Below are 118,203 nucleotides of genomic sequence, written 5' to 3'. Positions count from 1 at the left end.
GTGGGTGCAGGGAGTGAAGTGAGCAATTCGGGGTGTCACAAGCACTCGGGCTGGGGGATGACACTATTGTTGCTAGAATGTTTGCGCTTTTTAATACAGCTTGCGTTCCTTGATATTAATCCTTTGCTATTCTTCAGGATAAAACTCACCAAGAGCAGCCTCCTCTAAGTAATCTTTTAACTGGTTTCTTTTCTCTTCTAATGATTGATCAACAATTAACAATTCAGTTATGATATTGCGCTCAAAACCCTTAGCAAAACAACAACAACCCAGGTTCTCCCCACACACACACACTCACACACACTTTGTCATCAAAGTGATATAATTGTCTAAACAATTGAAAAGTTTTTTTTTTCTTTTTTACCAGCCATGTTATTTTGATCTGTATATCCACTCTACGGCCTTCGCTGGACCTAAGGTTTATCCTGGGATTGTCCCGGGGTCATCCTTGCCTGCTCCTGGGATCCCCTGTGTGTCATTTACATGAACAGGGATGATCCCAATATAAACTTTAGGTCAAGCTAAGGCCTATGTTGTTCTGTCGTTAAGCATCCACTCCCGACCCAGTGCTCCTGTTTCTTTTAAAATGGTCTCTGGCTGGTCTATGCACTGAGTAAGAATGCTAGCCTGAAAATCATAAGTTAAATCTTGCTTTAATCAGCATTTTACTATAATTTTTGCCTCCTGAAACCCTCCCCCATAGCTCCTTTCATTATCTCTTCCGCTGTTAGAACTCATACAGGTGAGGACCCCTGAAAGTTTTGTTTCAGTTCATTAATCACTCAAACATTCCATGTTGCCATTCCCAACTGTAAATTTGAATAGGAGGATACTTTCTCCAAAAAGTTATGTAAATTCCAAACTTGTATTTGCTTTAACAAAATGAGTACTTGAACATGTGGAGATGATGATTTTTGAAAAGTGCACAGCTTTTTTCAAAATGTACATCCCCCCACCCCAAATGCACAACTTTCACAAAATGTGCAATTTTTAAATCACCCACGCTTTCATCGGGGGGGGGGGATTATCAAATATTTGTGGATTCTTTGGTTCAGTTTTCACAATCTATAGCTGTTCATTTGCCACAATGTCCCCAAACAAACAGTGATCACAAATGCGAGAGGAAATTGAGGTGAGACAATCAGTGAGTTAAAGTTTGAACAGTCTTATCATTTCTGAGTATCACTCATTCAACAACCCTAAACAAAAGTTCAGCCATGTACCCCCAGACCCATTTTCCTTGCACTCTGGCCGGCTAGTTTCATCAGGAAAAATACAGCTACAACTTCAGTGGATATCTTTGAAGTCTCTGGGAGTGCATTTATACACTATGGGCCTTGCTAGACTATGCCTGATAAGCCGGCAGGGAGGCGGGGCGACAGCGTAATAACTTTAGCGCACGCCGCCCTGCCTCCTAGACGCACAATGCACAGGGACTCTGGAAGCCCTGCAGCATCGGCCATTTTTTTTTTTTTTAGTGTTAAAGGGGCCACATGTGCCCCAAAGACTCCGGACAAGATAAGTGGGTTTTCTTTTCAAATTAAGCCCCCCACCCAGTCCTGATCCCTCCCCATGGCCCCCTGCCTGCTCGCTCGTCCTCCCCCCATCCGCCATCCCCGATCCCATCCCTGATCTCCCCCCCTGCCAGGCCGATCCCCGGCTTTCCCACCCCCCTTGCCAGGCCGATCCCCGGCTTTCCCACCCCCCTTGCCAGGCCGATCCTCGGCTTTCCCCCTGCCCCTCTCCCTCCCTGGGATCCCCCCCGGGCTGATGGCTTTTCCCAGCTACTCGTGAGTAAGCGAGTAGCCGCAAAAAGCCATGGACCCTGCTAGATGTTCCGCAGCCCCGGCCTCGGGCCGGGGCTGCGGAAAAGCCACGCCATAGGCGACTTCGCTTATGGCGGTTCAAATGAGGTCTCAGCACGGCCTGACCCCGGATTCCTCTGTGCGTCATCTGGATGCACAGCAGGGAAACCGGGCCTCACAGCGCGCTAAGACCTAGTCTAGCAAGGCCCTATGTCCTCTTCATTCCTAGGAGTATTTTTCTTCCATTTCAGGGGAAATTATTGCACTGACACATCACCTGAGTATTTTTCTTATTTTTCAGGTAAATGTTCAGATGTGCAGTGTTGGAAGGAAAAGCCCAATATCATCTAAAGCGCAACTTGGTTGGGCTGGGCTTTTTAGGGGCACTATTCCTAAATCTCTCCCTAATGAATAATTCTTCCAATTATTCTGATCATGGGTACATAGCATTGTTTGTAGCAACACAGCATTTATTCTGGCAAGAAATATAATCAAGTTTACCAAATCCAACAATAACATATACCATTACCATTTCCTTGTTCTTAATTTTGGTCACATGACCACAGACAAAGCATTCATTTTGACAGCTGGTGACAACATTTTGGATCACATGGTCATTGTTTGAGTTACCTGGGGTCATATCATCACCATTTTGGCAGCAGCTTGCTAGCAGTAGCAGTACAGAACCTTAAATAAAAAAGCAAGGTGCACTGAATATTCCAGATATCAGTTGTATTATTTAATCAGGTTTGTACACAGGAGAGAATTATCAGTCTCATTGCCAAAAACGTTCAGGAAGCACAGTGATTATTTTTTGCATTTGTTTGTAGCCAGAGCATCATAGGCTTCCGTGCAAAGGTTCTGAAGGAATCCTCTGAGTTTCTTACACAGCCTTAGCTGCTACAAATGTATTATAAAGTTTTCAAACAAGAAAAGACCTTACGAGCTTGTTGAAGAGCTACTGAATGTGAATTTAAAGGGATGATATTAAGAAGGGTATTTTTTTTCTATTTATATGATGGTTTTACCTTAACTAAATCTTGATCCAGTTCTCTAAAGTAGGGGAGATTTGCAGAAAGAATCAATATGTGGCAGCTAGTGAGAGGGAAACTCTGAGTTATATTTCGATGCACACACAAAAAATTCTAAAATACAAATTATAGCAAAAGGCAGATAGACATTCTTCAATATTTTCTCATTAGCTGTTCCCTGTTGTTCAGCTCAGGCCTCAACACAATAATGTAACATTTGGGGAAAAAGATGCAAACCAGCAATCCAGCACTGGAGGCTAAGATGGAGAAGATCTCCACAGCCACCATGTATTTTCCTTTGGTGCTTAAGTAGGATGGAACAAAAGACAACCAAACACTGCAAAAGACCAACATGCTGAAAGTGATGAACTTGGCCTCATTGAAACTGCCAGGTAACTTCCTGGAGAGGAACGCCACAGTGAAACTGATAATTGCCAAGAAGCCCATGTAGCCCAAGGCACAGTAAAACATTGTCACAGAACCCTCATTACATTGCAGTAGAATTTTTTCAGCCACTGAGTGCATGTCGACATCTGGGAATGGAGGAGACATTCCCAGCCATACAATACAGATCCCTGATTGGATAAGGGAACAGGAAAGAACAATGGAGCTGGCTTGCTCCTTGCCCAACCACTTCCTCATTCTGGATCCTGGTTTGGTGGCCATGAAAGCCAAAACTACCATGATGGTTTTAGCTAGTACAGAAGAGACAGCCACGGAGAAGATGAAGGCAAAAGCTGTTTGACGGAGGGGACAAGTTATCTTCTGAGGTTGGCCAATGAATAGCAATGTGCAAAGGAAGCAGAGCAGAAGGGACATGAGAAGAGTGTAGGTAAGGTTCTGGTTGTTTGCTTTGACTATAGGAGTGTTGTGGTGTTTCATAAATGTCCTCAGCACCAGAACTGTGCTCAAAGAAAAGGAAAGAGCAAAGAAAGCTAAACTGACCCCCAGAGGTTCTTCATAAGACAAGAAGGTTATCATTTTGGGAATACAGTAATCCTGATTCTGGCTTGGATAGTCTCTTTCTGAGCATGTGTTGCACTCACCCATATCTATGGAAGAAAAGTTGCATTTCAGTTCAATAACAAAAAATTTGGAAATCCCACCAATCATGTTTGTTCTTCTAAATCATTCCCCACTTATATCAGAGAACTCAGGTCTTTGCTAGACCTACCGCCTAATCCATGCAGGAGGAGTGGCAATCCCATGCTACAAGTAGCATGGGCTGTCATGACTTGCTAGACATGGACGCACGGGGGAAAGCAAAGCCGTCATGTCCGCCATGTTGTTGTTGTTGTTGTTGTTGTTGTTGTTATTTATATAGCACCATCAGTGTACATGGTGCTGTACAGAGTAAAACAATAAAATAGCAAAACCCTGCCTCATAGGCTTACATTATTTTTTAAAGGGTCCTGACGCAGGAACACTCCTGCATAGGTAAGGCCCTTTTTATAAAAAAAAAAAAGACCCTTTACCCCCTCTGCCCATGAGTCCCCCTTCTCCAGCCAGCTTTGTTTTCTCCCTCCTCTGATCTTCCCCCCCTCTCCCACCGGCTTTATTTCCCCCATCCCCGCCAGCTCCATCGCCCGCCTGCCATCCCCACCAGCAATGTTTCTCGCCCGCCAGCCCCGTAGCCCGCCCACCAGCCCTCTTCCTCCTGCCTTTGAGCTCTCCCCCTCTCCTGCCAGCTTTGTTTCCCCTCCCACCTCCCCTGGGCTCCGATCTTGCCCCCCTCTCCTGCCAGCTTTGTTTCCCCCACACACCTTCCCCGGGCTCAGCCGCTTGTCCCAGCTACTTGCAAGTAAGTGTGGTAGCCGGGAAAAGCAGCAGAACCAGCTAGATGCCCACAGTCTCGAGCTCAGCCTGGGACTGTGGGTAATACCAGGCCAAAAGAGGTTCCAGTTAGCCCGGGCCAAAGGAGGTTTCAGCCTTGGCTGACCCCGGGATCCCGTGCGTCATCTGGATGCACAGAGGTGAACCCGGGGTCAGCCCAGGCTGAAACCTCTGTCTAGCAAAGCCCTCAGTCAATGTTGACACTAAATGTGTTGGAGACATAAAGCAGAATCTTATGTTTTAAAAACAAGGATCTGGTAGATAAATATGTGGCAGCCTTGCAAAAGTGTCAAATGCAGTTGTCAGCAAAAAGAGGGAGAGACTAGCTCTGGTGCTGGTTAAAGGATTCTTTATTTTTCTTGTTTTAAAAAAAAACTTTTCTGCTTTAAAAGATTTTTTTTTGTAAAAAAGCCCAACGTTTCAGATGTAGGGAATCCTTCTTCAGGGGCTGTTTTGAGGTATTAGCTGGTAAACAACCACGGTAAACTGTTTTATCAAGCAACTGTACTGCTGGTTTCTCTCAAGTTTTCTCTCGTCAGTGCAAGGGAGTCGCCCCTTCAAGTTGCAGTTGTCATGCAAAGGAATAATTGAATCTGCAACCACTCATTTCCAGTGTGCTCATTGGTTTTGTTCCCCCTCTCAGAAATTTTGCTGTGGCTGCCAGAAGATTTTTATTGCCTGTGGAACTGCTGTGTTTGAGAATCCCAGTGAGCAGGAGCTGCTAGGCCCCAATTTTAAGAGATGTCTTCTCTCTTCAATGTATTTATTACATTGACATGCCAACTATTACCCCCTTACATGGAAACCAAAACAGTTTACATGGGCTTCTTCTTCTCTATTATCACAACAACCCTGTGAGCACGGTTAGGCTGAAAGTTAGTGATAATTCCGAAGTAACCCAGTGAGCTTCATGGCTGAATGAGGTCTAGAACTCAGATCTCCCAATTCCCAATCTGATATCCTCACTGATACATGTCCCTGGGTCATCAGAAACACCTATAATCTACTCATAATTGTTTGCAAATTGTTGTTGTCTTAGTTTGTTTTGTGTTTATTTGTGTTCATCAGATTAGTGTTTTTCCCCCTTTCTTTTAGATGATTACATAGCAAATAGTCACACACAGAAAGAAACATGCACAGATATATCAGATACATGCTATTCTGTAATTTCTTCCCACATCCCTCTCACAAAACCTTTTTTTTTATTTCCCCCTTTTTATTGTGAATATTTACAAAACAGAACAGAAAATAAATCATAAACAGAAAAGCAATGAGTCGTTACATGTATAGGAATATCATCATTTTTTCTATCAAGTGTACTGTACATTTTATTTTTTAAAAAAGGAGTGAATTATGCATAGGTTTCAAGAAAAGCAGATTTAGGCCTTTGCTAGACCAGGCTATATCCCTGGGTGATACCCGGGATCGTCCCTGTGTGTACAGATGATGCACAGGGGATCCCGGGCTCAGGCAGGGATCAATCCTCCCTGGCCCTGGGATATAGCCTACTCCTTCAAGCCTGGTTTTTCCCGCTGCCTTGGGCTGAGCCCGAGACCGTGAGCATGTGGCCCATTTTTGTGGCTTCTCACAGCTCCGCATGATTACTCACTTGGAGCTGGGAGCCACACTGCCCCCATCGGGGCTAGGATGGGGGGAGTGGGGAAACCCATTTTTTTAAAAAAAACACACCTTACCTTGGCGCACAAGCATTTGTGCACTTCGTTCCTTTAAAAAAATAAAAAATGGCGGGCACGAAGGCTCTCCTCCAGAGGTCGCCACGCCTGACATGTAAACGAGGGCAGGATCTCGTGTTATTCACAAGATCCATCCTGGAATATGTGGTATGTCTAACAAAGCCCCAAATATCCATGTATTTATCCACTTGTAAATTGTGCCTATAAGTTCAAGTGTTGATACTGTTATTAAGTCCACAATCCATTACATTATGGGAGGTGAACATTTGTCCTTCCAACATGATAATATACTTCTTTTAGCTATCATCAGGGCTCTGAAATCCATTTGTGATGACCAAGTGTTCATGACCGAAAAGATGAATAATATTAATAATAATAATAATAATAATAATAATAATAATAATAATAATAATAGTCTTACCAGCCTCTCCCTTTGGATCAAAGTGGGGATCAACATTAACACGAAAATATAATATAAATCAAATACATAAAATTAATTAAAAGAGCATATAAAACCAATACAATATTAAAATAACAATCAGGACATCTAAACATTCTTAGGCTTAGAATTCATCTGGGAAAGCCTTTCAGAAGAGCCTAGTCTTTATAGCTGTCTAATACTCAGAGAGAATGTTAATTGACCAATGTCCTGTGGAAGGCCATTCCACAGTCTGGGGGCAACAGAAGAAAAGGTCCTCTGGGTAACAGATATCACTTTGAAAGCGGTATGTGGTATGTCTAAATGGCCCCTAACAGTTGTCAGTGCATTTCAATACTGCTATAAAGCAGTAGTGTGGCTCCTGCCTTTTATATACCACTTTCATAGTGGAATATCCTGCTTGTTTTAGATGAGCCCATACAGTGCATTGCAGTGGTCTAATTGGGAAGTTACCAGTGTGTGTATTGCTGTGGCTAGGTTATCCCTGTCCAGGAAAGGCCATAGCTGGCAGATCAGCTGAAGCTGACCCCAAGTATTCCTGGGCCACAGAGTCCACCTGGGTGTCCAGTGACAAGGATGGATCTAGGAATACTCCCAAGCTACACACCTGCTCCTTCAGAGGGAGTGCAACCCCATCCAGAACAAGTCACTTACCCAATTCGCTGACTCCAGAACCACCAACCAACAGAGCTTCCATCTTATCAGGATTCCAATCCTGTATTAAACTGTGGGTATCACAAATCATTGCAGCTAATCTCTTGTATTACACCCGTATATGTAATGTATATTTCCTACCTTCCTGGTTTGAAACCTTCCCTTCTGGACATGGGAAGCAATCATAGCAGCAGTGTGGCTCCCCCTCCTTCACTCGCTTGCTAGAACCAGGATGGCAGCTCTCAGTACATATAGAAAGTGGTCGTGTCTAAACCATAGATTACAGAGCAGAAAAAATGTAACAGGTCATGATAATATATATCCATTCACTTATTTTCTCTTATTTGTGGCACAACCCTATACTCAAGATACACCAGGTGATGGGCTGTAGGAGATGACGAAAAACCTTCCTCTGAAACAGCTGGTACAACATCTTTGTCACAGGGTAAGCACTCACCCCTAAGGCTTTTGTTCTTGAATAACAGCTATTTTATGCCTTTTTATTATAGCAGAACTTTGTTGCAAATCCAGGGATGTGTGTTTGTAGAAGAAAAGCGGAGTTCCAGTTAACATAATGTTTTCATAGTGCAAAATGATCTAGGTTCATATTAAAATGTGAACTACATAATGAATCCCCCATCCCAACTTTTACATACTAGTTGTGTATTCATGAATGCCATTTTCCAGACTATTTTGTGACACTTTTTTGAATTATTCAGATGGTGGGAATAACCACTTTATTGACTTGAGAGGTGATACTTTAGCACCTGCTGGAAGACCAAAGACCAATTTCAAAACTGAATGTAGAACTTTAGATTTTAAACAGGCTAAATATATAAATATTATATCTGGTTGCGTTATATGGGACCAGTTTCAGTTGATGCTGCTGAGAAGCAGATTATGCACTTAGAGAGGGTTGGATTCAGGTCCTATTGGAATTTTTTTGTATTTGGGGCATAAAAAAAGTTTTTTTAAAAAATCGGTATGTATATGTGTGTGTGTGTGTGTGTGTCCCACTGATGAAGACCTTGTGGGTCAAAATGCATTTGTGATTATTGTTTGTTGTATATTTGTGGATGATTCTGTTCAAATTTTAAGTGTACATATCTGTTTTATGATTAAATATATTTTCTATGGACACATTATTTCATTTCAACAGTCATAGATAGCTCCACTTGAATTTGGCACAACATTTCTAATCAGTCTCCTTAAACCTATTTTGTTCTTTGGTTTGTTTTTGGTTTAAGATAACACTCTTTTATCAGATTGTCTTATTTATTTATTACGTTTATATACCACCTCATAGCCAAAGCTCTCTGGGCTTAGATAGGGTGACCGTATGAAAAGGAGGACAGGGCTCCTGTATTTTTAACAGTTGCATAGAAAAGGGAATTTCAGCAGGTGTCATTTGTAAATATGCAGAACCTGATGAAATTCCATCTTCATCACAACAGTTAAAGGTGCAGGAGCTACAGTTTACTAGAGTGACCAGATTTAAAAGAGGGCAGGGCACCTTCAGCTTTAACTGTTGTGATGAAGAGGAAATTTCATCAGGTTCTCCATATATACAAATGACACCTGCTGAAATTTCCTTTTCAATACAACTGATAAAGATACAGGAGCCCTGTCCTCCTTTTCATATTGTCAGCCTAGCTTAGAGAGGGTTCGACCACTATCTGCATTCTTAAGTCTAGCTCATAATGGCTTATTGCAGCAACTTGGACAGGGTTCACTTGGTGGTTTCAGATGAAGGAATGCTCTGTGTCAACTTGCATGAAGGGATGGTCCCCACCACCAGTTACAAAAAAGGGCAAGATATTTGAAAGGGTGACAATAGTGCAACTCTAGGAGTTTTGATGAAATGGATAATCTATAGCTGTTCCAATTGAGGTGATGTCCTGGTTTTAACACTGAAACAGTGTCAGTTGCCCTGATAGATGATCTCTATCTAGCTTTCTATCTATCTATTGCTCGATAGATAGATAGATCTTAAGCTCCCTCCTTTACTTGCTACTGTCTGCTCTCAATTATTCTTTCTAGTCTCTCTTTGTCTCCTGTCATTTCTCTATTCATTTCTGTTCATTCAGTCTTTTCCTCTCTAGTCTGCAGTCTGCCACTCCCTGTCTCTGTTTCTCTCTTTGATACATCTCCCTCTCCATCCCTGGTCTGCAAGCAGTAGGCCCCACTTGCTCACCAGAACTCAAAGGGTGCACCATGCTTGCAGGAAGAGCATTGGATTCTTCCTGAATTATATTTATATTTCCTCCAGCAATTTTTCAATTAATAAAGTCAATTAAAGAGCAACCATGACAGAAACTTGTGAAGCCTCTTTCATTTGTTTTATCATTACAAAATGTGTTGTCATTCTGTAATGAATTTAAATTTGGGCAACAAGACAGATAATAATTCAAACTGGATATATTTGCAGAGAGCTGACAGTTGGTTCATACCTTGTTAAACCAGTTGTGCCATGTTATGGCATCCTCATCAATGGTGAATGCATGGTCTGGAGAAGCCTGAGGAACCATGCTCCCAACTTTCACACGGAGAAAGGAATCATTGGAGAAAAATTTCAAATTGATAATATCCAGTGCAGCTACTATCTCCCCATTCTCATTGAAGAAAACCTCATTCTGAACATTGTTGTTAAATGAGACTCCTGTAAGAAATTGATGGAGCTAGATTGAAAATGGAAACATAGGAGTTTAGAATTGATTACTCTTTGTTATATAAGACTAAAGCCCAACAGCAGGAGAGAATGATGTCATGGATGATGTTCAGGTATGCAAAGATTGATGGAGGAATTGCTTCCCATTTATTTATTTTAGGGTGACCATATGAAAAGGAGGACAGGGCTCCTGTATCTTTAACAGTTGCATAGAAAATGGAATTTCAGCAGGTGTCATTTGTATATATGGAGAACCTGGTGAAATTCCCTCTTCATCACCACAGTTAAAGGTGCAGGAGCTATAGTAGAGTGACCAGATTTAAAAGAGGGCAGGGCACCTGCAGCTTTAACTGTGGTGATGAAGAGGAAATTTCACCAGGTTCTCCATATATACAAATGACACCTGCTGAAATTTCCTTTTCAATACAACTGTTAAAGATATAGGGGCCCTGTCCTCATTTTCATATGGTCACCCTAATTTATTTATTTATTTATTTATTTATTACATTTATCTCCCTCCATTTTTCCTCTTGCAAGGAATCCAAGACAGCTGAAATGGTCTCCCCTCCTGTCCATAATATGGAATTATGGCAAATAGCTATGGCAAAAAAAAAAAAAATGAAACTTGCTAAAGACAACATCAAAACATCAGACTTTTATAAAACATGGCAGGATTTTAGTTTATATATGGATCACAAACAGCAGTATTTGACAAAGCCTTTCCTTTGATTACAGAAGACAAATAAAGAAAACTTCTTACATGCCCCTGGATTCCATGTATGTAATCGGTTGTAAAGCAATGCAGAAAAACTATGAATAGAGTTTAAGAATACTACCCTTTCTAAATAATTGGATTTGAGATTCAATGTATTTCTTTTTATTATTTCCTTTATTTTTATTCTTTATTTTTTCTATTTCATTCCTCTATTGCTTTTGTTGAAGAAGAAGAAGAAGAAGAAGAAGAAGAAGAAGAAGAAGAAGAGGAGGAGGAGGAGGAGGAGGAGGAGGAGGAGAAATGTGGACAGTCATATAAGACAATACAGCCTTTTGTGGACCCAGAGGGAAGCTCAGAAATAATGACACAGACACCCCTCCCTGGATCTGCGTGTGAGAGTGTGGGAATCTAATTAATCCTTTCTCCAGGCAACTAGCCTGTGTTATGGGTAAGCCACTCGGCCAAGTTAGGAGTCGGATAAAACCTGGCTCCTTTCTTGAGCTACACTTGTGTGCTTGGGGGAACCACCCCATGTCACCTCAACTCAGAGCTGCACAACTCTGAGTAGGTGAGACAGAGAGATCCCCAAAGGCAAGACATATATCCTTAGTTGTGAGCCACACAGCCCATAGAAAATCAGGCCTCAGAACTTGCCAATCACCATAAGATGCCAACGAGTGGACACCAAACCTCTTCTGATCTCCTATGATTCCCGCACACCCCACCATTGGAGGTTGCCAAGCCTCACATTCAGATCCTGCAGGAAAATAGTAGTAGTAGTAGTAGTAGTAGTAATAATAATAATAATAATAATAATAATAATAATAATAATAATAATAAATTTTATTTATTTCTTACCTACCTCTCCCTTTTGATCGGGGTGGGGAATAACATTAATACAAAAATACAATATAAATCAAATACATAAAATTAATTAAAAGAGCATATAAAACCACTACAAAATAACAGGGAGCCCAGGGAGCTTTGGCTGTTGGGTGGTATAAAAATGCAATAAATAAAATAAATAAAATAAATAAATAAATAAATAAAACAATCAACACATCTTAAAAATTCTTGCTTTAAAATTCATCTGGGTAGGCCTGCCAGAAAAGGCTAGTCTTTAAAGTGGTCTTACATTCAGAGAGAGAGGGTCCTCATCTACACCAAGCATGATATTTCACTATGAAATCAGTATGAAAGTGGTATATAAAAGGCAGGAGCCACAGCAAGCAGGATATAGTGGTATGAAAGTGGTATATGATATGTGTCAGTGGGCCCCAACAGTTGTCAGTGCACTTCTATACCACTATAAAACAGTAGTGTGGCTCCTGCCTTTTATATACCGCTTCCATAGTGGAATATCCTGCTTGGTGTAGATGAGGCGAAGGTTAAGTTGATGAATCTCCTCCTGCAGGTCATTCCACAGTCTGGGGGCAACAGAAGAAAAGGTCCTTTGGGTAACAGTTGTCAGCCTAGTTTTAGCTGACTGAAGTAAGTTCTCCTCAGAGGACCTGAGTGTGTGGGGCAGATTGCATAGGAGAAGGCGATCCCACAGGTAACCTGGACCCAAACCATGTAGGGCTTTAAAGGTAATGACCAACACTTTGTACTTCTCCCCAAAACTAATTGGCTGCCAGTGGAGTGATTTTAATGTTGAGGTAATATACTTGTCCCTAGGTGTACCAGTGACTAACCTGGCTACCATATTTTGAACAAATTGAATTTCTGAACTAGGTACAAAGATAGCCCTATGTACAGCACATTGCAGAAGTTGAGCCTCAAGGTTACTAGCGTATGCACTACTATCTTTAGGTCTTCCAGCTCTAGGAAAGGGCACAGCTGACGTAACAGCCATAGCTGATAGTAGGCATTTCTGGCTGTTGAATCGATCTGGGCTGTCATTTGGAGCACTATCATTACCTGCATTGAACAGGTAAAACCATCTGCCCTTTAAGGTTCCCCTGTAGATAGCATTTTTTTTTGGATGGCAGATCATACATCCCTGCCCATCCTTGGAGAGAGATGAATTTACCTGAGGGGGCAAGTTTGATCACAAAGTACAATTATGAGGCCATCCAGGCATCCTCCAGGTCTGCCCTAGCCTGTGAAGTTGTGGACTTCCATTCCAAAAACCTTATAATATCACCCCCCAGTTGAGCACCACACCTGCGGTGGGGTAAAACCAACTAGACTGAACTGTTTATGGAGGAGTTGCCACCGTAGCATGCCTCGCCTGCCACCTCACTGGATGGAGGCCAACTGACTGAACCCAACTGCGTGCCAACAGTTACCCGCCTCACTCTATGGCTGGCCCGGATGCCAAGCCATGCCATGCCTGTAGATTAGGACCCCCATGGGCTGTGGTCTCCTCCACCAGTCTGTGAAAGGAGCACAATTATTAACATTGAATTGGCAGTAACTGCACCCATCTTGCTTTCAGAATATACACTTATGCATACCCAAGACCGCCATCTCTCTATGGCCCAGACCTTGGCATCTCCTGGCCCCCCTGCAGTGCCGACAGACCAATTTTGAATGGGTGTCCAACTTGTATAATCACATAAGCCCAATATCTAAAGGGGCTTTTTGGCAACCATCAAAATGGTACTGGATAAGGAGCAGCCCCTTCCTTGATAAAATAGTAAGCATGCTCTTTCCCCAGTAGGGTAAATTAGAGTCAAAACTGCAACTGGGCATATATACCCTCTTTCAAGAGCACATGGTACTAGCCATGTTCTGAAGTGGCTTCTTGGCTAAATGGTACTGGTTAAGAAGCCACCCCTTCCTATGGTAAAAAGTGAGTCAAGTTCTTTACACTGGAGGGTGAAGAAGGTCAGACTTCATTGCCAGGCACCTTGGTCTCACTGGCCAGGTTTAGGACTGCTCTGTGATTAACTTAGCATAGAGAAAATTGAAAGAGCCTACCTGATCCCTCAGACAATCCTGCTCTTCCAGCATCCATCAAACATAGAAATTTGCCGTGCTACCTGCAAACCTCTTTCCCATGGCAGCAAGGGGTGGGCCTGCCAGCTTACCTCCTAAGGTTCATGTAGATACCTCCCATGGCATAGTATCACCCAGAATTCCAGCAGTTAGTCAACTAAGGTGGGCCATAATGCCTAAAACTCTTCTCTCAGCTCTGAAAAAAGTTAAATTCCCCACCTGCTCACTGGTAGAATGCCTGTGTGCCAGGGACCAAGGGCTTCTGGCACTCACCTCTCCTGGATCCCAAGCATACTGGGCATAGGATCTTGGTACTTCAGAAACCTGGACATCCAGCTGCGTGATAAGGTGTCACCGATATCCTTATCTCTCCCAGAAGTATGGAGGGCAAAATTAAGGTTAATTAAGGACAACCAAGACTCATGGCCCTAATCAGCCCCATTCCCTAGGTTTCTTAGATTACAAAGAGGTAACTACATGAAGAGTGCCAGCTGTCAGGCCAAGATGAAGAGGCTAATAGAATGTAAGCCTATGCGGCAGGGTTTTGCTATTTTATTGTTTTACTCTGTACAGCACCATGTACACTGATGGCGCTATATAAATAAAAGAAGAAGAAGAAGAATTTGGCCCAAAGCCTGATCCTACTACAAAGGAAAGAACTCCAGGTATGACAAATCTTGATATCCCTGCTTCTATCACAGGCCAAGGCCTAAATGTCTATGCAATGATGAGGAAGACCGGCCCCATCCTGGAATCATATAAATGTCCAATAAAGGAGCCAGTGTGGTGTAGTGGCTAGAGTGTCGGACTGGGAGTCGAGAGATCCAGGTTCTAGTCCCCTCTCGGCCATGGAAACTCACTGGGTGACTTTGGGCCAGTCACAGACTCTCAGCCCAACCCACCTCACAGGGTGGTTGTTGTGAGGATGAAGTGGAGAGGAGGAGGATTATGTACACCGCCTTGGGTTCCTTGCCAGAAAAAAAGGTGGGATATAAATGCAATAATAAAAATAAATAAATAATAACCAACAAGGATTAAGCATGCCCAACCTATTGGAACACTTTAAGACGTGCAAGGGGGGGATAAGGGATGTACCTAAACATGGCTGGCCTTTACATCCTTAGCTTCATTCTGGTCCAGGTGCTCCATGCAGGCCTTGTGTTCTAGGACAAACAAGTGGCACTAGATCCATTGAGAAGGGATCTAAACTATGAAGAGCCATAACAAAAAAAATGTGTCCTCCCTATATGAGTAAGGGCCAAGTACCATCTTAATTGGGCTGGAGCCCTTCGGCCCAGAGGGGACTTATGTTCTGAATGAGGCTCCCTGGGTCCCCTAACCCCATTAATCTGGGGAGCATCCTTAGAATGGATGGGGATGTAGGAAATGGAACATACAAGTCAGAGATTGCACAGTTTCCTGGTGTAAGCACTCAAGAGCAAAACTCCCAGTAAGTCAGGCAGAAGAAACCACTACCCTGATGAGAGCCCACACAGTCCAAGGACCAGCTAGGTGGATCAGAATGAGTGCTGTCAGCACACTCTCCCAGTACTGACCAGGTGGGCATCATGAATTAAATCCAGACTCCAGTCCCAACCCGCTCGCTCCACTGCTGTCTCCCATCCAGCTGGAAAGCAAAAGCGGCTGGGGTGTGTGGGTAGCTTGCCTTTATAGGCTTGCCCCCACCTATGCTAGATGTTGTCAATGTGCCCAAGGCATGTTGTGCATCCTTTTTTCCTCCTCTCAGCCTACAAAAGCCTCCGCCCATACAGTTGTGCAGAGGACATGCAGAGATTGAGGGTTTTGGTAATACCAGACATGATGGTCTCCCACACAAGAAAGTTGAGAACATTACCTTCCACAACTGCACATTCTGAAGATTATTTCCTTGAGTATCCATCCTTGTCCTATGTCTGACTTTAGTTGAGGACATGGCATGTAAAGCATGGGCCACAGCATAGACAGCATTGTAGATGCTGTAACTTTGGCCAGTCATGCTCATTTCAAAAAAAGATCCAGGAAGGCTCCCCAGTGTTTCTCTCCCAGTGCAAAACTGAACTTCCATATCATCCCCTATTGTATCTGGGAATATACAGTCAAATGATTGTTGCCAAAAGTCCCTGATAAAACCATCTCCTTTTGTGCTGAAAGGATTTTTGCTCTCCACAAATGACGTGAATCCTGGTAGGTCATTGTAGTGAATCCTGAAGGAGAGAGTTCCATGGAATAGTTCTGTATCCCAATTCCTTTGGTAGGTAAATGCATTGATCTCCATCTGGGCTGTCATAATCCATACTTTGCCATTAATTTTGCCTGCCTTGTGGTCTAGTTCTCCTAAATATGGCAACCATCTAAAAACAGCAAAGGAATATGATTCTGCATGAACCACCACTATGTTGACTTTCCTGTCCTGCAGTTTAACATATATTTTTCCTCCGTATTTAAACATGCCATTCAATTCTGTGACATAAGTGAATTTGGGGATTCTTTCTATGAAGCCAAAACAGATACCTTTCTTTAAAAACATTGGAGACACAGTTTGCAGAAATCTTTCTCCATTGTCTTGATCTACATAAACAAGTCCAATCCACGTCCACCTGAAATGTAGGAGCAAGGAGAGAATCCCCTCATTCTGAAGAGCTTCCTGAGGAACTATCTGATAGAAGGGAAGTCCTGGGGTCTTATCATTCATGACCGGAGCAGTGCCATATATGAACTAAGGAGAGATTGGACAAGTGGGTCTAAGTTGATATTATTTCTTTATTTATTTACAATATTTATATGCCTCTCCCAAATTAAAATTTTGGAGCGGTGGACAAATAGAATAAAAATAAAAACAGTATAAAACACATTTAAAGTACATTTTTAAAAGAAATGGTAATTTATGTCATACTTTCTAAGTTTCAAATAAGCTTTTTAAACATTCACAGTAGTGTGTGTTTAATTAAGGTCAAACAGTAAAAAAAAAAAAACCCATTCTACTATGAAGGACAGGGATGCAAACCTCTGAGTTGTTGCTATGTGATTTCAATGTCTGCCTTTATTTATTTATTTATTTATTTATTTATTACACTTATATACCGCTCCCATAGCCAGGGCTCTCTGGGCCGTTTACATGTATGCTCTATTGTGTTTCAAATCTGCTGTGCCAGGCTCAGGTAGGAGGAAGAGAGCTGCTGGCCAAGGTAATTTCTGCCTAGAGCCTGTGTAACTCCCACCACAGCACCTGGAAGTTATCAGGGTGCTTGAGAAGCTAACTTGCTTCAGCTGTGGGAAAAGAAGGTGGGTCTCGTCCCTGCGTGGAGGGGTCATCAGAAGCCCGAGAAGGGCACTGGTTGGTTAACAAGGGTCATGGGGCTTGGGGGCCAAAGAAGAGATAAAAAGCCCCATGAAGAAGACGTGCAAGGGGGGATAAGGGATGTACCTAAACATGGCTGGCCTTTACATCCTCAGCTTCATTCTGGTCTAGGTGTGGTGGTGTGTGCATATGTCAAGGGGGAAGACCAGGTCCGAGGCAACCAGGAGGGGGTTGCTGTGAGTTAGAAAGGTTTTTTTATGTTTTGAAGTGTGTGGGTATCTTATAGAGGGCCTGTCACGGTTGCGGCTGGGTGTGGGGACGTTTGACTATATTGGGGTAATGGCTAAGTGCTAGAACTTTTCCTCACCTTTCTACCTCACCTTTCTACCTCACTCCCTTTTCCCTATTTCCCTTCCCTCTTCCCTTTTTAAGAGGCTTTTTACCGACCAAGGCCTTATGTGTTAGTTTTAGTGATAGCAATAAATTTGCTTTGGTCCCTAAATGTGTGTCTATGTTTTATTCCCTGAATATCTGGCTCGTCGCGGTTGTGGAAAAGGCTAGGGAGGTGTGTTGCCTGGGAGTTCAGGATATTTAGCCCAGGAGCCTACCTTGTAGGGCTTTCAGGTAGACCCTGACAACCTCTACATCTACCATGATAAAGGGTTAATGGGGTGGGTGGAGGGGTCATTCTAACATTAATAAAATTGAAAATGTTTCACCAATCTTCCTGAAAGAAATGCTGGTTTTACCTAACCTGAAAAGTTCAAGATTTGTGAAAGATTGTGGGAAGGAGGGCAGTTTAAAGTAGATTTAAAATAATAATAAAAAAATCTTTCTCACTATGATTGCTGGATTTGAATTGGTGAGTTTTTCCCCCCTGGTCTCCCCAGAAAATGAAACATTATGACACCTGTGTTTTTTTAAAAAACAGAAAGCTTCATTGATTTCAATGGATCTCCAATCCCTTGCTGCCTGGTAAGCTCCACTGTATTCAATGACGCTTACTCCTTTGTAAGTCTGCTTCAAATCACAGCCTTAATTTGACTTTTTGCCTCCTCAGTGTTTGGGACCACATACTTACTAGGCTATAATTTCTAGGGCAATTCAGTGGGATTTACTTGAGAGTATATACATGCAGAGGATTGTGCTATAAATAAATATGATGTACAACCTCTGGTTATCCCAACTCAAGTAGGTTTCATTAGTAATTTTTGGTTGCTAAAGTTACCCTGCAATCACATGTATGTTAACTTGAAAGTAGCTCCCATTGTATTCAATATGATTTATTCCTTGATAAGTGTCATAAAGCTTTGTTGTCCCTTCCCCAACACACACATCCCTCTTGATCTATTTTGCTTTGTAGGGTGACCATCCCACCTGGAAAACTCAGAGACCTCCAGGGAAATAAGGCTGACCGGAGCAATCGGAGCTGGGGGCCAACTTACTGGGAAAACCTTGGCCCAGCCGTTGAGATAGGCCTTGTTTCCCCAGTGGCCTGGTCTTCTTTCCCAGGAAGTAGGAAGCATCGCAAGACTTCCAGTGAGACTTCCCAGGCCAGGGACCAGCTGAGATCTTGTGTGATTCAAGAGTGCACCAAAAAGCCCCCGGCTGGCTGATCTGTGCAGAAGCAGCAGCCAGCATTGCAGCAAGGTGGATCTGAGGCAGCTTGGCAGCAATCACTCACCCAGTGCAGTGGGAGAATGACCAGTGGATGGACAACAGCAATGACCAGATCAGCGGAAGGAACGGTGGCAGTAGACTGGGGGCCGATGACAAGCAGCAGCAGCAGACCAGGCAGACAAGCCAGGAGAAAGAAGACAACGGTGATGATGAGTGGTGCAGGAGAAGTGGTGGCAGACTAGGCAGCAGGAAAACTGGTGAAGTGGGGGCGCCGGAGGTGGGAGGATGAAACGAGGAGCAACGGGCAGCAGCATTACCAAGGTGGACAGACTAGTGGCGGCGGCAGTGGGACCAGGCCAGCAGCACCACTGGGAAGGTACGTGGCCAGCAGTGCAGCCATCCTCCGCCTCCCCATCCTCAGCCATGTGGCACATGTGGTTTGGTTTTCACTGCCTGGGCACCTGGGCCAGCACCTTAGGGTTCCAGCCAGCCCATCCCTTACCTCAGCGGTGCATGCGACTTGATTTTGAGGCCTACCTGGGCTTGCAGTGTAGCCCTTTGTTGATGTTCAGTGACTGTGTAAGCTGGCTGCTTGGGTGATAATGATGGTGATAATGATAATGGATGATGATGGTAATATAATGATGATGATGATGATGATGATAATGGATCATGGTGATGATTGTGATTGTGATAATGATAATAGATGATGATGGTGATATACTGTTGGTTTTTATATTTTTGATGATATAATGGATGATGGTGATGGTGATGATGGCGATGATGATGATGATAATAATACAGTGAGGGTGAGAGGAGCAGTCTATTGTTATTTGGTTTTTCTTTCCTCTCTCTTTCTTCCCCTGCAACTTAAAGAAAACTGTGCATGGAATTTAATTAGACTTTATATCATTTCTAACTTACCCCTTAAGTTGATGGTCATTAGGGTGGAAGCCTCACATTCCACATTTGAAACTTTCATTGAAAAGAAGTGAAGTTTATGCTTAAGTTAAATCTCTTGGCTTCAGATGTTGGAATAAACAACAGCCATTTGTTGAAACTATTGTATGGAGGGAGAAATAACTGGTTGAAAAGTCACTAAATGATTAATAGATATTTTGGTTTCAGTTTTGCCTATTTTACTTTGCCTGCTTTAATTATAAGAAGAAAAGATGCCTGTTCATATTAAGCAAAAGACCTGTTTAAAGCTTGCAGATGTCTTCTGTCTCATGTGTGGTCAGACAAAACTTACTCTGCAATGAAACAAAGGGCACTGATGAGCTGCAAAATCTTGCTGCTGGCTTTTTATCCAGCATTATAAGACTGGTATAAAATAGGTGGCAAACAGTATAACAGCATGTAATCCTCTCACCAAGGAAAAAGTTGGCTTTTTTATGTGCCATTTGTCTGTCTTTAAATAAATTGAGAGTGCACCTGGGAAATGTAATAATGTGCTCTATATTAAATATATATCGTAAATAATGTCAAGTAGCAGAACTATGTCAGTCCCAAAGCTGATTAATTCACTATGACTTCTCTTCAGGCAGTACCTTTAAATTTTAAAGATGCTCCATTTAAGCTTGTGTATGTGCATTTAAGCCTTGTTTTATAGATTTGATAGGGTCCAAAACATCTGGAGAGCACATGGTTGGGTACAGCTGTTGTTGATAGGATGAGCATATGAAAAGGAGGACAGGGCTCCTGTATCATTAACAGTAGTATTGAAAAGGGATTTCAGCAGTTAAAGCTGCAGGAGTCCTGCCCTCTTTTGTATCTGGTTAAGAGGGCAGGGCTCCTGCAGCTTTAACTGTTTTGAAGAAGAGGGAATTTCACCAGGTGCTGCATGCATATAGATGACACCTGCTGAAGTCCTCTTTTCTATACAACTGCTAAAGATGCAGGAACCCTGTCCTCCTTTCCATATAGTCTGCCTACGCACATACAGAAACTAAAAGTAAATGTTAATTTCTGATACATTGAATGTCTCACATGTTCTTTATTTCAGTGATTTTAATATTAACATATTACGTAGAAAAGTTTTGTCTTAATTGTAGAATTAGACCATGTGACCAAGGTCATGACCCTTTGGGGGCCAGACATGTCTAGTTGGCCCCACCTTGGGGGTGGGCATGTTGAGGTGGGCACACCTCCAGTCATCCATTACAAAAAGACATGAAATTCATTAAACAAAAAAACCTTACAGTTTGGAAAACAACATTAAGGCTGTACAGTTTCCAACCAAGCACCAAAAAGGAGGGAAATTGGGAGTTAAGGCTCACAAGCCTTTAATGCCACATCCTCCCTAAGGAGGCAGGAAGTTCAAGTGAAATTCTCATTCTACTGAAGCAGATAAACCATAAGGACAGGATGGAAAATAGGATATGCAGAGGTGACTGTGGGGTTGTGGAAAACTGATGACGGACAACTGAGGGCCACCTACTTCTCTTTATTTGTTTAGAGCAGCCCTTCCCCAACCTGATGCTCTCCAAAGGTGTTGGACTACAACTCCCATCATTGCAAGTCAGTACGCCCCATGGTCAGGAATGCTGAAACTCTGAAAACTGCAGAGCCTTAACATTGTTTTCTAAACTGTAGTTTTTTTCTTTAATGGATATATAGTGTCAGGAATTCTTAGAAGAACTCTGCAAGGCGTGTAAATTCCATTGTTGCCATACTTTATCCTGGCTTTTCATAACCTGGTTTGTCAAGGTGTGTTAAACTGCAAATCCCATCACCCCCATTCTAGAGGTGGTTATGGGGATTGTAGTCTAACACACCTTCAGAATACCATGTTGGGGACAGTTGTCATTGTCAGTGCACTATCCTGAATATGCAGTTTTGTTTGTGGAATTTGGATCCTGTCTTTCCTTTAAATAGTACTCAAGAGAATTAACAGAACATATAACTCTATTAAATACCAAGAAATATTATTACTTTGAATATAAACTGATCACCTTGTGGGACATATAGCGATATAAATGAAAATGTCTTTTAATGCTGGAAGAAGGTAACTAGCAGAATATTCCCATGTTCCACATACATGCAAGGAAACATACCCCACCTGTGGAATCTTATAGATATCCAGGATATTTGCTATGTGAAGAGAGATTTCAGAGTCCAGTCCTCCAATAACTGCAATTAGATTATTGTGTGTGTCACATACGTAGTTGGGGACCAATCTCTCCAGTGGTGAGAAAAGTAACATGGTTGCATGATAGGTTCTCCTTGCATTGTCATAGCTGTCATAGATACGGAAGCCCAAAGTGAGATTAGGTAATATTTGAGGGTTTTCATTGATCTCTTTTACTGCAAATGCAAAAGCCAGGAGGTGCTGGTAATTCTTAGGCACTATGCTGGAATGAGAGTCACAAAAGGTTGGTTAATACATGAAACACACAAACACATGCCATTCATCTGAAATAAATTGCTTTCTCCATGGTAAGTGGTTTAGTAAGGCTTCATACAACAATGTGTACATTGGAGGAAATTGGATAGAAACATGTACATGAGGGAAAGATACAAATGAAAATAAGTACAACTCATCATGCTTTCGAGGGCATCATTGGATGAGTGTTTTATTGCACGCTCACTGCAGGCCACTTATGGATGTTCACACTTCCTTTACATCTGCCTCCCACGAACCCTTTTATTCCAATGTTTTTATGTAAACTGGATTCTATGTAAATCCAGTTGCAGACTAAGGCCACAGCTAGACCTAAGGTTTATCCCTGGATTGTCCAGGGGTCAAACCTGTTCATCTAGGTGACACACAGGGGATCCAGTGCTCAGGCAGGGGCGAACCCTGGATGATCCCAGGATAAACCTTAGGTCTAGCTGTGGCCTCAGCGACAGGACTCAGGTGGAATCTCTAGGACTGATCATTCCAGTGAAATAATAAATGGAAATGAAAACAAGGAATAATGTAATCCTTACAAAAGATCTTCAGGCAAATCTGGTAGGGATCCTTCAGTAAAGGATGTTGGATTGGAGAGGAAACCGCCATGACTAGCAATGCCACCAATAATGAAGTCTCCTGTCTGAGGATACCTGTGAAGTGGAGAGTGAGGATCACGGATGCTACTTTTAACCATTTGAGCCTGACAAATCATCTGATAGATCAGTGCCAGCAGCATCTTCAATACAATGGCAAATCTTCTCTGTACACCTAGATTTCCCGATACTCTTCTACAACGCAACCATCATTTAAACCTTATGTACTTAGAATTGACTTCTTAAAAGATAGTTTAGTCAGGGGATAGGAATAGAGACTTAAAATGCCCAACATCACAGTACTTGTCCTTGCCTGTTCCTAGTCCCTCCCCTATCTCTCCTGCTAATCAGTATATAACATCTGCCACAGTTTTATTGTTAGTGTCAATTCGAACTCCAGAGGACTTTCTTGATGCAGCAGAAGGAATTGCTATCCTTTTGTTAATTAAAGTGGGAGATAATTATAGGTTCAAAGAGGCATATTCCCTGTTGAACTGCTAGGGGAATAACATGTTTGCCACATCTGCACATGGGACACCTTAGGGTACATCTACACCATGCAGGATATTGCACGAAGAAAGTGGTATATAAAAGGCAGGAGCCACACCAAGCAGGGTATAGTTGTATGAAAACAGTATATGGCATGTGTCAATGGGCCCCAAGAGTTGTCAGTGCACTTCAATACTGCTATAAAGCAGTAGTGTGGCTCCTGCCTTTTACATACCACTTTCATACCACTTTCATAGTGGAATATCCTGCTTGGTGTAGATGAGGCCTTAGCATTCATCTATGAAAGAACAGAACTCTACTCTGTTTTTTAGGTAATGGTTTGATAGCAGAACATTATGGAGATAAATCCAAAAGATTTATCCAAATTATACAACTAGTTTAGAAGTTGTATAAGAATATAATAGTAAGTTTCATTCGAGAAGAATGAGTTTATACAGTTTAGTAGAATTTCAGAGGAAGAAAGAAAAGTATATTTTAACTCATGAAATGTAAGGCTTTTCTGGATAGCCATGTATGGTGTGTTCATCATTCCCTTTAGATAATATCTTGACCATAAAGAGCACTCTGGTAGGGTGTGTGTTTTTTCTTTGAAGATCAGGGAAACTGCTGCATTTTATTGTAAAATGGAAAATCAAAAATCATGATTATCACAAGTGTATTAGTGGTATTCCACTATATAACAGTGCCTAAGTGCTCTCTTTATGAGTGATTTCCTGTGGTCTGGGTGTGTTGTGAAGTCATTTGTAGCTTGGGGTGGGCGATGTTTTCTACACTTGCCCACCCCTGTACATTGGGCTGCTTGAGCCTTTTCTGAGGCTCAGTTTGACTGAATGGTTTTTGGCAGCTGCCTGCCCTTGCATTGAGATTGTACACTCCACTTGTGCCTTTACCCTTGCGTCAAAGAGGCCTTAAAGGCCACCATGGGTGCAGAGAGTGAAGTATGCAATTTTGGGGTGTCAGAAGCACTTGGGCAGGTGTCCACTGTTCTGTCTGCAGTGCCTGACTCACTGCACAACCCACTGCCCTCCATCTTTCTGATTCTGTCAACACAAATATCAAAAGCAAAAACCAATGGTTGAAATTGCTAAGGCGATGCAGCCGTTTTGCAAGGGGCCACTTTATCTTGTATTTGCTTTCACAAAATGTGTACTTCAACATGTGGAGATGATGATTTTTGAAAAGTGCACATTCCCCCCCCCCCCAAAAAACGTACAACTTTTTCAAAATGCACAACTGTCGCAAAATGTGCAATTTTTAAATCACCCACGCTTTCATCTGTGTGTGTGTGTGGGGGGGATTATCAAATATTTGCAGATTGCTTGGTTCCAATTTCACTATCTATAGCTGTTCACTTGGCACAATGTTCAAAAACAAACAGTGATCACAAATGTGAGAGGAAGTAGAGGTGAGACAATCAGTGAGTTAAAGTTTGAACAATCTTGTCACTCCTGAGCATCACTCATTCACCCGTCCATAAACAAAGGCTCAGACATTTACCCCAACCCAATTTTCTCTGCACTCCAGCTGTCTAGTTTTATCAGGGTAAATACATCTACATCTTCAGTGTATTTTTTAAAAAATTGTCTGGGACCAGGTTTAGTCACTATGAGCTCTCCTATCCTCGGAGTAATCACCTGAGTTTTTTCCTGAGTTTTCAGGTAAATATTCAGATATACAGTGAAGAAGGAAAAGACCAATGTCATCAACTGTGCAACTTGACTGGGTTTGACTGGGCAAGGATACTATTCTTCAATCTCTCCCTATTGAATTTTTTTCCAATTATTCTACTCACGGGTACACAGCATTGTTTGTAACGACACAGCATTTATTCTGGCAAGATATGAAAACAAGTTTAGCAATATCCAATAATAACACATACCGTTTCCATTTCCTTGTTATCAACTTTGGTCACATGACCACACACAAATATTTCTGATGACAACATTTTTGATCACATGGTCATTCTTTGGGTTACATGGCTGAACATATGGGGTCATATCGTCACCAATTTGACAGCAGCTTGCTAGAAGAAGCAATATAGAAGCATAAACAGAAAAGCAATGTACACTAAATATTGCAGATATCAGTTGTAATAATTAACCAGGTTTATTCACAGGAGAGGATAATCAGATCTGATGTCAAAAACATTCAGGAAGCACAGTGATTATTTTTTGCATGAATTTGTAGCCAGAGCATCATAGGCTTCCATGCACAGGTTCTAAAGAAGTCCTCTGAGTTGCTTTCACAGCCTTAGCTGCTACAAAAGATTTTCATATATTTCAAACAATGAAAAGAGCTTACGAGCTTGTTGAAGAGCTGCTGAATGTGAATTTAAGTAGATAATTTAAGTGAGCATACGAAAAGGAGGACAGGGCTCCCGTATCTTTAACTGTTGCATGGAAAAGGGAATTTCAGCAGTTGTCATTTGTATATATGGAGAACCTAATGCAATTCCATCTTCATCACAACAGTTAAAGGTGCAGGAGCTATACTAGAGTGACCAGATTTAAAAGAGGGCAGGACACCTGCAGCCTTAACTGTTGTGATGAAGAGGAAATTTCACCATGTTCCCCATATATACAAATGACACCTGCCGAAATTTCCTTTTCAATACAACTGCTAAAGATACAGTTGATCCTATATAATGACTATTTTCTGATTTATTTGATGGATTTCTCTTAAGTAAATCTTGATCCAGTTCTCCAAAGTCAGGAAGATTAGCAGAAAGGATCAATATCTGGCAGCTACTGAGAGGGAAACTCTAAGTTATATTTCAACACACACACACACACACACACACACACACAATTCTAGGTTACAAATTATATCAAAAGACACAGAGACATTGTTTAACATTTCCGTGTTAGCTGTTCCCTGTTGTTCAGCTCAGGCCTCAACAAAATAATGTAACATTTGGGGGAAAAGATGCAACCCAACAATCCAGCACTGGAGGCTAAGATAGAGAAGATCTCCACAGCCACCATGTATTTTCCTTTGGTGCTTAAGTAGGATGGAACAAAAGACAACCAAACACTGCAAAAGACCAACATGCTAAAAGTGATGAACTTGGCCTCATTGAAACTACCAGGTAACTTCCTGGAAAGGAAAGCTACAGTGAAACTGATAATTGCCAAGAAGCCCATGTAACCCAAGGCACAGTAAAACATAGTCACAGAGCCTTCATTACATTCCAGTACAATTTTTTCAGCCACTGAGTGCATGTCAACATCGGGAAATGGAGGAGACATTGCCAGCCACACAATGCAGATCCCTGATTGGATAAGGGAGCAGGAAAGAACAATGGAGATGGCCTGCTCCTTCCCCAACCACTTCCTCATTCTGGATCCTGGTTTGGTGGCCATAAAAGCCAGAACTACCATGATGGTTTTAGCTAGAACAGAAGATACAGCCACTGAGAAGATGAAGGCAAAGGCTGTTTGTCGGAGGAGACAAGTCATCTTCTGAGGTTGGCCAATGAATAGCAATGTGCAAAGGAAGCAGAGCAGGAGGGAAATGAGGAGAGTGTAGGTAAGGTCCTGGTTGTTGGCTTTGACTATAGGAGTGTTGTGGTGCTTCATAAATGTTCCCAGGACCACAGCTGTGATCAAAGAAAAGGAAAGAGCAAAGACGGTTAAACTGAGCCCCAGGGGTTCTTCATAAGACAAGAAGGTTACCATCTTGGGAATACAGTAATCCCGATTCTTGCTTGGATAGTCTTTGGCTGAGCATGTGTTACAGTCACCCATATCTATGGAAGAAAAGATTTATGTTTAGTTCACAAACATAAATGTCAATAATCTCACTAATCATATCTGTTCCTCCACAGCCTTTTCTGCTGTGGCACCCCGGCTGTGGAATGAGCTCCCTAAAGAGGTTTTCTTGGCACCTACATTATATTCTTTTAGACGCCAGGTGAAGTCCTTTTTTATTCTCCCAGTATTTTAACAGTCTATAAATTAATTTGAACTTGCTATTTTAAATTTGTATTTTAAAATTCTATTTTTGCATTGCTGCTGTTTTTATCTTGGTTGTGCTTTTATATTGTATTTTATATTATGGTGTTATATTGTTGTTTTATACTTGAATTGTCTTAATTTTGTGAAACGCCTAGAGAGCTTTGGCTATTGGGCGGTATAGAAATGCAATAAATAAATACATAAATAAAACATTCACCACTTATATCAGAGAACACAATCAATGCTGATATTAAATATGTTGGAGACATAAAGCAGAATCTTATGTTTTAAAGACAAGTATCTGGTAGGTGAACATGTGGCAACCTTGCAAAAGTGCCAGATGTGTTTGACAGCTGAGGAGATAATCCAATTAGCAATCATGCATTTCCTACTGTTCATGTTGGTTTTATTACCCTTCTCAGAAATGTTGCTGTGGCTACCAATAGATTTTCATAGTGATCTACATCATCATCAATTACTGATAAAAAGTAACCCCTGGTAATAACTTCTGCATAGGATGAAGCATCTGAACTGTGTTCTGAGATCACCCAATAAAAGTACATTGCAAAAATTAAGTGTCAATCTGACTTGGGTATGAAAAATAGCTGCTAGGTCTGGAATGTAAAGATAGAGCCTTCTTGTTGATTCCTTCTCTATTCCCCATGGAATAGACATGTTTGAGAATATCTTTATTTCTTTATTTTATTACATTTATATACCGCCCCTTAGCCGAAGCTCTAAGGGCAGTTTACAAAAGTTTAAAACAGTAAACATTAAAAAAGTATACAAAATTTAAAAACCATCAGAAACATAAAAACAACAGTATAAAAACAACAGTATCTATTTAAAAACAACAGTTCTGGGGTCTGTTAGAAAACAAACTTAGCATTGTTAAATGCTGTTAAATGCCTGGGAGAAGAGAAAGGTCTTGACCTGGTGCCTGAAAGATAACAGTGTTGGTGCCAGGCGAGCCTCATCAGGGAGATCATTCCACAGTCAAGGGGCCACCACCGAAAAGGCCCTCTCCCTTGTTACCATCCTCCGAGCTTCCCTCGGAGTAGGCAATCCCAGTGAGCAGGAGCTGCTAAGCTCCAGTTTTGAGAGGCATCTTCTCTGTTTAGATACTGGTATATTGATTTATTAATTCCAACTATTACCCCTTCTAAGGAACTCAAAGCAGTTTACATAGGCCTCTTCTTCTCACCTTTATCATCACAACAACCCTGTGGGGAAGGTTAGGCTGACAATCAGTGATTAATCCAAAGTCACCCCGTTAGCTTCATGGCTAAATGAGGTCTAGAACCCAGTTCTCCCAAGTCCCAATATGATATGTTCACTGATATACCTCTTTGAGTCATCATTCCATATTATAGATTGTTTCAATACAGAGTTTATCCTTATTATAACTTCCTCCCAAAAGTGGGTGACAACAGGCCATTGCCAAAACATGTGAATTAAAGAAGCATTAGGTGCGTTAGGTGCAAGTTGACAAAACCTTGTTGAAAAAGCATTGTGGACTCCCATAAACCTGAAACATATATTTTTTGCTATATAAGATGTAGCCTAAGATCCATAGAAGCTCCAAATACAGATGCTCAGGCAACAATCCATTGATACGGCAAAATATTACCCGCCACTCAGCTACTACAAACCTGTCTTAAACTGTGGGTATCACAAAACCTTTTGATCCAATTTGAACTATTGAAGAATTGTCAGCCCAGCCCATGCATATCTTTATGTACATGTTCTTCTAAGGGCTCATCTACACCATACAGGATATTACACTATGAAAGTGGTATGAAAGTGGTATATAAAAAGCAGGAGCCACACTACTGCTTTATAGCAGTACTGAAGTACACTGACAACTGTTGGGGCCCATGACACATACCATATACTGCTTTCATACTACTTTCATAATGCTATATATTGCTTGGTGTAGATGTGTCATGGCCCCCAACAGTTGCCAGTGGACTTCAATGCCACTATAAAGCAGTAGTGTGGCGCCTGCCTTTCTTATAGTGTTTTCATACCAGTTTCATAGTGGGATATACGGCTTGGTGTAGATGAACCCTAAATTGCAGCTAGTCTCTTGTTTAACTCCATTCATGTAATGTATATTTCCTACCTTCCTGTTTTGAAATCTTCCCTTCTGGACATGGGATACAGTCATAGCAGCAGTATGGCTCCCCCTCCTTCACCTGCTTGATAGAACCAGGATGGCAACTCTCAGTACATACAGAAAGTGGCCGTGTCTAAACCATGGATTATAGAGCAGAATAAAAATGTAACAAGGTCACGATAATATCTATTCATTCATTTATTTTCTCTTATTTGTGGCACAACCCTATACTCAAGATACACCAGGTGATGGGCTGTAGGAAATGACAAAAATCGTTCCTCTATGACAACTGTCACAGGGTAATCACTTACCCCTAAAGCTTTTTGTGCTGAAAGTCAGCTAGTCTGCTCCATTAATTCCCACCACTGGTGTGCATGTAGAACAGTGGTTCCCAAAGTTGGTGGTACTGACCCTTTGGGAGTGGTGGGATTGCATAGGGGGGTGTTAAGAGGCAAGGGGGCAGCAGGGGGCGCAAAGAGGCAGCGGGGGGGGGGGTGTCGAGGTGGAGAAATCGACTCCAGATTACTTAATGTGGTGATTTAAGACTCATGTTAAGTGTCTTTAAACCAGACATTGGGAAACTGGTATCACTTCATCAAGCCCATCCATCACATTAAGAATTTAAAGAATAGTGAGGTATTCTACCCTAGTTACTAAATGTGATATCTAATATTCTTGCTAACTGACTATCAAACTTTGAAAAGATGATATCACTGGATCAAGTTTAATTAAATAAATTTAAAAAATGTAATTGGATTTTGAATAAATATTCAATTAATTGTTACTGTTTTGGATTTTATTGTTATTATCTTCCTTAGTGGGTTGTTGAAAACCACTATTCCGAATAATGATTTTTATAGTGTAGGGTGTGGGGGGGGGGGGCACTGGGCATTAGTTTGTGGAACCAAGGGGGCGTTTGGGAACCACTGATGTAGAAGGAACACAGAGTTTTACTTCCTGTAATGTTTTCAAAGTGTAAATTGAGTTAGGTTCACATTAAAATGTGAACTACAAAATAAATCCCCCATACCAACTTTTACATACTAGTTTAGTTTATTCATGAGTGCCACTTCCAGACTATTTTTTCACACTTTTATTAATTATTCAGATTGTGGGAATATATGTTTTATTGCATCGAGAGGTGATACTTTAGCACCTACGAAAGAGATTTGGATGAAATGGATAATCTATAGTTATTTTAATTGAGGTGATGCCCTGGTTTTGACACTGAAATAGTGTCAGTTGCACTGATAGATGATCTCTATCCATCTATCTGTCTATTGATAGAACAAGCGATAAATAGATAGATGATAGATCTTAAACTCTCTCCTTTACCTGCTCCTTTCTGCTCTCAATTAGTCTTTCTAGCCTCTTTTTGCCTCCTTTCATTCCTCTATTCAGTTCTCTTCATCCAGTCTTTTCCTCTCTAGTCTGCAGTCTGCCACTCCCTGTCTCTGTTTCTCTCTTTGATACACACCTCTCTCCATCCCTGGTCTGCAAGCAGTTGGCCCCACTTGCTTGCTGGAACTCACAGGGATGGCCATATGTGCATGAAGAGCATTGGATTCTGCATGAAGTCTATTTATATTTCCTCCAGCAATTTTTCAATTAATAAAGTCACTGAAGGAGCAAACAGAAATTTGAGAAGCCCCTCTCATTCGTTTTATGATTACAAAATGTGTTGTCCTTCTTTGATGAAATTACATTTTGGCAACAAGACAGATAATCAGTACTCATCCAAACTGGATATATCTGTAGAGAGCTGACAATTGGTTCGTACCTTGTTAAACCAGCTGTGCCATGTTATGGCATCCTCATCAATGATGAATGCACTGTCTGGAGAAGCCTGAGGATCCATGCTCCCAACTTTCACACGAAGAAAGGAATCATTGGAGAAAAGTTCCAAATTGATAATATCCAGTGCAGCTACTATCTCCCCATTCTCATTGAAGAAAACCTCATTCTGAGCATTGTTGTTAAATGAGACTCCTCTAAGGAATTGATGGAGCTGGATTGAAAATGGAAACACAGGAGTTTACAATTGATTGCTGTTTGACTAATGCCCAACAGCAGGAGCAGAACGATGTCACGGATGATTTTCAGGTATGCAAAGCTCGATGGAAGAAATGGTTCTTATTTATTTATTTTATATATTTCGCTTCATATTTATTGAAAGGAAGTCAAGACAGCTGAAATGGTTCCCCCTCCTGTCTATGTTTTTTCTCGAGATAATGCTGAGAGGTGGGTTAGGCTAAAAGACAGTGGGCCTGTTCAGATAAACACACTAAGCCATGGTTAGGCTGCTAACCCTTTTGCAGCAAATGGTTAGTGAGCACGTATAAACTGTGTTTATGTAGCCACTAGGGATGTGCATGGACCCCCCAATCTGCTTCTCTTCCAGATTTGCAACTTTTGGGTCCACTCCACTCCGTGATGATCCGCCAGTGGTCCGGTCTGCTTTTCTCCGGAGCTCCTGATCCGAATTGGAGCTCAGTTTTCCCCCACATAGACTTGCAATGAAATCCAAATGCCTATAACATTTTTCTATTAATGTTAGAAACCTCAAAATTGGCACCATGAGAGCTTATCCATGTATCCACATTCATACCCAATTGGAAGGAAATCTGAACCTCCACTGATTTGGCGGGATTTTTTTGAAAATCCTACACCCCATTTTCAGAAATGGAATTTACTCTGACATCTGTAAAGATACAAACTTGAAAGTGGGCACCCTCACAGATGCCGTCTAGATCCACATTCATGGCAAGTTTCAAGCAAATGTGAGCATGCCCTGATTTTTGGCAATTTTTTTTTTCATTTTAACTCTCCCCAATTCAAGTCCCATACTAGAACTCTGTCAGTTTTCACATAAGAAACCTCAAAATCAGTACCATGAGAGCTTATCCATGTATACACCTTTATGCCCAGTTGGAAGTCAATCTGAGCCTCCACTGATTTTGGGGGAATTTTTGAAAATCCCCCACCCAATTTTCAGAAATCCAAATATCTCAGGGGTTTTTAAAGCTGCAGACAGCTAAATGGCCTTTCCTTATTGATGGCCATTTCAAAGGAAATTCCAACATGCCATGAATTGGGGAGTAGATAAACCTTATGAATCTTATTCCAAAATTCAAAAATTTACATGGAACTTCAAGAAGTCTAAACAGGGTGAGCGCTGGAAGGACTAATGCCCTGAGTCAAAGCAAAACACACACAAACCATCCCTGTGAGGCGGGCACAGAAGAGGAGAGGTAGCAGCAGACCTATGTCCTGGTCTGAAGCAGTGGGAGCAAGCATGCAAGCGGCTTGTGGGGTTGACCCACACAGCCCATCTACATCCCCCAGGCACCAGGAGGGCAGAGGCGCATGCAGAGAAGTGCTACACACACACACACACACACACACACACACACAGTGCCATAGACCTATGGGGAAGTAAGTTCCAGGCAGCAGAACCAATACCCCACAATGACAACACGCAGGCGGAGGCGGGAAGGCGGGCATGCAACACACATTTCTGGGGGCACAAGTAAGTGAGCCAAGGATTGTTTCCACTTTCCAGGCCATCAAAGCCAGTATGCAAACCAACCCTGTGAGGTGGGAACAGCACAGAAAGATGCCTTTTGCAACCCATAAATAATAGGGGGCTAGGAGGATAGAGTAAAGCTTCATCTTCCTTGCTTCAGAGTTGATTGACTGCACTGTGATCACACAGCCATTAGTAAACAACAATAATAATAGTTAATTATAGCAGTACTACTACTACTACTACTACTAATAATAATAATAATCAACATCAACAAGAAGAAGTTGAACCACAATGAAAGCCTGCCTGACTTCACTGAAGAGGGAAAGCCAGGAGAGCTTTGGCTATGAGGTGGTATATAAATTAAATAAATAAATACAGCAGGGGTGATTAAGCACTGCAGCAGTGTTGCTGAATCACAACAACAACAAGATTTTTTTTGAAGGCTATGTCTGTCTTTTACCAGTAAGAGGAAAGTGGATGTGCCCAGGGGGAGGGGGAACTGTGGCAATTTGAGTGCTCCTGTCTAGGTACCAGTCATTCAGAAGCTACTGCACACTTCAACTTATGAGAGGCAGTAGTAGCTTCACTGGCTAACCTTTGGAGGGTTCTGATGACCCTACATTGCAGGAGTGTGCACTGGGCATGTCCACATGCCCTATGGACATCATCTCCTTGCACCACATCTATTCAGTTGTTCACCAAGGTTAGGGTGGGTAGCAGTGTTGTGTTTCCAATCGGTTATTTATTTACTTAGTATATTATTTAAGGCTGTGTTTGTGCGTTTGGTGGGGCTACTGCTTCAAAAACACTGGAAAAAGTCTGTTCAGACAAAGAAAGAAAAGTTACCCAGTATCCCAAGTTACTAAGTATCCCATTTTGCTTATCCCCCCCCTCCAACATTGGGATTGGAGGATGATTCATCAGGTGATCACATCTGGGAGTTGAATCTGCCTGTCATCAGTTTAAAAAAACCCTTACCCCTTCTGCTTTAAGTGATTCTAAACAAATTAATAGCAAGCAAACCGCAGGAAGACAAAGTCTGAACATCTCCACAAATAACCCCCAACCACCACTCTCTAAGCACAGCAAGTTTCAGGGATGTGGGTTTCAAAACAAAAAAGTTATATGCTAATCTTTTCCACAATGCAATCCTATGAGAAAAATATCCAAAATGGCGGGCGGAACGCTTCGTGAAAAGCGGGTTGATTCGTCTGTGGTTGCTTCTCTTCGCTATGCTTCGCTAGCCCCTGACTCGCTTCTCCTCCGCCTATAATGGAGGTGAAGCCCCCCCCCCCCCCGGTTTGCTATTGCTTCTCCAAATCGAAGAGAAGTGGATCACAGCCGTAGTAGCCACCATGGTTAGGAATGGTTCACGCAACATGCTAAGCCAAGGTTCACACAAGAGTGTTTAGCTTAAAATGCTTATCCACCATGGCTTAGCGTGTGATCTGAATCGGATCAATGACTGGCCTGAAGTCACACAGTGAGCTTCATTGCCAAGTGTGGACTAGAACCCAGATCTCCTGAGTCCAGGTCCATCACTCTAATCATCACACTACACTGACTCTCAGATGTAATAGGATGGGAAGTAGCAAAATACACCACCGTGTATTCCGTTCATATTGCAAGTTCACAAGACACAAGAAGAAACCAGAGAGGACTGATTCAAATATGGGAGAGGAGGGTTGGGGATTTATCCAACCATTGCATCATCTCTGAATTAAGAGCTGGTACTCCACCACCAAATGAAGCTTGTCTTCTTAAGACTGGAGCCTTCATACGGTGGCCATATGTCCGGGCCTCATTCAAAGTGCTGGTATTAACATTCAAAGCCCTTAGCAGCTTAGGGCCAAGCTATCTGAAGGAATATGTACTTGCCCAGACTGCAAGATCATCCTCAGGAGTCCTTTTCCGTGATCCCCTAGTTAAGGAAGTGAGACAGGTGGCTACCAGGAGGAGGGCTTTCTCTGCTGTGGCACCCTGGCTGTGGAATAAGCAACCTTGAGAGTTTTGCCTAGCACCTACACTATACTTTTTTAGACACCACATGAAGTATTTTAACAGTTTATGAACTTAATTTTAACTTTGCCATTTTATTTTATTTTATTTTAAAAAAATGTATTTCTGCACTGCTGATGATTTTATCCTGGTTGTGCTTTTATAATGCATTTTATACTATGCTTTTATACCTGGAGGATATTTGGATGGCCAGATATTTGTACTGTGTGATCAAACTTGCTCCTGCTGTGCTAGTGGCATGAGGGAATGGGTGCATGTAGATTAAATTGTTCAGTGAAGAAAGTGTATAGGGAGATTCGAGTTGCCTTACAAGATCAGTGGAGAGGCGTTATCCCCATCTTGCTATTCTTCTATTCAGAGGGGATCTTTATAGGAAACATGGAGTTCACCTGTCCAATGCAGGGAATTATATTTTCCTGCAGGATCTGTGTGTTGGCCTGCAGGATTTCATCCTGGGCAGGTGGGGGTAAGTAGCTGAAGCTGAGGCTTGGCACCCTCCAGTGGAAGGTATTACAGGAAATTTAGAAGATGGAATAGGGATTGGTGAGCACCCTGGCATCTTTATGGTGATAAGGAAATCCAGAGGCCTGCTTTTCAAGGCTTATGTGGCCTTTGTGCCAGGATATGGTTTGCCTTTGGGGACCTCCTTGACTCAGCTACTCAGAGTTCTGTGGCACCGGGCAGTGATGATGCAGGTAGGTCTCCCCGCACTTGCAAAGGAGTGAAGCCTAAGAGAGAGGCTGGGTTTGACCTGGCTCCTGACTTAGCAGCATGGCTCGCCCTTAATGGCAGGCTAGAGGCCTAAGGAGAGGACCTAAGAGCTTCCTGCACTTTCACACGCAGTTCCATGGGAAGGGTGAATTTCCCTTATTAATAAAGAGGCCCAAGATTATCCCAAAGATCTGGTGTCTGTGCCTTTATTTGATGGGTTCCCTCTCAATTTGCAAGAGTAAGATACATTACCATTGAGGAACTCCGGCTACAGCTAGACAGGGCTTTATCCCAGTGTGATCCCTGGGATTGTCCTTGTGCGTTCACATGACGCACAGGGGATTCCAGGATCAGGGAGAGATGATCCCTCCCTTGCCCTGGGATATGGCCCTACACCTTAGGCCTGCTTTTTCCGTGGCCTCACAATGATCCTGAGAACACTGAAAGTGTGGCCCACCATCATGGTTTGTCCTGGCTCTTTGCGGTTACTCACAAGGAGCTGGGAGCCAGACACGGGACACAGAGCTCCCTAGGAGCTCTGCGCTCATCAGGGGTGGACTGGGGGGAGCAGGAAAACGTGTTGAGTTTTTTTAAAAAAGCACTTACCTTTTGTGCACGAGCACTTGTGTGCTCCTTCCTCTTGGAAAAACAAAAAACAAAATGGCGGGTGTGATGTCCTCTTGTGTAAACAGACGGGGAGATCTATATCAAGAGATCTTCACCCCTCTGTTGTACTAGACCAGTAGGTCTACCTGCGGCCTCTGTTTAAGTTTAATATGTGGATTAATGTTGTTTGGTATCTTATTCAATGGAAGAATAAGATGCCAAACAACATTATTAAAATTACACCCACAAAGGAAGCAATACCCATAGAGGAATATTAGAACTAATCTAAGCCTATCTTTCTCCTTCCTCTTCTCCTCCTCACTCCCACCTTTTCCCGCTTTTCTATGTTTTTCTTTTTTTAAAATAAATACAGAAATTAAAATTAAGATGTCAAAATATATCAAATTCCATTTGTCTTTTCTGATTGGAGAAAGACCCAGAGGGTTGGTTTATATTTGCTACAGGTCATTTATCAGGGAAAGAACATCTAATAGTATTTATTTATGCTCCAAATGACAACCAGAAACCTCTTTAAGGAAGATAAATTAAATAATAACTGCTAATATAATCATAATAGGAGTGGACTTTAATGGAGTTGCATCTCCCAAACTTGATAGTCAACCTCTATTAGGAAACATGCCATTTTACCCAAAACATTTTTTTGGGGGGAAAATCAGTAAAAAAAAATTATTGGTATTTGGAGACATACCCACCTGGGAAAATGGGATTATATCCCACACACACACAATTCCCCATAATTTCTATTCAACGATTGATCTATTTTTATCTATACTTCACTAACTAATGTTATGATAACATTTTATTTATTTATTTATTTATTTATTACATTTCTATACCGCCCAATAGCCTGGGCGGTTCACAAAAATTAAAACCATAATAAAACAACCAACACGTTAAAAACACAATTACAAAATACAGTATAAAAAGCACAACCAGGATAAAACCACGCAACAAAATTGATATAAGATTCAAATACAGAGTTAGAACAGTAAAATTTAAATTTAAGTTAAAATTAAGTGTTAAAATACCGAGAGAATAAAAAGGTCTTCAGCTGGCGACGAAAGCAGTACAGTGTGGGCGCCAGGCAGACCTCTCTGGGGAGCTCATTCCGCAACCGGGGTGCCACAGCGGAGAAAGTGTATAACATCACAACTCTATGTTGATTATGCACCTGTCTCATTTAACAACAGTGCTCAGAATGAGTTTTTCTTTAACTAGAATGCAGAGGTAGTAGACAGATTTGATGTTATCACCCTGAATATTTATTCCAATGGTACCTTCTCAAACTGGGGGGAGGTAATGAGTGGGGTACCACAGGACTGAATGCTGGGCCCAGTGCTCTTCAACTCTTTTATTAATGACTTGGATAAGGATGTGCAGGGAATGCTTATCAAATTTGCAGATGACACCACATTAGGTGGGATAGCTAATACCCTGGAAGACTCTTTTTCAGATAACCGCTCTAGTCAATGCAAATTAATCAAATGCTCCCTCATTTTTAAAGATGAAGAGATGAATTTTGGTAGCTCTTAAGGAGGTCTTTAGGCATGCCAAGTTTACTGCTGGTTGTGGAAGTTACTACCTTGTGCCTTCCAGATCTATTGGACAGAAACCCCCCCCCCCACACACACACACTTGAAGCCCAGCCAGCCAATAGGACTAATAGTTTAACTGAAATAAGGGCCTGTGGAAATGTGGATGAGTGACTTATATGAGTCTGAGCAGAAACAGGCTCCCTCTCCCCCCACCATCCAGAATAAGCAGCCAGTTAGTGTTTCCCACTCCCCCAAACACTGCGATTGGCAGAGAACATGGTCATGGCAATTCCTAATTAGTTAGCCACAGATGTCAATATCAAACCTAGCCCCCAGCGTTTTCCATGGAGATATTCAATTCACACACACACACACACACACACACACACACACACACACCAATGATGCCTGAAAAAACTGTGGATAATTTTTGGAGACTTTAGAAGCTCTGATTGGACATGTCTCCACTCTGATATTAAATGATGGGTTGGGAAGCAGCCAATCTCTGCTCTGGAACATTGAATGCTCTGCGGATGTTCATAGTTACCTGATAATTCCGGTGTGGAGTGCACACTCCTAATAGCCTGTAACTGGAAAAAACACAACCCACAACCTTGGAAGAATGGTTAATAAAAATATTGGCTGTAGTGTTTATGGTAAAAATAACAAATTTGATTCAAGTAAGGCAGGGGAAAAGTTAAATGATTCTTTTGTTGAAAAAAACCGGCCACCACCCAGCTGAAAGTTTGGGCAGGAAGCCAGTCGTTGTGTTTGGGGAGGAGCGGAATAAGGGCTCCCCTGTAGCTCCTGGGTCACATGAGGGACTGGGGGGGGGTCTGCTCTATATAAGCAGCCCGCTCCAGCCATCCGGCCTCTTTTGGGTCACTGACCCCACCCTCCCTCCACTTCTAGTATGGGATTAGCTAGTTGTTCTCTTTGGAGAGGAAGCTGGGTAGGAATTTTGCCCTTCGGGTTTTTGCCTACTTCATACTGGAGGTTTTAGGGGATGGGTGACTAAATAGGTTAATCTGTTGGCAGGGATGTGTGGGAATTGGATAGTTTAGCTAGGGGCAATAAGCACACTGGCACCTGTTTTGGTGATTGGCACATCCAGACGGCCTGCTCTGCGGGGCTCCGCTGCTTATGTGTCAGGATATGGTATGCCTTTGGAGACCTTCCGGTTTCATCTACTCCCTGTCATTACGGCAGCGAGCAGGGGTGAAATAGGGCGGTCTCCCCACACCTATGAAGTGACGGATAAGCAAGGAACCGGGTTAACCGGTTGCTCGCTTTGAGTGTGGCTTGTCCATAATGACAGGCAAAGTGGCCTGAGTTATGATTAATTCCTGCACTGTCACATGAAGATCCAGGGAGGGTTGTTTTCTCTGGTTTAAGTATAAATAAAGAGTCCCAAGTTTAATCCAAGCTCTCTGTCTGTGTCTTATTTACTGCTTCATCCTACAACATGCAATGGAACTTTTTATTCTGTACTAGTCCAGTGTACTAAAAGAGTACTAATCTGCATTCCTATTACGGATATTATGAAACAGTATATACCATATTTTATATTTGACATTATTATTATTATTATTATTATTATTATTATTATTATTATTTGTAAAATGGAAGGTGAATTATTTATTCTTAATTATTTTTATGATCAAATACTTGTAAAAGAAAGAAAGAAAGAAAAAAACAAGTCATAGCCAAAACCAGAACATGTAAAACATGGTATATGGAATTATGGGAAATAGCTATGGCAGAAAAAATTAACATACCTACAGACAATGTCAAAACATCTGACTTCTATAAAACATGGCAGGATTTTATTCTATATATGGATCACACGCAGCAGTATTTCGCAAAGCCTTTCCTCAGATTACAGAAGAAATATAAAGAAAACTTCTAAACAGCCCATGGATTCCATATCTGTATTGGATTGTAAAGTAATAGTGAAAAACTATGAAAAAATGTTAAAAGTTCTAACCTCTGTCCATAATTGGATTTATAATTCAATGTATTTCATTTTTTTATTTCCTTTTTCTTATTATTTATTTTCTCTCTCTTTTTCCCCCTATGTTACATTTATTTTGGAAAACTAAAGAAATATATATATATATATATATATATATATATATATATATATATATATAAAATAACAAAATAAAACAAATGTGGACAGTCATATGAGTGGACAAAATGTTTGACAATACAGCTTGTTGCAAAGATTGAATGAAATTGTAATACCAAAATACATGATAGTCTCCCACACAAGGAAGGTGAGAACATTACCTTCCACCGCTGAAGCTTATTTCTTTTAGTATCCATCATTGTTCTGTGACTGTGTTTAGATGAGGACATGGCATGTAGAGCATGGGCTACAGCATAGACTGCATTGTAAATGCTGTAGCTTTGGCCAGTCATGCTCATTTCAAAAAAAGTCCCAGGGAGGCTCTCCAACTTTTCTCTCCCAGTGCAAAACTGACTTTCCATGTCATCCCCTACTGTATCTGGGAATTTACAGTCAAATGTTCGTTGCCAAAAGTCCCTGATAAAACCATCTCCTTTTGTGCAGAACGGATTTCTGCTCTCCTCAAATGATGTGAATCCTGATAGGTCATTGTAGTGAATCCTGAAGGAGAGAGTTCCATGGAATAGTTCTGTATCCCAATTCCTTTGGTAGGAAAATGCATTGATCTCCATCTGGGCTGTCATAATCCATACTTTGCCTTTAAGTTTGCTTGCCCGGTTCTCTAGTTCTGATAAAAATGGCAACCATCTAAAAATAGCAAAAGAATATGATTCTGCATGGACCACCACTACGTTGGTTTTTGTGTCTAGCAGTTTAACATATAATTTTGTTCCATGTTCGAACATGCCATAAACTTCAGTTACATAACTAAATTTGGGGATTCTTTCTATGAATGAAAAACAAACACCACTCTCAGGAAACATGGCCAACACAGTTTGCAGAAATCTTTCTCCATTGTCAGTATCCATAAAAGCAAGTCCAATCCACGTCCACCTGAAATGCAAGAGCAAGGAGAGAAGCCCCTCATTCTGAAGGGCTTCCTGAGGAACCGTCTGGTAGAAGGGAAGTCCTGGAGTCTTATCATTCATGACTGGAGCAGTGCCATATATTAGCTGAAGGGAGATTGCAGAAGTGGTCATAAGATGATATTATTTCCTTATTACTCTCGGATAAGATTCCTTATATTACCAATAAAGTAGCTAAATTTTGTGCAATTGCAATAACATGCTGTACCTTTTTAGCCCCTGAGTGTACTCTGTGATTTTAGATGGATTTGTTGATATAACTGTTATGAACTGTGATTCTCTAGATGTTGGTAGATTTAATGTGTTAACGTATTTTGTATAGAGTGTTTGTTAAATGTACTGTTGGTATTGGTCAATGACCATAATAAAATATATTAATTCCAGAAGTGGTCATAAGATGATATTATTTTATGTAGCACTTTCTAGGTTTCAAATAAGCCACATACATTGTGTCAGGAATTCTTAGAAAACACTACAAGGCATGTAAATTCTATTATTGTTGTCATGCTTTATCCCAGCTTTCCAAAAACTTGTGAATCAAGATGTGTTAACTACAAATCCTATCATCCTCAGCCAACAAGTGCTGAAGGAGATTGTAGTCCAACACACTTCAAGGACACTGCTTTGGGAAAGGTTGTCATTGTAAGTGCAGTATCCTAAGTATGCAATTAGTCATTTCTTTGTTGGCTGAATTTGTATCTTGCCTTTCCTTTAAATAATACTCAAGACAGCTAACAACAGCAATAATAATGCTATCACATACCATGAAATAATATTACTTCCAATATAAACTGTCGAATAGCAATATAAATAAAAATGTTTTTTCATTGAGAAGGTAACTAGGAGAATATTCCCATGTTCTACATACATGTAAGCAAATGTTATGTTTCCCACCTGTGGAACCTTGTAGCTATCCAAGATATTTGTTATGTGAAGAGAAATTTCAGAGTCTAATCCCCCAATAACTGCAGTTAGGTTATTCTGAATGTCACATATGTAGTTGGGGACCAATCTCTCCAGTAATGATAGAAGTAACATGGTTGCATGATAAGTCCTCCTTGCATTGAGATAGCTGTCATAGATGTGGAATCCCAAGGTGAAATTGGGTAATATGTGAGGGTTTTCATTGATCTCTTTTACTGCAAATGCAAAGGCCAGGAGATGCTGGTAATTTTTTGGCACTATGCTAGAATGAGATTCAACACTTGAGTCACAAAAGGTTTGTTAATACATGCAAAACACACACACACACACACACACACAGAGAGAGAGAGAGAGAGAGAGAGAGAGAGAGAGAGGCCTCATCTACACCAAGCAGGATATTGCACTATGAAAGTGGTATATAAAAGGCAGGAGCAACACCAAGCAGGATATAATAGTATGAAAGCATAATATGGAATGTGTCAATGGGCCCCAAGCATTGTCAGTGCACTTCAATACCACTATATAGCAGTAGTGTGGCTCTTGCCTTTTATTTACTGCTTTCATGCTGCTTTCATAGTGGAATATCCTGCTCAGTGTTGATGAGGCCAGACACTGGGGCCTTAGCTAGACCTAAGGTTTATCCCGGGATCGTCCCGGGGTCACCCCTGTTCATGTAAGTGACACACAGGATATCCCAGGAGTAGGAAGGGATGACCCAGGGACGATCCCAAGATAAACCATAGGTCTAGCTAAGGCCTTGGTCTGAAATAAGTGGTTTTGTAAGGCTGCATACAGTAATCCTAATCTTAGCTTTGAAAGCATGTATAGCACACAGCAGGTTAATTTTCTAGAAACAGTTGTAAAAAAACAGTCCCAAGGTCTTGCTACTACCATCTTAAAAAAAATCCACAAATAGAAATACTTTTCTTAAGTAGGATAGTTACCATCCCATACAACTAAAAAATAACTTACCATATAGTCAATGTTTTTACGGATTAAACACAATTTTATTCAAGAGTCACAGGCCTTAACACAATGGTTTCAGAGCAGGGGCTACTCAAAGAGGACCATCAAAGCAGTAATTGCAATTGTGAAAGCCTTCTGTGCCCCCCAAAAAGAGTGGAAAATAATAAAATCTCATGTGTTTTGCCTTACAATCCAGTAACCAAGAAATTGCAAGTACCCATACGCTCCATGTGTCGTTTGTTTAAAGACCTACCTGATTTAGCAACGGGACCTATGGTAACATTCAAGAGATATTTTTTTTTAAAAAAAAAAAGCTCGCTAATACACACATACTACAAAAAAAATAATTAAAACAACAACAACACAACACAATCTATGGTGCTGAATTTACCTAGGCTCCAAGGGCACCATCCATGTGGCCCATGTGTGTATTTCAAATTTACAAAAAAGTTTCTCTCATTTACTGTTACCAATAATTGAAAATGGATACAGATAGCAGATCTTCTCTGTTGTAATACCACAGGGGTCATCATTACCTGCCCTTGCAATAGAATACATGTAGGAAAAGCATCCAGACAATTAACAATAACGATTGGTGAACAACCTGAGACATCAGAAGGTTGGGCACCCCGGGTCAAACACTTTCTAGATGAAAAAAACATGGACCTGAGAGAATATTGTTTTGGGCAATAGAAAAGATGAGAGGAAACGAGACATTACTAAGCAAAAGAGGACTTTTCTGGATTTTGTCCTTGAAATCTTTGGCACCAGAGGGATTGAATGACTCTTTGGATTTCATTATATACAAATAACGAAAACAGGATGGAATCAATGGTTAATGTTTAGCGCAGCTTTTTCAAAAAGAGCATTCATGCAGCTATAGTTAAGCTGGAGCAGGACGTTGTAGACACAAGACTACCACGGCTGCTGGCTGCTGTTCAATTAACTTCAATAGCCATTATCTGGCCTTGACTCCACAGTATGAGCAGGAATTCTCTCAGATAACACAGTTCTTGGTGGGGATGCCCAAAAGAGAAAGAAAAAGCTGAGGTCTTTTAAACTATTTTTAAAATTATTATTAGTGTACATTATAGCAGCTTGCGTCTTTCTTCAAGTCGTCCGTTTATTAATTCAATGGGGATATATATCTTTGTTGGTCACATTGTCCAGTCTTACCAATTTATTCTTTTAAAATAAGTATGTTTAATGATTTTCTTATTGATCATAATGTTAATGTATCAACTGTTTTTCTTAAAGTATTCACAAAAGTTTAAGTTGTATTTATTTTGTTCTTGTAGCTCCTGAGGAAGGATTTTTACCCGAAACATTGAGCCTATTGAAGAAATTATTAAAGATAAGAATTTTCATCAGCACCAGAACTTGTCTCTATTTCTGCAGACAATGGGCTCCGCTGCCAAAAAGTCGGGGTAAGTACCTGACTTTTTTGGAATGGAGTTTCCAGGGTTTACTCCCAGATGGCTTTTCAATGGCAGCTGCATCATGCAGATGATGTGCCGCTACTGAGAAGCAAGCCCAGGGCAAACCCTTCATGTAGAAAGCCCTAGGACTGGTCATTCCAGTGACATAATGAATGGAAATGAAAACAATGAATAATTCATTCCTTACACAAGTTCTTCAAGCAAGTCTGGTGGTGGTTCTTCAGTGAAGGATGTCGGACTTGAGACAAAACCACCATAACTAACAATGCCACCAATAATGAAGTCTCCTGGCTGATGATACATGTGAAGAGGAGAGTGAGGATCACGGATGGTGCTTTTAGCCATGTGAACCTGGCAAACGGTATGATAGAAAAGTGCAAGCAGAAAGATCACCAAATCTACCATCTTCAATGCAATTGCAAATCTTCCCTCTACACACAAATTTCCCTATTTTCTTCTAAAATACTACCATCCTTTAAACAATCTATAATTAGAACTGACTTCTTAAATGGTAGTTAAGTCAAGTGATAGCAATGAAGACTTTAAAATGTCCAACATCACAGTACTGGCCCTTGCCTGTTCCTAACCCCTTCCCTATCTCTACTGAAAACCCGTATATTTATGACATTCTTCACAGTCTTATTGTTAGTTTTGTTAGTTTCCATTGGAACAAGTCAGGAATTTTATGAAGCAGCAGAAGGAATTGCCATCTTTTTCATAATTAAAGTGGGAGATAATTTAAGAGGTATATTCCCTGTTGAATTGCTGGAGGAATAATATGTTTGTCACATCTGCACATGAGATGCTTGGGCGTGAAATGCCTCTGTGAAAGAACAGAACTCTCCTCCTCTTTTAGTTATTGATTTGATAGCAGAATATTATGGAGTTAAATCCTCTGTGTGTATTTGCATGCACATTCTAGACAGTGTCAACCAAAAGATTAGAGGTGTGCTCCCCTCCGATTAGAATCGGAGAATCAGAAGCGAATTGGCCTGCTCCGCCTTGCCCAGAGGCAGAGTAGAAGCGGACCACGGACCCTTAGAAGCATGGCGAAAAGAAGCGGCCATAGGCGGAGCGCTTCTCTTTTCGCGGAGTGCTCTGATCGCCATTTTGGAAAATTTTGCCCATTGGATTGCATTGCGGAAAAGAATAGGGGATAACTGTGTTGTTTTTTAAGCTGTCTTTCTGAAACTTCTTGTGCTTAGAGAGTTGTGGCTGGGGATCGTTTTGAGCCTACTCTCAGCTCTCTGCATGGTGCGGTTCGCTTGCTATAATTTTTTTGAAAATCAGGTAAAAAAAGTGGGAGAGGTACCTTTTTGAAGTGCTGAGAGGCAGAGTCATGATCACTTGATCCCAAAGTTGGAGGAGGGGATAGGCAAAACGGGATACTAGTAACTTGGGATACTGGGAAACTTCTATTTCTTAGCCTGAACAGACTTTTCCCAGTGTTTTTTTAAAACAGTAGCCCCACCAAATGCACAAACACAACCTGAAATCATATACTAAGCAAATAAATAACAGATAGGAAACACAGCACTGCTACCCATCCTAACCTTGGTGAACAACTGAATAGATGTGGTGCAAGGGGATGAGGTCCCCTAGGGCATGTGGACGTGCCCAGTGCACATACACTGTGTCCTGTCCTGGAGGGTCATCAGAGTCCTCCAAAGGTTAACCAGTGGAGAGAGACTAATGCCTATCATGAGTTGAAGTGTTAGTTTGCTATTTAAAGACTGGTCCCTAGACAGGGCCAGTCAAAATTGGCATAATTCCCCCTCCCCTTGGGCACGTCCACTTTCCTCTTACTAGTAAAAGACAGATATAGCCTTTTTAAAAAAATTCTTCTTGTTGTTTATTCAGCAACACTGCTGCTTTTAATTCCACCCCTCCTTTGTTTATTTATTTACATATTTATTTATTTATTCCATTTTATATTTACACCCCATAGCCCAAGCTCTCCTGGCTCTTCCTCTTCAGTGAAGTCAGGCAGGCTTTCATTGTGGTTCAACTCCTTGTTGTTGTTGTTGTTGTTGTTGTTGTTGTTGTTGTTGTTGCTATTAATATTAATTAGTACTGCTATTAACATTATTATTTTGTTGTTTAGTAATGGCTGTGATCACAGTGCAGTCAATCAACTCTGAAGCAAGGATCACAAAGCTTTACTCTTATCCTCCTAGCCTCCTAGTTATGGGATGCAAAAGAAAAGGCATCTCTCTGTGCTGCTCCCACCTCACAGGGATGGTTTGCATTACTGGCTTTGAAACTTTCCTTGGCTCACTTCCTTATGCCCCCAGAAATGTCTGCTGCCTGCCTGCCTTCCCTCCCTCCTCCCCTGCCCGCCTCGCAGGGATGGTTTGTGTGTGTCTTGCTTTGACTCAGGGGATAAGTCCTTCCTGCACTCACTTAGACTTTTTGAAGTTCCAAATCAATTTTTCAAGTGTGGAAGAAGATTCATATAGGTTTATCTCTGCTCCCCAATTCATGGCATGTTAGAATTTCCTTTGAAATGGCCCCATTGAGCTGTCTGCAGCTTTAAATCCCTGAGATACTGGGGTGTCCAATTTTCAAAAATTCCCCAAAAATCAGGGGATGCTTGGATTGGATTGAGTCTTGGCATGCATATGTATATGTCCATGAGGTGTCATGGTGCCAAACTTGAGGTTTCTAACATGAAAATTGACGTACTTCTAGCATGGGACTTGATTTGGGGTGAGTTAAAAAGTTAAAGCCCCACCAAAAATCAGGGGATGATGTGATTTGTTTGAGGCTTAGCATGCATGTGTATACAAGAATAAACTATCATGGTGCCGAGTTTGAGGTTTCTAACGTGAAAATCGATGGAGATATCGAAAGAGGTGTGAATTGGGGTTATGGGTGGTGCGTTAGAGGTTAAAGCCCCACCAAAAATCAGGGGGAAATGGGATTTGCTTGAAACTTGACATGATTGTGGATCTAGATGGCATCTGTGAGGGTGCCCACTTCAAATTTTTTTATCTGTCAAAATGTCGGGGAACAGTCCATGTCTGTAAATGGGGTGTCCGATTTTCATAAATTCACCAAAAATCAGGGGACGCTTGGATTGGCTTGAGGCTTGGCAAGCATGTATGGATAAGCTATCATAGTGCCAAGTTTGAGTTTTTACTTTCTAATGTGAGAATTGACGGAGATATAGAAAAGGGGTGTTTGAATTGCAGTTAGGGGTGCTGCGTTGGAGGTTAAAGCCCCCCCCAAATCAGGGGATGATGGAATCTGCTTGAAACTTGCCATGAATGTGGATGTGCCTGCTTCCAAGTTTTTTATCTGTCAAAATGTCAGAGTAAATCCCATGTCTGAAAATGGGGTGTCCGATTTTCATAAATTCCCCAAAAATCAGGGGATGATGAGATTGGCTTGAGTCTTGGCATGCATGTGTATCCATGGATAATCTATCATGGTGCCAAGTTTGAGGTTTCTAACATGAAAATTGACAGAGATACTGAAAGGGGTGTGAATTGGGGTTATGGGTGGTGCGTTAGAGGTTAAAGCCCCGCCAAAAATCAGGGGATGGTGGGATTTGCTTGAAACTTGGCATGAATGTGGATCTAGATGGCATCTGTGAGGGTGCCCACTTCAAAAAAAAATTATCAGTCAAAATGTCGGGGAACAGTCCATGTCTGTAAATGAGGTGTCCAATTTTCATAAATTCCCCCAAAATCAGGGAATGCTTGGATTGGCTTGAGGCTTGGCATGCGTGTGTATATGTCCATGAGGTGTCATGGTGCTAAACTTGAGGTTTCTAACTTTAACAGAAAAAAGTTGTAGACTTTTTTGGATTTCAATGCAAGCCTATGGGGGAAAAGCGGAGCTCCGATCCGGATCCGAAGCTCCGCAGCGGAGCGGAGCGGAGCGGAGCGGAGCGGACTATAGGTGGAGCGGGGCGGAGCGAAGCGGCCTGATCTGCAAATTGTGGATCTGGAAGAGAAGTGGATTGGGGGGTCCGTGCACACCCCTTTTTATGAGATCTGCCAGTCTTACTGTTAGTTTTGTTAGTGTAAATTGGAACTCCAGAGGACTTTCATGAAGCAACAAAAGGAATTGCCATCCTGTCTGTTAATTAAAGTCGAAGATTATTATAAGTTCAAAGGGGAGTATTCCCTGTTGAATTGCTAGGGGAATAACATGTTTGCCACATCTACGCATGGGACACTTAGGCCTCATCTATACCAAGCAGGATATTGCACTATGAAAACAGTATGAAAGCAGTATTTAAAAGGCAGGAGCCGCACTACCTCTTCATAGCAGTATTGAAGTGCACTGACGACTGTTGCGGCCCATTGACACATACGATATACCACTTTCATACCACTATATCCTGCTTGGCGCGGCTCCTGCCTTTTAGATACTGCTTTCATAGTGCAATATCCTGCTTGGTGTAGATGAGGCCATGGGCTTAGAATTCCTCTGTGAAAGAACAGAACTCTCCTCTGCTTTTAGGTATTGGTTTGATAGCAGAATATTATGGAGTTAAATCCAAAAGATCCCTAGTTTAGAAGTTGTGTAACAATATGACAGTCAGTAAGTTTCATTCAGGAAGTGTGAGTTTATACTGTTTAGTAGAAGCAAAAAGTATATTTTAACTCATGAAACGTAAGGCTTTTCTGGGGTAGGGTGTGATTATCACTCCCTACCCCAGGTTCCTCTTGAGTTCTTTAGATGATGACTTGACCCTCCAGTTTCAAGTGTTTCTAAAGAGCACTGTGACAGGTTTTTGTTTTTCTGGTTTTTTTTTTTTAAGAACAGGGAAACTGCTTCATTTAATTGTAAAATGGGAAACCAAAAATCACTTTTATCACAAGTGTATTTAGTGGTATTTCACTATACAATAGTGCCTAAGTGCTCTCTTCATGGATCATGTGTAGATTGGCTGTGTTGTGAAGTAATTTGTAGATTGGGTTGGGTGATATTTCCTCCACTTACCCACTCCTGTACACTGGGGTGCGTGAGCCTCTTCTGAGGTTCAGTTTGACCTAGTGGGTGTTGGCAGCTACCTGCCCTTGCGTTGAGATTGTACACTCCACTTGTGCCTTTACCCTTGCATCAAAGAGGCCTTTAAGGCCACCGTGGGTGCAGGGAGTGAAGTATGCAATTTTGGGGTGTCAGAAGCACTTGGGCAGGTGTCCACTGTTGTGTCTGCAGTGCCTGACTCACTGCACAACCCACTGCCCTCCATCTTTCTGATTCTGTCAACACAAATATCAGAAGCAAAAACCAATGGTTGAAATTGCTAAAACGATGCAGCCGTTTTGCAAGGCGCCACTTTATCTTAATCCTGCCTTCCTGTCACTAGAATGTTTGCTCTCCAATACAGCTTGTGTATTTACACTATTTTGGGGGGCTCCTGAAAGTCTCACTCCCCCATAGCATCTTTCATCATCTCTTCCTCTGTTAGAACCCATACAGGTGAAGTCCTCTGAGAGTTCTGTTACAGTTCATGAATCACTCAAATATGCCATGTTGCCATTCCCAACTGTAAATTTGAATAGGAGGTTACTTTCTCCATAAAGTTATGAAAATTCCAAACTTGTATTTGCTTTCACAAAATGTGTACTTCAACATGTGGAGATGATGATTTTTGAAAAGTGCACATTTCCCCCCCAAAACGTACAACTTTTTCAAAGTGCACAACTGTCGCAAAATGTGCAATTTTTAAATCACCCACACTTTCATCTGTGTGTGTGTGGGGGGGGGGATTATCAAATATTTGCAGATTGCTTAGTTCCAATTTCACTATCTATAGCTGTTCACTTGGCACAATGTTCACAAACACACCGTGATCACAAATGTGAGAGGAAGTGGAGGTGAGACAATCAATGAGTTAAAGTTTGAACAATATATGCTTCCCGCCCAATCTAAGTTTGAGCAGGAAAGCAACGGTTGTGGGTTGGGAGGGGCAGGAAAGGAGAGGGCTCACATGGTTCAGTGTTTGAGCCTCATGAGTCGTGGGTGGGGCCGCGGCTATAAAAGCCGCACCGCCCGAGGTTCGGCCTCTTTTGGTTTTCGGCTGTCTATCGGACAGCACAGACGGAGAGAAGCTCCTTCGGCATTTTCGGCGGCAAATTCGGTGGCAATTCAGCAGCCTGGCAGCTTGGCTTGGTGGCGGCGGAGCTTTTCTGCGGCAAATTGGCGGCGCAGCGGCTTGTATCGGCGGGCGGCAGCGTCGTTGTTTTTTCTTTACTGATAGCAGCAGTGTGGTTTGGAGAGCGAGGGGGGAGGTCGAAAGGGAGTGCGGGGGGTTTCGGGGCTGCCTTCAGCCAGGCATCTGGCCTAGCCTTTTCCACCCTGCATTTCCCAGTAGGGGCAGTTGGCTCACTCCTCCTGGGCGAATCAGGCTTTACCAGGCAGTATTGGGGTTTTTTCCATTGTACTTGATCAGCGGTTCCACCTGTTTCTCCTGGTTTAGGCCCTGCTCTACCCCCCCTCCACTGTTTCCCTTTGCCATTCAGGATCATCCTTGCACCAGTCCCTTCTATCTGGCTTTCTGCCACGTGGGCTGCCCACACGGCCCAGGGTTTTTGTTCCCATTCAGGCATTAGGCCTGGCAGCATCCATATTTTATCTCCTTAAGCCTGTTTGCTGGGTTTTAATTATCCCTTATCGTTATTTTGCTTGGATTCATTTTAATTTTACAGCTTTTATCTCACATTTGCAATGCTTGTGGCCTAGTCAATAGGCTAGGGTTTAGCTAGGCTCGTAACCTTACAGGCCTAGAACTATTCAGTCACCTGATTTTGCAGGCTGTTGGGTTTGTGTGCTATTTTGACTGTAAACTAATTCTACCACATTATTAGCATCCTTATATCTTTGTACAGCTTTTATTACTAAGTTTGTTATTGTAGTGATTCCAATCTTGTTATTTAATTATTTTCTTTATTTTCTTTATTTTCTTTGCGTTACTCGTTTTCACTATGCCTCCCAAGACAGGCCGTGGGGGGAGTAAAGGAAAGGGTAGGGCACCCCGCCTGCTTTCAAAGCACCCTCTTCTTCATCTGATGAAGAAGAATCTTCTATGTCCTCGGTTTTGCAGTGCATTGGGGCTTTGGAACATGACAATGCGGCTCTTAAGCAACAGCTGAAAGCCAAGGAGCTGAATACTAGAAGTAATAGGCATAAGAGTAAATGAGCAAGTAATTCATCTGTAGTTCCTTTTTCAGACCAATCTTCTGAAGTGCAAACAGCAGATGCAGTGCAAGATGCTTCACCTCTAATGCTAGCTTCTGAGGCTTCACAAGTTACAGTGTCTACCTCATCGGTGTCTATGGCTACGCCAGTGGCATCTGGCAGTTCCTCACACAGTGAGTATCATTGCACCACAGCAGGTCATCCACTTTCAACATTTTCACATTGGGGCATGCCTCCTTGGGCTATGATCCCATTTTGGCCTTTCTCTAGACCCATTGAGCTTGAAGACACACAGGAAATGGAAAGCCCTCAGCGGGCAACCCCAGAAGCCTGTGTGCCTGTGTGGCAACCCATGCCTAGTACCCCTGTGTGAGCAGTAGCTGAGACTCAGACAACAACAACCTCTCTCACTGAATCTAGTCCTTCTGCTCTGGTTATGGCTTCACAAACTACCCAAACCAAATCTGAAACTGGTAAAGAGGAAGCAAAGGGTGACCCCTATGCTTCAGCTAAAGTGTCTAATATCCCTTGCGGAGCAATTTCTACGCCAGTGGGGTATCACCTGTTACCTGCCACTAAAGAGAAGATCTGGAAGGGTGAGTTTGTTGATCTGTTCTCTCTCTTATTCAGAGAGGAAGAGCAGAAAGACATGGATAACAACAAAGAGAGGGAGCAGGAACGTAGTAAAAAGAAAAAGGTTGAGAGAACTTGGGCCAATTGGTTGGCCGGATACATAATATTCCTAGGGGTAGCTTTGCTGAAGCACCCCGAAAAAGCGACAGTGCTAGTTAAATATTTAGATATATTTTTCAGATGTTACACTGAATATTTAGGCCCAGCATGGTTAGGATATGATGAGGCTTTCAGACTGAAGGCCCAGTTCAACCCAGATATTAAATGGGATGTGAAGGAGCCAGAATTATGACTGCAATTCATGACCCCTGCCAAATCAATTTCTGGCAAAAGGGCAGACAGTGGACATATCCTATCATACCCGGCAGGGCCCTCACAGCCTCGGGGGCCTGCCGGGCAATCGGTTCAACCCCGATTACTATGTTGGGAGTTTAGCTCCAAGGGCACTTGTATGCACACACAGTGCAAGTTCAAACATGAGTGCTCCATATGGGGGGGGGGGGCTCACCCCTACTCAGGATGTCCTAAGATCAAAGGCTCCAAAGGTGGAAGGGAATTCCGCCCAGGTGGTAAGCCTAACATCACAGGCCCTTCTACAAAAGTGCCCCAGTCTAATTAGGATTCAGGAGTTATCATCAGCATTACATGATTATCCACGACGTGACGATGCTTTATTCCTTTTTAATGGATTTTTGTTTGGTTTCAGAATTCCTTTTCAGGGCCCTCGGCTCCCTGTTTTTTCCAGAAACCAGGCTTCCATTTGTGGAATGGAGGATCTGGTACTTGAAAAAAGTTCTAAAGGAAGTGAAATCTGGTAGGGTTTTAGGTCCATTTGTGCAACCTCCCTTGCCTCGTTTGAGGGTTTCTCCCTTGGGCATTGTGCCCAAAAAATCCCCGGGAGAGTATCGCTTGATACATAATTTATCTTTTCCCCCTGGGGGTTCTGTTAATGATTTCATCCCAGCCCAATTATGCACGGTTAATTATACCTCCTTTGACACTGCTGTACGGATGGTACGACAGTGCGGAGTTGGGGCATTGATGGGGAAGTGCGATATCAAATCTGCCTTCCACCTTTTACCCGTGCATCTAGAGGACTTCGAGTTGCTCGGGTTCTCTTTCCAGGAACACTTCTATGTGGATCGGGCCCTCCCAATGGGATGTGCAGTGTCTTGTTCTGTTTTTGAGAGATTCAGCACATTCCTTGAGTGGTTATGGTGACATAGAACTGGATCTCAGAACTCGGTCTATTATTTGGAGGATTTTCTCTTTGCTGGGGCAGCTTCTTTGCCCCAATGTGCCCACTTTATGCAGGAATTCCAAGAAATGACTTCTCACATAGGTGTCCCCCTAGCGCAAGAGAAGACCGAGGGTCCTTCTTCTTCTCTAACATTTCTGGGCATCCAGCTTGATTCCTGCAATCAATCTTGTAGCCTCCCTAGAGATAAACTAGAATCTCTCAAAGAGCTCATCGGAACTATATCCAAGGCCCATAAAATCACTCTCAGGCAACTTCAGGAGCTAGTTGGCCACCTGAATTTCGCCTGTAGAGTGATAGCTCCTGGCAGAGCATTTTCCAGATGTTTATGCAATGCGATGAAAGGTGTCAAGCGACCCCTCCACTGCATCCGAGTATCTGCCAAGATGAGAGCGGATCTCGAGGTTTGGACTTCTTTCTTAAATCAGTACAATGGCATTTCCTTTTGGAGGGCTGACTTATTGTTAGAGGCACAGTTACAGGTGCATTCTGATGCATCTGGGTCATATGGCTTTGGAGTGATCCTTAAGGACCGCTGGTGTGCCCAGCAGTGGCCAATGTGTTGGAAAGTGGAAGGCATCTGCCGTGATTTAACCTTTTTGGATTTTTTTCCAATTGTTGTGGCAGTATGGTTGTGGGCAGATCTACTTTCCAATTCATCCATACACTTCTGGTGTGAAAACCAAGCCACGGTACAGGTAGTTAATTCCCTATCCTCCAAAAACAAGTGGGTAATGAGACTGGTCAGAGCTTTGACGCTCCGTTGTCTCCAATTTAATATTATATTTTATGCACGGCATGTTCCAGGACTGGATAATGGAATCGCTGATGCTTTGTCACACAACCAGATTTCCAGGTTCCGGGAGTTGGCCCCTGCAGCTCGGCAGTATCCTGATCCCATGCCCAAACAATTGTGGGATCTTGGAGGGATGAAGCATTGGAAGCCATGAGGAGATCTGTGGCCCCAGGTACCAGAGCGCTATATGAGTGTGCAGGTAGGGAATTCCACGCCTTTTGGATTTCCTTAGGGTTAGCGGCCCAGTGGCCCATTCCCATAGAACACCTAATGCAGTTCTGTGTGGTCTCACACAATAGAGGTGTGGCCATCAGAACTTTGAAGGGGAAATTGGCGGGCCTGTCCTTTGAGGCCAAGATAATGGGGTTTGAGGATACAACCTCGGACCCTAGAATCAGGCATATGCTGGAGGGTTGGGCTAGAATTGCCCCAGCCCCTCCGGACAAACGCAAGCCAATTACCCCAGAGATACTCTTGGGACTGTGACAGCTGTGGGCAGCTCTTTGTTCATCACCCTATGAACAGGACTTATTTCATGCTGATGCCGTGATAATGTTTTTTGATGCGTTCCATGTTAGCGAGGTGCTGGCATCCTCTAAGAAGGATGTTTCTAACAAAGCATTTCAAATCGAGGATATCTTACTCATAGGAAATGAGATTAGGATTGCCCTCAGATGATCTAAGACAGATCAGAGGGCAAGAGGCACCAGCATAGTCTTAGCTTCTGCTAGATGTCCAGAAATCTGCCCAGTTGCAGCAATGAGAGCCTTTTTGTTTACAAGAGGACTGGGGCAAGGCTACTTATTCTGTCATGACAATAAATCCCCGTTAACCAAATTCCAGTTCTGGTCAGTAGCCAAGAAAGCTTTATGGGCAATGGGTTTGGATAACTGCCAGTCGGAACACACTCTTTCCGAATTGGAGCTGCTTCTACTGCGGCAATGGCCGAGATGTCTGAAACAAGGATTAGGGCCATTGGTAGATGGCGTTCCAGAGACTTCAAAACTTATGTTCGTTAAGTAGTTGGCTTAGAAGTTAATAGTTTTTCTTTCTTCACCAGATGTTGGGCCAAGGTTGGAGCTTCCCCGATTCTCATATGCGGGCACAGTATGGTTTTTTGGGCCAGTCGCACAGCGTCATGGACAAACATGGGCTCGCAGTTGAGGCTTGGATTTGAAGCTGCCGTACACTGGGTTGGATGGGGAGGTTTGAGATGGGGAGGTCTCTTTCACACATTATCACAGTTAGAGTTTAAGTTTGGCCCTCCGCAGGTGTTGGTCATTCACCTGGGAGGTAACGATTTGGGTCTTCTAAAAGGGAAGGCCCTGATTCTACAAGCTAGGGAGGATTTTGAGTATATTTGGAGATGATGGCCACTGACGTTGATCATCTGGTCCTGTTTGTTGCCTTGGCGCCATTGGTGTGAGGGACATAATATTAGAGGTTTAAATAAGGCGGTTCACAAAGTTAACAGAGAGATTAGAGCATTTTTGTGGGGAAAGCGGGGATGGGTCATCCCGCACTCTGATATTTCACCATGTAGGCCAGAGCTATATAGGGTAGAGGGGTCCACCTTTCTGATGCAGGAAATGATATTTTCCTGCAGCATCTGAGTGTGGGACTGCAGGATTTCTTCCCGGGTTGGTGGGGGAAAGGGGACCTAAGCTGAGGCTTGGTCCCCTTTTGTGGCAGGAATGTGTGGGAATGTAAACCTAGGACAGGGATAGTGAGCACACTGGCACCCTTGGCAGTGATCTCCATATCCAGAGGACCTGCTCCTCAGGGTTCTGCGGCTCACGAGTCAGGCTATGGTGTGCAGTTGGAGACCATGCTGTCAGCATCTACCCACTGTCCCTTATGGCAGCGGGCGGGGTGCAGTGGGATAGGCTCCCCACACTCTCAGAGTGTCGCATAAGCAGGGAGCCGGTGAACCAGCTTCTTGCTTTGGAGAGTGGCTCGCCATTTAACAGGCAGTAGGCCAGAGTAGCAGAGTTATTCCTGCACTGTCACACTCAGATCCGGGGAGGGTTGGATTAACCTGATTATTCAATAAAGAGGCCCTAGTTTTACCCAAGCTCTGGTGTCTGTGTCTTCTTTCATGCGTCCTCCCTCACTCACAACTTGTCACTCTTGAGCATCACTCATTCACCCATCCCTAAACAAAGGCTCAGAAATTTACCCCAACCCAATTTACTCTGCACTCCAGCTGTCTAGTTTTATCAGGGTAAATACATCTACATCTTCAGTGGATTTTTTAAAAAAATGTCTGGGACCGGGTTTAGTCACTATGAGCTCTCCTATCCTCTGAGTAATCACCTGAGTTTTTTCCTGAGTTTTCAGGTAAATGTTCAGATGTACAGTGGAGAAGGAAAAGACCAATGTCATCAACTGTGCATCTTGACTGGGTTTGACTGGGCAGAGATACTATTCTTCAATCTCTCCCTATTGAAAATTCTTCCAATTATTCTAATCACGGGTACACAGCATTGTTTGTAATGACACAGCATTTATTCTGGCAAGATATGAAAACAAGTTTAGCAATATCCAATAATAACACATACCATTTCCATTTCCTTGTTATCAACTTTGGTCACATGACCACACACAAATATTCCCACACAACATTTTTGATCACATGGTCATTCTTTGGGTTACATGGCTGAACATATGGGGTCATATCATCACCAATTTGACAGCAGCTTGCTAGAAGAAGCAATATAGAAGCATAAACAGAAAAGCAATGTACACTAAATATTGCAGATATCAGTTGTAATAATTAACCAGGTTTATTCACAGGAGAGGATTATCAGATTTGATGCCAAAAACATTCAGGAAGCACAGTGATTATTTTTTGCATGCATTTGTAGCCAGAGCATCATAGGCTTTCATGCACAGGTTCTAAAGAAGTCATCTGAGTTTCTTTCACAGCCTTAGCTGCTACAAAAGATTTTCATATATTTCAAACAATGAAAAGAGCTTACAAGCTTGTTGAAGAGCTGCTGAATGTGAATTTAAGTAGATAATATAATGTAGGGTGAGCATATGAAAAGGAGAACAGGGCTCCAGTATCTTTAACAGTTGCATGGGAAAGGGAATTTCAGCAGGTGTCATTTGTATATATGGAGAACATGATGAAATTCCATCTTCATCACAACAGTTAAAGGTGGAGGAGCTATACTAGAGTGGCCAGATTTAAAAGAGGGCAGGACACCTGCAGCCTTAACTGTTGTGATGAAGAAGAAATTTCACCATGATCCCCATATATACAAATGACACCTGCTGAAATTTCCTTTTCAATACAACTGCTAAAGATACAGTTGATCCTATATAATGACTGTTTTCCTATTTAAATGATGGATTTCTCTTAAGTAAATCTTGATCCAGTTCTCCAAAGTCAGGAAGATTAGCCAAAAGGATCAATATCTGGCAGCTACTGAGAGGGAAATTCTAAGTTATATTTCAATACACACACACACACACAATTCTAAGTTACCAATTATAGCAAAAGACACAGAGACATTGTTTAACATTTCCGTGTTAGCTGTTCCCTGTTGTTCAGCTCAGGCCTCAACACAATAATGTAACATTTGGGGAAAAAGATGCAACCCAACAATCCAGCACTGGAGGCTAAGATAGAGAAGATCTCCACAGCCACCATGTATTTTCCTTTGGTGCTTAAGTAGGATGGAACAAAAGACAACCAAACACTGCAAAAGACCAACATGCTAAAAGTGATGAACTTGGCCTCATTGAAACTACCAGGTAACTTCCTGGAAAGGAAGGCTACAGTGAAACTGATAATTGCCAAGAAGCCCATGTAGCTCAAGGCACAGTAAAACATAGTCACAGAGCCTTCATTACATTCCAGTACAATTTTTTCAGCCACTGAGTGCATGTCAACATCGGGAAATGGAGGAGACATTCCCAGCCACACAATGCAGATCCCTGATTGGATAAGGGAGCAGGAAAGAACAATGGAGATGGCCTGCTCCTTCCCCAACCACTTCCTCATTCTGGATCCTGGTTTGGTGGCCATGAAAGACAGAACTACCATGATGGTTTTAGCTAGAACAGAAGATACAGCCACTGAGAAGATGAAGGCAAAGGTCGTTTGTCGGAGGAGGCAAGTCATCTTCTGAGGTTGACCAATGAATAGCAATGTGCAAAGGAAGCAAAGCAGGAGGGAAATGAGGAGAGTGTAGGAAAGGTCCTGGTTATTGGCTTTGACTATAGGAGTCTTGTGGTGCTTCATAAATGTTCCCAGCACCACAGCTGTGATCAAAGAAAAGGAAAGAGCAAAGACGGCTAAACTGAGCCCCAGAGGTTCTTCATAAGACAAGAAGGTTTCCATCTTGGGAATACAGTAATCCCGATTCTTACTTGGATAGTCTTTGGCTGAGCATGTGTTACAGTCACCCATATCTATGGAAGAAAAGATTTATGTTCAGTTCACAAACATGATTGTCAATCTCACTAATCATATCTATTGCTCCACAGCCTTTTCTGCTGTGGCACCCCGGCTGTGGAATGAGCTCCCTAAGGAGGTTCACTTGGCACCTACATTTATATTCTTTTAGATGCCAAGAATAATATTCTTTTATTCTCCCAGTATTTTAACAGTCTTTAAATTAATTTGAACTTGCTGTTTTAAATTTGTATTTTAAGTTTGTATTTTTGCATTGCTGCTGTTTTTATCTTGGTTGTGCTTTTATGTTGTTTTTTATATTATGGTGTTATACTGTTGTTTTATACTTGAATTGTCTTAATTTTGTGAACTGCTCAGAGAGCTTTGTCTATTGGGCGGTATAGAAATGCAATAAATAAATAAATAAATCATTCACCACTTATATCAGAGAACACAGTCAATGCTGATATTAAATATGTTGGAGACATAAAGCAGAATCTTATGTTTTAAAGACAAGTATCTGGTAGGTGAATATATGGCAACCTTGCAAAAGTGCCAGATGTGGTTGACAGCTGAGGAGATAATCCAATTAGCAATCATGCATTTCCTACTGTTCATGTTGGTTTTATTACCCTTCTCAGAAATGTTGCTGTGGCTACCAATAGATTTTCATAGTGATCTACATCATCATCAATTACTGATAAAAAGTAACCCCTGGTAATAACTTCTGCATAGGATGAAGCATCTGAACTGTGTTCTGAGATCACCCAATAAAAGTACATTGCAAAAATTAAGTGTCAAGCCGACTTGGGTATGAAAAATAGCTGCTAGGTCTGGAATGTAAAGATAGAGCCTTCTTGTGGATTCCTTCTCTATTCCCGATGGTATAGACATGTTTGAGAATTTCTTTATTTCTTTATTTTATTACATTTATATACCACCCCACAGCCAAAGCTCTAAGGGCAGTTTACAAAAGTTTAAAACAGTAAACATTAAAAAAGTATACAAAATTTAAAAACCATCCGAAACATAAAAACAACAGTATAAAACAGTATCCATTTAAAAACAACAGTTCTGGGGTCTGTTAGAAAACAAACTTAGCATTGTTAAATGCTGTTAAATGCCTGGGAGAAGAGAAAAGTCTTGACCTGGTGCCTGAAAGATAACAGTGTTGGTGCCAGGCGAGCCTCATCAGGGAGATCATTCCACAGTCAAGGGGCCACCACCGAAAAGGCCCTCTCCCTTGTTGCCATCCTCCGAGCTTCCCTCGGAGTAGGCAATCCCAGTGAGCAGGAGCTGCTAAGCTCCAGTTTTGAGAGGCATCTTCTCCGTTTAGATACTGGTATATTGATTTATTAATTCCAACTATTACCCCTTCTAAGGAACTCAAAGCAGTTTACATAGGCCTCTTCTTCTCACCTTTATCATCACAACAACCCTGTGGGGAAGGTTAGGCTGACAATCAGTGATTAATCCAAAGTCACCCCATTAGCTTCATGGCTAAATGAGGTCTAGTACCCAGTTCTCCCAAGTCCCATTATGATATGTTCACTGATACACCTCTTTTAGTCATCATTCCATATTATAGATTTTTTCAATACAGAGTTTATCCTTATTATAACTTCCTCCCAAAAGTGGGTGACAACAGGCCATTGCCAAAACATGTGAATTAAAGAAGCATTAGGTGCGTTAGATCTCCAACAGTTGTGCAGGTTGACAAAACCTTGTTGAAAAAGCATTGTGGACTCCCATAAACCTGAAACATATATTTTTTTGCTATATAAGATGTAGCCTAAGATCCATAGAAGCTCCAAATACAGATGCTCAGGCAACAATCCATTGATTCGGCAAAATATTACCCGCCACTCAGCTACTACACACCTGTCTTAAACTGTGGGTATCACAAAACCTTTTGATCCAATTTGAACAATTGAAGAATAGTCAGCCCAGCCCATGCATATATTTATGTACATGTTCTTCTATGGGCTCATCTACACCATACAGGATATTCCACTATGAAAGTGGTATGAAAGTGGTATATAAAAAGGAGGAGCCACACTACTGCTTTATAGCAGTATTGAAGTACACTGACAACTGTTGGGACCCATGACACATACCATATACTGCTTTCATACTGCTTTCATAATGCTATATATTGCTTGGTGTAGATGTGTCATGGCCCCCAACAGTTGCCAGTGCACTTCAATACTGCTATAAAGCAGTAGTATAGATCCTGCAGTGCACTTCAATACCGCTGTAAAGTAGTAGTGTGGCGCCTGCCTTTCTTATAGCGTTTTCATACCAGTTTCATAGTGGGATATACGGCTTGGTGTAGATGAACCCGAAATTGCAGCTAGTCTCTTGTTTAACTCCATACATGTAATGTATATTTCCTACCTTCCTGGTTTGAAATCTTCCCTTCTGGACATGGGATACAGTCATAGCAGCAGTGTGGCTCCCCCTCCTTCACCTGCTTGCTAGAACCAGGATGGCAACTCTCAGTACATACAGAAAGTGGCCGTGTCTAAACCATTGATTACAGAGAAGAATAAAAATGTAACAAGGTCACGATAATATCTATTCATTCATTTATTTTCTCTTATTTGTGGCACAACCCTATACTCAAGATACACCAGGTGATGGGCTGTAGGAAATGACAAAAATCGTTCCTCTATAACAACTGTCACAGGGTAAGCACTAACCCCTAAAGCTTTTGGTGCTGAAAGTCAGCTATTTTGCTCCATCAGTTCCCACCACTGGTGTGCATGTAGAACAGTGGTTCCCAAAGTGGGTGGTACTGACCCCTTGGGAGTGGTGGGATTGCATAGGGGGGGTGTTAAGAGGCAAGGGGGCAGCAGGGGGCGCAAAGGGGCAGCAGGGGGGCTCTCGAGGTGGTCTTTTCCGAGAAGCGCTTCTCCAGAAAGTCTTTAAACCCAAGGACATTTTTATGGGAGAAGGTAGTTTGGTCCCAAGCCATATAGGGGAAGAATCCACACATGTATTAATACCGTTTAAGAAGAGTCCTTTTAAAGGTGAATTGAAAAAACGCTAATGAAGAGACATACCCTGCTTGGTGAGCCCTGTTATCCTGCACTATGGAGAGTGGTTCAGAAGCTCCTGGTTGCATTTCCAACATGATATTTGGTGGAATGTGGTTTTAGTGTGGTCTGCCTACTTCTCTCCAAGCAAAGAATTCGACTCCAGATTACTTAACGTGGTGATTTAAGACTCATGTTAAGTGTCTTTAAACCAGACATTGCGAAATTGGTATCACTTCATCAAGCCCATCCATCACATTATGAATTTAAAGAATAGTGAAGTATTCTACCCTAGTCACTAAATGTGATATCTAATATTCTTGCTAAATGACTATCAAACTTTGAAAAGATGATATCACTGGATCAAGTTAAACTAAATAATGTAAAAACTAAAATAAACTAAAAAAATGTAATTGAATTTTGAATAAATATTCAATTAATTGTTACTGTTTTGGATTTTATTGTTATTATCTTCCTTAGTGGGTTGTTGAAAACCACTATTCCAAATAATGATTTTTATAGTGTAGGGTGGGGGGCACTGGGTATGAGTTTGTGGAACCATGAGGGTGTTTGGGAACCACTGATGTAGAAGGAACACAGAGTTTTACTTCCTGTAATGTTTTCAAAGTGCAAATTGAGTTAGATTCATATTAAAATGTGATCTACAAAATGAATACCCCATACCAACTTTTTCATACTAGTTTAGTTTATTCATGAGTGCCACTTCCATACTATTTTGTCACACTTTTATTAATTATTCAGATTGTGGGAATATATGTTTTATTGCATCGAGAGGTGATACTTTAGCCCTACGAAAGACCAAAGACCAATTTAAAATCTGCATCTAGAATTATAGCTTTTAAACAGGCTAAATACATATACATTATATTCAGTCAGGAGTAATAAAATTTGTATTTCAATTAACAGGAACAATGTCTTTTTAGTTAATGTAAATGTAATCCTGGTTTCTGTATCTCATGGGTGGCTACTGCCACTTCCCTCATCTTCTCCATATGGTCCACCTGCATTACCCTTTGAAGGGCTGAAGTCCTATTACAATGGTATTTCCCCATAGGCCTCTGGTATCCAATGGGTTTTTCAATGCTGGTTGATATGCCTGTCAAAGCCATCATTTCACTTTGCAATATTGATGGAATTGCTCCAAGTGCTCTCTTCTGTGCTGTAGAGCACAGCTAGCAATTTAGTTTATTAGGGTCTTGGCAGCAATAAAACAGGTAGAATGCCATTGTCTTTAAATCTCATATTGAATATAATCAAGCACAAGAGGGACCGTATTTTCAGCCTTATTTTTTGGCAGTGACAATGGTGAAGCCATGCAGCTTCTCCATCACCATTGCATCTTCAGTTGCATCATCATCATCATCATCATCATCATCAATTATGAGTTCCCCTATATCCAAAACTCTCAGGGTGACATACATAATGCATTATAATAAAAGTAATTATAAAACATTTTAAAATACTTTAAAGCTTTTAGAAAGCAGCAACAAAGATTTTAAATAATTTTGAAGTAGTTATAAATATTCAAAAGCTGATGAAAATGAGAAACGTGATTTTAAAATGCAGCACTAAACATGTCATTAACAATAAAACAAGCAACATTTCAAATATCAACAAAACAAGCAGCATTTGAATATCATTTAGGTATATTTAAAGAATTGTATCGGCTAGGGAGAATAAAAAAGGTCTTTGCCAGTCGCTAGCTGTCCAGCAGAACTTTTATGGATGTTAAAAGTTTTATTACAACTTGACTGAGGAAGGTGAAGTTTAGAACCTATGGAGTCCCACTGTGACAGATTCCCAAGGCAATTTAAGGATGGAGTCACACATGTTTGCTCGGACCGTGACACCATCATTGGAGCAGTTTTTAGGGAGACTTCCAGAGCACCATCAGATTAGGTTATATGAGACGAGTTTCAGTTGATGCTGCTGAGATGCAGATTATTTGTTTAAAGAAGGTTGGATAACTATCTGCATTATTTCTTAATCCTAGCTAATAATGGCTAATTACAGCAACTAGGAAAGGGTTGACTGGGTGAGTTCAGATGAAGAAATGGGCCATGCCAACTTGCATGAAGGGATGCCACCAGTTACAACTAAGAGCAAGATATATGAAAGGGTGGCAATGGTGCAACTCTGTGAGATTTGGATGAAATGGATAATCTATAGTCATTTTAATTGAGGTGATGCCCTGGTTTTGACACTGAAACAGTGTCAGTTGCACTAATAGATGATCTCTATCCATCTATCTGTCTATTGATAGAACAGTCGATAAATAGATAGATGATAGATCTTAAACTCTCTCTTTTACCTGCTCCTGTCTGCTCTCAGTTAGTCTTTCTAGCTTCTTTTTGGGTTAGAGGTTCCTACCTTGTTAAACCAGCTGTGCCATGTAATGGCATCCTCATTGATGATGAATGCACTGTCTGGAGAAGCCTGAGGATCCATGCTCCCAACTTCCACACGGAGAAAGGAATCATTGGAGAAAAGTTTCAAGTTGATAATATCCAGTGCAGCTACTATCTCCCCATTCTCATTGAAGAAAACCTCATTCTGAGCACTGTTGTTAAATGAGACTCCTCTAAGAAATTGATGGAGCTAGATTGAAAATGGAAACACAGGAGTTTACAATTGATTGCTGTTTGACTAAACATTCACATCCACATTCATGGCAAGTTTCAAGCAAATCCCATCATCCCCTGATTTTTGGTGGGAGTTTTTATTTTAACTCTCCCCAATTCAAGTCCCATACTAGAACTCTGTCAGTTTTCACATAAGAAACCTCAAAATCAGCACCATGAGAGCTTATCCATGTATACACCTTTATGCCCAGTTGGAAGTCAATCTGAGCCTCCACTGATTTTTGGGGAATTTTTGAAAATCCCCCTCCTGATTATCAGAAATCCAAATATCTCATGGATTTTTAAAGCTGCAGACAGCTAAACGGGCTTTCCTTGTTGATGGCCATTTCAAAGGAAATCCCAACATACCATGAATTGGGGAGTAGATAAACCTTATGATTCTTCTTCCAAAATTCAAAAATTTACATGGAACTTCAAGAAGTCTAAACAGGGTGAGAGCAAGAAGGACTAATGCCCTGAGTCAAAGCAAAACACACACAAACCGTCCCTATGAGGCGGGCACAGAAGAGGAGAGGCAGCAGCAGGTGATGGCTATGTCCTGGTCTGAAGCAGTGGGAGCAAGCATGCAAAGGGCTTGTGGGGTTGACCCACACAGCCCATCTACATCCCCCAGGCACCAGGAGGGCAGAGACGCATGCAGAGAGGTGCTACACACACACACACACACACACACACTGTGCCATAGACCTATGGGGAAGTAAGTCCCAGGCAGCAGAACCAATACCCCACAATGACAACACGCAGGCGGAGGCGGGAAGGCGCGCATGCAACACACATTTCTGGGGGCACAAGTAAGTGAGCCAAGGATTGTTTCCACTTTCCAGGCCATCAAAACCAGTATGCAAACCAACCCTGTGAGGTGGGAACAGCACAGAAAGATGCCTTTTTGCAACCCATAAATAATAGGGGGCTAGGAGGATAGAGTAAAGCTTTGTCTTCCTTGCTTCAGAGTTGATTGACTGCACTGTAATCACAAAGCCATTAGTAAACAATAATAATAATAGTTAATTATAGCAGTACTACTACTACTACTACTAATAATAATAATAATAATAATAATAATAATAATAATAATAATAATCAACAACAAGAAGTTGAACCATAATGAAAGCCTACCTGACTTCACTGAGAAGGGAAAGCCAGGAGAGCTTTGGCTATGGGGTGGTATATAAAATAAATAAATAAGTAAATAAATAAATACAGCAAGGGTGATTAAGCACTGCAGCAGTGTTGCTGAATCACAAGAAGATTTTTTTAAAAAGGCTATGTCTGTCTTTTACCAGTAAGAGGAAAGTGGACGTGCCCAGGGGGAGGGGGAGCTGTGGCAATTTGACTGCTCCTGTCTAGGTACGTCATTCAGAAGCTACCATACACTTCAACTCATGAGAGGCAGTAGTAGCTTCACTGGCTAACCTTTGGAGGGTTCTGATGACCCTCCAGGGCAGGAGTGTGCACTGGGCATGTCCACATGCCCTATGGACATCATCCCCTTGCACCACATCTATTCAGTTGTTCACCAAGGTTAGGGTGGGTAGCAGTGCTGTGTTTCCTATTGGTTATTTATTTACTTAGTATATGATTGAAGGCTGTGTTTGTGCGTTTGGTGGGGCTACTGCTTCAAAAACACTGGAAAAAGTCTGTTCAGACAAAGAAAGAAAAGTTACCCAGTATCCCAAGTTACTAAGTATCCCATTTTGCTTATCCCCCCCTCCAACATTGGGATTGGAGGATGATTCATCAGGTGATCACGTCTGGGAGTTGAATCTGCCTGTCATCGCTTAAAAAAAACCCTTACCCCTCCTGCTTTAAGCGATTCTAAACAAATTAATAGCAAGCAAACCACAGGAAGACAAAGTCTGAACATCTCCACAAATGACCCCCAACCACCACTCTCTAAGCACAGCAAGTTTCAGGGATGTGGGTTTCAAAACAAAAAAGTTATATGCTAATCTTTTCTGCAATGCAATCCTATGGGGAAAAACATCCAAAATGCAGACGGAGCGCTTCGTGAAAAGCGGATCGATTCGTTTGTGGTTGCTTCTTTTCGCTATGCTTCGCTAGCCCCTGAATCCCTTCTCCTCCGCCTGTAATGGAGGTGAAGCCCCCCGGTTTGCTATTGCTTCTCCAAACCGAAAAGAAGTGCATCAGTGGAGAGGCGTTATCCCCCATCTTGCTATTCTTCCATTCAGAGGGGATCTTTATAGGAAACATGGAGTTCACCTGTCCAATGCAGGGAATGATATTTTCCTGCAGGATCTGTGTGTGGGCCTGCAGGATTTCATCCTGGGCAGGTGGTGGTAAGTTGCTGAAGCCAAGGCTTGGCACCCTCCAGTGGAAGGTATTACAGGAAATTTAGAAGATGGAATAGGGATTGGTGAGCACCCTGGCATCTTTATGGTGATAAGCAAATCCAGAGGCCTGCTTTTCAAGGCTTATGTAGCCTTTGTGCCAGGATATGGTTTGCCTTTGCGGACCTCCTTGACTCAGCTACTCAGAGTTCTGTGGCACTGGGCAGTAATGATGCAGGTAGGTCTCCCCGCACTTGCAAAAGAGTGAAGCCTAAGAGAGAGGCTGGGTTTGACCTGGCTCCTGCCTTAGCAGCATGGCTCGCCCTTAATGGCAGGCTAGAGGCCTAAGCAAAGGACCTAAGAGCTTCCTGCACTTTCACACTCAGTTCCAAGGGAGGGGTGAATTTCCCTTATTAATAAAGAGGCCCAAGATTATCCCAAAGATCTGGTGTCTGTGCCTTTATTTGATGGGTTCCCTCTCAATTTGCAAGAGTAAGATACATTACCATTGAGGAACTCCGGCTACAGCTAGACAGGGCTTTATCCCAGTGTGATCCCTGGGATTGTCCCTGTGTGTTCACATGATGCACAGGAGATTCCAGGATCAGGGAGAGATGATCCCTCCCTTGCCCTGGGATATGGCCCTACACCTTAGGCCTGCTTTTTCCGTGGCCTCACAATGATCCTGAGAACACTGAAAGTGTGGCCCACCATAATGGTTTGTCCTGGCTCCTTGCAGTTACTCACGAGGAGCTGGGAGCCAGGCATGGGACACAGAGCTCCCTAGGAGATCTGCGCTCATCAGGGGTGGACTGGGGGGAGCAGGAAAACGTGTTGTGTTTTTTAAAAAAAGCACTCACCATTTGTGCACGAACACGCCTGCGCTACTTCCTCTTTGAAAAACAAACAAAAATAAAATGGCGGGTGTGATGTCCTCTTGTGTAAACAGACGGGGAGATCTATATCAAGAGATCTTCACCCCTCTGTTGTACTAGGCCGGTAGGTCTACCTGAGGCCTCTGTTTAAGTTTAATATGTGGATTAATGTTGTTTGGCATCTTATTCAATGGAAGAATAAGATGCCAAACAACATTATTAAAATTACACCCACAAAGGAAGCAATACCTATAGAGGAATATTAGAACTAATCTAAGCCTATCTTTCTCTTTCCTCTTATCCTCCTCCCCCCACCTTTCCCCTCGTTTCTATCTTTTTTCTTTTTTAAAATAAATAGAGAAATTAAAATTAAAATGTCAAAATATATCAAATTCCTGTCCTTCGATAGGCTTAAATTCACCTATTAAAAGATCTAAATTTGCCAGATTGCTTCAAAAGGAAGAAGAAAATCTTCAATTAAATGGTTTCAAGAGACATTATACAGGGGATGAACACCTATTTGATTCCATGAAATTAGGAGAGACATTTTTAATCTGTACCTTCATAAAAAAAGGGGGAGGGAGTAACTATTATAGTTGATAAAACAATTCCATTATAGTTGATAAAACAATTCCAAGGCCTAACTTCCAGTGAAGCCGACGGCTCCATTTCAACCTGGGCCGGCTGGAGGATGAGGAGGTAAGTCGCTGCTCCCCCCCTGGCTTGGGCCCATCGTTGCTGCCACACGAACTGTGGTGGCAGTGGCGGCTCCAGGCAAGCCCAATCCCCCACAGACCTCACTTACCTTGTCCATCAGCGGCAGGCCCGGGTTTCAATTGAGTGCCCTGGCTCAACCCGAAAGCAAGGCTGCAATTGTGGCCTTGCTTCTGGGTGCAGCCGGGGGCTCAATTGAAACCCAGGCCAGCAGCCGATGGACAAGGTAAGTCATGCACCCCCCCTGGTCCCTGACACCACACCTGAGCCCACCGCCGCACGAGCAGTGGCAGTGGCTCCAGGCAAGCCCCCCCCACTTACCTCATCTCTTCAGGGATGAGCGCAGGCCGCGCTCTCCCTGCTTCTCCCCCCTCCCTCCGGGGAATCTGACGCTGACGTGCATGCGTTAGCTTATCAGATTCCCTATAGGGAAACATGGGGATTTTAAAAAAATAATACAAAATTGATGGAATGGTCTTTTGAAAAAAGAAAGGCCATTCCATCAATGGGGAGTATAGGGCAATGCAGTCCTACTAATGGATTGCATGGGGAGGCTTCCAATTTGGTGCTATAAGTGCGCAAAAAATTGGTCGCCAACCCGGAAGTATGTCTGAACACTTTGAAACAGACATGTTTCCCCCCTTTTGTCCTTTGAACTCCCATCCAGCCCTCAATATTTCAGCAATCTCCCTGAAATGCGCAGGGTATGTAAAACCAGCATTTCTTTCTGGCAGTACTGCGTTTCAGAAAGATTGCTGAAATATTTTTTATTTTAGGCTGCTAGGTTGACCCACCTCCCAGTAACTCCAGTTAACATGGTGGAATGCTTGTTTTACTCACCGTCCTTAACTACAGGGAACACAATTGCGTTCCCTGTAAAATATATATATATATATATATATATATATATATATATATATATAATAAAATAAATGTGGACAGTCATATGAGTGGACAAAATGTTTGACAATACAGCTTGTTGCAGAGATTGAATGAAATTGTAATACCAAAATACATGATAGTCTCCCACACAAGGAAGGTGAGAACATTACCTTCCACCGCTGAAGCTTATTTCTTTTAGTATCCATCATTGTTCTGTGACTGTGTTTAGATGAGGACATGGCATGTAGAGCATGGGCTACAGCATAGACTGCATTGTAAATGCTGTAGCTTTGGCCCGTCATGCTCATTTCAAAAAAAGTCCCAGGGAGGCTCTCCAACTTTTCTCTCCCAGTGCAAAACTGACTGTCCATGTCATCCCCTACTGTATCTGGGAATTTACAGTCAAATGTTCGTTGCCAAAAGTCCCTGATAAAACCATCTCCTTTTGTGCAGAACGGATTTCTGCTCTCCTCAAATGACTTGAAACCTGGTAAGTCATTGGAGTGAATCCTGAAAGAGAGAATTCCATGGAATATTTCTGTATCCCAGTTCCTTTGGTAGGTATATGAACTGATCTCCATCTGGGCTGTCATTATCCATACTTTGCCTTTAAGTTTGCTTGCCTGGTTCTCCAGTTCTGATAAATATGGCAACCATCTAAAAATAGCAAAAGAATATGATTCTGCATGGACCACCATTACGTTGGCTTTTGTGTCTAACAGTTTAACATGTAATTTTGTTCCATGTTCGAACATGCCATAAACTTCAGTGACATAACTAAATTTGGGGATTCTTTCTATGAATGAAAAACAAACACCACTGTCAGGAAACATGGCCAATACAGCTTGCAGAAATCTTTCTCCATTGTCAGTATCCATAAAAGCAAGTCCAATCCACGTCCACCTGAAATGCAGGAGCAAGGAGAGAAGCCCCTCATTCTGAAGGGCTTCCTGAGGAACCGTCTGGTAGAAGGGAAGTCCTGGAGTCTTATCATTCATGACTGGAGCAGTGCCATATATTAGCTGAAGGGAGATTGTAGAAGTGGTCATAAGATGATATTATTTCCTTATTACTCTCGGATAAGATTCCTTATATTACCAATAAAGTAGCTAAATTTTGTGCAATTGCAATAACATGCTGTACCTTTTTAGCCCCTGAGTGTACTCTGTGATTTTAGACGGATTTGTTGATATAACTGTTATGAACTGTGATTCTCTAGATGTTGGTAGATTTAATGTGTTAACGTATTTTGTATAGAGTGTTTGTTAAATGTACTGTTGATACTGGTCAATGACCATAATAAAATATATTAATTCCAGAAGTGGTCATAAGATGATATTATTTTATGGAGCACTTTCTAGGTTTCAAATGAGCCACATACATTGTGTCAGGAATTCATAAAAACACTACAAGGCATGTAAATTCTATTATTGTTGTCATGCTTTATCCCAGCTTTCCAAAAGCTTGTGAATCAAGATGTGTTAGACTACAAATCCTATCATCCTCAGCCAACAGGTGCTGAAGGAGATTGTAGTCCAACACACTTCAAGGACACTGCTTTGGGAAAGGTTGTCATTGTAAGTGCAGTACCCTAAGTATACAATTAGTCATTTCTTTGTTGGTTGAATTTGTATCTTGCCTTGCCTTTAAATAATACTCAAGACAGCTAACAACAGCAATAATAATGCTATCAAATACCATGAAATAATATTACTTCCAATATAAATTGTCAAATAGCAATATAAATAAAAAAATGGTTTTTTTTATGGAGAAGGTAACTAGGAGAATATTCCCATGTTCTACATACATGTAAGCAAATGTTATGTTTCCCACCTGTGGAACCTTATAGCTATCCAAGATATTTGCTATGTGAAGAGAAATTTCAGAGTCTAATCCCCCAATAACTGCAGTTAGGTTATTCTGAATGTCACAAATGTAGTTGGGGACCAATCTCTCCAGTAATGACAGAAGTAACATGGTTGCATGATAAGTTCTCCTTGCATCGAGATAGCTGTCATAGATGTGGAATCCAAGAGTTAGATTGGGCAATATGTGAGGGTTTTCATTGATCTCTTTTACTGCAAATGCAAAGGCCAGGAGATGCTGGTAATTCTTTGGCAATATGCTAGAATGAGAGTCAACACTTGAGTCACAAAAGGTTTGTTAATACATGCAACACACACACACACACACAGAAAGAGAGAGAGAGAGAGAGAGGCCTCATCTACACCAAGCAGGATATTGCACTATGAAAGTGGTATATAAAAGGCGGGAGCCACACCAAGCAGGATATTGTGGTGTGAAAGTGGTATATAGTATGTGTCAATGGGCCCCAAGCATTGTCAGTGCACTTCAATACCGCTACAAAGCAGTAGTGCAGCTCCTGACTTATATACCGCTATCATACCACTTTCATAGTACAATATCCTGTTTGGTGTAGGTTAGGCCTAAGTGGGTGGCCATTAAGTCTCCAAAAGAATTCCTTTCCCTGCTCTGAGGGAAGGGCAGGTTCCAGTGAAATAGTAACAGCATCTGTAGTGTGGCTCTTGCCTTTTATTTACTGCTTTCATGCTGCTTTCATAGTGGAATATCCTGCTCGGTGTAGATGAGGCCAGACACTGGGGCCTTAGCTAGACCTAAGGTTTATCCCGGGATCGTCCCGGGGTCACCCCTGTTCATGTAAGTGACACACAGGATATACCAGGAGTAGGCAGGGACAACCCTGGGACGATCCCAAGATAAACCATAGGTCTAGCTAAGGCCTTGGTCTGAAATAAGTGGTTTTGTAAGGCTGCATACAGTAATCCTAATCTTAGCTTTGAAAGCATGTATAGCACACAGCAGGTTAATTTTCTAGAAACAGTTGTAAAAAAACAGTCCCAAGGTCTTGCTACTACCATCTTTAAAAAATCTACAAATAGAAATACTTTTCTTAAGTATGATAGTTACCATCCCATACAACTAAAAAATAACTTACTATATAGTCAATGTTTTTACTGATTAAACAAAACTTTATTCAAGAGTCACAGGCCTTAACACAATGGTTTCAGAGCAGGGGCTACTCAAAGAGGACCATCAAAGCAGTAATTGCAATTGTGAAAGCCTTCTGTGCCCCCCCAAAAGAGTGGAAAATAATAAAATCTCATGTGTTTTGCCTTACAATCCAGTAACCAAGAAATTGCAAGTACCCATACGCTCCATGTGTCATTTGTTTAGACCTACCTGATTTAGCAACGGGATCTATGGTAACATTCAAGAGATATTTTTTTAAAAAAAAAAAGCTCGCTAATACACACATACTACAAAAAAATTAATTAAAGCAACAACAACACAGCACAATCTATGGTGCTGAATTTACCTAGGCTCCAAGGGCACCATCCATGTGGCCCATGTGTGTATTTCAAATTTACAAAAAAGTTTCTCTCATTTAATGTTACCAATAATTGTAAATGGATACAGATAGCAGATCTTCTCTGTTGTAATACCACAGGGGTCATCATTACCTGCCCTTGCAATAGAATACATGTAGGAAAAGCATCCAGACAATTAACAATAACGATTGGTGAACAACCTGAGACATCAGAAGGTTGGGGCACCTCTGGTCAAACACTTTCTAGATGAAAAAAACATGGACCTGAGAGAATATTGTTTTGGGCAATAGAGAAGATGAGAGGAAACGAGACATTACTAAGCAAAAGAGGACTTTTCTGAATTTTGTCCTTGAAATCTTTGGCACCAGGGGGATTGAATGACTCTTTGGATTTCATTATATACAAATAACGAAAACAGGATGGAATCAATAGTTAATGTTTAGCGCAGCTTTTTCAAAAAGAGCATTCATGTAGCTATAGTTAAGCTGGAGCAGGACGTTTTAGACACAAGACTATCACGGCTGCTGGCTGCTGTTCAATTAACTTCAATAGCCATTATCTGGCCTTGACTCCACAGTATGAGCAGGAATTCTCTCAGATAACACAGTTCTTGGTGGGGATGCCCAAAAGAGAAAGAAAAAGCTGAGGTCTTTTAAACTATTTTTAAAATTATTATTAGTGTACATTATAGCAGCTTGCGTCTTTCTTCAAGTCGTCCGTTTATTAATTCAATGGGGATATATATCTTTGTTGGTCACATTGTCCAGTCTTACCAATTTGTTCTTTTAAAATAAGTATGTTTAATGTTTTTCTTATTGATCATAATGTTAATGTATCAATTGTTTTTCTAAAAGTATTCACAAAAGTTTAAGTTGTGTTTATTTTGTTCTTGTAGCTCCTGAGGAAGGATTTTTAGCCGAAACATTGAGCCTATTGAAGAAATGATTAAAGATAAGAATTTTCATCAGCACCACAACTTTTCTCTATTTCCACAGACCAATCAGTTGGTGCCATGGGCTCCACTGCTAAAAAAGTCGGGGTAAGTACCTGACTTTTTTGGAATGGAGTTTCCAGGGTTTACTCCCAGATGGCTTTTCAATGGCAGCTGCATCATGCAGATGATGTGCCGCTACTGAGAAGCAAGCCCAGGGCAAACCCTTCATGTAGAAAGCCCTAGGACTGGTCATTCCAGTGACATAATGAATGGAAATGAAAACAATGAATAATTCATTCCTTACACAAGTTCTTCAAGCAAGTCTGGTGGGGGGTCTTCAGTGAAGGATGTCGGACTTGAGACAAAACCACCATAACTAACAATGCCACCAATAATGAAGTCTCCTGGCTGATGATACATGTGAAGAGGAGAGTGAGGATCACGGATGGTGCTTTTAGCCATGTGAACCTGGCAAACCATATGATAGAAAAGTGCAAGCAGAAAGACCACCAAATCCACCATCTTCAATGCAATTGCAAATCTTCCCTCTACACACAAATTTCCCTATTTTCTTCTACAACACAGCCATCATTCAAACCATCTGTATTTAGAACTGACTTCTAAAATGGTAGTTTAGTCAGGGGATAGGAATAAAGACTTAAAATGCCCAACATCACAGTAGCGGTCCTTGCCTGTTCCTAGTCCCTTCCCTATCTCTACTGCTACTCGGTATATTTATGAGATCTGCCAGTCTTACTGTTAGTTTTGTTAGTGTAAATTGGAACAAGTCAGGAATTTTATGAAGCAGCAGAAGGAATTGCCATCTTTTTCATAATTAAAGTGGGAGATAATTCAAGAGGCGTATTCCCTGTTGAATTGCTGGAAGAATAACATGTTTGTCACATCTGCACATGAGATGCTTGGGCGTGAAATGCCTCTGTGAAAGAACAGAACTCTCCTCCACTTTTAGTTATTGGTTTGATAGCAGAATATTATGGAGTTAAATCCTCTGTGTGTATTTGCATGCACATTCTAGACAGTTTCAACCAAAAGATCACTTGTCAGATGTTGTCTTAGAATATAATAGTGAGGAAGTTTCATTCAGGAAGTATGTGTTTATATAGCTTAGTAGAAGAACAGGGGAAAACTATATTTTAAATCAGGAAATGTGCAGCATTTATCGTGCATTCATCGTTCCCTACTTCTGGTTGTTCTTGAGTTCTTTAGAAGATGTCTTGACCCTCCAGTTTCATGTGTTTCTAAAGACTACTTTGGCCGGTTTCATGAAGAGTAGAGAAACTGCTGCATTTAATCGTAAAATGTTGGGGAGAACCCACTTTTATCACATGTGTATTTGTGGTATTCCAATATAAAACAGTGTCTAGAGGCTGTCTTCATGGGTTATTTCCTGTGGCTTTGGTGTGTTGTGAAGTCATTTGCATCTTGGTGTGGGCGATCTTACCCACACTCTCTTTGGTGGGTGCTCCCTCCACTGCCACCCACCTATGTTCACCGGGGTGTGTGAGCCTCTTCTGAGGCTCAGCTTGGCCTGGCGAGTACTCAGTAGCCACCAGCCCTTGCTCTGAAATTGCACACTGCTTTCGTGCCTTTACCTTTCCTTCAAAAGGGACTTTAAGACTGCCATTGGCACAGGGCAGAAGTGTGCCATTTTGGGGCCTTGTGAATGCTCAGCCATGATTATCTAGATCCACTCCAATCAGGTTTCTGGCTTGGTTCTGGGTTAGGGTTAGTAGTCATATGATCAAGCACATGGCATTTGTTTTGATGGCTGGTGGCAAAAATTTTGATCACACAGTTGGTTGGGTTTTTTTGTTGTTGTTGTTTGTTTGAGCACATGGGGTAATGTCATCTCCATTTTGAAAGACAGTAGCAATAAATAAGAGAAGAAACGGTACTAAATGCTACATATATCATTTATAATACCTTATCAAGTTCATTCACTGTAAAAATTAATCAGTCTCATTACCATTGAAGTTCAGAGAGAACAATATTTATTACTTTCATTTGGAACCAGGGGGTCATATGTTTACATGCACATCATAGAATCATAGAATAGTAGTGTTGGAAGGGGCCTATTGATTGATTGATTGATTGATTGATTGATTAAATTTATATACCACCCCATAGCCAAAGCTCTCTGGGTGCTTTACAAAAGTTTAAAACAGTGAACATTAAAAAGTATACAAAATTTAAATGCACCAAAAATATAAAAACAACAGTATCAAACAACAGTATCCATTTAAAAAACAACAGTTCTGGGGTCCATTAAAAAAAAACCTTTAGCATTCATTGTTAAATGCTGTTAAATGCCTGGGAGAAGAGAAAAGTCTTGACCTGGCCATCGAGTCCAAGCTCCTGCTCAATTCAGGAATCCACCTGAAAGCATACCTGACAGATGTTCAGAAGAAGGACATTGTCCTTCCCTGTCAGTATTAGCTGCTACAGAAGAATTGTAAACTCTGGAAAAATTTAAAAAAGCAGCTTATGCCCTTCATGAAGAGCAGCTAAAATTGAAACTAAGGAGATAATAAGTGGGATTTTCCTATTTATATAATTCCCTCCCATAAATTCAATTCAGTTCTAAAAAGCAGGGGAGATCTGGAGTTCTGCAAGGAAGAGTAATAAAAGGCAGCTGCTGACAGGAAAATAATTAGCAATCTTATGCTGTGCACACACAAACCTCAAAATCACTAAGTTTTGTGAAATACAGACATCTTTTCTTTTCAGAATTTTCTTCTCATTAACTGTTCCCTGTTGTTTACCTCAGGCCTCAGCATAATAATGTAACATTTGGGGGAAAAGATGCAACCCAGCAATCCAGAACTGGAGGCTAGAATGGAGAAGATCTCCACAGCTACCATGTATTTTCCTTTGGTGCTTAGGTAGGATGGAACAAAAGATAACCAAACACTGCAAAAGACCAACATGCTGAAAGTGATGAACTTGGCCTCATTGAAACTGCCAGGTAACTTCCTGGAGAGGAAGGCCACAGTGAAACTGATAATGGCCAAGAAGCCCATGTAGCTCAAGGCACAGTAGAACATAGTCACAGAGCCCTCGTTGCATTCCAATACAATTTCTTCAGCCACTGAGTGCATGTCGACATCTGGGAATGGGGGAGAGATTCCCAACCACACAATACAGATACTTGCTTGAATAAGGGAGCAGGAAAGAACAATGGAGATGGCTAGCTCCTTCCCCAACCACTTCCTCATCCTGGATCCTGGCTTGGTTGCCATGAAAGCCAGAATTACCATGATAGTTTTTGCTAGTACAGAAGAGACAGCCACGGAGAAGATGATGGCAAAGGCAGTTTGTCGGAGGAGACATGTCAGCTTCTCAGGACGGCCAATAAATAGGGATGTACAAAGAAAGCAGAGCAGGAGGGAGAAGAGGAGAGTGTAAGTGAGTTCCTGGTTGTTGGCTTTGACTATGGGAGTGTTGTGGTGCTTTACAAACATAATCAGCACCAGAGCTGTGATCAAAGAGAAGGAAGGAGCAAAGAAGGCTAAACTGAGCCCCAAAGGTTCTTCATAAGACAAGAAGCTTAGAGTCCTTGGAATGCAGAAATCCTGATGCTTGCTTGGATAGTCTTTGTCTGAGCATTTGTTGCAGTCATTCATATCTATAAAATTAAAGAAAAGATGTACAGCTCAGCTCACAAATAAACATGCCATAATTCTCAATTTTCTCCATTCAGACCAGTGGACACAATCAGTGGCAGAGATGACATGATGAGATTGGCAGCGATCTAAAGCAGAAGATTTGACTTTAAAGACACAGCTCTGGCTGAGTTCAAAAAGGTGTGCTAAAACTTACTGACGTTCCATGAATATGAAAGAACTGTGGTGACTGGTGAGGTGGTTTGCTATGCAAAACTGCCTGTGGCTTCAGCATTCTAAAGGGTGGTGAGAGGCAAATCTCACCCTTTCTTCTCAGAACCTGAGCGCACTGCTAGAAGTTGTGTTGATGAAGTCCCAGTCAGAATCATGCAGGTGCACATTTGCAGAATGGATGGTTGTACTTGCATGGATACAGTATACAGTTGATAGCTAGGGCTGGATGGACTCATCTTCATCCTTGGTTGTTGGTTGCTGACCGAGCCACCATCGTCACCCACACTGCACTAACCCATGAACAGCTCATCAAATGACAAATAAGTGCCACTTGGCCATCCAGCCACATCCTGAGCCACCAAAAATGATGGCTTGGATGTTTCTGGGAAAGTAATGTTGCATTCATTGCAGCACTAAATGGGCAATCTATGCAATATTATAGGCATATATCTGTAATGTGGCATAGATTGACCCTTTACGGCCACAATTTATGCAACATTACTTTCCCCGAAATACCTGTGCTGCAATTTTGTGAAACTGAGAACTGTAAACCGCCCAGAAAGCTTCCGCTATTGGGCGGTATAGAAATGAAATGAAATGAAATAAATAAATAAATAAAAAGGCAAAGGAGCAGGTGGCCAACCCCTGTCTGTGGACTGCCCAGCTCTCAGCAGATGGGTCCAGTAAGTGACTCTAAGTCCAAAAACAGAGGTTCAGAGGTTCTGTCAGACTCCACACTGGTATTAGGCACCTGCAACATCCCAATTGTCATCATATCCAATCAGCAATTATGCATTTTGATATGGTTGGCTGCAGCATTCTCCATTTCCACTATGGTGGAATTTTTTTGGCGGGGGGGGGGGCTCTTCCCTCTTCTTTGTTATAATATTGTATCTGCCATTAGCTTTTCAGAGTCAACTGCCTCTTCAGCCACAACCATTAAGAAACAACCAGTGTCAAGAAAGTCTGCATCAGATGAAGTAGGTTAACATTGCTCAAAGACAGGCTCAATTAAAGTACATACTTTGCAAATAAAAATCTAAAATTGTCATTAGTATATGTGACAGCTGTGCTAGGTCTAGAAGGGAAGGGCACAGCCTTCTTCTGTATTACTTTTCTATCAAGCATTCACCCATGAACAGGCCATGATTCAGAGACTCAGGCCTAATCTACACCAAGCAGGAGATTGCACTATGAAAGTGGTATGAACATGGTACATAAAAGGAAGGAGCCACACTACTACTTTATAGTAGTATTGAACTGTACTGAGAACTGTTGGGGCCCATTGAGACGTTCCAGATACACTTTCATACTGCTCTCATAGTGCTATATCCCACCTGGTGTAGATTAGGCCTCTGTGCCTTATTTATTTATTTACTATATCCCATCTGTTTCCCTCTTATGGAGAACCCTAGGCAGCTTACATGGTTCGCTTCATCCTCTTCTGTATTTTATCCTTCATTTTATCCTTTATACTCAGGATGTATTGCTATTAGGGGTGTGCACGGACCCCCCGCTCCGCTTCACTTGCAGATCCGCCATTTTTCGGAGCGGGTCGCTCCGCCCCGCCCCCGCTCCGCCCACTTCCGCTCCGCTCCGCCCGGAGCTCCGGATCGGATCCGGAGCTCCGTTTTTGCCCCCCCATAGGCTTGCATTGAAAGCTAAAAAAGTAAACAACTTTTTTTCCGTTGAAGTTAGAAACCTCACGTTTGGCACCATGACACCTCATGGGCGTATACACACACACGCCAAGTTTCAAGGCAATCCCATCATCCCCTGATTTTTGGCGAATTTTTGAAAATCGGGCACCCCATTCACACCCCTTGGGATAGCTCCGTCAATTTGCATGTTACAAACCTCAAACTCGGCACCAGGGCAGCTTATCCATGTGTCCACATGCACGCCAAGTTGCAAGCAAATCCCATCATCCCCTGATTTTTGGCGCGGCTCTACCCTCTAACGCACCTCCCATAACCCTAATTCACACCCCTTTAGATAGCTCCGTCAATTTGCACGTTAGAAACCTCAAACTCAGCACCATGATAGCTTATCCACGTGTCCACATGCACGCCAAGTTGCAAGGCAATCCCATCATCCCCTGATTTTTGGGGAATTTATGAAAATCGGGCACCCCATTCACACCCCTTGGGATAGCTCCGTCAATTTGCATGTTAGAAACCTCAAACTCGGCACCAGGAGAGCTTATCCATGTGTCCACATGCACGCCAAGTTGCAAGCAAATCCCATCATCCCCTGATTTTTGGCATGGCTTAACTCACCCCAAATTGTCCCATTCTACAACTACGTCAATTTGCACGTTAGAAACCTCAAACTCAGCACCATGATAGCTTATCCACGTGTCCACATGCACGCCAAGTTTCAAGGCAATCCCATCATCCCCTGATTTTTGGGGAATTTATGAAAATCGGGCACCCCATTCACACCCCTTGGGATAGCTCCGTCAATTTGCATGTTAGAAACCTCAAACTCGGCACCAGGAGAGCTTATCCATGTGTCCACATGCACGCCAAGTTGCAAGCAAATCCCATCATCCCCTGATTTTTGGCGCGGCTTAAACTTTTTAACTCACCCCAAATCAAGTCCCATTCTACAACTACGTCAATTTGCACGTTAGAAACCTATCCTTTGGTCCCATGACAGCTTACCCATGTGTCCCCATGGACACCAAGTTTCAAGGCAATCCCATCATCCCCTGATGTTAGGGGAACTTTTGAAATTTGAACACTCCAGTATGTCAGGGATTTAAAGTTGCAATTGCAGACAGCTCAATGGGGCCAGTTCCAAGGCAATCCCAACATGCCACGAGATAACCCTAAATCTTCTGGCACATTTGAAAAAGGGATTATTGAATTTGATAAAGTCTAAGTGAGCGCAGGAAGGACTTCTCCCCTTAGTCAAAGCAAGACACATACACCATCGCTGCAAGGCGGGAAGGGGAGAATTATTATTATTATTATTATTTATTTATATAGCACCATCAATGGAAAGCAGGCAGGCAGCATGCATTGTAGTGCCGCAAGGATGGCTTGAGCACTAACGCATAGCAAACCAACCCATAAGTGGGCGCAAAGTGAGGCAAAGATGGCTGGTTGTTTCTTTCTAAGCCAGCAGTTACGCCTTGAGGGGCACAGAGGAGGACGATTGGGAGCAAACCAGGCACCAGGCGGGCAGAGAGGCAGGCAGAGTAGGCGAGGAGTCAGTCCTGGCAGATGCCCCACCACAGCAGCACCCCGGGGGAGGCGGGCAGGCAGGCAGGCAGGCTGCGGGCATTTCTGGGGGCACAAGGAAGTGATGGCTGGTTTCTAAGCCAGCATTGCAGTTAGTCACGCATTGCAAACGCAAACCATCCCAGCGAGTCGGTCACCGAGGAGGACAGGCTAGCAGAGGGGCAGGCAGAGTGACATGTCATAGATCTAGTATTGGGGAGGAGTCAGTCCCGGCAGATGCCCCAACACAGTAGCACCCTGGGTGGGCATTGGAAAACGCCATCTTGTGGGTCAATACTTCCCCCACCCCATGTCCTGCAGGGTTGCCTGCCTAACCCTTGTGGGGATGGGAGATGGAGAGCTTAGAGTGGCAGTGCCAGCAGCAGCCTTCGGCTTTCCCCTGGAACCAGTCGCCTTGCCCGCCTCTTTCCCCAGCAAGATCGCCTGGTGCTGCCTATGAAGATGCATCTTCATGCTGCTGGTTCCATAATGCCCTGTCGATGAACCCCTGCTTAGGCTGAGTTTGCAGTGGCGACAGACAGCAAAGCGGGGATCCGCTCCCAACTCAAAGTGGTCCCACACGATGCTTGTCTTTCGTTTCTGTGGTGACACCACCAATTGCCCGCCTGAGCTCTCTGGTGTTGCCACAGAAACAGGGGTGTGGGATGAGACTGGGGAGAGAGCCTCGGCCTGCTGCTGCTCCTCCTCAGCCCCCACATCCTGGAGGCCCACCGCCTCCTCCTCCTCCCCCCCCTCCACTGTGCTGAGGACCTCGTCTAGGTCCATCAGCGGGCTCGTGGGCTGAAAGGAGAATGAAGGAGTTGGGGATACTCCTCCTCCTCTAATGGCACTGCTGCCACGTGCCTCTTGCAAACGGGCACTTTTCCCATTCCCACCCTCAAAAAGAGAACGCCGGGCACAAGTTGCAGAAGAGAGTGGCTCTGCCTGCTGCTTGTCCTGCTTCTGTTTTGGAGCAGTCAGCCAAGGAGTTGCCCGTTTGAGTTTCACAGGAGGAGAGGAAGCCCTGCTGGCAGACTGAGCCTTGCTGCTTTCAGCACGCCTGCTTTCTCTTTTCATGATGACTAACAAAATATTAATACTACTAATACTATGTATAAGGTACTACTAAGAATATGTATAAGAAGAATATAATATGTTTAAATGTAGGGAAATGGGACAAGAACAATAAAATATACTACTACTAATATGTATGAGAATATACTACTAAGAATATCTACAAGAATATAATAATATGTTTTAGAATATTACTAATAAATGTAGGGAAATGGGACAAGAAATGGGACAACCACTACTATAAGAAGAACAAAATATGAATACTACTACTAATATGTATGAGAATGTATACTAATAGACTACTAAGACTATGTCAAAGAATATAATAATAATATGTTTAAGAATAGGGAAATGGTGTGCGTATGCTTTCCCCAAAATGCTCAATCTGTGGCTGCCTGTTGAACTTGACAAAAGCAGCCCACTCCGTCGAAGTTACACAGAGAAGAAAAAGAGAATCCAATTTTTTTGGTATATTTGGTATATAGAAGATAGAAGGAAACACAATCAGGATTTAAGAGAGGGGAGGGGGAAAAAGAACCAACCACTACTATAAGAAGAACAAAATATGAATACTAATATAATATGTATGAGAATATATACTAATGGACTATGTGAAAGAATATAATAAAATATGTTTAAGAATATAAATGTAGGGAAATGGGACAAAAAGTGTGTGTATGCTTTCAAAAGAAAGCTTTCACAAAAGCAGAACAGTCAGGCTTTAATACAGGGAAGGGGGGGGGGCAACCAACCCAACCACACACTCCAAAATTCAAAAATAAAGTTTATATTAAATCAAAGTAAGGGGAAAACACAGGGCAAACTAAGCTACAAGTCAGAAAGAAGCAAACAAACACACACACGCGCCAAACTAAACCTATATTAAATTAATCTATCTCCAAAGCAGGAGCACTAGCTAAGTAAGTGTTCCCTCCACGAACGCCAACCCACAAAGAGACACAAAACAGAAAGTTCTCAGGGTGGGTCTGCCTTAGTCCCCCCTCCAACGCTGGGATTGGAGGAGGATGCTTTCTGAGGAGATGAATTCTCATCAGGATTGGGAGTTGAATGTGCCTGTCATCGCTTCCAAAAAAATAATAATAAAAAAAAAAAACCCAAACCCCGATTTTTAAAAAAATATTGCACGTGAACCACAGCACGCAGAAAGTTGAGAGTGGTCTCAAAATGACCCCCATCCACGACTCTCTGTGCACAAGAATTTTCAGAACGATAGCTTAAACCCCCCCCAGTTATCCCCGATTCTTTCCCTCAATGCAATCCTATGGGCGAAAAGCCGAAACGGAGCCCCGCGGTTGACCCTATTTTTAAAAAACTTCTAGCCCGCGACCCGTACGATGCAGAAAGTTGAGAGTGGTCTCAAAATGACCCCCATCCACGACTCTCTGTGCACAAGAATTTTCAGAACGATAGCTTAAACCCCCCCCCAGTTATCCCCGATTCTTTCCCTCAATGCAATCCTATGGGCGAAAAGCCGAAACGCAGTTTGAGCCCCGCGGTTGCCCCGATTTTTAAAAAAATATTGCACGTGAACCACAGCACGCAGAGAGGTGAGAGTGGTCTCAAAATGACCCCCATCCACGACTCTCTGTGCACAAGAATTTCCAGAACGATAGCTTCAAAAACAACGTAGTTATGCGCGATTATTTGCCGCAATGCAATCCTATGGCGAAATGTTTTCAAGATGGCGACCGGAGCGCTCCGACTGAACTCGGAGCTCCGAAAAATGGTCGCTTCTCTTCGCCTTGCTTCTAGGGGGTCCGCGGTCCGCTCCTACTCCGCCTCTGGGTAAGGCGGAGCAGGCCAATCCGCTACTGCTTCTACGCTCCTAATCGGAGCGGAGCACATCCCTAATTGCTATGGTTATTATATTAAAGGTTTTGTTGGTATTTAAGAATATTGAAGAGCAATACAGACAAACCTGATTCTTTCTACTTCAGCAACATCTGCCCATTACAAAATCATGTTATCCTATTACAACTACTGAAAAATAGGAATCCTAGTGTATGCATAATTTCATCTTGATGTTCATTCTATGCCTCGGTACACTTAATGTATATTTCCTACCCTCCCGGTTTGAAATCTTCCCTTCTGGACATGGGATGCAATCATAGCAGCAGTATGGTTTTCCCTCCTTCACTTTCTTGCTAGAACCAGGATGGCAACTCTCAGTACATACAGAAAGTGGTCGTGTCTAATCCATGAAAGAAAGAGCAGAATAAAAAAATGTGACAGTAATGAGCTTGGAAATGTTCAGTTTCTCAGGTCCACCTGTATGTTGCAAAATGGACACAGCATGTCAGAAAGCGGTGACTACTGGTACACTACAAGCTGTTTCTACTTTTCTTTATTTTGGGGAGCTTGTCCACTCATAAACCCTGCTTTTATAATTTGGAAATTATAAAATAAATTATTGGTTATCATTTACAACATCTCCCTAAAGCTTGAAAAGTTTACAAATCTATTCATGATTGCTGCTCATTGGAAATCTATCAGTGCTCCTTATGATTGATCAGCAGCAGCATTTTAAATCAAGGTCATATACTACAGAAGTGTTAGGGAAACACAATATATGGACTGATTGAGAATTGAAATTATGTTATAAACCATAGGAACAACAAGGTCATGATAATATCTATCCATATCTATCTATCTATCTATCTATCTATCTATCTATCTATCTGTTAGGGCTGTGCACGGACCTCCTGATCCACTCCACATCTTGATCTGATCCTTTCAGATAGGGTACGCTCCACATCGATCCGCCTCCACCCTGCTTTCCCCCCCATAATTTGCATTGCAAAGGTTAAATGCCTATAACTTCTTTAGTTTTCAAGTTAAAAACATCAAAATTGGCACAATGATAGCTTCTAAATAGATCCTTAGTCATGCCAATTTGGAACAAAATCAGATCATGCCCTGATTTTTTGGGAATATTTAAAAGATTCCCCCTCATTTACAGAAATGCAGTATCTCCGTTATTTTGTAAGATACACACATGGACTTGGGCATTGCCACTCAAAGGAAATCAGATGACGCCCTGATTTTTAGCAATTTTTTAAAATGTTTTAACCCTCAACCATTCCCCCAATTTCCAAAACTGCATTCTGTCATTTTTCAAGATACAGACATGTAGCTGGGCACCATGATAGCTTCTAATTCATTGCAATTCCTTATTCATTCCAATTTTGAAGGAAATCAGATCATGCCCTGATTTGGGGGGAATTGTTAAAATATTTCCCCTCATTTACAAAAATGCAGTTATCTCCGTTATTTTGTAAGATACACACATGGAAATGGGCACCATGATAGCTTCTAAATAGTAGGGGTGTGCACGGACCCCCCGCTCCGCTTCACTTGCAGATCTGCCATTTTCCGGATCGGGCCGCTCCGCCCCGCCCCCGCTCCGCCCACTTCCGCTCCGCTCCGCCCGGAGCTCCGGATCCGGATCCGGAGCTCCGTTTCCCCCCCCCATAGGCTTGCATTGAAAGCTAAAAAATTATACAACTTTTTTTCTGTTCAAGTTAGAAACCTCATGTTTGGCACCATGACACCTCATGGGGATATACACACGCACGCCAAGTTTCAAAGCAATCCCATCATCCCCTGATTTTTGGCGAATTTTTGAAAATCGGGCACCCCACACACAACATCCCTGCGAGGTGGGCAGGGGAGGAGGGAGGGAAGGCAGGCAGGCATGCAGCTGGCATTTCTGGGGGCATAAGGAAGTGAGCCAAGGATAAGCCAGTAATGCATATAAAATGGAATAAATCAATCAATAAACAAAGGAGGGGTGGAATTAAAAGAAGCAGTGTTGCTCAATAAACAGCAAGAAATTTTTTTTTAAAAAGGCTATATCTGTCTTTTACCAGCAATAGGGGGATGTGCCCGGGGGAGGGGGAAGTAGCTGCCAGTTCAAGACAGCCACCAACAGCTCTGAGAAGAAGTAAAACGCTCACTTCAACTCATAACAGGCATTGCTCTACCACTGAAAAGTGACCATTCACTTCAACTCATGATAGGCATTGCTCCACCGTTTTACTCTCTTTGGAAGGCTCTAATGGCCTTCCAGTGCAGGAGAGAGTGGGGGCACGTCCACGATGAGATGCCCTAGGGGAGCTCATCCCCTTGCACCACATCGATTCAGTTGTTCACCAAGGTTAGGGTGGGGAGCAGTGCTGTGTTTCTATCTCTTATTCTTGGCTTAGTATATGATTTCAGGTTGTGTTTGTGCATTTGGTGGGGCTACTGTTTTAAAAAACACGGGGAAAAGCCCGTTCAGATGAAGAAAGAGAAGTTTCCCAGAATCCCAAGTTACCTGTTTTGCCTATGCCCTCCTCCAACTTTGGGATCATCATGACCGGGAGCTGACTCTGCCCCTCAGCCCTTTGAAAAAGGTATTTTTCCCGCCGATTTTTAAAAACTTCTAGCCCGCGACCCGTACGATGCAGAAAGTTGAGAGTGGTCTCAAAATGACCCCCATCCACGACTCTCTGTGCACAAGAATTTTCAGAACGATAGCTTAAACCCCCCCCAGTTATCCCCGATTCTTTCCCTCAATGCAATCCTATGGGCGAAAAGCCGAAAACGCAGTTTGAGCCACGCGGTTGACCCGATTTTCACAAAAATATAGCCCGCGACCCAGACAACGCAGAGAGGTGAGAGTGGTCTCAAAATGACCCCCATCCACGACTCTCTGTGCACAAGAATTTTCAGAACGATAGCTTAAACCCCCCCCCAGTTATCCCCGATTCTTTCCCTCAATGCAATCCTATGGGCGAAAAGCCGAAAACGCAGTTTGAGCCACGCGGTTGACCCGATTTTCACAAAAATATAGCCCGCGACCCAGACAACGCAGAGAGGTGAGAGTGGTCTCAAAATGACCCCCATCCACGACTCTCTGTGCACAAGAATTTTCAGAACGATAGCTTAACCCCCCCCCCCAGTTATCCCCGATTCTTTCCCTCAATGCAATCCTATGGGCGAAAAGCCGAAAACGCAGTTTGAGCCGCGCGGTTGACCCGATTTTCACAAAAATATAGCCCGCGACCCAGACAATGCAGAGAGGTGAGAGTGGTCTCAAAATGACCCCCATCCACGACTCTCTGTGCACAAGAATTTTCAGAAAGATAGCTTCAAAAACAACGTAGTTATGCGCGATTATTTGCCGCAATGCAATCCTATGGCGAAATGTTTTCAAGATGGCAACCGGAGCGCTCCGCCTGAACTCGGAGCTCCGAAAAATGGGCGCTTCTCTTCGCCTTGCTTCTAGGGGGTCCGCGGTCCGCTCCTACTCCGCCTCTGGGTAAGGCGGAGCAGGCCAATCCGCTACTGCTTCTACGCTCCTAATCAGAGCGGAGCACATCCCTACTAAATAGATCCTTAGGCATGGCCACTTTGAAGGAAATCAGATCATGCCCTGATTTTTTTGGGGGGGGATATTTAAAGTTAAACCTAAATCAGAATCTTCCTCTCAGGTTAACCACTTCAAAAATAAACCCACGGAACTTCAAGAAATCTTAAACAGGGTGAGCACAGCAGCACATACAAAAATCTGCTGCCCCCCGACCCCATTTGTCTCTGCCTTTGTCAGAGGCGAATCAGGCCACTCCACTATCACTTCTCTGAACTGAAGCAAAGTGGAGCACAGCCCAAGTTCTGTTTGTCCTCAAGGGCAGTGGGCACTGTGCATGTCCACATGCCGTACAGGACATCATCCACTTCCACCACTGCTATCCCATTGTCCACCAAGGTTACTGTGGTTACCTTGCAGTGCTGTGTTGCCTATCTTTTATTTTACTTTGTATATTATTTAAAACATTGGTAGTTGGTTCCTTTACTGGAGCAACATAAGGTTGTATGAGTTTGCTTGGGCTACTGCTTTGCCAATCCACTCCTCACTGACCAAAGTCCTACAAAAGACAAAGACAAAAAAGTGTCTCTGGCTTAGTCCCCCATCCAACATTGGGATTGGATGATGATTTACATGGGGTGACCCCTTATCATCATGACTGGGAGATGAAGCTGTCTATCAATGATGAAAAAAGCTTCCCCCTCCTGCTTTTTACCCATTCAATAAAAATTAATTGCAAGGAAACCGCACAACATATATTTTTTTAAACCTACACAAATTACCTCCAATCATGAATCTCTAAGCACAGTAAGTTTCAGGGATCTAGCTTTAAAAACAAAGAAGCTATAGGCATTTTTTCGCCCAATACAATCCTATGTAAAAAATCCGTCCAAAATCGCGATTGGAGCTCCGGATCGGGGTGAGGCATCTTTCTGCTCAGATTCAGAGAAGTCAATCATGTACTATGTAAAAGTGCTAGTGGGCTGGCTTGCATTGTGAGTGAGTATGATTCTACACCTGAGTCAAGCAGGCTCTTGATTTCAGTTAAACTATTACTCCTGTTGGATGGCTGGACTTCCAGTGCAGCAGGCTGGGGTCCCAACAACAGCAGCAGAGATCTACCTCAGAAAAGTAAAGGATAAAAGCTCCTTCCATAAATGCACAGCGGTAGGTTAATGGGTGGGTGGGTGTTTAAGGGGGATGGAAATGGTTTGAGGGGGAAATTTAAAAATAAAAATAAAAAATTGTGACAAGATTCATATCTTTATTTTATTTTAAATGGCAACAGTTTTTTTAAAAAATAATGTGAAAACCAATTATTATTATTATTATTATTATTATTATTATTATTATTATTATTATTATTTCCCCACCTTTTTCCCAGTATGGGGACTCAAGGTGGTTTACAAAATTAAAACATGTACAAGTAAAACATATGAATTTAAATTTACAAAAGTAAAATAGAATTAAACTTACAGTAAAATTAAAAACATGTAATTTTTTTTAAAAAAAAACATAACAAATAAAAAAAGGGGGAGGGAATCCAATACATTAACACAGGTCCAGCGTAGCTCCAAAAGCCTTAATAACTAGGCATGTGCTCCGCTCCGATTAGGAGCGTAGAAGCAGGAGCGGATTGGCCTGCTCCGCCTTACCCAGAGGCGGAGTAGGAGTGGACCGCGGACCCCTAGAAGCAAGGCGAAGAGAAGCGGCCATTTTTGGAGCTCCTAGTTCAGGCGGAGCGCTCCGGTCGCCATCTTGAAAGCATTTCGCCCATAGGATTGCATTGCGGCAAATAATTGTGGATAACTACGTTCTTTTTGAAGCTATCGTTCTGGAAATTCTTGTGCACAGAGAGTCGTGGATGGGGGTCATTTTGAGACTACTCTCACCTCTCTGCGTCGTGAGGGTCACGTGCTAGAATTTTTTAAAAATCGGGTCAACAAACAGGGACAGTGCGGCTCAAACGGCGGTTTTCGGCTTTTCGCCCATAGGATTGCATTACGGGAAAGAATCGGGGATAACTGGGGGGGGGTTTAAGCTATCGTTCTGAAAATTCTTGTGCACAGAGAGTCGTGGATGGGGGTCATTTTGAGACCACTCTCACCTCTCTGCGTTGTCTGGGTCGCGGGCTATATTTTTGTGAAAATCGGGTCCACCGCGTGGCTCAAACTGCGTTTTCGGCTTTTCGCCCATAGGATTGCATTGAGGGAAAGAATCGGGGATAACTGGGGGGGGGGTTAAGCTATCGTTCTGAAAATTCTTGTGCACAGAGAGTCGTGGATGGGGGTCATTTTGAGACCACTCTCAACTTTCTGCATCGTACGGGTCGCGGGCTAGAAGTTTTTAAAAAATCGGCGGGAAAAATACCTTTTTCAAAGGGCTGAGGGGCAGAGTCAGCTCCCGGTCATGATCACATGATCCCAAAGTTAGAGGAGGGCATAGGCAAAATGGGTAACTTGGGATTCTGGGAAACTTCTCTTTCTTCATCTGAACGGACTTTTCCCCGTGTTTTTTAACACAGTAGCCCCACCAAATGCACAAACACAACCTGAAATCATATACTAAGCCAAGAATAAGAGATAGAAACACAGCACTGCTCCCCACCCTAACTTTGGGGAACAACTGAAAAGATGTGGTGCAAGGGGATGAGCTCCCTAGGGCATCTCATCGTGGACGTGCCCCCACTCTCTCCTGCACTGGAAGGCCATTAGAGCCTTCCAAAGAGAGTAAAACGGTGGAGCAATGCCTGTTATGAGTTGAAGTGAGCGTTTACTTCTCAATCTCAGAGCTGTTGGTGAAGCAATGGCTTTCTTGAGCTGAACTGGCAGCTGCTTCCCCCTCCCCCGGGCACATCCCCCTATTGCTGGTAAAAGACAGATATAGCCTTTTTTAAAAAATTCTTCTTGCTGTTTATTGAGCAACACTGCTGCTTTTAATTCCACCCCTCCTTTGTTTGTTTATTTATTCCATTTTATATGCATTACTGGCTTATCCTTGGCTCACTTCCTTATGCCCCCAGAAATGCCAGCTGCATGCCTGCCTGCCTGCCTTCCCTCCCTCCTCCCCTGCCCACCTCGCAGGGATGTTGTGTGTGTGTGGCTTTGACTCAGGGGAGAAGTCCTTCCTGCGCTCACTTGGAGTTTTGGAAGTTCCAAATTTTGCAGGTTTAAGCCCCGCCCAAAAACAGGGGATGATGGGACTGCCTTGAGTCTCGGCGTGCGGCGTATGTATCCCTGGATAAGCTGTCATGGTGGTGAGTTTGAGGTTTTTTTTTAACGTGCAAAATTGACGGAGCTATGGAAAGGGGTGTTGGATTTTCATAAATTCCCCAAAAATCAGGGGATGATGGGACTGCCTTGAGTCTCGGCGTGCATATGTATCCCTGGATAAGCTTTCATGGTGGCGAGTTTGAGGTTTCTAATGTGCAAATTGACGGAGCTATGGAAAGGGGTGTGAATGGGGTGTTGGATTTTCATAAATTCCCCAAAAATCAGGGGATGATGGGATTTGCTTGAGTCTCGGCGTGCGTATGTATCCCTGGATAAGATTTCATGGTGGCAAGTTTGAGGTTTCTAACGTGCAAATTGACGGAGCTATGGAAAGGGGTGTGAATGGGGTGCCCGATTTTCAAAAATTCCCCAAAAATCAGGGGATGATGGGATTGCTTTGAAACTTGGCGTGCGTGTGTATACCCCCATGAGGTGTCATGGTGCCAAACGTGAGGTTTCTAACTTGAACAGAAAAAAAGTTGTATACTTTTTTAGCTTTCAATGCAACCCTATGGCGGGAAAAAACGGAGCTCCGGATCCGGATCCGGAGCTCCGAGCGGAGCGGAGCGGAAGTGGGCGGGGCGGGGGCGGGGCGAAGCGGCCCGCTCTGAAAAATGGTGGATCTGCAAGTGAAGCGGAGCGGGGGGTCCGTGCACACCCCTATTAATAACTTGCTTTAATTTTTTTTTTTAAAAAAATTAAGTCATTAAGGGATCTGCTCTAAACTTTGCACATCTTAAGACCTACATACACACTATTGTTGTGCCAAGTTTCATGACTTTGTTTTTAAAAATAATGGAGCTGTAAGCATTGATTAATTTCCATTGACTAGATTGTTTATCCCAAACAGGGTGGTTCTCTGACAGGTAATCCAACAGGGCAGAGTAAAAGGAGCCACTCTGAAATCAGGGCAGAGAATAACCTCAATGGAGCGCCATCCCAATCATTGGGGCAGAGAAGACACTCTATGCACACCCCTAAAAGATAGATAGACCTTAAACACCCTCCCTTTTATGGTCCTGCCTGTTCTCAGTTATTGTTCCCAGTCTCTTCTTGTCTCTGGTCATTTCCTCTATTCACCTTTCTTCTTTCAATCTTCTTTCCTCTAGACTACAGCCTGCTGTCGGTCTCCATCTGCATCTGCATCTTTGCTCCCTTCCCTCTCCATTCTCACAATGCCAACCCCGTTTTCTGTTTGCCACCTTCCTCAATGAATGAATATATATTTATTATGGTCATTGACCAATACCAGCAGTACATTTAACAGACAAACACTCTATACAAAATACGTTAACACATTACATCTACCTACATCTAGAGAGTCAGAGTTCATAACAGTTATATCAGCAAATCCATCTAAATCACAAGATACACTCAGGGGCTAAAAAGGTACGGCATGTTATTGTAATTGCAAAAAAAATAATAGCTACTTTATTGGTAATATAAGGAATCTTATCCGAGAGTAATAAGGAAATATAAAATTTTGCAGTTCTACCCGGATATTTATATAAAATAGGTAGAATAAGATCATTCCAAAGATCCCGATAAAAGGAGCAGTATAAAAGTACATGACTCACCATTTCAACATCCCCGTTATTACATGGGCATAGACAGTCTTGGAATGGTATTCCCTGAAATCTCCCCTCCAAAAACTTGGAGGGCAAAACATCGAATCTGGCCAAAGTAAAAGCTTTTCTATAATCAGTGAAAGTCAGATCGGTCAGATAAGCACTTGACTCAAATGTCTTATTTCTTAAAGGACTGGAATAAGACAATGAGCTTACATGCTCTTGTAATACAATATCCCAGATTCTCTGTTTGACAGCTGCCTTGGCATTTAAATAGCCTAAAGCTATTAAAGCATTGGGAGAAAATCCCAATAGAGATCATTCCTAACCCAAATACTTTTTCCATTTTGATTGAAAGGAGTCCAACAGCATCAAAGGAGCCAGCCCAACTGGTAGGAATGTAAGTTTCAACCAATAATTTATCATATGCAATTTGGTATGGGCTTCAATGGGAATTAGACCAGACTCTAGCCGCAAAGCAGCATTGGACACACAGTGAGGTATTGAAAGTATAGTTCTTAGAAATTTGGTCTGAATAATTTCTAAAGGGCGGAGGTTATAATAGGTGTACAGCTGAGATCTATATAGCATTTGGGCAATAGCTTTGGCCACAAACACTTGGATCGTGGAGGGGATATGTTGCCCGCCTTTAGTATAAAAAAATCTTATCAGTGCTGCAGTGCTCCTCCACGCATTTGTCACCACATGATTTATATACGTGAGCCATGATCCTGACACATGGAACATCATTCCCAGATATTTATAGCTAGCAACCTGCTCTATAGGATTTTCATTAATCATCCATTTAGGTTTTATTTTCCTCCTGCCAAAGACCACCACCTTGGTCTTTGAATAATTAATTGTTAGTAGCTCCATATTACAATATAAATGCAAAGCCCTCATTAAGCGTCTTAACCCAATACTGGTTAGAGATAACAGCACAGCATGATCAGCATATAAAAGAATTGATAAAGAACGATTGTTCAACTTAGGTGGCTGGAAGTCAGGGTTTGTTAGTCTCTTCACTATTGAGTTAATAAAATTAAACAAGGTTGGGGCCAAAATACACCCCTGTTTAACTCCATTAGATGTAGGGACAGGTCTTGATAAAACCCCTTCCTTGTTGCAATTTACTCGAAGCCTGGTGTTTTCATGCAGACGCCACATAAGCAGCAATAATCTTCTGTCAATATTGGTGTTCTCAAATTTGGCCCATAATTTATCTCTAGGAATAGAGTCAAATGCTGACTTAAAGTTGATAAATACAGAGAAAAGGGCACTAGTTTTAGGAGAGGCATATTTATAAACTAAGGCCATAGCTAGACCTAAGGTTTATCCTGGGATCATCCCAGAGCACTGGGATCCCCTGTGTGTCACCTAGATGAACAGGTTTGACCCCTGGATGATCCAGGGATAAACCTTAGGTCTACCTATGGCCTAAATGTTGAAGGACAAAACCTTGATCCGTTGTTGATCTCCCTGTTCTAAATCCGCCTTGTCCTTCTTCAGTAATATTTTCTGCATGAAGCCAAGCCAATAATTTGTCAAGCAGATGGCGAGCATACTCAGCAAACTAATAGGTCTATAATTGGCTGGGTCAGATCTATTCTCTTTTTTATAAACTGGAATGATAATTGCTAATCCCCAATCATCTGAGATACATGCTGTATGATCTATCCAGGTGAATAAGGAAGCTAAAACAGGTGCCCACCAGTCAAAGTTGGCCTTTAATAGTTCGGCAGGAATAGTATCAGAACCTGGCGCTTTACCTAATTTTAGTTGTTGTACCAGATTGGTAATTTCAGAGATAGATATGGGTGCCCAATCCACCATATCTTCTAGACTCCCCTGTGGTCCCTGGAGATTTCCATTATTCACTGCATAGATACTCATGAAATGTGACTCCCATACAGTGGGAAGGATACAAGAGTCAAGTTTGACTGTGTTGCTATGCATGCCACCAGCAATTATTCTCCAGAAAGCAACCGAATCAATCATTTTAGATGCCATTATTAAACTCTGCCACAGATCTTTCTGTGCCTGGTACTTTTTCTTTTTAACTAAAGCTTTATATTTCCTTTTCATCCCAAAACATTCATCATCATAATGGAGGAACCACCTTCCTCCATTATGAGATGCATGGGCATATCTAGTCACTCGCCTCTCCATTCATCACTTTCTTCAAGGCTCTTTCTAGGCTTCTAGGCTTCCACATTTATAGAAACAATAGCTGACAATTGGTTCCTACCTGGTTAAACCAGCTGTGCCATGTGATGGCATCCTCATCAATGGTGAATGCTTGATCTAGAGAGGCCTGAACATCCATCCTTCCTACTTTCACACGGAGAAAGGATTCATTGGAGAAAAATTTCAAATTATTAACATCCAATCCAGCTACTACCTCCCCTTTCTCATTGAAGAAAATCTTGTTTTGATCGCTGTTGTTAAATGAGACAACCCTAAGAAACTGATGGAGCTAGATTGAAAATGGAAATGCAAGAGTTTAGAAAAGTCTGCTATTGGATATATAAGACTAAGGTCTAACAGCAAGAGCAGAATGATGCCAGAGATGCTCTTTAGGTAGGAAATGGTTGATATAATAAATACACCTCATTTATTTATTTGTTTATTCATTATTACATTTATTTCCCTTCCTTTCCCAACATTTAAGGAACCAAAAGTGGCTAAATTATTCTCTTCCTCTCTCTAATTACCTTCAAAAAACCCATGCCACTTGGGTTAGTCTGAGGGGCAGTGGGTGGCCCAAAGTCACCCAGTGAACGTCATGGTGAAGTTGGGACTAGAACCCTGAAATCCTAAGTCAACAACATTACCTGCCAATACTGCTGATTTTGAAGCTTCTGACTTTGAGTATCCATCATTGCTCTACGTTTGTCTTTTGATGAGAGCATAGCATGTAGAGCATGGGCCACAGCATAGACAGCATTGTAAATACTGTAGCTTTGGCCAGTCATGCTCATTTCAAAAAAAAATGCAGGAAGGTTCTCCAGCTTTTCCTGCCCAGTGCAAATCTCAGCTTCTACACCATCCTCTGCTGTATCTGGGAATATGCAGCCAAAAGATTGTTGCCAAAAGTCTCTGATAAAGCCATCTCCTTTTGCATTGGAAGGGTTTCTGCTCTCTTCAAACGACTTGAATCTGGACAGGTCATTGGAGTGTATCCTGAGGGAGAGAGCACCACTGAATATTTCTGTGTCCCAGTTTCTTTGAATAACAAATGAATTGATCTCCATCTGGGCTGTTGTTATCCACACTTTGCCTTTTATTTTTTGTGCCCTGTTCTGTAGTTCTGCTAGTCTTGGCAGCCATCTAAAAATTGCACTGGAATACGATTCTGCATGGACCACTACTACGTTGGCTTTCCTATCCACCAGTTTATCATGTATTTTTGCCCCCTGTTCTTGCATGCCGTAAATGTCAGAAACATAAGTAAATTTGGGGATCCTTTCTATAAAGGCAAAACAGACACCTCTCTGAGTAAACATTTGAGACACAGTTTGCACAAATCTCTCTCCATTGTCATTGTCAATATAAACAAGTCCAATCCACGTCCACCTGAAATGCAGGAGCAAGGCGAGAATTCCCTCATTCTGAATCGCCTCCTGAGGAACCATCTGGTAGAAGGGAAGTCCTGGAGTCTTATCATTCATGACCGGAGCAGGGCTATATATGACCTAAGGAGAGATTTCAGAAGTGGTTGTAAGGTTATATTAATTCATCTAGCACTTAGTGGGGTTCAAAACCATGCACAAACATTATATCAGCAATTCTCAGAAGAATGCACAAGGCATGTAAATTCTATTGTTTCCATACTTGAGCATTATTGAGGCCTGAGGATGTGGACAAGGTGCTTGACCTGTGTGCTTCACCCTTGCCCTTCATGGCTTATTACATCAAATAAGGAGGGGATCGCAGGCTGGGTCCAGGAGGTTGTAAAATGCCTTCTTGAGAGAGGGAGTGGTGCTCCCTCTCACCTTTAAAAGAGGTGGTAATCAGACCACTCCTAAAAAGCCAAACCTGGACTGGGAAGATGCTAAGAAATATAGGCCAGTGGCGAACATCCCTTTCCTGGGCAAGGTGCTTGAGCGGGTGTTTGCAGGACAACTCCAGGCACTCTTGAATGAAATGGATTATCTAGACCCATTTCAATCGGGTTTCAGCCTGGTTTTGGAATGGAAACTGCCTTGGTCACCCTGTGGGATGACCTCTTCTGGGAGAGAGACAGGGTGTGTGTGACCCTGTTGGTTCTCTTGGACCTCTCAGCAGCATTCGATACCATCGACCATGGTATCCTTCTGGATAGGCTGTCTGAGCTGGGAGTTGGAGGTACTGGGTTGCAGTGGTTCCACTCCTACTTGGATTGCCATTTTCAGAAGGTGGTGCTGGGGGATTATTGCTCTATGCCATGGGGTTCCACAGGGCTCTATTTTATCCCCTATGCTGTTTAACATATACATGAAGCTGCTGGGGGAGGTTATCCGGAGATGTGGACTGAGGTGTCACCAATATGTGGATGATACCCAGCTCTACCTTTTCTTTTCATCAAACCCAGGTTGTTCTGGGCTGTTCTGAACCAGTGCCTGGGCACAGTAATGGACTGGATGAGGGCTAACAAACTGAGACTCAATCCAGACAAGATGGAGATACTGTTAGCAGGTGGTTCATCTGTTCGGTGAGGTGATGTTTACCCTGTCCCTAAAGTATCGGGTCTGTAATTTCTTGGATCCAGAACTGTCACTTGAGGCACAGGTGAACTCAGTGACAAAAAGCACCTTTTATCAGCTTAGGCTGATATACCAACTATGCCCTTATCTGGACAGAGATAGCCTAGCGACAGTTATCCGTGCTCTGATAACCTCTCATTTGGATTACTGCAATGCGTTATACGTGGGGCTGCCTTTGAAAATGGTCCGGAAACTTCAGCTGGTACAAAACAGGACAACCCGCCTACCAACAGGGACTGGCCAGCGAGATCATATCACACCAGTCCTTCTACAACTTCATTGGCTGCCAGTCCAGGTCTGGGTCCGATTCAAAGTGCAGGTATTAACATTCAAAGCCCTAAACAGTTTGGGGCCAGGTTATTTGAAGGAATGCCTCCTCCCATATGTGCCTGCTCGGACGTTAAGATCATCCACAGGGGTCCTTCTCCATGAGCCCCTGCCAAAGGAAGTGAGGCAGGTGGCTACTAGGAGAAGGGCTTTCTCTGCTGTGGCACCCTGGTTGTGGAACGACCTCCGCAGAGAGGTTTGCTTGGCACCTACATTGTTTTCTTTCCATCGCCGGCTGAAGACCTTATTTTTTCAGTATTTTAACACCTACACTAAGCAGGCACTAAACAGGTATGAAGGAAGGAAAGGAACCTCTCGTGCAAGCACTGAGTCACCCTTGGAAGGATGCCAGTTTTCGTTGATGTTTTCTTGGCAGGCCTTATAACGGGGTGGTTTGCCGTTGCCTTCCCCGGCCATTATTACCTTTCCCCCAGCTAACTGGGCACTCATTTTACCGACCTCAGGAGGATGGAAGGCTGAGTCGACCCGAGCCGGCTGCCTGAAACCAGCTTCCACTGGGATCGAACTCAGGCCGTGGGGAGAGTTTCAGCTGCAGAAACTGCTGCTTTACCACTCTGCGCCGCAGGTATGAAAGCAGTATATAAAAGGCTAGGAGTCACGCTACTGCATTATAGCAGTATTGAAGTACACTGACAACTATAGGGACCCATTGAAACAGACCACATACCGCTTTCATACCACTTCCATGGTGTTATATCCTGCTGGGTGTAGATGTATCATGGGCCCCAACAGTTGTCAGTGCACTTTAGTATCGCTATAAAGCAGTAGTTTCGCTCCTGCCTTTTATATACCACTTTCACACTGCTTTCATAGTAGAATATCCTGCTTGATGTAGATGAGTCCCATGTTAGGGAATTTCATCATTGTCAGTGGGCTACTATAAATAAAAAGTTTGTCATTTCATGGTTGGTTAAATTTGCATCCTGTCTTTCCTTTAAATAGTACAAATAGATAGCTAACAATGTAACATTTTTTAGAACAGCTCTGCAAGACACTGATGCCATACCTTATTGTTGCCATACTGTAATCAAGTTTTATATAATCTGATGCACTCTGAAATCTGTGAGACTACAATATCCAGTATCCTCAGCCAGGAGGTAGTGATCAGAGTTGTATTCAGGCACACCATGTTAAGGAAGGTTGATATTTTTAGAGTTTAATCTCTTTGTGCTTGAATTTGTATCCCATCTTTCATTTAAATACTACTGATGGCAACTAACAACAATAACAACACACACACACAACTGTTATAAAATACCAAGAAATAGTAGGGCTTTGCACACCCTCCCCAAACCACTTTGGATCCTGATCCGGACCTTCTGGACTGGTTCGGGTCGATCTGGACCTCCAGTGATCCACTCCAGAACTGGATCCAGAGTGAGATCTGGAGGTCTGGATCGATATTCGGACACCATTTTGTCCCCCTTCCCCACTTACTTGCCGCTGTGGTGGATGGCGGAGGCAGGTAAGTGGGGAAGGGGGGACAAAATGGGGGCCGAATAATCCACCCTCTCCCACTTACCTGGCTCCGCCGTCCGCCGCTACACATACTGCAGCTGCAGCATATGGTGGAGCCAGGTAAGCCCCCTCCCCCAATTACCTGGCTCTGTCATCCACTGACATTGTGGTCCATGCAGTGGCTTCAACTGCCACCCAGGCCTAAGGCTGTAAATAGGCTATTTCTGGCCTTAGGCCTGGGTGGCAGTTGAATCCGCCGCACAGACCGCGGTGGACGATGGAGCCAGATAAGCCCCCCTCCCCTCTTACCTAGCTCCAAAGCTTCGGAATGGTCCGAATTGCTTTGGACCATTCTGAACTGCTTCGGGCTGATCCAGACCTCACCGATCTGCTCCAGAACTGGGCTTTGGAGGTCCGGATTGGCCTGCTCCACTTTGAATCCAGGGATCCATAAACGAGCAGAGCACACCCATAAGAAATTGTATTGCTTTCAAAATAAAATTTTAAACACATTTAATTACAACACATCAGCTTGTGGATGAAATGATGAAATAAATAAAAATGTCATTTCATCCTGGGAGAAGATAATTAGGAGTCTATTTCCAAATTACACATACATTCAAGCAAACGGCTCCTACCTGTGGAAACTTATAGATATCCAAGTTATTTGCTATTTGAAGAGAGATTTCAGTGTCTAATCCTCCAATAACTGCAATTAGATTATTCTGGGTGTCACATACATAGTTGGGGACCAATCTCTCCAGCAATGATAGAAGTAGCATGGTTGCACGATAGGTTCTCCTTGCATTGTCATAGCTGTCATAGATGTGGAATCCCAGTGTTATATTGGGTAATATTTGTGGATTTTCATTGATCTCTTTTACTGCAAATGCAAAGGCCAGGAGATGCTGGTAATTCTTAGGCACTATGCTAGAATGAGATTCATCACTTGAGTCACAGATTGTTAGTCAACATTTACACCACACACACACATACACACAATATATAAACATAGTCTAAGAAGGAAATTGTTATGAATTAGAATGGGGTTTCTGCCTGGTAAGTGAATATGTAGGACTGCAGACAAAAATGAGTAGATTGTGGGTACTGGTACAAACATGTATATGAGAGAAAGATGCATATGAAAATAGATACAATATTCATGCTTTTCAGTGTGAAAACTGGTGTGGCAATTGGATAAAATGAACTTGTGACCGAAACGCACAAAACTGACACGTACTGGCTAGGGAGTATTGCATTCATCCCTTTTTCTAAGTAAGTGTGTAGAAGGTTCCAATCTCAGCCACAAATTGAGGCAGCAGCTCTAGGACTGATAATTCCAGTGACATAATAAATGGAAACGAAAACAAGGAATAATTCCATCCTTACACAAGTTCTTCAGGCAAGTCTGGTGGGGGTTCTTCAGTGAAGGATGTTGGACTTGAGACAAAAACACCATGAGTAGCAATGCCGCCAATAATGAAGTCTCCTGACTGATGATACCTGTGAAGTGGAGAGTGAAGACCATGGAAGCTGCATTTAGCCGTATGAGCCTGACAAACCATATGATAGAACAGTGACAGCAGCAAGACCGCTAACACCACCATCCTCAATACAATGGCAAATCTTCCCTCTACACACAGATCCCTATTTTCTTCAACAACACTTCTATAATTTAAGCATTAACATTATAATACTGATCCTTGATTGTTCCTAGTCCCCTCCCTATCTCTAACTGGTACTAGGTAAATTTATGACAACCTTTACCATCTTGTTGTTATTTTTACCAGTGGCCACTGAAACTCCAGAGGGACATTATGAAGCAGCAGAAATAATGACCATCCTTTGGATAATTAAAGTGGAAGATAATTATTACTTCAAAGTTACAAATTTTCCGATGAATTGCTCAGGAAAAAAAGATGTTTGCTATATGTTCCCATGCAACACTTTGACTTGGAATTCCTGTGTGAAAGTACAGAACTTTCCTCCATTTTGTGCATGTATTTAATTGCAGGTTGCTATGAAGTTAAATAATTTATTATTTTATTTATTTTATTATATTTATATAACACCCCATAGCTGAAGCTCTCTGGGAGGTTTACAGAAGTTTAAAACAGTGAACATTAAAAATATGTATATAAAATTTAAAACCATCAAGAACATAAAAACAACAATATCCTTTAAAACAACTATTCTTGGGGCAATTAAAAACAACAACAACTCAGCATATGTTGTTAACTCCCTGGGAAAAGAGAATGTGAGTGTGAGTGCATGTATAAGCTGTCAATTTCAGTCAAAAGGTCAGTAGTTTCAAGATCAGAAATATTCTTAAATTATAGGCCTTAGCTAGACCTAAGTTTTATCCCAGGATTGTCCCAGGATCATCCCTGCCTGATCCCTGGATCCCCTGTGTGTCACTTAGATGAACAGGTTTGACCCTGGGATGATCCCGTGATAAACCTTAGGTCTAGCTAAGGCCATAGGCAGTTTGTTTAACTGAGGAAGCAGGAGGTTATACTGATTAGAAGAACATCAGGAGAAGGAAGAAAATGTATTTTAACTCAGGATGCAGTGGCATTTTCAACAGAAGGCATTTAGTGTGTGCTTGTCATTCCCTACTCACAGTTGTTTATGTGACGATATCATTGACAATATCGTACACCCCCTCCAGTTTCACATCTGTGTTCCAAGAGCTCTTTGGGCAAATATTTTTCAGAGCTTAAAAGATCCAATAACAGTGAAAGAAAACTGCTTTTTCTTAGTGTGTTTGCACTGTTCTGATATACCACAATGCCACCTAGAGGTAACCTAACAGAAAAGCAGGAGAGGAATAGCACTTTGTGTAGTGCCGAGATCTCAATACCGTGACAAAACCAAAAGTACATTCAGGCCATTAAAAGCCAAATTAGGAGAGTATTTTTGAAGATGAAACCCAAAAACAGAGGGTCAGAAGGGCAGAGAAAGCTGGAGCAGGGAAGGATGGATGGAAGGAAAGAGCCCTAGAGTTTTAGAGTAAGGAGAGAGGCAGTATGGCTGGAAATGGAGAACTGATTGAGAGAAATGGATGAATTGCAGCATGTTATTGCTTAGATTAGGGAAATGGATAAAATGAGGATTAAATCACATTAGCTGGATGTGTTTGTCCTTGGTTGTTTTATTGCCCTATCACTCATTTGGGTTTGTTGGGGTTACTGTAAGGGGGATGGGAGGTTCTGTGTGCATATTCATTCAAATCCTTTAACATTTTCCAATTGACAATTTTTGGGGCATTACTCATTCCAAATCTAATGGTTCATCTCCACACTATCTAAAACAGATGAACAAGACTGAAAAAAATACCTGGTTTGATTTACACAGGTAGAAAAATAAAGAGAAATAAAGATGTTCACTTGGTGGCAAGTGAACATGCCACAGAAAGAAAATACCAAACGGAAACATTGACATTTGCCTCTTTTCCTTTCCACTCATTAAACAGGGAATTACAGTCTGTAGCAGTCTCCCAAAAAGCAAAAGTGACCAGATAAGGGATGTGGTCTGGGGCTTCAGCTTCTGGGGTGCCCTGGGTTTCTGGAGCCTCTAGCTCCTCTTCTGAGGAGGACTCCTCAAATAGGGGCATGACAACCTATGACCCTACTGGAGTCCCCCTGGAGAAAAGCCTTCAGTGAGGAAGTCCCTTTCCTTTGGAACTCCTAGCTCCTGGAGGTCACTGTGTTACTTCTGGACAGTCCTATTCCAGGGAGCATTCCTTAATTGACCAAACACAGGTTTTAATCAGAATTTCATTCGTACTTTGTTTTATAAGAACAATTTTAATATGGTTTTTAATCTTTTAACATTCTACCCTTATGTTCATCGCTCCAGAATCTAACTTCAATATGGAGCAGTATAAGAACGTTTTAAATAAATAAATAGCTTCCCCAAACCACATTGCATTAGGCCCTGGAAAAGGACAGAACATCAGAACACAGCATTATTCAAAGTTAAGTGTTACGGCTGAACATGACAACCTACTGGACACTGAGAAGAAAACTGCACAACAGCAATCAAATTAAATATGTCACAAGCAATCAATTATTCAAAGCAAGTGACCCATCTCTATATAGAACTTATGTTTCCTGGGGGGTGGGGAAGTCCAACTTTCTTTGGTGAACTTTGAAGTTTTCTTTGAGGAACAAGCCCACTTCCCTCCCAGACAGAATGGCTTGGGTGGGGACAGCTTTTGTGAGTAGGAAGAAGAAGAAAGATGCCACACATGCAAAGTGCACATATGCTATGTGAGACATGGGTGGGACACAGCCTATAAAGCCCAACTGGAGCTCTGCCTCTTTTGTGTTTCACATCCCACCCTCCCTTCTTCCCTCCCTGGGTTCAGCTAGTTGCTCCCTTTGTGTGTGTGTGTGTGGGGGGGGTGGTTGAGTAGGAATTTTACCTGCCTCTAATTGGCATTTGTGCACAGGTTTTTTTTGCATACTCCTTACTGGAATCACGATTAATGAAGGGTGGATAAATAGGTGGATTTGTTTGGCAGGGCTGTGCAAAAATTTGCACAATATTTGAATAGGGTCGGTGAACACTCTGGCCCCTTTTGGTGATTGGCATAGCCAGGGGACCTGATCCTCAGGAGTTGTGTGGCTCTCGTGTCAGGATATGGTTTGCCTTTGGGGACCTTTGTGCCTCACCTACTCAGAGATGTGCAGCACTGGGATGGGGGTAGTGCAGGGCAGTCTCTCCACACTTGCATCCAATCTGGAATGAGCTAGGACCTTTCCAATCCTAAAAGTGCCAAAGAATACAGTGAGAGATGCTACATGGAACAGCTTTTGCTCACAGGAGGAGAAACAGATAGCCACCCACTGTTCTCTCAGTCCCACCAATATTTCAGGAGTAATGGGATGGCATCTATCCAGTAAAGAAGAGGAGGACCTTGTCCAACTTTCCAGCATCTTCTTGAAAATCTGTGGTGTTGTCAGCAAACCCATTCAATTTGGCTATGAAAGAAAAACCTGCCAGCTTACTTCACACTGTGCAAGTGGACAGCCCCTTATAGTGCAAATCCACCCAAAATTTCAGCAGGTGGTCAACTGGAATAGGCCAGTAGGGAGTCAGTCCTTTCTTGGCCATGAAAATGCTGATAAACACATGCTGGGGGCCACAGAATTAATCAAGGCTTCCACCGCCTCACCTCTCCAAGATCCCAAAGCCCTGGGGGCATTTGATCTGGGTGCCGCCTGGCCATAGGGGCCAATTGCTAGAATCTGAACTTCTGGTTGTGTGACAAGGCATCCGCAATTCCATTATCCATCCCTGGTATATGGTGGGCAAAAAAGGTGAGATTAAAATGGCTAATCAATGCCCTGATGAGACCCATCACCTGAGGGTTCTTTGATGTTAGTGAGTTCACAACATGAACCATGGCCAGGTTGTCACACCAGAAATGCACTGTTGAATTGGATAACAGCTCTGCCCAAAGCCAGACCGCAACAACAATTGGAAAAAGCCTGAGGAAGGTCAGGTTTCTTCCCATTTCTGAATCCCGCCAATGCTGGGGCCACTGCTGAGCATACCAGTGATCTTGAAAAATGATGCCAAAACCAGATGCATCAGAATGCATCTGTAGCTGTGCTTCCAGTAGTAATTCCTGTCTCCAGAATGACACCCCATTGTACTGGTTCAAAACCTATCCCAAATCTTTGGATCCCTCCTCATTTCAGCCATGATGCATATGCAGTGGAGTGTCATTTTGTCCCCTTAATAGCATCATACTAACACCATACAAATGCCCTCCATGGGGCTATCACCCTGCATGTGAAATTAAGGTGGCCCACAAGCTCTTGCAGCTGTCACAGGGTGATTTTGTGGGTCACACAAGCCTGGGAGATCAGTCCATTGAGGATGCCCAACTTGTCTGCTGAGAGGCTGCAGCACTGGGACATAGAATCCAGCTGAAGACTCCAAAAGGACAAAACCATTGCCAGGCCTTCAGTCTTTTTATGGGAAAGGTGGATGCCTGGCATGCTTGCCAAAGACTCAAATTCAGACATGTACAACTGACACTGGTCTGAATCAACTGTGACTGTGAAGAGAAAATCATCCAAGTAATGAATTGAGTTGAGGGAACTCGTACGACACCTCCAGGGCCACTCTAAAATGGTGCTAAACCTCTGAAATAAAGAACAGAACAAGGAGTACCCCATTGGGAGGATGCAATCCATGTAGAACCACCCCAGAATGAAAATCTCAGGAGGTCACAATCTTCCAGGTATACTAGGAGAAGTTGGAAAGCAGACTTGATATTGCATTTCCCCATCAATGTCCCTCTTCTGCAGTGCTGTACTATATGGATTTATTTATTTATTTATTTATTTATTTATTTATTTATTACATTATAAATAAATAATAATAATAATAATAATAAGAAGAAGAAGCTCTCTGGGCGGTTTACTTTTGGTACTGTCAAAAGAGGCACAGTGCATTGTGCACAGCTCTGGCACGATGGAATCATTAACAGATCCCCCTCATGGATGAGACAAGATATGGATCAGCCGATATTCACCTGGTGTCCTTTGGGGAAATATACCCAATGGGGACACCCTCAGGAGAGGCAAACAGAGGCAAGCAAATGGTCCCGCAACACAGCCAGCCCTGATCACAGCCAGCCCTGGTCAATTTTCTCAGAAACTACTGCTTCCATTCTGGAAACGGAGTCCTGATTCTTTGCAAAATTGGGAGCCCTGGTGACCTGAAAGGGAATTTGAAAACCTGAGGAGAAACCATTGAATAGGAAGATGGCATTGTCCCTGCGAGGAGAGTCACGCAAAAGTGATGCCAATTCAATCAATTTAATTGGACTGGGGCCCTTTTGGAGGAGGACCTGCAGTTGGCAGCTTAGGTACAGATTGGTTGACTTTGGGACTCTTTGCCCCTGTAATCTGGGGGCACCCTGAGATTGAATGGGGACCATCACAGAGGGAACATTTATGGCTATATTTGCATGGGTTTCTGGCACAGGCTCCTTGGGAGCCTTCGCCAGAAACTCATGCAAGTGGATGAAGGCCTAAACAATTTGTGACCAGGATATCTGACAGAGCTCCTTCTCTCATCAGAAGGCATGCTCCTGGTGGTTCCACACAAACCTGTCTTCCAATTGGAGTCCACCAGGGGAAGAGCATTCAGTGTTGTGGCCCCCTCCTATGGAATTCCCTGCCTCTAGAGGTCAGTCAGACATCAACTTTGTATTCCTTCTGGTGGCTCCTGAAAATGTCATTGTTCCAGGATGCCTTCCCTTGATGACCAGCAACCCGTTTTATTGCACTTCTGTTTCTTTTAAAATTTTATTTTGTGTTTTTATTCTGTTTTTGTTCTTTTATTTGATTTGTCCACTGCTCCAAAATTCTTGAATGTGGAGCCTTGTATAAATATTGAAAATAAATAAATAGGGATTTGCCTAGCCCTTCCCCCACAATTCACCACAGAGACTGACGCAGGAGCTCCAAATGGGCCCTGATTCGGTTTGGGGCATTTCAGGACTGGGGCAACTGGATTTGGTTCTCAAATGAGGTTTGGACCTCCCAGAAGCACTTTGGTTGTTGTAAGTTTCCAGGCATAAGTTAAGCAGCTGCCACGCTTACCAGGACTCCATTGGACACCCCACATGCCTAAGAACCCAGAACTGCTGTCCCCACTGTCCGCACAATTTACTTTAGCTGTGCATCCTCAATTAGAGCTGCCATTTTAAATGAACATGGGGATCAGTAGTTTTCCTAGATCAGTGGCAACAAATGGCACTTGATGGCCACTGTAGTTTGTAATTTTAGTTCTAGGAAAATCCCAGAGCCCCATCTTCTTTTAAAATGGCAGCTCTTTTGAGGATGTGCAGCTAAGGTAAGTCCCTTAGGTGGTGGGGCTGCAGTTCTGGGCATGAGTCAGGAGGGAGGGAGGGGGAGGGAGAGACAGCAGCCTCATCTACACCAAGCACGTTATTGCACTACAAAAGTGGTATGAAAGTGGTTTAATTTTTTTTCACTGTGTATATTTATTGTTTTATACTGTATGTTTTTTATCTGTATGCCACCCTGAGATCTTAGTGATATAGGACAGGATATAAATATTTTAAATAAATAAATACATAAATATATAAAAGGCAGGAGCCACACTATTGCTTTATAGCAGTATTGAAGTGCATTGACAACTGTTGGGGCCCATTGACATATACCATATACCACTTTCGTACCTGTATATCCTGCTTGGTGTGGCTCCTGCCTATTATATACCACTTTCATAGTGCAATGTCCTGCATGGTGTGGATGAGGCTAGAGATGGTGACAAAGGATAGGGCAAGTGATCAGTCCAATAGACTCCTGGCCTGTCTACACCAGGTGGGGACAGCAGCTCACCACTGCCCTGAATGAGGCTGAAGCACCCAATAGAAGTTCAGAGTCTCTCCAATCCACTTTGGTATCATACTAGATACCCAATCTAGTATGATTCAGCTACTTTCAGTCTAATACTTCTAAACACCAGGTCATAATGTCTGTCTACCTCAAGCAGGTCTATCTAGTATATCCTCAACAGTCCTCTCACTGCTTTAACAGTTATTTTCTGGATATGTTCATAGCAGGAGCACTGCTCTGAGACCTATTGATACCAGTTGCTGTGGAAAATTCATAGTGAGGTCAGATTTTACTCTCTATCAATGGAGGGGGTCACATATGGTGTTTTCTTTGTGTTCAAAAGCTACACACCATTATTTGCAGCTGGAGAGCATTTGTTCCAGCAACACGTGGCATCATTTCTGGCAATGTAGAACAACAAAACACACTGATACTTTCCATTCATAGGGGTTATATTAGCTCATTTTGAAAAAAAAGACATGCCCACCAAACTACTTCTTTAGGTAGACAACTCTTTATTGACATCTTGTAAACAGTAGCAATATAGATTCAACAACGCCAAAAGAAGATAATCAAGATATTACACATATTAGTTGCAATACTCCATACAACATAGGAAAAGAAACCAGGCACATTGCCAAGGCAGTTGCTAACATTTGAATTCAAAGGGTCACATGCTAACATGCACATGTTCAGAAGAAGAATTTTGAGTTTTCTTCTGAAATGCAACAGAAGAATCCTAAATTCTTCTGAATTCTTTATTTTTACAGCATCTTAAGACATTCATGAAGAGCACCTCCAAGTGAATCTAAGTGGCTAAGGAAGAGGATTTTCCTATTTTCATAAGGGTTTTAACAGAAGGAAAACTTGATTGAATTCTCAAAAAAAAGGGAAAATATGGAGATCTGCAGGGAAGATGTGAGTGCAATGTTTTGATATGTAGAAACAGACTGAAAATAATACTGAAGGACTGAAACACATTCTTTAGTTTTTTCTTATTATTAACTGTGCCTTGCTGTTCAGCTCAGGCCTCAACAGAATAATGTAACATTTGGGTGAAAATATGCAAACCAGCAATCCAGCACTGGAAGCTAAGATGGAGAAGATCTCTACAGCTACCATGTATTTACCTTTGGTACTTAGGTAGGATGGAACAAAAGATAACCAAACACTACAGAAGACCAACATGCTGAAAGTGATGAACTTGGCCTCATTGAAACTGCCAGGTAACTTCCTGGAGAGGAAGGCCACAGTGAAACTGATAATTGCCAGGAAGCCCATGTAGCTCAAGGCACTGTAAAACATTGTCACAGAGCCCTCATTACATTGCAATACAATTTCTTCAGCCACGGAGTGGATGACAGCATCTGGGAATGGGGGAGAGGTTCCCAGCCACACAATACAGATACATGCTTGGATAAAGGAGCAGGAAAGAACTATAGAGAAGGCTAGCTCTTTCCCCAACCACTTCCTCATCCTGGAACCTGGCTTGGTGGCCATGAAAGCCAGAACTACCATGATGGTTTTTGCCAGTACAGAAGAGACAGCCACAGAGAAGATGATGGCAAAGGCAATTTGTCGTAAGAAACATGTCATCTTTTGAGGTTCGCCAATGAATAAGAATGTGCAAAGGAAGCAGAGCAGGAGGGAGATGAGGAGTATGTAGGTGAGGATCCAGTTGTTGGCTTTGACTATAGGAGTGTTGTGGTGCTTCATAAATATTCCCAGCACCAGAACTGTAGTCAAGGAAAAGAAAAGAGCAAATAAGGCTAAACTGAGCCCTAGAGGTTCTTCATAAGACAAGAAGGTTACAGTCCTTGGAATGCAGAAATCCCGATTCTTGCTTGGATAGTCTTGGTCTGAGCATTTCTTACAGTCATTCATATCTGTAATATTAAAGAAACATGAGGTGTTCAGCTCAAAAACAAACATTCCATAATTCACAACATGATGTCACCTGTATTTTTCACATAAAGAAATAGAGTCCATACAGATCAGTAGACACAGTCACTGCTAATACTATGAAATGTGTTGGGGATCTAAAGCAGAATTGTTTGCTTTAAGCACAAGGATCTGGTAATTCATCTGAGATCAACCAGGCAGGCTAAATCTGACTGAAGTTCCATGAATATGAAGGTGTTGTGAGGAGTCTTGATATTGTTTCCTATGCATAACATCCCGTGGTTTCAACATTTCAAGTGTGTGTGTGTGTGTGTGTGTGTGATGGGAAATCCCACCCTTTCCTTTTAGAACCCAGTGTCTGTGGGGGAGTCTATGTCAATGATTCCACAGCCAGCATCATGAAGGTGCATGTTAGGTGAATATGTGGTCAGTCGTTCATTGGTGTAGGATGCAGCTGTCTGCATGAGAAACCATCCAATCAGCAAACATACATATTCATCATGGTTTTGTTACCCTCTCTGTTATTATTCTGTGTCTGCAAGTGGCTTTTCATCATGATCTCTAGGGCTGTGCACCACCCGAAATTCAAATCCCAAACCCTAAGTAGATTGGGGTTATTCACACCTCTCTAAAAGAGATCTGAGGTGGTTCAGGGGAGGTCTGAATCGATCCAAGGACTTTTTTCAAGGACTATACATGGTAATTTACAAAAATACATTAATCTCCATTATTTTTAAAGGTAAAGACATGAAATTTGGCACCATAATAACACGTACGTAGAGCTTAAGATATGCCAAGTGTGAAGCACATTGGTTCTACCCTTGATTTTTAGGATTTTTAAAAATGTTTGACATTTTAAAAGTATTATTTTTAAATACGCTGTCATTTTTAAATGTAAAGACAAGTAACTTGGAAACTTGGTAGCACCTGTGTACGGTTTTAGGCATGCCAAGAGTGAAGCACGTTTGTTCATTCCTTGATTTTAAGGATTATTTTTTTTAAAGAAATAAATCCTCAACCATTCCTCTCTCCATTTACAAAAATGCATTAATCTCTGTCATTTTTAAAGCTAAAAAGAGGAAACTTATCACCATGATGGCTTCTAAATATGGATTTAGGCATGCCAAGTTTGAAGCACATTGGTTCTTTCCCTGATGTTTAGGATTTTTTAAAAAATTGACATTTTAAAAATATTTTTTTTTAATTCACTGTCATTTTTAAAAGTAAAGACATGTAACTTGGCAACATAATAGAACCTATGTAGGGTTTTAGGCATGCCAAGTTTGAAGCACATTGGTTCATCCCATGATTTGTAGCATTTTTTAAAAAAGATTTCTCCTCAATCATTCCTCTTGCCATATTGCTTCGAGCCAGGTAATCTGTGTGAGTATTGCAGGGAGCCTTTCCCTGCTTCTTATCTGAATGGGAAGGACCAGATGATTTAAATTCAAAAGACTCAAGTAGGGGACATTTCCACTTCCAAACACACAGAGATTAGGCAAGGAACAGTGTGTGCTCATTCTGAGATAAGACACCTTCTGAAATTGCTCTTTGCAAATGGCTGCTATGTTCCCTCGATAAACCACATATTTAAAAATTCCTTGCAACAAAACCACTTAACATATATGTATGAAAATATAAACACATGAGTAGGACAATGCCATCTGTTACTTCAACAACTTTCATGTTTCTATCTTTAAAAAAATGTTAAAGACATTTATTTCTCCCAATGCAAGGCTTTGGGCGGGGGGAATCAAATTTTAAAAAATTACTTGTGACTAAACCACTGAACATATATGTATGAAAATATACACATATGAGTAGGTCCATGACATCTGTTAGTTCATCAAGTTTCATGTTTCTATCTTAATAAAAAAATATAGGTATTTATTATTTCTCCCAATGCAAGTCTATGGGAAAAATCATCAGAATGATTCAGAGGTCTGAATCTCTCTTCAGATCCAGGTCCAAGGTTGATCGAGGAGGTCCAAATTGATCCAAGGTGGATCAGACCTGGGGTCCCAGGTGGATCGGGGGATCTTTGCACTGCCCTTTAGATCTCATTAGCCATTGGTGTTTCTAAGGGCTCATCTACACCATGCAGGATATTGCACTATGAAAGTGGTATGAAAGCGGTATATAAAAGGCAGGAGCCACACCAAGCAGGATATAATGGTATGAAAGCAGTATATGGTATATGTCAATGGGCCCCAACAGTTGTCAGTGCACTTTAATACCACTATAAAGCAGTAGTGTGGCTCCTGCCTTTTAGATACTGCTTTCATACCACTTTCATAGTGGAATATCCTGCTTGGTGTAGATGAGCCCTATGTGAACAATATTAAGAACAGCTGCATGAGATGAAGTGTATTGATATTGTAAAAGCACATTGCAAATGCTAAATCCCAAGCTCACATAGGTATGGGTGATAGCTGCTGGTGTTGAAGGGAATGGCATTGCAATATTATGAATTTCGCTTCTATCAAGAAATTGACAAAAAATAACAACAAAGATTAAGAATCCCAGTGAGTAGGAGGAGTTGCTAAGTAAAATTTTGATAGGTAATTTTTCTTTTTAGATTTGTTTGATTTTTTTTTGTTTATTACATAAATATCCCTACTGTTATCAGCTTAAAAAAAACCCATGGCAGCGTACATGGTCCTCTTCCTCTCCATTTTATCATCACAACAACCCTGTGAGCAACCCTTTTGAAATACTGAAGAATGGTCACCTCAACCCATGCATAACTTTATCTTCACGTTCATATACATTACAGCCATGCTCTGGTATAATTCTGTACACTTAATGTATATTTCCTACCATCCTGGTTTGAAATCTTCCCATCTGGACATAGGATGCAATCATAGCAGCAGTATGGCTCCCCCTCCTTCACTCTCTTGCTAGAACCAGGGTGGCAACTCTCAGTACATACAGAAAGTGGTCGTGTCTAAACCATGAATGAAAGAGCAGAATAAAAATTTGAGAATAATGACAACTGTGGAAATCTTACATTTCTCAGTTCCAGCTGTATCTTGCAAAAGTGAACTAGCATTTCAGCAATGCATGAACATCTGTTACAGACAATTTCTACTTTCCATTACTGTTCAGGGAAAGCCTACTTTTTTAGTGCTTTTGGGGAGGACCATGAAATATAAATAAAATAAATTACTAGTTATGATATACCATATTCTCTGAAAGCTGCATTTCATTGCTCTGTATCTCATACTGTCTCAGAAGAATGTATATACACCTAATGTATATTTTTTACCCTCCTGATTTTAAAATCTTCCCTTCTGGACAAGGGATGCAATCATAGCAGCAATACGACTTCCCTTTTTTCACTTTCTTGCTAGAACTAGGACGGCAACTCTAAGTCCATATAGAAAGTGGTTGTGTCTAATTCATGAATGAAAAAGGAGAATCAAAATATGAGAGTAATGAGCTTTAAAACCTTCATTTTTTCTCAGGTATATCTGTGTGTTGCAAAAATGACACAACATTTCAGAAAGGGGTGAGTACTGTTAAACTACAAGCTGTTTCTACTTTTCTTTATTTAGGGGAGATTGCCCACCCTGTTTTTATAATTTGGAAAGTATAAAATAAATTATAGGTTATTGTACACAATATTCTCCTACAGCTTGAAATATTTACAAAGCTAAAGCTTGCTGATCAATGTAAAAGCTCTCAGTGTTCCAGAAGCATTTTAAATCAAGCTCAGATATGACAGAAAGGTTGTGGACACAAGAAATATATTGAATGATTGAGAAAGGAAACTGTGGCCTCATTTACTCCAAGGAGGATATTCCCCTATGAAAGCGGTATGAAAGCAGTATATAAAAGGCATGAAACACACTATTGCTTTATAGTGGTATTGTAGTGCACTGTAGCTGGAAAGATCGGGAGCCTATGTGACAAGCTGCAATGTGTCTCTATAAATGCTGATGGGACAAAATGCATGATATGACACCACCACAATCAATATTGTCCTGCATTTCTGTGTCATTTCTTTGCTCAGTACAGGAAGAAGGAAAAAATTAAAACAAAACAGAAGGGACATAATGTCAGATCTCTGTTTAACTAGATCTTATCACTAGATGCAGGGAGCAGACATAAGAGTGGGTGTGAAACATTTATAGAACAACAGCTAACAATTGGTTCCTACCTGGTTAAACCAGCTGTGCCATGTGATGGCATCCTCATCAATGGTGAGTGTGTGATCTAGAGAGGCCTGAAGATCCATCATTCCTACTTTCACACGGAGAAAAGATTCATTGGAGAAAAATTTCAAATTATTAACATCCAATCCAGCTACTACCTCCCCTTTCTCATTGAAGAAAATCTTATTCTGAGCGCTGTTGTTAAATGAGACAACTCTAAGAAACTGATGGAGCTAGATTGAAAATGGAAATGCAAGAGTTTAGAAAAGACTGCACTTTGATGTATAAGACTAAGGTCTAACAGCAGGAGTAGAATGATATCAGAGTTGCTCTACAGTTAGGAAACAGTTGATACAATAAATATTAAATTATGTGTTAATGATTACATTTATTTCCCTCTTTTTTAAACTTCCAAGGAAACAAATTGGCTTCAATATTTTTCTTTCTCTTTCTGATTCCCTTCAAAACTGTTAGATGTAATCAACATCAAGTGTGAAAGAAATTCAGCCTGTCATAAGAGAGGAGTGCAGCAGAAAACCAGGGAGTTAATCAGTTAAAGTCATGTTTGTATTATATGTTGTTGTTGTTGTTGTTTTGATGGGTTAGTATCTCTTTAACTGAAGAGTCTATGAGTGTTCCATAATTCAATTCTCAGGCGTACTTCCTGGTTCTAACTGCTCTATCTCTCACTAACTGATGACAGTTAGTGAGAAGACTCCAAGAGGTCTTGATAATAGCTTATCTCTCCACTCCTAGTCGATCTGTTAATATTTCATATTTGTTCAAATATTAATCTAATTCATATATTTGTTCTCTACTACTAAAGATTTGTCTCTAGCTTTGCTCTTCAAGAACACACAATTTAAGAATTCTGCAAACCATGTTACTTGACTTCACCTAAGTGGCAGTGAGTGGCCCAAAGTCACCCAGTGAATTCCATGGCCAAATTAAGGCAAGAACCTTGAACTCCGAAGTCTATAAGCTTTACACCACACTGGCTCTCAGCTGTAACAGGAAGGGAAGCAGCCAAATTATAATAGTGTACACTGTTCCTAGAGTAGATTTACACGTTACAAGAGGAAAGCAGAGCAGCTTCATTGAAATGGCGACCATCATCCAAGTAGATGAAAGTTTGTCAATACAATTTGACGCAGAGATAGAGGACCAGTGTGTTTGTGAAAAACATGGTGCTCTCTGACATGAGGAATCAGAGAACATTACCTGCCACCACTGCTCATTCTGAAGCTTCTGACTTTGAGTATCACTCATTGTCCTACGTTTGAATTTTGATGAGAGCATGGCATGTAGAGCATGGGCCACAGCATAGACAGCATTGTAAATACTGTAGCTTTGGCCTGTCATGCTCATTTCAAAAAAAGACCCAGGAAGATTCTCCAACTTTTCCTGCCCAGTGCAAATCTTAGCTTCCAAACCATCCTCTGCTGTATCTGGGAATATGCAGTCAAAAGATTGTTGCCAAAAGTCTCTGATAAAGCCATCTCCTTTTGCACTGGAAGGGTTTCTGCTCTCCTCAAATGACTTGAATTCTGGTAGGTCATTGGTGTGTATCCTGAAGGAGAGAGCACCATTAAATATTTTGGTATCCAAGTCCCTTTGAGTAACAAATGAACTGAATTCAATCTGGGCTGTTGTTATCCATACTTTGCCTTTAATTTTGTTTTTCCTCTGATAAACTAGCGCAACATATGGCAACCATCTAAACAGTGCAAAAGAATTCGATTCTCCATGGGCCACCACTACATTGACTTTCTTATCCAGCAGTTTATCATATATTTTTGCCCCCTGTTCCATCATGCTTCGGAGTTCAGTGTTACAACTATATTTGGCGATTCTTTCTATGAAGGCAAAACAGACACCTTTCTGGGTAAACATTGGAGACACTGTTTGAACAAATCTTTCTCCATTGTCATTATCCAAAACAACAAGTCCAATCCATGTCCACCTGAAATGCAGGAGCAAGGAGAGGATTCCCTCATTCTGAAGCGCCTCCTGAGGAACCATCTGGTAGAAGGGAAGTCCTGGAGTCTTATCATTCATGACCGGAGCAGGGCTATATATGACCTAAGGAGAGATTTCAGAAGTGGTCATAAGGTTATATTAATTTATCCAGCACTTACAATAATTCAAAAAGATGCACAAACATTATGTCAGCAATTCTCAGAACAACTCTACAAGGCATTGGTTCCTCAGGATGTATTAAACTACCATTCCTATCATACCCAGCCATGAGGTAGCACACTATATTAGAGAAGTCTGTCACTCTCATTGGGCTATCCTAAGTATTTAGTTACTCATTTCTTTGTTTGTAGTGTTTGCATCCTTTTTCCCCTCTAAATACTACAAATAGATAGCTAACAACGCAGCATTTCTTAGAACAACTCAGCAAGATGTTGATGTCATTCTTAATTGCTTCCATACTATAATCAAGTTTTATATAATCTGGTGTTCTCAAAAATGTTAGACTACAATTCCCAGCATCCTCAGCCAGGAGATAGTGATCAGAGTTCTATTCCAACATATCTCAGGCACACCATTGTTGTGAAGGTTGGTATTTTTTAGTGTTTTTAGTTAGTCAGTTCTTTATGAATGAATATGCATACTATCTTTCATTTAAATAGTACACAAGATGACTAACAACAACAACAATGCAATAAAATACCAAAAAAATATTACTTACAAAATCAAAATTAAAATACCTCTAATTACAACACATCAGCTTGTGGGACAATCAGTGATATAAATAAAAATGTCTTTTCATCCTGGGAGAAGGTAACTGTTTATTCCCATATTCCCCATACATTCAAGCAAACATCTCCTACCTGTAGAATCTTATAGCTATCCAAGATATTTGCTATATGAAGAGAGATTTCAGTGTCCAATCCTCCAATAACTGCAACTAGATTATTCTGGGTGTCACACATGTAGTTGGGGACCAATCTGTCAAGCAATGATAGAAGTAGCATGGTTGCATGATAGGTTCTCCTTGGATTGTCATAGCTGTCATAGATGCGGATGCCCAAAGTGAGATTAGGTAATATTTGAGGGTTTTCATTGATCTCTTTTACTGCAAATGCAAAGGCCAGGAGAAGCTGGTAATTCTTAGGCACTATGCTAGAACGAGAGTCAACACTTGAGTCACAGAATGTTAGTCAAAATTTATAGCACAAAAACACACAAAATATACATTTAGACTTAGCTACAACAAAATTGTTATGAATTAGCATGGGCTTTCTCCCCGGTAAGTGGATATGTAGGACTGCACACAGATATGTGTAGTTTGGAGGGGGGGGGGATCATGTTTATGAGAGAAAGTTGCATATGAAAATAAATATGTTTTTTCATGCTATTAAATGTGCAGACTGGTGTGGCAGTTGGATGGACTTAACTCATGATCAAAACCATGCAAAACTGGTACTGGCTAGGGAGTATTGTATTCATCCCTTTTTAAAAGCAAGTGTGTATAACATTGCAGTCTCAGCCACAGTTTGGGGCAGCATCTCTAGGACAGATCATCCCAGAGACCTAAAACATGGAAACAATAACAAAGAATAATCCAATCCTTACACAAGGTCTTCAGGCAAGTCTGGTGGGGGTTCTTCAGTGAAGGATGTTGGACTTGACATGAAACCACCATAACTAACAATGCCACCAATAATGAAGTCTCCTGATTGATGATACCTGTGAAGTGGAGAGTGAAGACCATGGATACTGCATTTCCCCATATGAGCCTGGCAAACCATATGATAGAACAGTGACAGCAACAAGACCACAAAAACCACCATCCTCCATACAATAGCCAATCTTCCCTCTACACACAGATATTCCTGTTTTCTTCAACAACACTAGTATAATTTAATCGATCTCTAATGGAAACTGACTTCTTAAATATTAGTATAATCATGTAATACAATGTAAAACATCCAACATTACAGTACTGAAACTTGCTTGTTCATAGTCTCTTCCCTATATCTACTTGGTCCTAGGTAAATTTATGACATCCTTCACAGTCTTGTTATTTCTACCAGTGGCCACTGGAACTACAAGGGAGTTTCATGAAACAGCAGGATTAATGACCATCTTTTGGATAATTAAAGTAGAAGATAATTAACACTTCGAAGCTATAAATTCCCTGATGAATTGCTCAAGGAAAAAAAACATGTTTCTTACATGTGAACTTGGGACGCTTTGACTTGGAATGCCTGTGTGAAAGAACAGAGGTTGTACTGCTTATTAGAGGAAGGGAGAAAATGTATTTTAACTCAGGAAGCCTAGGCCTTTCATACTCAAGGCATTTAGTGTGTTCTTGTCATTTCCTACTCAAAGTTGGTTATGAATTCGTTTGACAATATTGTCCCCTCCACCCCAGTTTCAAATCTGTGATCAATGAGCATTTTGGCAAATATTTTTCAGAGCTGAAAAGATCCAGTAACAGTGAAAGAAAATGCTTTTTCATTAGTGTGTTTGCACTACTCTGTTATACCACAGTGCCACCTAGAGGTAATGTAAGAGAAAAACAGGGGAAGAATCCAGGCACTATTTTGTGTAGTGCCTGGATCTCACTAATGTGACAGATCCAAAAGCAGCTTCAGGCAATTAAGAGTCAATTAGGAGAGTATTTCTGAAGATGAAAACCAAAAACAGACCATCAGAAGGGCGGAGAAAGCTGGGCCAGGGAAGGAAGGAAGAAAGCAAAGAATGAAATCTAGAATTTTAGAGAAAAGAGAGAGCAAGAGTGGTTAGAACTAGAAAGCTGATTGAGAGAAAGGGATGAATTTCAGCATGTTATTGCTTTGATTGAGGAATTGGATAAAATCAGGACAAAAACAAAAGTACAGAAAAAGGGGGTCAGAAAGGCAAAGAAAGCTAGGGAAGGAAGGAAGGCAGGAAGGAAGGAAGGAAGGAAGGGACAAAGGAAGGAAGGGGGAAAAAGATCAAAGGCTACACAGCATCATTTGTTCCAGAAACAAAAGGCATAATTTCTGGCAACATGCAACAACAACATTCCTTTCCAGTCACAGAAGTTATGTTAGCTCACTTTGAAAAAAGTCATGGCCATCAAACTACTTTCTTAGTTAGACATCTCTTTAAAAGTGAAATCATGCAAATAGTATCAATATAGATCCATGAACAGGGAAAGAAAGTACTCAAAATATTACATGTATTATTTGTAATACTTCATACAACATAAGAAGATAAACCAAACTCATTGCCAAGGCAGATAAGAGAGAACAGTGTTTATTGCTATCATTTGGATTCAAAGGGTCACATGCTAACATGCACATGTTCTGAAGAAGAACTTTGAGTTTTCTTGTGAAATGCAACAGAACTATCCAAAATTCTTCTGAATTCTTTATTTTTAAAGCACCTTAAAACCATAATGAATAGTACCTGCACAGGTGAACTCAGTGGCAAAAAGCACCTTTTATCAGCTTAGGTTGATATATCAGCTACACCCTTATCTGGACAGAGATAGCGTAGCTTCAGTTACCCATGCTCTGATAACCTCTTGTTTGGATTACTGTAATGCGTTATACGTGGGGCTGCCTTTGAAAATGGTCTGGAAACTTCAGCTGGTACAAAACAGGGCACCCCGTTTACTAACAGGGACTGGCCGGCGAGATCACATTACGCCAGTCCTTTTACAATTTCATTGGCTGCCAGTCCAGGTCCGGGCCCAATTCAAAGTGCTGGTATTGATATTCAAACCATAAACGGT

At 42.0% G+C, this 118,203-nt stretch overlaps 5 protein-coding genes across 5 annotated transcripts; all 5 read right to left on the bottom strand.

The window, feature by feature from the left end:
- Window positions 1–2,947: 2,947 nt before the first annotated feature.
- Window positions 2,948–24,122, bottom strand: LOC134405569 (vomeronasal type-2 receptor 26-like). The gene is made up of 6 exons (XM_063136815.1): window positions 24,091–24,122; window positions 22,634–22,747; window positions 21,864–22,053; window positions 9,907–10,134; window positions 7,598–7,724; window positions 2,948–3,888 (listed from the first exon to the last, which is right to left on the bottom strand). The coding sequence occupies exons 1-6, from the start codon at window positions 24,120–24,122 to the stop codon at window positions 2,990–2,992; spliced, it is 1,590 nt and encodes a 529-aa protein (XP_062992885.1). The 3' UTR covers window positions 2,948–2,989.
- A 1,927-nt stretch (window positions 24,123–26,049) lies between these two features.
- LOC134405568 (vomeronasal type-2 receptor 26-like) lies at window positions 26,050–44,427 on the bottom strand. Its single transcript, XM_063136814.1, has 6 exons — window positions 44,270–44,427; window positions 41,648–41,939; window positions 39,989–40,840; window positions 31,056–31,283; window positions 29,282–29,408; window positions 26,050–26,948 (listed from the first exon to the last, which is right to left on the bottom strand). The coding sequence occupies exons 1-6, from the start codon at window positions 44,425–44,427 to the stop codon at window positions 26,050–26,052; spliced, it is 2,556 nt and encodes an 851-aa protein (XP_062992884.1).
- A 13,023-nt stretch (window positions 44,428–57,450) lies between these two features.
- Window positions 57,451–73,559, bottom strand: LOC134405567 (vomeronasal type-2 receptor 26-like). The gene is made up of 6 exons (XM_063136813.1): window positions 73,402–73,559; window positions 70,626–70,917; window positions 68,963–69,814; window positions 63,762–63,989; window positions 60,730–60,856; window positions 57,451–58,349 (listed from the first exon to the last, which is right to left on the bottom strand). Exons 1-6 carry the CDS (start codon window positions 73,557–73,559, stop codon window positions 57,451–57,453), a joined length of 2,556 nt encoding a protein of 851 aa, XP_062992883.1.
- Window positions 73,560–75,841: 2,282 nt separating this feature from the next.
- Window positions 75,842–101,633, bottom strand: LOC134405566 (vomeronasal type-2 receptor 26-like). The gene is made up of 7 exons (XM_063136812.1): window positions 101,443–101,633; window positions 99,407–99,520; window positions 98,656–98,947; window positions 94,301–95,161; window positions 93,715–93,942; window positions 83,341–83,467; window positions 75,842–76,743 (listed from the first exon to the last, which is right to left on the bottom strand). Exons 1-7 carry the CDS (start codon window positions 101,631–101,633, stop codon window positions 75,842–75,844), a joined length of 2,715 nt encoding a protein of 904 aa, XP_062992882.1.
- Window positions 101,634–107,391: 5,758 nt separating this feature from the next.
- On the bottom strand, window positions 107,392–116,209 carry LOC134405565 (vomeronasal type-2 receptor 116-like). The gene is made up of 7 exons (XM_063136810.1): window positions 116,052–116,209; window positions 115,307–115,598; window positions 113,866–114,548; window positions 113,688–113,739; window positions 112,472–112,699; window positions 111,130–111,256; window positions 107,392–108,293 (listed from the first exon to the last, which is right to left on the bottom strand). Exons 1-7 carry the CDS (start codon window positions 116,207–116,209, stop codon window positions 107,392–107,394), a joined length of 2,442 nt encoding a protein of 813 aa, XP_062992880.1.
- Window positions 116,210–118,203: the final 1,994 nt, after the last annotated feature.

This window comes from Elgaria multicarinata, chromosome 11 (genome assembly GCF_023053635.1).
Source record: "Elgaria multicarinata webbii isolate HBS135686 ecotype San Diego chromosome 11, rElgMul1.1.pri, whole genome shotgun sequence".
NCBI classification, from domain to species: Eukaryota; Metazoa; Chordata; class Lepidosauria; order Squamata; family Anguidae; genus Elgaria; species Elgaria multicarinata.
This window is presented reverse-complemented; position numbering and strand designations above follow the sequence as displayed.

Coding starts and splice junctions, on each gene's coding strand:
- LOC134405568 (XM_063136814.1), bottom strand. CDS start 44,427: ATGGCTAAAAGCACCATCCGTGATCCTCACTCTCCTCTTCACATGTAT. Junction 40,841..41,647: donor ATAGCTACAAGGTTCCACAG/GTGGGAAACATA, acceptor ATCTCCCTTCAG/CTAATATATGGCACTGCTCC. Junction 29,409..31,055: donor GGCACAGCTGGTTTAACAAG/GTACGAACCAAT, acceptor TCCATGGTTTAG/ACACGGCCACTTTCTGTATG.
- LOC134405566 (XM_063136812.1), bottom strand. CDS start 101,633: ATGCCCCTATTTGAGGAGTCCTCCTCAGAAGAGGAGCTAGAGGCTCCA. Junction 93,943..94,300: donor AAAATCAGCAGTATTGGCAG/GTAATGTTGTTG, acceptor TTTTCAATCTAG/CTCCATCAGTTTCTTAGGGT. Junction 76,744..83,340: donor GAAGATTTCAAACCGGGAGG/GTAGGAAATATA, acceptor TTAATTTTATAG/ATATGAATGACTGCAACAAA.
- LOC134405567 (XM_063136813.1), bottom strand. CDS start 73,559: ATGGCTAAAAGCACCATCCGTGATCCTCACTCTCCTCTTCACATGTAT. Junction 63,990..68,962: donor ATAAGCTTCAGCGGTGGAAG/GTAATGTTCTCA, acceptor TTTTCAATCTAG/CTCCATCAATTTCTTAGAGG. Junction 60,857..63,761: donor GGCACAGCTGGTTTAACAAG/GTAGGAACCTCT, acceptor TCAATGGTTTAG/ACACGGCCACTTTCTGTATG.
- LOC134405569 (XM_063136815.1), bottom strand. CDS start 24,122: ATGGTGGCCTTTAAGGCCTCTTTGACGCAAGG. Junction 22,748..24,090: donor AAGGCCTCTTTGACGCAAGG/GTAAAGGCACAA, acceptor TCCACTTCACAG/GTATCCTCAGACAGGAGACT. Junction 3,889..7,597: donor GAAGGTTTCAAACCAGGAAG/GTAGGAAATATA, acceptor TTTCTTCCATAG/ATATGGGTGAGTGCAACACA.
- LOC134405565 (XM_063136810.1), bottom strand. CDS start 116,209: ATGGGGAAATGCAGTATCCATGGTCTTCACTCTCCACTTCACAGGTAT. Junction 113,740..113,865: donor ATTTGCACTGGGCAGGAAAA/GTTGGAGAATCT, acceptor ATTCAAACGTAG/GACAATGAGTGATACTCAAA. Junction 108,294..111,129: donor GAAGATTTCAAACCAGGATG/GTAGGAAATATA, acceptor TTAATATTACAG/ATATGAATGACTGTAAGAAA.